Source organism: Lithobates pipiens, unplaced genomic scaffold (assembly GCF_037356315.1).
Source record: "Lithobates pipiens isolate NorthernLeopardFrog02 unplaced genomic scaffold, aLitPip1_a1.2 Scaffold_16, whole genome shotgun sequence".
NCBI classification, from domain to species: Eukaryota; Metazoa; Chordata; class Amphibia; order Anura; family Ranidae; genus Lithobates; species Lithobates pipiens.
Window position 1 is genome coordinate 274,442,067 of NW_027507748.1, and position 144,179 is coordinate 274,586,245.

The 144,179-nt window shown below is 45.2% G+C and overlaps 1 protein-coding gene across 1 annotated transcript; it reads right to left on the reverse strand.

Annotated features, from left to right (window-relative positions):
* Positions 1 to 2,266: 2,266 nt before the first annotated feature.
* PPARD (peroxisome proliferator activated receptor delta) lies at positions 2,267 to 99,723 on the reverse strand. The gene is made up of 6 exons (XM_077481424.1): positions 99,598 to 99,723; positions 43,148 to 43,293; positions 31,857 to 31,995; positions 24,185 to 24,381; positions 16,952 to 17,402; positions 2,267 to 10,665 (listed from the first exon to the last, which is right to left on the reverse strand). The coding sequence occupies exons 1-6, from the start codon at positions 99,605 to 99,607 to the stop codon at positions 10,418 to 10,420; spliced, it is 1,191 nt and encodes a 396-aa protein (XP_077337550.1). The 5' UTR covers positions 99,608 to 99,723; the 3' UTR covers positions 2,267 to 10,417.
* Positions 99,724 to 144,179: the final 44,456 nt, after the last annotated feature.

A 144,179-nucleotide genomic window follows, 5' to 3' on the forward strand; every position in this document is an offset into this window, starting at 1 on the left:
ATCCGGGAGCCCCCTATAATAAGGGGGCCCCCGGATACCGGCCCCCCACCCTATGTGAATGAGTATGGGGTACAATGTACCCATTCACCTGTGAAAAAAAGTAAAAAAAAAACACAACACACAAGGGTTCAAATAGTTTATTGCACAGCTCCGGGGGTCTTCTGTCCGTCTTCGGGGGTCTTCTCGCCGGACTCCTCCGCTATCTTCTGCTAGCTCTTTTGCTAGCGGAGGAGCCCGGCTTTCTTCTTCGCCACCGCCCTCTTCTTCCAACTTTGGGGGTCTTGTCCCCCTCTTCGGGGGTCTTGTCCCCCTCTTCGGTTCTTCTGTGACATCATAATGGGCAGGGACATCATCTGGTGATGTCCCTATATAAGTCGCCGCGCGCCACGTCCCTGCCATTGTGAGCGGAGGCAGCGATGAGGCAACATCTGAAGAGAAGAACAGAAGACGGCGACAGCGGCGTCAGAAGACCGGGCCACCACCTGTAAAAGAGCTAGAAGAAGGCGTGGTGGCCCGGTCTTCTGATGCCGCTGTCGTCGTCTTCTGTTCTTCTCTTCAGATGTTGCCTCATCGCTGCCTCCGCTCACAATGGCAGGGACGTGGCGCGCGGCGACTTATATAGGGACATCACCAGATGATGTCCCCGCCCATTATGATGTCACAGTCCCAGAGGAGTCCGGCGAGAAGACCCCCGAAGACGGACAGAAGACCCCTGGAGCTGTGCAATAGACTATTTTAACCCTTGTGTGTTGTTTTTTTTAAACTTTTTTTCACATGTGAATGGGTAGGGGTACATTGTACCCCATACTCATTCACATAGGGTGGGGGGCCGGTATCCGGGGGCCCCCTTATTAAAGGGGCTCCCGGATTCCAATAAGCCCCCTGCCTGCAGACCCCAACAACCAATGGCCAGGGTTGTCGGGAAGAGGCCCTTGTCCTCATCAACATGGGGACAAGGTGCTTTGGGGTGGGGGGGCCGCGCGGCCCCCCCCTTCCCCAAGGCATCCATGTTGAGGGCACATGGCCTGGTACGGCTCAGGAGGGGGGGCTCTCGCTCGTCCCCACCCCCTTTCCTGGCCGGCTGGGTAGCGTGCTCGGATAAGGGTCTAATGTTGACCTGGGGGGGACCCCACGATGATTTTTAAGTCCATACCAGGTGACGGGGCCAGCGACGCCTCCTTCGCTGGCCCCGGCTACCTGGAGACGCGCTCAAAATGAGCGGACTTTCCTCCGCGTGTGTGGGCGAGTCCGTTCATTTCATAAGTACGGCAGATAGTCCGGTGGACTTAGTACGTTATATCTGAGCAAAGCACATACAGTATATCTGTAGTGTTTATTTGTCTCTTTCCAAAGCTCTGAGTGTCATTTCTCTCTGGTGCTTTGTCCCTCTGTTATCTGCATGTGTCTCTTCTGACAAGCTATCCCGACACCAGAGATAAAATGGTGATGGAAGAGAGAGTCCGGCACACAGCTTGTCTGTTCACAACACAACTCTGCATCGTCCCTTTATTTCTGTGCCGTGTGAAGGGGGGTGTGTCCATTTCACCCAATCAGCTCTCACACACTGTACAATAGCTTTAACTGCAGCTCTCTGCCCCCCTCCTCTGTGCTCCTCACAGATGAAGAAGGATTTTATCACAATTCTGCACTTTTGAAGAGATGTAGAAAACAGAAGACTGCAGATAAACAAGTAAAACCTATGTAGGATGATTTGTTTCATCTCTGCGTATCGTCTGAGGCTATTCACTTTAATGGGTATATGTGAGGGTTTATAATCACTTTAAGGCTGGGTTCACACTATTGTGAATTGGATGCAGGTTTCTCCGCATCCAATTCTCATGTCAGAAGACTGTGACGGCTCTCAATGAAGCCGGTTCACACAGCTCTGGGACGGCTGCAGAGCGGTTTGTAAAAGAGTCCTGTGCGTCTTCTGGTCCGTATTAGGTCCAAATTCAGACTGAAATCAGACCTGAAATGGTGAACAGAGATGCACCGGACCCCTGCTGTGAGCTGGGCCGCACAACAGTGTGAACCCAGCATAAAGGGAAGATAAAATGCACATGAACTTGTTTCCCAACCCATGAGCCCACAATTATCTTATTCTATATATGTGATTTTGTTTCCTTGGGATCATCTTTGTCCCCTATTATTGACAGCTATCACATACAGTAATTGAGGAGAATTGCACACAAAGAGCCTCTTATCTTTATATTCTTCTATATGTAAAAGGTAAAAGTAAAAAAAAGAGAGATTTTCACAGGAAGGGTTGTTTTCTGAAATTTATATTTTTCACTTTTTAAAGTTCATCTTAAAAACTACTTTAGAAAATGGAAAAATACTATTTTACTACAGGTAAAATTTATATATATGATGCAATATAAATATTGTCATTATCACCTTTGCATGATACATAAGTACATACTGTATGTATATGCTAGACATATACATTCTTTTATCTGTGTTTGTATGTAAATGTATATGTAAAAATAAGTGCTACATAGAGCCAGTCTAATGTAAACAGTAATTAGTACAATTAAAATAGTTTAGGTAAAAAATAACTATAAGGACTAGGGTAGAGAAACATATAAGATCTTTTATGTTTATTTACTCTAGTCCTTATAGTTATATATAAAGATATAGGAACCTCAAAAAAGTTGCTTATCAAAAGCCTAAATCATTGGTGGTGGTGGTAGTTTTGAATCAGTTTTCAGTTCCACATAATGGAATTGGGAAAACATTACACAGAAAGTCACCATCAAGTGGATATACTCGATCCGGCTTATTTACCCACTTGTCGCCCGCCCACCGTCAAATGACGACTTGTCAGGCAGCTCTCGTTCTGGGTTGATGTCATATGATGGCTTCCCAGAACGACCACTCTCGCGCACTGATCAGGGCAGCGCCATGTTGCTATGACACGGCGCGACCCAGATCTATGTAAAGAGCCGCAGCCGCAGTTCTTTAACCATGTGATCGGCTGTGTCCAATCACAGCCGGTCACATGTAAACACGGAGAGTCTCACAGAGTGTGAGGAGAGGAGAGCCAATCAGGGGCATCTCCTCACAGGGGACAGCTAGGTATGTAATCAGGGCACTGGTCATTAGTGCCCTGATTACAATTAAGTGCCCGCAATGATTGACCAGCACTGGCAGCAATCAGTGCCAACCAATGCCCACGATTACCACCAATCTGTGCCCACAAGTGCCAGCAATCAGTGCCCACAAGTGTCAGCAATCAGTGGCCATTAGTGATGCCAGTCACTGCTGGCTATCAGTGCTGCCCATCAATGCCCATCACTGCTGCCCATCAATGCTCATCACTGCTGCCCATCAATGCCACCCATCAATGCCCATCAGTGCCGCTTATCCGTGCTACCTATCTGTGTCGCCTATCAGTGCCATCTATCATTGCCCATAAGTGCAGCATATTCGTGCCTCCTCATCAGTGCCACCTAATCAGTGCCCATAAGTGCTGCCTCATCAGTGCCCATCAATGAAGGAGAAAAATTACTTATTTACAAAATTTAATGACCGAAACTAAGAAAAACTTTTTTTTTTCAAAATGTTTTTTTTTTTTCTTTTTTAGGAAAAAAATAAAAAACCCAGGATTGATTAGTTACCACCAAAAGAAAGTTCTATTTGTGTGAAGAAAATTATAAAAATTTCACATGGTTCCAGTGTAGCATGACCACGAAATTGTCATTCAAATTGTGACAGCGCTGAAAGCTGAAAAATGGCCTGGGCAGGAAGGGGGTGTAAGTGCCCCGTATTGAGGTGGTTAAAGAATTTTTCAAGTGCAGTTGCACTCTTTTTCCCCAGTGCTTAATAAATGTGGTGAAGTTTCACTTTTTGAAGAATACTCAATCAGGTGCAAGGAAATTTTATTAAAAAAATGCATTTTTTTGCTTGCACATGATTGGATGATGGAAATTAGTGGAGTTTCAACACATTTACTAAGCTCTGGGAAAAATTAGTGCAACAGCACTCCCAAAGAGCACAGTCTTTTTGCCTTACGTAAATCCACACCGTAGTGTGTATTAGACTCCCAGAGTGAATAACAGAAAATTGTTACCAATACTTACTGTAATTTTCCTTTCCTGGCCTGCCCTCACGTCAGCACACAATGGGTTAACCCCTTCCTCCAGTCTCTCAGTACCACCTTCTCTTAGCTGATAAAAGGGAGCCCCTCCTCACCTGCCCTTGTTCCATTACTAGCGGACGACAGGCTTGTAGGGAGGGGAAAAAGATTGTGCTGACGTGAGGGCAGGCCAGGAAAGGAAAATTACAGTAAGTATTGGTAACAATTTTCAGTTTTCCTGGCCAGCCTCACGTCAGTACACAATGGGATTTGATTTAGCTGATATATGGTGGGATAACAAAAAGAGTTGAAAAACAACTGGTAATACTGCTTTAGTGAATATTTTATTTTGCTTGGAAGGGTGCTGACACCACTGCGTTTCCAAAATTTGATGCACTAGCCACTGTGACATCTAAACTGTAATGTCTTGCGAAGGTTTCGCAGGAGCTCCAACTAGCGGTCCTGCATATGTCTTCAACCGATATTTTAGCAGAAGCTGCCCATGAGGCTGCCACCCCTCTTGTAGAATGAGCTCTAATAACTTGTGGAGGCATCAGCCCCTGTTTCTCATATGTGAGGCTTCTCCCCTTGGTGATCCAGGTAGCTATGGTTCTAGCTGATGCCGCTTCTCCTCTTCTAGGTCCTGATGGCAGGACGAACAAGGTATCCGTTTTGCACATCTGTAGAGAGCGGTTTACGTAGGTTGAAAATAAGTTGACCATGTCCAATGATCTGAGATCTAGTTCCTCCGCTTCTCTCGGCGGTTGGGTGAAGCTGGGTAGGACTGCCTCCCAATTTACATGGAACTTGGAAACCACCTTAGGGGTTAAGGCTGGAGAGGGCCTTACGATCACTTTGTCTGGGAGAATGATGCAAAAGGAATCTTTGCAAGATAGAGATGCCAGCTCTGAAACTCTCCTTGCTGACGTTATGGCTGTGAGGAAAATCAGCTTGACTGTCAGGACCCATAGTGGGCATGTCTCCGCAGGCATGAATGGATGTTGGAGCAAAGCTTTTAGCACCGTGCCCAAGTCCCAAGCTGGGAACAGGGACTTCCTTGGTGGTCTTATTCTTATGGCCGCTCTAAGAAATTGCTTTATTAGTGGCTCGTCTGCCCATTTGTGGCCTGTGAAGCAAGACAAGGCTGACACCTGCACCTTTATGGTGTTGTATGCTAAGCCCATACTTAAAACTCACTGTAAAAACTCCAGCACCTGCACAATGTTTGCGGACAATGGGGAGAAATTTTGTTGTAAAGCGAATTTTGTAAATTTTCTCCAAATCCTGGTGTATGTGGCATTAGTTGTGGCCCTTCTTGACTTCAATAGTGTCGAGAGTACCTCCTCTGAGATGCCCTGAGACTGCAGTCTGGCTGATTCAACAGCCATGCTGTCAGTTGCAATCTGCCTGGGTTGGGGTGACACCATTGGTCCTGCTGTAGAAGATCCCTCTTCAGCAGCAGCCTTATTGGGGGAACTGCCGCCATCTGCAGAAGCAGTGGGAACCATGGCCTTCGTGGCCAGAAGGGTAGGATTGCAATTGCATGGACGTTCTCCCTCACAATTTTTAATAGGGTTTTCATTATCAGTGGTACCCGTGGGAAAACCTAGAGTAGGGGAAATTCCCATGGGATTGAGAAGGCATCTTGAGCTAGCGCCTCATTGCAGTGGAATCTTGACTCAAACTGGGGGTACCTGTGCATTCTCTGGGGTCGCCATCAGATCTACCGAGGGTGTACCCCACCTGTAAAAGATTGTTTTCAGATAGTCCTTATTGAGTGCCCACTCGTTTTTGTTTTAGAAAATCTTTAGAAAAAGACTCAGATGGTCTGCTATGTAATTTTGACTGCCCGAAATGTAGGCTGCCGTCAAGGCTTCCATATGTGCCTTGGTCCAGGCGAATATCTCGGTTGCCAACTGCAGCAGCGGCAGGCTCTTGGTTCCTCCCTGATTGGTTATATAAGCGACCGCTGTCCAGTTGTCCAACATAAGCTTGACCCGAGCTCCCTGAATCAAATTCTCGAATGCCAGTGGGGCTAAGTATCTTTCATGTAACTCCAAAAGGTTGGAGTGTCTGGTCTCCATCCTGCTCCATTTGCCTTGAACCCGTCTGCCGAGGTAGTGAGCACCCCAGCCCCGGAGACTGGCATCCGAGGCTATTTGGATCCAATCTCTGGGGCCGAGAGGCATGCCCCGCGACAGAGTTCCTGGCACTATCGACCACGACAAGCCCTGGCGGATCCGTCTTGGTATGAATATTTTTTGGTGGAGTGATACTCCATCCCACTGGTTCAGAAATGACATTTGGAATGCCCTTGTATGAAATCTTCCCCAGGGAACAGCTGGGGTTGCTGCAGTAAACATTCCAAGAAGTGTTATACAGTCCCTCGCCAACAGCGACGAGGACTCCATCATGTTTTTCACACAGGCTACTAGCTCAGCTATCTTGCAATGTGGTAGCAAGACCTGCCCTTTGCTTGTGTTGAAAACAAGCTCTAGGTACTCCATCTCTTGGGAGGGAATCAACTGGCTCTTCTGCTTGTTGATAATCCAGCGAATTTGGATAGAATTTTCAGCACCACTTCGCCTTGTGCCGTTAACTCTTCGATTGCACGGGCCACTACCAAGATGTCGTCTAAGTAGTGGAAAATTTTTATGCCCCTCAAACGTATAACAGTGAGGGTAGCTAGCAAAATCTTGGAAAAGACTCGAGGTCCTGTGCCGATTCCTAAGGGAAGACATTTGAACTTGAAATGATCTTCCCCTACCATGAAAGGTATCTTTGGTGATGCCTGTTGATTGGGACATGAAGGTAGGCATCTGCTAAATCGACTGATATTAGCCAGTCCCCTGGTTGCAGAATTGATATAATTGTAAATATTGATTCCATCCTAAATGTCTTGGGATCCATGTAGTGGTTTAGAGATCTTAAGTCTGAGACCTCCGGAGGCTTTGGGCACCAGAAAAATTGGGGAGTAAACCCCTGTTCCCTGCTGCTTTACAGGAACCGGCGAGATTGCCTCTTTCTGAAGTAATTCGGTCACATATTCTTGCAAGCACCTTCGTTTCTTCTGATCTTGTGGCCATTCTGTCTGGACAAAGATGCCGGTGGTTTTTCTCGAAACATTATCTTGTACCCTCGCTTGACCGTTTTCTGGACCCATTGGTCCTTGACCTTCTCCGCCAAAACCTTCCAAAAGGATGCCAACCTGGCACCCACCTGGGGGTGATGGGCGGTCAACCCGTCAAAAGGACTTCTCTGGTTTCTTAGCGGCATTAGCCTTCACGTTCCGAAGAAAGGAGCTTTGTGAGCCTCTCCATTAGGGTCTTGTATATTCTCGGCCTGGTCTATATGACCTGGCCTCCTGCGACCTTCTGAACTCTGATTGGCCTGATCAAGCGGTTTGCCGTCTCCTTTTGGGTCTCTGTGGTAGAAGAACCCGACTTCCCTCCAGTAGCTCGTTTAATAGCTTCCTCCAGGGTGTCCCCGAAAAGCATCTTGCCCTTGTATGGAATGTTACAAAGTGCCTGTTTCGAGGTACTGTCTGCCACCCAATGGCATAACCATAGGGCCCTTTTTGCCGTTACTGAAAACATCATAATTCTTGCAAGCAGTTTTACTAGGTCTATAGAGGCTTCTGCCAAAAAGGTGGCTGAGAGATAAAGTTCCTCCATTGCTGAAGTGATTCTGGCCGTCTCTACGTCAGACTTCAGGGCCGTCTCCACATTTGTGACCTAGCCTGGTGATGCGTCTTGCTTCTGCTTAGATGCGTTCTTGGCTCTAGGCTTAGTCCCGGAGGCACTGCGACCGCTTGCATACTCTCTGTCACTGCCTCCTGAATATAGTCTTTTGTCCTACGTGCCTCTGTTTCTCTATCGGTGGCTACATCTCTTATGCATTCTGCGCACAAGAGCTTTTCAGGGGCGGCTGGCGCTGAACAAGCCCAGCAGAGGCCTTCGGTGGGACGGCCTCTTGTCGCACTTGGTTCTGCCGCCCTAGCTGTCTGAGCATTTTTGCGGCTTGGACTGCCCATTGCTTGGGGTCTATGTCCTGTGCGTGACCCAGATGCATGCAGAGATTTTGAACGGTGGCGGGACTTTATCTTCCGTGACTATCTTTTTTTAGGACTTCTGCTCATATAAAGACAAAACACCTTATTAGGCTGGTGTTGCACTCTTTTGTTTTGTGGCCCCCGTAGACCCCTCCTACCTTTCCAAAAATCTTCGTGCACTTTGGAGCTGTGGTGAGCTCATACTACAGCAACAAAAGACAGGATATAGAAATAAGAAAAAAGACGTTTCTATTCTATCGCTTTTTTTTTTTTTTACTGGCTCTTTAAAGGAGAAAATGTAATAAACCTTAATACTAGATATGGAGTCATTCAGCAGCAGATTTGTAGGGTATCTGAAAAGCTGTAAACACATGGTGCAATGCATTTTGTGATCATGGCTTAGTAAACGCTGACACAGCCCAGCCACCCCTCCCCCACTTTGAAGGAAAACTCACCAGTATAGCTCTCTCACTAGCTGTGGAAAACAGCACTGGCGCTTCTGGCTCTCCAGGCTTTATAGCCCCACAGCCCCGACCCCCTGTGAGATCATCACCGACCGACAGAAAACACAGGGGAGATGGCCGGCGCAGCTCCTAAAAAGCAGGAAAGGAAAGCACAATACTACAGCAACACCACAGCCTAAAAATTGTAAGCTCTTTAAGCCTTAGTATGCCCGCATGGCTCCTGCACATAGAGCGTCCAGTGTGATAAAAGGAACTACCTTTATTGTTCTGGACCTTCCGATCCCAGGAGAGGCTTGAACCTGGGTGGGTAGGTTCGGTAGGGGGGTGTAGTCTAATCCACGAGCATGGTGGCCTGGAGTCCAACCAAAAAAAAGGAACAAGGAGAGGGGAGGAGGGGCTCCTTTTTATCAGCTAAGAGAAGGTGGTACTGAGAGACTGGAGGAAGGGGTTAACCCATTGTGTGCTGACGTGAGGCTGGCCAGGAAAAAAAATGTAACACCCTATTGCGCTCTCTCTCTCTCTATATATATATATATATAAATTTATATATATATATATATATATATATATATATATATATATATATATATATATATATAAAATCTTCAGTAAAAATACTGAAATGTAATGAAGAATAATAGTCAGAAAAGAAACACAGACAATGAAAATTGTAGTGTTCCTACTTACTAGTGGTCAGTAGAAAAATGTCCCCTATTGTTAGAAGGTAGTGTATAAATGCCCTCTTACATTGGTGTTCAGCAGAAGAAGAGCATTTGCATTTATGGGCAGTGGGGAGATGCCCACCTATATTGGAGAACAGTGGAAAAGTGTCCCCTTACAATGGATGTGAGTGGAAAATTCTACCCCAACAATAGTGATAGACATAGGTGGGAGATCAAGTTAGCCACTGCTCGGGGAACCACCAGAAAATTATAAAGGAACCTCGGTTGAGAATGGTTGCACTAGCCTCTGCAACAATACATTTTATAATGCTTCACATCACAAATGTTTTGAAATCCCTGCTTTTTATTGCACAGCCCACTCAGAGCCTAGAGAATACACAGGAGTCATAAGGTGGGCCCCACTTTCTATAGTACCAAACCATTCATGTGTCAGTGCCTATACATCAAATTCTCCTCTGTGGGCTGCCAAGGTGATGTACAAAGTGCAGTTACCCTTAGCACCAAGGAGAATGTAGTTAAAACCAGTAGCTTGTGATAAAACCAGACTGGAAACTTTGCTATGTCTTTTCTGACAAGAAGATCTCTACTGACACTTGAAATCGCCTTAACAGGCTAACAGCTTGCATTTGTGTTAACCTAAGTGTGTCACTCACCTGTAAGTTCTATATATATTTCTATGGAGAATCTACCAGAGGACACATGATGCAGTATTTCTGTAGTGCAGTCTCAGTAGGCATAGATGGAGAACTCAAGAAGGCGGGTGACAAGGGTAGAGCAACTGAGAAGCTATGTTTGGCCGTTGACAGTGGTGTTATTTGTAGGGGCAAGCATCCCAACCAGCAATTCCATTGAAAAATCAAATACACCTAACTCCAAGCAAAACAAAGATATGAAATTTGAGTAGAATTGCTCTTTAAACTACGGACAAGTTGTATCTCCTTGAAGGCTCACTGCATTTTAAGGTGATCTTGAACTATATATTTATGCTAAACAGGAATTTAAGAATCAATATGACATATTTAAGTGCCTTTAGATTTAACATATAAGAAATCTAAGGTATATATCAGTAATATCTATACAGATTATAAAGTTACTCTCTAAATTAGCAGGTAGTCATAACAGGTTGCAAGTCTAAGTAAGATCAATACATGTCTTTATAGATCTCCTGCAGAAGAGGATGCAGTGATGCACTGGACTCTGTACGTTTGATACTCTGAACAAGTTCAGCATGCTCTGTCACCAGTTGTCGTAGATCAGCCATCTTGTGAAGAAGTTTTGGAAAGAGGAATGGTGCATCAGGGTGAGATGTCTGTAGATGACTCCGAAGAGCACTTAGAATTCTTTCCTGGATGTTCTCCACTTGGGGGGGGCTCATAAGGCCTGGACGGTCTACAAAGAAAAGAGAAAAGAACATGTTAAAAAGTGGACTGAAACAAGAGTGGGGAAATACTGAATGCAGAAGAACAAACTCTGTTTAAAATAGATCAGAGAAGAGAACCTGACAGCAAGTAGCATAGTAAATGAGCTTCGAAAAAACCATCAAAGGTGTAAAATGCCTATATAACAATGAAGAGGTGATATTTCCAGAGGTGCCAGACTGAGGGGGAACAAAATGGCAGTAAGGCACAACATTTATCAAACCAGGATAATTATTATGTATGCCAGTCACATTTCTGAATCTTTACTTTTCTGGCAGATCTCCCAAGAGAATTTTGAAAGAAAGGAACAGCATCTCATGCTGTGGTTTTCTGAATTGTCCTGACACTCCATTCTAAGGGACTATGGAGACTGCAAATACATGTTTGCATTATGTGCTAGTGTTTTCTAGGAAACTGGTGTACACGGTCATCCTTGGGCCTATTAAACATGGGTGCCTGAGTCCTTGAATTGTAAATCAAGCACTGCGTAAACTGTATCCAGTATAATAATATTTCCCACACTCACAATGCCCAGGTTCTATGTACAGCTGCCTATAAACATAAATGGCTGTGCACAGCTGAACAGGTGTATACACTAGTGGTCACATAAACACGATCCTAGTGTACAGGAGTATGCAAAAATTGAAAAACATTTTTATTTCTGCATTTGCCTGTATGATATACTCGTGCTTACGCTAACACCGGAATATACCCCAGTACAGTTGCACACCACCATTTATGTCTATGGGTGGCTGTACTCTGCTCCTGGGCTTTCTGGGCCAAGGATATACACTGGACAGGCTCAAGCACTCACATGCAGTGGCCTTTAGCACAGTTGAAAGAGTGATTCCACTTTCTCTGTTGGAGCCTGTGTCGAAAGGGCTTTGGGTTTTTATTGACGGCACCAGTTTGAAATTAGTTTGAGACACTTCTAAAATTTTTCAGAATTCAATGCCTTTAACCTGCAGATGACCTCCTTTTAATCTGCATTTGACCTGCTTCAACAAGGTTTTGCATTCCCATAGACTTTAATGGGAATGCAAAACCTGTCTAATGCGAACATAAGCCCCATTAACACAGACACCTATAGCGATGTTACCTTACCATTACAGCCTGCTGATTGGACAATTACAGAGTAGCAACAGAGTGTTAGGCGATCACCTCTGCTCACTCGTCTCTCTCCTACTGTCAGCACATGTGCAGCAGAGCCCTGAATAGATCCTAGTACTGCTCCTCCCTCTCCCAGTCGGAGTGCTCCCATGTAGGGGATGACAGAGTCAGATATCAAGACAGATTCAAGTACATATGCTAATTATATGTAAAAACCTTTTTTTTAAAAGGATTACAAAACTTCATTAAATAGTGCTTTAACCACTTCAGCCCCGGAAGATTTTACCCCCTTTCTGACCAGAGCCCTTTTTGCAATTCGGCACTCCGTCGCTTTAACTGACAATTGTGCAGTCGTGCGACGTTGCTCCCAAACAAAATTGACATCCTTTTTTTTCCCACAAATAGAGCTTTCTTTTGGTGGTATCTGATCACCTCTGCCATTTTTATTTTTTAAACAAAAAAAGAGCGACAATTCTGAAAAAACGCCATTTTTTTTTACTTTTTGCTATATAAAAATATCTCCCAAAAATATATAAAAAAAATTTTTTTTTCCTCCGTTTAGGCCAATATATATTTTACATATTTTTGGTAAAAAAAAAAATCGCAATAAGCGTATATTGATTGGTTTGCGCAAAAGTTATAGTGTCTATAAAATAGGGGATAGTTTTATGGCATTTTTATTATTCTTTTTTTTTTTTTACTAGCGGCGATCTGCAATCTTTATCAGGACTGCGACATTATGGCGAACACATAGGACATGTTTGACACATTTTTGGGACCATTGTCATTTATACAGCGCTCAGTGCTATAAAAATGCACTGATTACTGTAAAAATGTCACTGGCAGGGAAGGAGTTCGATCAAGGGGTTAATTGTGTTACCTAGTGTGTTTTCTAATTGAAGGGGGGAAGGGGACAGTTTATACTCTGTATGAACAGGCGATCTGTCTCTTCTCCCCTCAGAGAACCGGAAACTGTGTTTACACGCACAGATCCCGGTTCTCTGTGTGTCAGCAGTGATTGTGGGAGCCCGGTGGTGATCACAACCGTTGGGCTCTCGCATCGGCTCCGGGGGCGAGCAGCGGGCGCGCACACAACCCTAGTGGCCACAGGGCGAAGCAGCATAACATGACGGCGCTTCACCCAGCTACGCCGTTCTGCCTCAGTAAAACTGCAGCGGCTGGTCGGCAAGTTGGGTAAAGGAGAAGTTCAGCCTGAGCTAATTTGGCTGGAATTCTTATTGCACTCCTGTGCCCCTTTTTTAGCAGAAAGCAGTCTGAAGTCCGCTCTCTGCTGACATCACAGGAATCAGATCAGTCCAGGCACCGAGTCATCATGACAATAAAGTCTGGATCCGCCAGGTGCCTGGACTGACACCCGTCTCAGACTCTAAGAGCCTGAGATGGCCGCTCCCTGTACCTCCACAGTTTATCGCTCCATTGAGAGCGTGGGGGGCGTAAGGGGTCGGACACTCTGCTCTGGGAGCTGAGAGAACTGAGCTATCTGCGGTGTTCAATGGCTCGGTTCTCAGTGTAGAGGTGCCAGGGGACAGATGCAGCATCGGATTGATGCTGCATACACCTAGGTAAGTATGATAGGGAAAAACAAAACAAAACCTACTTCTCTTCTAATATTTATCATGAGTGTAGCTTTAACGTTTATGTAAAGCTAAATCTTTTTTTAGACTTAGATAGATTAGGGATTGGTAAAGACTTCTGTCGGGTTTCATTTTGCTGCTTGAGTCTCGTTGGGGATGTTATTCTTTACTTCTTGTCCCAGTGACTCAACAGCATAAAAATGTCATTTGAAAAGTACTTCAAAATGTTTTTTGCTTTTAGCATTACATTTTGGAATGCATGGACTCTCCAGAGCGAAAACCGCTTTCACTGTTATGCCTTGTACAAACGGTCGGAAATTCTGACGGAAAAGGTCCAATCGAATTATATTGTCGGAAAATCTGATCGTATACGGACTCTATCAGACTTTTTCCGTCGGAAATTCAGAGGGAAAAAAATTTGAGAACTGGATCTCAAATTTTCCGACAAAAAAATCCAATCTGACTTTTTCCGATTGTTTGTAGAGAATTCTGATCGGACAGTGCCACGCATGTGCAGATCAAATTACGAGACCAAAGCTATTGGCTACTAGCCTCAACGTAGTCCCGTTGTAACGAACGAACGTCATCACGTTCCGAACTATCGGATTTTTTCCGACAGCTTTGTCCGACCGTATGTATGCAACACCAGTTTAGGACAAAATCCAAAGGATTTCACTGTCGGAATGTCCGACCGTGTGTACAAGGCTTTAGGAAATTCATTCATTGAGAAAAGTTTTCCATTTTGCTCTTTTAAAAGTTTCCTGTCACTGCAGAGGAAAATTTATGTCAATTTGACTCCCCTAACAAGTGGAAAATCGAACAAATGTTCTCATAGTGAACATTTTGTTACATAATTCTACTAGTGTATGGCCAGGTTAAAACTGTCAGTTAAATAACTATGTAGGCTAGAACAGTCTGGTGCCTCACAACTCCTAACTAATTGGTACTTTCTCATCAATGCTTCAGTGCCATTTGTTTGCTTTTCTTGCTTGCATTTCAGAAGGGTTTAACTTTCATTAGTAATTTATGAATAATTTACCAGACAAATGAATCTTGTGCTTTCTGTTCTACAGAACCAAGCCACTGACTGGTTCATTCTAAGCTGACTTGGGGTATTAAAGGGCCTGGACATTTTCAAGGCTGTGAATTAACATGCAAATTCAGATTTTACAGAATGTACATGTTTATATCTGTGGAGGTTGTAGGGAGAGCACACCTATTGCCACAAGCATGCAATTCTCATTAACAGCAACTGGATGCCCCAATTCAGTTGCAAACAAAAATCATTAACAATAAAGCACAAAACCAAACTTTTGAGTACCTGTTTTAACCACTTCAGCCCGGAAAGGTTTAACCCTCTTCACAACCAGGCCATTTTTTATTAAATTTTTTTTTGAGATATGGCACTGCATTATTTTAACTGACAATTGCATGGTCGTGCGACGCTATACCCAAATAAAATTGAAGTCTTTTTTTCCCCACAAATCAAGCTTTCTTTTGGTGGTATTTTATCACCTCTACAGGTTTTATTTTTTTGCTTTATAAACAAAAAAAGAGCGACAATTTTGAAAAAAATAATATATTTTTTAGTTTCTGCTATAATAGATATCCAATAGAAAAATGTAAAAACAAAACACAAATTTCTTCATCAATTTAGGTCAATATGTATTCTGCTACATATTTTTGGTAAAAAAAATCTCAATATGTGTATATTGATTGGTTTGAGCAAAAGTTATAGTGTCTACAAACGGGATTTTTTTTTGAATTTTTATTTATTTATCCTTTTTACTAGTAATGGCGGCGATCAGCAGTTTTTGGCAGGACTGCGACATTGAGGCGGACAAATCGGACCCCTAAATGACACTTGTGACACTTTTTTTGGGGGACTAGTGACATTAATAGAGTGACCAGTGCTAAAAATATGCACTGTTACTGTACTAGTGGCACTGGCATAAAAGGGGTTAACACCAGGGGCGATTAAAGGGTTAAGTGTGCCCTTAGGGAGTGCTTTCTAACTGTATGGGGGATGGTTTGACAGAGGGAAAAAAAAGATCCGTGTTCCTGCTTAGTAGAAACACAAGATCTCTCTCTTTTCCCTCTGACAGAACGGCGATCTGCCTTGTCCTCTTCCGGGAACAATTGTGGGTGGCTGGCAGACATTGGATTCGCCGGACCTGCTGATTGGCTCCCCCTTTAGCCAATCAGCACGCGATTGCACCTCCGGTGGCATGCTCGTTTCTCCAAAGTTACTGCAGGATGCAACGTACAGGTACATTGTTTCACGTAGCCGGGCTGCCTTGCTACAGTAAATGTGTGGAACGATGTTCAGAAACCGGTTAACCACTTGCCGTCCGCCATATAGCAGAATGACGGTGGCAAAGTGGTTTCAATAACCTGACTGGGCGTCATATGACGTCCTCAGGATATCAAGCCGCTGCGTGCCCCCAGAGGCACGCATCACGGCGATCGTTGTTGCGTTGTGTCAGTCTGACACACTGCAACTCCGATCTAGGTAAAGAGTCTCTGATGGAGTCTCTTTACCATGTGATCAGCCGTGTCCAATCATGGCTGATCACAATGTAAACAGGAAGAGCGGTTGATTGGATTTTCCTCACTCGCGTATGACAGACACGAGTAGAGGAGAGATGATCGGCTGCTCTCCTGATGGGGTAGTCTGTGCTGATTGTTTATCAGCACAGCCCCCCCTCGGATCCCTCCTAGGACCACCATCATGCCCCCCAGGACCACCAGGATGGCCATCCACACTGGACCACCAGGTATTCCTCCCCTAAACCCCCAGGGGAATTTAAATCTGTGCCCAGGTAGCTGCCAATCAATGCCCAGGCAGCTGTCAATCAGTGCCCACTCACAATGCCTACCACTGCCAGTGCCACCAGGGATGTCTATCAGTGCCTCATGTCAGTGCCGCCTACCAGTGCCCATCAGTGCTGCATATCTCATTGGTGCCACCTCATCGGTGACGCCTTATCAGTGCCTGTCAGTGCCGCCTTATCAGTGCCCATCAGTGAAAGAGAAAACTTACTTATTTACAAAATTTTATAATAGAAACAAAAGCAAAACTTAAATTTTTTTCAAAATTTTCGGTCTTTTTTTATTTGTTTAGAAAAAAATAAAAACCACAGAGGTGATCAAATACCGCCAAAAGAAAGCTCTATTTGTGGGAACAAAATGATTAAAATTTAGTTTGGGTACATCATAGCATGGCCGCGCAATTGTCATTCAAAGTGCGACAGCGCTGAAAGCTAAAAATTGGTCTAGGCAGGAAGGTGTATAAGTGCCCGGTATTGAAGTGGTTAAACAAACATATTGCTCTTGTTACATCTTTTCACTGGAAAGCCACAAAACTAAAATTACCTGCAATTTCACAGGTGTCAGCATTTTGAGATGCAGCAAACTGACATGACATTTCACAACCAGTAGTTCAACTATCCTATAGGTTTACACCTTTTTTGTTTATATGATGAAAACAGACATGACATAGAGGGAGGAATACAATAGTAGGACATGATTAAATAATGGGAGGGTTCTAACCACCACATAAGATGATAGCAGCTACGAAGAGCGCCAGATCACTGTCGTTAAGTTCCAGTGCATTGAACTTGGAGGCAAAGTGGAATTTGGGTTCCATTATATGGCAGAACGGAAGACGTAGACTGCGTAGAAATTCACGAGTGACGAAGCCACGGCCTGCAGCTACCAGTAGCCCATCCTTGTTCATAAGGGAGGCTATCATGCAAAATATTGCTTCATGGACTCCATATTTTAGTAGTGTGACTTGATCATTGAGGTAGAGAGAGCTGAAGCCTGGAACATTTTTTGCAAAGTCAGTAAGTGCACGCACAGTCTCCACTGAAGTACATTGACAGCGATAAAATACATGAACTCCAATTTCTGTTCCAGGAGGATCCTGCATTGGTAACTGCTCCCACACTGCCCCACGTTCAGCCTGCCACAGGGTCTCCATGTCATGTATTACAAAGGGCTGAAAAAAATAAATGTAGTTTATAATGTTAACAATCTAGTTTCTGTACTCAAATGTCCATAGACAGTGATGTCATCCACTACAGCATTTCTTAAAAAAATTCTCAAGGCTTTTCATGCTTGTAATAGATGACTCCTGGGCCTCATCTTTCTCTCACAGAAAACATTTAGGGCTCACCTGTTTCTTATGGAAGATTCCTAAACTTTATCAGTCTCTCACAGAGGACACCCAGGTCTCACCTATCTTCTACAGAATATTTTTGGGCCTCAGCTACGTCTTAAGGTAGACACTTGGACCTCTCAAGTCTCACACAGAAGACACTTTGATCTCACTTATCTCATATGAACGACACCTGGGCCTTACAAAGTCTTTAACAGATGTCTCTCATCTATCTGTCTCAGAAGATATTTGGGCCTCTACTATGTCTTACAGAAGACACCTGGGCCTCATCAGTCTCTTACAGAAGACGCCAGGGCCTCCCCTATCTCTCAGAAAAGACATCTAGGCATCACCTATCAAAGAAGACACTTCAGCCTCACCTATCTTTATGGAAAACATCTGAGCACCTCACCAGTCTCTCACAGATAATCTCTCCTATCTTGAAAATCATTTGTGAAAGCTAATTGAACTAAGGCAAAAGCTGACACTACATGTTACAATGAATTACATGCATTATAAACTGAAAAGAAAATACTGACCATGTAATAAACACTAGATAATGGGATTTTTATATACAGCTTACCTGTAAAATCCTTTTCTTGAGAGTACATCACGGGACACAGGAGCTTCATTACATAGTGGGTTATATAGGCACCTCTGGTGATTGGACACTGGTTGACCCTAATTAAAGAGAATTCCTCCCCTATATAACCCCTCCCATCTGGGAGGCACCTCAGTTTTGTAGCAAAGCAATAAGAAACCACGTAAAACCCAAGAGGGGCGGGAGCCCTGTGTCCCGTGATGTACTCTCAAGAAAAGGATTTTACAGGTAAGCTGTATATAAAAATCCCATTTTCTTGATCATACATCACGGGACACAGGAGCTTCATTACATAGTGGGATGTCCCATAGCAATGCTCAGGTTGAGGGGAGGGAGACACAGATCATAAAAATAGACCGCCAGGGACCTGAGGACCTAAACTGCAGCCTGCAGTACACTGCGCCCGAAGGCGATATCCTCTTGCCCTCTGACATCCACCTGATAGAATCTGGTGAATGTGTGGACTGATGACCAAGTCGCAGCCTTACAGATCTGAGCCAGGGAGGCCTGGTGATGCACTGCCCAAGAGGCACTGACAGCCCTAGTAGAGTGCGCTTTCACCTGAAAAGGAGGAATCTTCCCCTTTAAGCTATAGGCCTGAGAAATAACTTGTCTGATCCACCTTGAGAGTGGACTTTGACGCTGCCTGACCCCTTCTAGGGCCTTCCGGCAGAATAAATAAACAGTCAGTTTTCCTTATCTGAGCAGTTGCTTGAAGATAAAGACTGATTGCTCTAACCACATCTAAAGTGTGTAAAGACTCTTCCTCTATGGACTGAGGATTCGGAAAAAAGGATGGTAGGATTATATCCTGATTCAGATGGAAACCCGAAACCACCTTAGGTAGAAAGGACCCGCTGGGACGCATAACCACCCGGTCCTTGTGGATAATTAAATACGGCTCTTTACTGGAAAGAGCTGCCAATTCTGATACTCTTCTAGCCGTGGATATGGCTACTAAGAAGACCAGCTTTTTAGTCAAGAGAGCTAAAGAAGCCAGATGCAAAGGTTCAAATGGTTGGCCCTGTAAGGCCGAGAGAACCAAATTCAGATCCCATGGGCATACCGGAGGTTTAACTGGCGGTTTTATCCGCATAGCCCCCTGGATAAAAGCCCGTACTAGGGAGTGTGATGCAAGAGGTCTTTGAAAAAATACAGACAGGGCCGAAATCTGCACCTTGATGGTGCTTATGGCCAAATTCATTTCTAGGCCTGACTGGAGAAAGGCCAAGATTCTGTTAATGACATACTTTCTAGGATGCCATCTCCTGAGTTCACACCAGGAAACATATGTCCTCCAGATCTTGTAATAGATACGCCTGGAGGCCGGCTTTCTGGCATTAACCAGAGTAGAAAGGACTGGCCCCGAAAGGCCACGGTCTCTCAGAATGTGGGTCTCAGCAGCCAGACCGTCAAATTCAGACTGCGTAAAGCAGGATGGTAGATTGGACCTTGTGAGAGCAGATCTGGCCGGAGAGGGAGGGTCCATGGCCTGCCCACTGCCAACTTCATGATTTCTGCAAACCATGGTCGCCTGGGCCAAGCTGAGGCCACCAAAAGGACCGACTTCGACTCCCTCTTGACCCTTCCCAGGAACCGCGATAGCAGCGGGCTTGGGGGGAAGGCATAGATCAGATTGTACTGATCCCAGGGAACCGTCAGAGCATCTGACCCCTGGGCAAGCGCATCTCTTGTCCTTGACACAAACCTGTCCAGTTTCTTGTTGAATCTGGACGCAAACAGATCCACGTCTGGAGTGCCCCACTTGTGACATATGTTCTGAAACACGTCGGGGTGCAGAGCCCATTCTCCTGGGCATAGCTGCTGGCGGCTGAGAAAATCCGCCTGCCAATTCTCCACTCCTGGGATGAAGACTGCAGAAAGACACGGAACATGCTCTTCTGCCCAGACAAGTATGCGATTCACCTCCTTTTGGGCCACCAGACTTCTGGTACCGCCCTGGTGATTGATGTAAGCCACTGCGGTGGCATTGTCGGACTGAATCCGAACTGGGAAACCTCGCAGTCTGTAAGACCACTCTATGAGTGCCATGTAAACTGCCCGAATCTCCAAGATATTTATGGGCAGCAGACTTTCGGTCGCAGACCATTTCCCCTGCGAGCACGTTCCCTCTAATACGGCTCCCCAGCCTGTCAGGCTGGCATCCGTTGTGACAATCTTCCATGAGAGGGGAAGAAAAGTTTTGCCTTTCAGCAAATTCCTGGTTTGTAACCACCAGACAAGACTTTTGCGTGTCCCGGGGGATAAACGCATAGGAAGATCCAGGGATTGGGGCTTCCTGTTCCAAACCGCAAGGATGCATCTTTGCAGAGGCCTTGAGTGGAACTGGGCGAATGGGACGGCCTCGAATGAGGCGACCATCTTTCCCAAAAGTCTCATACATAACCGAATGGAGGAAGATCTTCTGCCCAGAATCAGGCGCACCAGATCTCCAATGGCCAAGGCCTTTGGCCTTGGAAGAAACACCCTGCCCTGAGCGGTGTCGATAATCAAACCCAGGTAATCCAACCTGGTGGTCGGTTGCAAGGATGACTTTTCTAGGTTTATAATCCAACCTAGGTGCGCTAGATGTTCTAGCGTCTTGGTGACGCTGCGACTTAGGCACGCTGCAGTTCTCTCTACGAGAAGCAAGTCGTCTAGGTAAGCCCTGACGGCTATGCCCTGAACTCTTAAGATTGCTAAGAGAGGGTCCAGAATCTTCGTGAAGACTCGAGGGGCCGTAGCCAGCCCGAACGGCAAGGCCACAAATTGAAAATGGCGCCGCTCTACCGCGAACCTTAGAAACTTCTGGTGTGCGGGAAATATTGGCACATGGAGATATGCGTCTTTGATATCTATTGATGCCATGAATTCTCCCCCTTGCAGGGAGGAGACCACAGTGCGGATTGACTGCATCCGGAAGGTCTGGATATGTAAAAACCGGTTTAGGTCTCTCAGATCCAGGATAGGTCTGACACTTCCGTTTGGCTTTGGAACGGTGAAGAGATTTGAATAAAAACCTGAACCCTGCTCTTTCGGGCTCACTTCTACTATCACACCCTGGGATAGTAACTGATCTAAGGCCAGGAATAGCGGCTTCTGCTTTACTGGATCCTTGGGGATCCTTGACCTTAGGAAACGATAAGGTGGAATCTCCTGAAACTCTAGCCTGTAGCCCAGAGATACCGAAGAGATCACCCACTTGTCCTGAATCTCTTCCCGCCAGGCGCCTGCAAACTGCAGGAGCCTTCCCCCCACTCTGCCGAGCGGGGGCGCCCCTTCACAAGGAGGTCTTGGGGGTCTGCTTGGCAGGCTTTCGCCCCCAAGTCTTTTTCTGTCCCTGGGCTCGGCCCTGAGGCTTTCTAGCAGAGGAGGGCTGGGAAGGCCGTCGCCACTGTTTTGAGCTTGATGCTTCGGGAGAGAGAGTACGCCTGAATGAAGGACGTTTGCTCTTTTTGACTGGAAGGAGAGGAGAATTACCTTACCTGAAATATTTTGGACGAACTTATCTAATTCTTCCCCAAACAAACGTTCCCCTTTAAACGGGAACCCAGTCAAATGCTTTTTGCATGACATCTCAGCAGCCCAATTTTTTAGCCATAGGGTCCTTCGCATGTGAACCAACATGAGGGACAAACGTGATGCTTGTTGGACAGAATCCAAAATCGCATCAATTATGAAACACAAGATGTGAGGCAATTCTGCATAATTCTCTACTTCCTCACTGGGAAGGAGTCCAAACATCTGTTTAACCTGTTCCTTGAGGAACTGACACAACCCCACGGCTGCGACTGTAGGTTGCACCACAGCGCCAGCCATGGAAAAGGAGGCTTTTAATAAGGTTTCCAGCCTTTTGTCAGCTGGATCCTTAAATACCTGCGCATTATCCAAAGGACAAGTTAGGTTTTTATTCACACAAGAAACAGCCGCATCGACAGATGGGACCCCCCATTTCTTGGTGAAACTTTCCTCCACAGGATAATGCATAGAAAACCTTTTGGGAGGAGTAAACAGTTTATCGGGATGTCCCCAATCCTCATACATCAATTCATCCATTAAAGGATGAATTGGGAAGGAACAAGCAGTCTGTGGGGCTTTCCTGACTCCCAGGGAAGAGACAGAGGATGTAGCAACTTCAGCAGCCGGCATTCTGAATGTGGTACGCACCAATTCAGTATAATACTGCACCTGCTTTCTGAGTGCCTGGGAGGAGGGGACTATCTCCTCTTCCTCTGACTCATCCGACTGCTCATGATCCCTATCCAAAGATAGGGATCCCTCCTCATTTTCAGAACAAGTATCTGAGAGAGGGATTTCAGCAGAGGGAGGGGATCTACCCCTTTACCTGCTATCTTTTAGGGAAGCAGAAATAAAATTCATGATCCTCCCTTCAAAACCCTCCAATGTAGCCCTAAGGGAGTCCTCAGTGACATAGACCGGGGCTGCGACATTAGGAGAGGCTGCAAAGCCTGAAAGGGGCACCGACTCGTCTTGAGAGGCAGGCTCCAGTCTTGCAGAGGGGGATGGTAATTTACAGGCACTCTTGGAACCCCTGGACCTAGGCGGTGACTTGCCAGTGCTCTTATTACCTCCCCCTGAGACCCTCTTACGAGGAGACATAGTACTAAGCTACAAAGCAGAGGTACTAGTACAAATGCGATCACTGTTGCGCTTAAAGTTTCACAATAAATAAATATATGCTTAAACTGCACAACCTGATGCTGAGTAGGTGTCTTAAAGTTTGCCTGGATCCAATCCCCATGGATGCTTACAGCCCACAGCTCCTGTGTCTCCAGTTACAGTCCCCTGACGCTCTGGGCTTTTTAAAACTGCCGCCTGGCGCCTGCGCAGTACAGCGCCGTGCACACTAACGTGCACGGCTCGCAACTACACCCCCCCCCCCTCCTCCATTAGGCCGGGAGCGCGCCCGCGCGCGTGCACGAGGACCGCGGAATCCGGGGGGGGGGGGGGGGGGGAAGGAGAACCCAAAGGGAGCAACGTGGGACCCCTGACCTGCGTGGGACCCCTTTTTACCTTTAACTGTGGCAGGAACTGTAAGGAGACGTGAGTAGCTGGAGAACCAGGCTTTCACTGAGCGTGTTTCTATTGAAAGGCATGTAAGTATGCATCAGGCTGCTCTTACTCCCTCTAGTGGTGGAAACCAGGTAAGACATACAACTACTCACAATGAAGAAATCCATTCATATATTTAAATATATAGGATGACTTCCCTTACCTGTCCCCGCCGCAGGAATTGCTGATATCAGACCAATTCCAGCCTTCACCCATCACGGCGGGTATTGTTAGCCAACCTTCAGGTATATCTGGGGCTCTTACGAAAAGATCCTCCCACCTGGGCCATGTAGAAAGCTCTGCCAGAAACTTACGGGCGCTCTGAGTAAACAGTACCCCAAGTCTGGTTTTCCCAGAGCCCAGTCTTCCAATGGAGAGGACTTACAGGCAAAACCTCGTTTCTTCGGCAGACGAGGCCCGGGTACCATACCATCATGGGAGTCAATATCGGCCCGAGGTATGGATCCGGTTTGTTGTAGCCCTTCGGCCCTCGCAGGGACCTGCATAGAGCTAAGTTTTACGTGACCATCAACCAGACACTGGCGAAAAAACTGAGGTGCCTCCCAGATGGGAGGGGTTATATAGGGGAGGAATTCTCTTTAATTAGGGTCAACCAGTGTCCAATCACCAGAGGTGCCTATATAACCCACTATGTAATGAAGCTCCTGTGTCCCGTGATGTATGATCAAGAAAATACAAATACCAAAGTTGTAAAATGGAAAGCATTTCAGATTTCAGTTTGAGAATTGCCAATTGCCAATCTTCTGTGTGCCCTGACAATTTGAAGGACACAAAAACTAAACCAGACAGAGAAATATATTGTAGTGAAGTGGTGTTTTTCATATATTAATTAAGCAATGCAACTATCGATTTATGTAAATACCTTGCCCCATGGTTAGTAGGTTAGTTTGCATTTTCTTTTTAGTCAGGAAATTTCTCTCGTCCTCACCGATATGCTACTCCTGCCAGTTAGAATGTCCCGTGCTCTTTTCTTTGTCATAGTAAAAGTGTTCATGTAAGAAGAATGGATTTGCTGTGATAGTGCCAGCAGATCTGACACTTGGGAGTCAGTTGTTTCCGAATCCACTGCTGATGTCTGTACCAGGCGCCTCTTCTCTGCTTCAGGCATTCGACCAAATCTAATTGCTGAAAGAGAGTAACAGAGAGATGCAAAAACTAAGACTAAGAATAACAAAATTGGATGAATATATAGTCTAATGATAAAGGGTTAGTAAACCCAAAATTGATATTTCCATTTTGAAAGATGTTGGTGTTGAACTACCTGACATTTTTTATCACTCAAGGACTTAATTGGTGAGATTTCTGCACTCAATTTCCCAGACATGCAGACATAAGCTGGTCATACTCAAATCAAATTTTGGGGATTTTCCATATTAATTGGCCAAAGTTAATTCCATGTTTGGGCCTGGGGATGGCAGCCACTGGCGACACAACTTGCAAATTTCCCACAGAGCTGACAAATCCCTCCTAGTACACCCCCCCCCACCAAATTTCCCCATGTGCACAAATTCTCACCCATCACAAATCCCCTCAAATCCCCCTTTCTAACACAAATCCCTGCCAAAACATTTCCCTTCCTAGCACAAAGCACCTCCCCCCAAATCCCCCCTCCTAGCACAAATCACCCCCCTCCTCAAATTTCCCCATGAGCAAAAATCCCCCCAACACAAATCCCCCCTCCTAGCACAAATCACCCCCCAATTCCCCCTCCTAACACAAATACCCCTCCCCAACGTGTCCTTCCTATCAACCCCCACCCCCCAAATCACCCCCTACACAAATCCTCTCTCCCCAACTCCCCCTCCTAGCACACTGTTATACCAACTTTCTCATCTCCCCCCTCCTGTCCCCAGTGCAATTCTCCCCTCCCTCAAACACACAGACCTCAGATTCAGTGCAGCAGATGGCTGTGTGATGTCCTACCGCCCAGGGCTCCTCCTCATCTTGCCACACTAGAGTTGAGGTGGAGCCTAGGGCAAGCAGAGATTCAACACTTCTGCCAGGCAGCCAGTGGGGAGAGATGTTCCTGCGGGGCATGGAATCGTAGCTGGGGAAACCACTGATTGTCATATTAGGACTTTACAGGTTTGCATACCCTGCAAAGTCTTGATGCAGGAGCGATCAGAAGGTGGAGGAGCTGGAGGGCAGAGAGAGCACAGCCCTCACCTCCTTCCAGCTCTCTTCTGCTCTCCAGATTTGGCTTGTGACAGCGCTGCTTGTGACATCCCGAGCTAAACTGTTTTTGACATCCCATGCCAAGCTGCTTGTGACTTCCCCGCTAATCTGACAGGAGTAGTAATGCTGCTGTCGTTTGTAGCGGCAGGAACTCTCCAAGTGCCCCCCCCCCCCCCCCCGACCTCTCATGATTCCTGCTCCTGATTACAAGGCACCCTCTCCTCCAACCACAATAGAAGATGAATAAACTATTTATTGTCACAGAACTGCAACTATTAGTTGATATAATACAACAATAGAAGTTATATTACTGCTCATAAAGAGGTGCAGTGAATTTAAGCTGTTCTGCGAATGTGGGTAATCTAAAATTCATATTAAAAGTTTCCAAAAAACACAATTATCTGTTAAAAAACACACCATGGATAAAAGTACAACCAACTGTGTGGCCTGTCCTTGGACTTGAGTTTGACATGTAATGGAGAAAGTAACAAACAAAAACTTCACCAATCGCTCAGCCTTGACTTATATGTGATGATGTAGGAACAGGAACACTAGTGTGAATATCTGTAAATCAGCATAAGAATGGATTCATAAATCAATGATTCAGTAAGTGAAGTTAAAAGGAAAGCAATAAATGCAAAGTGATCACACTAGGTCACAGGTAACCTATACTCTATAGCAGTGGTTCTCAACCGCAGTCCTCAAGTACCCCCAACAGGCTATCTTTTGGGAATTTCCCTAATGCCGCTTACACACGATCGGAATTCTAGCCATAAAAAGACAGATCAGAGCTTTTCCTTTGCAAATTTTCAAAATGCGACCGTGTGTATGCTCCATTGGAATTTAGCTGTCCGAATTTCCGCCAGCCAAAAATTGATAGCATGCTCTCAATTTTCCCGACGGAAAAACTTTCTATCGGTAATTCCGATCATGTGTATGTAATTCCGACATGCCAAAAATCACACATGCTCAGATTCAACTACGAGACAGAAGCTATTGTCTACTGGCTATTGAACTTCCTTTTTATAGTCACGTCGTACGTGTTGTACGTCACCGCTTAATAAATGATCGGAATTTGATGTGACCGTGTGTAGGCAAGACAGCTTGAGCCAAATTCCGTCGGAAATTCCGATCGTGTGTATGCGGCATTAGATAAAATATCTGTCCAAAATACCAAGCCATTGACTCTGATTTAAAGCACCTATGCAAGATAAAGGAAAACCTGCAAACATGGCCTGTTGGGGGTACTCGAGGACTGAGGTTGAAAACCACTGCTGTACACTACAGTATACAGAAGCATCTCTCCAAAAATAACTGTGAATCAATGCTACTAGTTTGCCAGAAGGGGGAGCTTCAGGTACATGTTTATAAAATACAAAGAAAACCAGCACAAGGCTCATAGTGTAGTATGAAAAATCAGTGAAGATGGATCTATTGCCTGTCTGCTAATAGTTTTGCGAGTGTAACTCTATTATTCCTAATTAATAAATATGGTATAAGAAAATGAACTACACTACTTCATATACTTCATATATATATACATATATATATATATATATACATATATATATATATATATATATATATATTTGTAATGTGTTACCACCTTACCGCATTAAAACAAATATCCAGCTAATCCAATGTGCACAAATAAGAGCAATAAATATGCAAAACAATACTAATTCTACTAAAAGATTCATATACAGTAAAGTGCTAGTGCAATAAACTGTGTAATCATATATGTTTTAGATAAATGTGCTAAAAATATATGCATCCAGAAAACTGTGTAAAAGAAAAAAAAGCCATATATTTCATACAAAAAGACCAATAATAGTGTAATCTTGCAACCAAAATCACCTAAAACATGTGAGGTAAATAACGGCACTACAAAATGAAAGAGTGATCTCACCCTCACCTAAACATAAATGGAACATAATAAACAAATATGATACATTCTCAAAATAAATGAAAAGTAGATTGAAATCACACCCAGTGAAACTGATGATCTGTAACATTCAGTAGATGTGTCTTTAGAATATTTTCACACCACATCATGTGAGACTGTACAACCACTTCCCCATTCGGTTTAAACTCACCAAATTAGATTTAATTAGTTTTTATTGTTTTCAACATAAATTTGAACAGAAAGAAGCAAGAACAGGACCAGGTGCCCGACAAAAGGCATTATGGTCTAATAAGTTTGAATTATACAAAAAATATAGTGCATTTTATGTCATACATTTAGGTAACTTGAGGTTAAGTCATTGAGGTAAAATTTCAAACGTAGAACTGACTTTTATACAAGTGCAACTTCTATCGGTCTGGGTGCCCCTGTGGGAACCTGCTGCGCCCAGAGACCGAGCAAATCAATTTGTCTACACTGAACATTGGGAGTTATCAGAACAGTAGTGTTGGCGTACTTTCAAGTTCCACGAGTGACTGAAGTACTCATATTGAGGAGCTAAAATACACTTGGTTTCATTGTATGGCTATATATATATATATAGGGAGAGATAAAAGCGATAGTAAAAGGGGGGTAACCAGTTGAGGAGAAGGCAGGTTGTAGGGGTCGAAGGAGGGAGGGGGAGGGGGGTGGAGAGACAGAGAGCCTCATCTTAATGGAAGGTTATCCATCCAGGGTGTGAGATCATCATTTTGGGGTTAGCCTCTCAAGGAGTTTTCACCAATGAGAGTCTTTGCTTCAGTTTATCTGAAGTAGAGTAATGCCTCCAGATACTCCAGATAAAAGAAAATTATGCATATGCATCTAGGAATTTGGCTTGCATCTCCTCCATAATCATAATGTTGTTTATCTCGCCTACCCATTCCATGCAGGATGGGGAGGAGGTAGTTTTTCATTGTCTAGGAATTAGTTGCTGACCTGCACTGAGGAAAAATTTTAGGAGGTTATGTTTTGGAGATTTAGCAGCACCAGGTAATATGGAAAGGAGGGCAATGGAGGGGGAGGGCGTGAGCGGTTTGTCGTACATTTCAGTATAAATTTGGAAGATTTGCTTCCAGAATGGGTAAATCACAGCGCATTCCCACCAGATGTGGTTTTACAGTGCCTTGCGAAAGTATTCGGCCCCCTTGAACTTTTCAACCTTTTGCCACATTTCAGGCTTCAAACATAAAGATATAACATTTTTATTTTTTGTGAAGAATCACCAACAAGTGGGACACAATTGTTAAGTGGAACGAAATCTATTGGATTTTTGAAACTTTTTTAACTAATAAAAAAATTAAAAGTGGGGCATGCAAAATTATTAGGCCCCCTTGCGTTAATACTTTGTAGAGCCACCTTTTGTTGCGATTACAGCTGCAGGTCGCTTGGGGTATGTCTCTATCAGTTTTGCACATCGAGAGACTGAAATTCTTGCCCATTCTTCCTTGCAAAACAGCTCAAGCTCAGTGAGGTTGGATGGAGAGCGTTTGTGAACAGCAGTTTTCAGCTCTTTCCACAGATTCTCGATTGGATTCAGGTCTGGACTTTGACTTGGCCATTCTAACACCTGGATACGTTTATTTGTGAACCATTCCTTTGTAGATTTTGCTGTATGTTTGGGATCATTGTCTTGTTGGAAGATAAATCTCCGTCCCAGTTTCAGGTATTTTGCAGACTCCAACAGGTTTTCATCCAGAATGGTCCTGTATTTGGCTGCATCCATCTTCCCCTCAATTTTAACCATCTTCCCTGTCCCTGCTGAAGAAAAGCAGACCCAAACCATGATGCTGCCACCACCATGTTTGACAGTGGGGATGGTGTGTTGAGGGTGATGAGCTATGTTGCTTTTACGCCAAATATATTGTTTTGCATTGTGGGCAAAAAGTCCGATTTTGGTTTCATCTGACGAGTACCTTCTTCCACATGTTTGGTGTGTCTCCCAGGTGGCTTGTGGCAAACTTTAGACAAGACTTTTTATGGATATCTTTGAGAAATGGCTTTCTTCTTGCCACTCTTCCATAAAGGCCAGATTTGTGCAGTGTACGACTGATTGTTGTCCTATGGACAGACTCTCCCACCTCAGCTGTAGTTCTCTGCAGTTCATCCAGAGTGATCATGGGCCTCTTGGCTGCATCTCTGATCTGTCTTCTCCTTTTCTGAGCTGAAAGTTTAGAGGGACGGCCAGGTCTTGGTAGATTTGCAGTGGTCTGATACTCCTTCCATGTTAAAATGATCGCTTGCACAGTGCTCCTTGGGATGTTTAAAGCTTGGGAAATCTTTTTGTATCCAAATCCGGCTTTAAACTTCTCCACAACAGTATTACAGACTTGCCTGGTGTGTTCCTTGGTCTTTATGATGCTCTCTGCGCTTTCAACAGAACCCTGAGACTATCACAGAGCAGGTGCATTTATATAGAGACTTGATTACACACAGGTGGATTCTATTTATCACCATCAGTCATTTAGGACAACATTGGATCATTCAGAGATCCTCGCTGAACTTCTGGAGTGAGTTTGCTGCACTGAAAGTAAAGGGGCCGAATAATTTTGCACGCACCACTTTTCAGTTTTTTATTTGCTAAAAAAGTTTAAAATAGCCAATAGATTTCGTTCCACTTCACAACTGTGTCCCACTTGTTGGCGATTCTTCACAAAAAATTAAAATTTTATATCTTTATTTTGAAGCCTGAAATGTGGCAAAAGGTTGAAAAGTTCAAGGGGGCCGAATACTTTCGCAAGGCACTGTAGATTCTTTATAATGAGGATTTTGCATCTCCATTCAGACTCACCAGCACAGGAGTATTCCCATTAGCCTGCTCCTCTAGAATTTCTGCCAGTACTCTAGATTAATTATTTTTACTTGTGTTTAAAGTGCTTGTAAACCTAATTACACCACTTGTACCTACAGTTAAGCCTACAATAAGGCTTACCTGTAGGTACTGTAAATATCTCCTAAACCCGCACGGTTTAGGAGATATTTACCATATATGCATGCGCCGACGTCATCAGCACATGTGCACCAGAGAAATGGGCCACTCGGGCCCTTTCTTCAGCAGCCGTGTCAAGTCACTGCAGCTCCAGCCAATTACAAAGCACGCGAACGCGGAAATTACTTCGGGAGACATGTCACTGGCCACATCAGTGTTGTGGGGCTGCTGCAATAGCTTCGATCTAAGGTAAGTATTTCATAATGAGCTAGTGTGCGATGTATACTAGCTCATTATGCCTTTTTTTTCCGGGTTTGACAGGGGCTGCCCACGATCGCGGTGTACAGAGGCAGAACTGGAATCTGCCAGTGTAAACAAGGCGGATACCCGTTCTGCCAGATGACATATATCAGAGATCTTCTGTTCCCAGTGATCAGGAACAGTGATCTCTGTCATGTCCCTGGCAGCCCATCCCTCCTACAGTTAGAACTCGCTGAGGAAACACACTTAACCCCTTGACTGCCCCCTAGTGTTAACCCCTTCCTTGCCAGTGTCATTTTTACATTGATCAGTGCATTTTTTTTTAGCACTGATCAATGTAATAATGTTAGTGGTCCCCACAAAGTGTCATTTGGGGGTCAGATTCGTCCATCGCAATGTCGCAGTCCCCTAAAAATCACAGATCGCCACCATTACCAGTAAATCAACCTAATCCCATAATTTGTATACGTGATAAATTTTGCTGTTTATAGCCCAAAAAATAAAAACCACAGAGATAATCAAATACCACCAAAAGAAAGCTCTATTTGTGGGAAAAAAAGGATGTCAATTTTGTTTGGGTACAGTGTTGCATGACCTCACAATTGTTAGTTAAAGCGACGCAGTGCAGTATCGTGAAAAGTGCTCTGGTCAGAAAGTGGGTAAATCCTTCTGGGGCCGAAGTGGTTACGTTTTAATCTAAATTGGTTATACATATATCAAATGTAGCTGCTAATACATGTAAAGTAAAAAGAAAATAGAGCCATGGATGCAGATGCTGTCTGAACAAATTGAAAGCTAATGTCAATCATCTGACTCTGCCTACACCATATTAATGCACAAAATATACACAATTATAAGGAGTTGTAAAACGTTTTTTGAAATTTATAATGTATTTCAAATCGCTTTACTGTTTTTTAGTCATATGACTGGCACAGCACCAATCAGCACTATGCAAACACAGACCGGCACTGTAGAGAGCATACATCAGCATAATAGGCACTGTAAGTACCAGGTGCAAAGTGTTCCTAGTGCTGCTTCAAGGCTCCTGTGCTGCCCCCCCCTTTTGTCGCCAAAAAGGGGCCATGAACCTGCATAGGATACTTATTCCCAACAACTGGCTCTACAATAGCTAATTATAAATCAAGTAATTTTGGAGTCAGGAAAGCATGCAGAAGTGTGAGAAGCATGGTATATATGGTGAACAACTGGAGAATGTTTAAACATGTGATATGTCGTTATATCAAAAATCAAGCCATTGAACATAATGCTTAGCAATATGTACACATTACTTACCATTATGGGACATGCCAAGGTTTAGGCACTTGTGAAATCGACAGTACTGACATTTGTTTCGATTCTTCTTTTGTATCTTGCAGTTGCGATTACAGTATTCATACTGAAGCCTCATCCGCAATGTTCGGCGAAAGAAACCCTGTGAAAGTTAAAACACGGATGCTAAGTTTTGGCAGCTTTGGTGTTTAGTGCCACTCTTTCATAACCCTGATCATCTCAAAAACATCAGCCCAACTTCTTTTTCCAATGCAGTGGGGTTGTGCCTGCACTGCATGGATTAACTGCTCATTTTGTCTAGGGGTGAACACAGAGCCTATACTCACCTGATCCTTCGATCCTACAGAAAATCATGCCCCCCCCTACGTACAGAGGTGGACTGTTGCGGACATCTTCACATCCAGACCCGATCTATGGGCATTATGACATCAGGAACACTCCACAACACAAAACTGAGGGAACAGGAGCCGACAGGACCGGTTTTATGCTACTATTTTTTGATCGGTTGCACTGCTGTTTATAGCACAAAAAATAAAAAGCACAGAAGTGATCAAATACCACCAAAAGCTCTATTTGTGGGAAAAACAGGACGTCAATTTTGTTTGGGTGTAACAACGCACGATCGCGCAATTGTCAGTTAAAGCGATGCAGTGCTGTATCGCAAAAAGTACTCTGGTCAGGAAGGAGAGAAGTGGTTAGGAAATACAATAGCACCTGTGCCGAGCGATTGATCAGTTCGGTACGGGACCCTGAAGCTAGTGGCAATCATTACAGTACCAGTGCCTAGTTCAGTGGTTTCCAGCTTCCATAGGGATCCTACATTTACAGTAGGACACAAAAGCGAGTACACGCCTCACATTTTTGTAAATTTTTTATTCTATCATTTCATGTGACAACACTGAAGAAATTACACTTTGCTACAATGTAAAGAAGTGAGTGTACAGCTTGTATAACAGTGTAAATTTGCTGTGCCCTCAAAATAACTCAACACACAGCCATTAGTGTCTAAACCTCTGGCAACAAAAGTAAGTACACCCCTAAGTGAAAATGTCCAAATTGGGCCCAAAGTGTCAATATTTTGTGTGGCCACCATTATTTTCCAGCACTGCCTTAACTTTTTTGGTCATTAAGTTCACCAGAGCTTCACAGGTTGCCACTGGAGTCCTCTACCACTCCTCCATCCTCCAACGACATCACAGAGCTGGTGGATGTTAGAGATCTTCCGTTTGAGGATGCCCCACAGATGCTCAATAGGATTTAGATCTGAAGACATGTTTGGCCAGTCCATCACCTTTACCCTCAGCTTCTTTAGCAAGGCAGTGGCCGGCAGAGGTGTGTTTGGGGTTGTTATGTTGGAATACTGCCCTGCGGCTCAGTCCCCGATAGGGAGGGGATCATGCTCTGCTTCAGTATTTCACAGTACATGTTGGCATTCATGGTTCCCTCAATAAACTGTGTCATATTCAATGGCAATTATGCACTGTGACATCATTTTTGAATAATGGTCATTAATCTGTTTGAATGCTAGCCACTTTGATGTTGTTTACAACAGTAAATTCTCCAATTTTCTGTGCAAAAATGTTTTAAAGTGTTTCTAAATCTTAAAGAAAAAAAATAGATCCTGTTCCCGTATAGCAGATTAAACAGCACAGTGCTTGTGCTGTCTAATCTGCCCCTGGCTGATCCTGCCACTTCCTGTGTCCCCTTTGTGAGCTGACCATGATAATCATAGCTGCTGAGCCCTGACTAGAGTGGTCAGCTTATGTACCTCCGTCATCTGCTTTCTCCTCTGTCCTCCTAGACCCCTCCCTCCCTGCCTGTCAGCTCCGGTGTCTGTGTCTCTTTCTACGCCCCTCCTGTCGCTATTTCTAATAAAAAAACTTTAAAAATATCCTAGCAGCCCCTCTCCTTTATCTGACAATAACTCACTCTACAAGTGTTTGTTTAAAAAGATGTCTCTAAATATCTTTTTCCAGTGATCTTCAGGCACTAAAAGTGATGAGCACTGAAAGCCTGCACCTATGTGTACTTATAAGTGGCACTGATGGGCACTAATAGGCGGCACTGATGGGCACCAATGGGTGGCACTGATGGGCACTGCCACTGGCAGGCATTGCTGATGGGCACTGATTGGCATCTGCCTGGGCACTGATTGGAATCTGCCTGGGCACTGATTGGCATTTGCCTGGTGGTCCAAGGTGGCATACCTGATGGGCGTCCTTTGTGGGCATCCCTGGTGGTCCTGGCGGCATCCCTGGTGGTCCTGGGTGGGCATCCGAGGGGGGGCTGTGCTTATAAACAATCAGCACAGACCCCCCCTGTCAGGAGAGCAGCCGATCAGCTCTCCTCTACTCGCATCTGTCAGACGCGAGTGATGAAAATCTGATAAACAGCTTTTCCTGTTTACACTGTGATCAGCCATGATTGGACATGGCTGATCACGTGATAAAGAGCCTCCATCAGAGGCTCTTTACCGAGATTGGTGTTGCGGTGTCAGACGAGCGACACGCTGCACGCCCCCTAGGGCATGCGATCGCGGCTAATCCTGCTGGACGTCATATGACGCCCAGTCAGGATAACTGAACCACTACCCGACCATCATTTTGCTATAGGTTGGGCGGAAAGTGGTTAAAGAATCGAGATCGCGATTCAACCCCACTTGCAATCTTAACACAGCATTTCCTCGATTCAGTTGCAGAGAGTTCTCTGCTCAAGCCGACAGCTGTCAAAAAAAAAAAACAGGCAGGCTGCCAAAGTTATCACAGAATCTCAGGTGAGATAAAGAAAAACACTGTAACATTTGTTTCTTTTAGATCAAAGGAATGAACTTCTGTCTGTAGATGAGGGCAGTTTAACCACTTAAAATCAGTATTTTTTGCTAGAAAATTACTTAGGCCGCGTACACACGCGCGGACTGTTCGCCCAACTTTGTCCGTCAAACAGTTTCGGCAAACAGTCCGCTCAAAATTAGCATGGACGGACATGGCCACACACGACGGACGAACAGTTTGCTGAAACCGTGCGCGATGACGTGAACGGCACGTACGACGGGACGAAAAATACGACGTCCTATACACTGCATTATAACTTTCGGCGTGTAAATCCTTTCTGAGCATGCGCGGAACTTAGTTTGACGAACAAGCCTACACACGAGCGGACTGTTCGCTGAAACAAGGTTTCAGCGGACAGTTTTTCGGAAATTCCGTAAAACCTTGTTCGTCAAACTGTCCGCTGAAACTGTCCGCTGAAAGCCCACACACGAGCGGACTGTCCGCCCAAACACTGTTCAGCGGACAAAGTTGGACGAACAGTCCGCCCGTGTGTACGCGGCCTTAGAACCCCCAAACATTATATATATTTTTTTTAGCAATGACCCTAGAGATTAAAATGTAAATTGTTGAAATATTTTGTGTCACACTGTATTTGCACAGAGGTCTTTCAAGTGCAATCGTTTTTGAAAAAATACACTTTAATGAATTAAAAGAAAACTAAACAGTAAAGTTAGCCCAATTTTTTTGCATAATTTGAAAGATGATGTGAAGCAGAGAATCATAATCTTTATTCTAAGCAAAATAAATTGTGATTCTCATTTTAGCCAGAATTGTGCAGCTCTACTCTATACTTACCTGCTCCGTGCAATGGAATTGCACAGAGTGGACCCTCGTTGGCCCGTGCTGCTGGCTCCTCCTCTCTTCCCAGTACCCTCACAGGAAGCTGCTTCCCATGGGGGCACTTGTGTATGCTCGCCTTCCAAGCCCTGCTGCTGTGTCCATTGACATAGACAGCAGGACTCAGCCCAACCTTCCCACTCCCGCTTCACTGGCTTTGATTGACAGCACTGGGAGCCAATGGCTCCAGTTGCCCCAGCAAAGCCAGTGAGACACAGAAGTGAAGGTATAGAAGAGGTGCAGAGGTGCGCAGCTCTAGATTGAATGAGGGCTCAGGTAAATATAAAGAGGGGAGGGGCCAAAATGTATGCCTAAATATTTTTTACCTTAACTTCTTGCTTACTGGGCACTTAAACCCCCCTCCTGCCCAGACCAATTTTCAGCTTTCAGCGCTGATGCACTTTGAATGACAATTGCGCGGTCATACAACACCGTACCCAAATGAGATTTTTATCATTTTTTTCCCACAAATAGAGCTTTCTTTTGGTGGTATTTAATTACAGCTGGGAGTTTTATTTTTTGCTAAACAAACAAAAAAAGATGCAAAAAAAAAAAATCATGTTTAATAGTTTGTTATAAAATTTTGCAAACAGGTCATTTTTATGCTTCATTGAAGTGCGCGGATGAGGCGCACTGATAGGCTGCACTGGTGGGCACTGATAGGCATAGGTAAGGCGGCACTAATAGGCACAGATAAGGTGGCACCGATAGGCACAGATAAGGCAGTACTGATGGGCACAAATAAGGCGGCACTCATGGGCAAAGATGGGCACAGATAAGATGGCACGGATGGGTGGCACTAAGGGGTACTGATAGGTACCACTGATAGATGGGACTGATGGGCACTGATAGGTTGTTGAGGCAGATTGTGGGTGGCACTGTGGGCACTGATGGGTGGCACTGTGGGCACTGCTGGGTGGCACTGTGGACACTGCTGGGTGGCACTTACGGGGGGCACTTATTTATTCCTGAGGGGGGCAGGTGGGCACTAGTAAGCTGGCCGTGATTGGGACTGATGAATAATAGCCGATTACCGGCTCCGTTGTATCACATGATCAGCTGTCATTGGCTGACAGATGATCACGTGGTAAGAGGTCGGGATCGACCCCTTGCTCGGATCCGTGATCAGGCGAGCCTCATAGACTCGCCGATCACAGAGCGCGCCGCGCGCGCCCCTCAGGGGGCGCGCAGGCCGCTCGTGCACGGGACGACGTCAATAGACGTAGTCCCGGCAAAGGAGGTCCGCGCTGTAGCCGTCATTTGGCTATAGCGCGGGTCTCAAGTGGTTAATGCAAGGAATGCATTAAGGTAAAAAATGTAAGAAAGCAGAAAAAGCTGATATAAAACATCCTAAAAAATATGAAATAAAAACTAAAATGAAAAAGAATTAAAACAATTATAGTTTGCTTTTCAAATGATTAGAACAGTGGTGTCAAAAGGGTATGTTTAAATAGTTACAAGTTTTTAGGCTTTTTAAACGTGGCAGACTGGAAGGTGCTCATTGGATAAACCAAAAGTGTAAATATAGGGGTTATATGCGCCTAATCAGGAAGGGGAATGGTTTTTAGTGCCGCTGCACACACTGAATACGGGGTACCTGAACCCCAAAGAATCAAGAAAGGTGAGAGAGTAGTGGTGCGCAGTACTAGCTCAGGAAATATTGGCCTACAAAGTCTGTAGTTACCATAAATACAGGTATTTAGATGTTAGGTGTGTGGCCACCCAGACCAAAAGAGTAATGTATGGGGAGCTTAATATATATGTTCTATGAGGGAACGTGAGAAACCCTCGCCACTATCACATAATAGTGTTTGGGATGAATATTAGATGGATGGAGTAATGCGCAGAAAAGGAATATAGTGGTTAAAACCTAATAATTTCTGATGTGATTTTTAGGGTAAGCATAGGACTCTAAAATAGTAATACTAAACAGTAAATAGGTCCGTATTTTCGTGTCTTACAACATCCCATAGGTAAAATCTATATATGAAAAATGTGATAGAGACTAATGCGATTTGTTGCAACTAATCCAATCGCATAAAAAGTGCTGGTGCTAAGTGATACAATAAGTGTGTTGCAATGTCTACTACACCATGAACAACAATGTATAAATACACAATTATTACCAAAAAACAGTTTAGTGCAAAAAAAGAAAATAGCTAATTGTGGTTAGCGAAAAATCGCATAAAGTGCCAGTGTTAAACAAATTGGGTTGGATACGTGTGGGTGTCTCTCCACCCTATACTGAATAATAACTGCAGTGAAGTGAGATAAGGTCATGCAAAATTGACACAGAAGATAAATGAAAAACGCAACATTAAAAACGCATAAATAATATTAGTGTTGCAGGTGAAAAAACTCTCTAACAATAATGCAGGTAAATAGTGCTCAATAGTTAAAAACTATATTACATATCCATTCCACAATAACATGTGTTAGAATTGTGTCCATACAAAACATGTGCGACAACCAATAGCGATTATATCCAAAATCGCATATGGCAAAAAAAAATGCATGCGGTGCTGGTGTTTAGTTCTATATGAACTATAGCGATCTGATCGGTGGTGGTGGTAGTGAAAGTATCCCACGTGGTCCTGTGTATTCGGGATATGGGTGTCCCCTTACCTTACAGCTGTAAGGTAACAGCATGTAACATATATATCCTCAGGATTCCTGGTGGTCTTTATCCCACGAGGTCTTGTTACTGTGTCCCCGTCTCCTGCCTATTCCGCTGTGTAGTCTCTTTAAATGGTTGCTCAGCGATGCCCAGTGTAGGGGAAGGGGTTGTTACCTCAGCAGGTTATGTAAGGGATTTAAGCAAATAAGGAGGAAGGGAGCCCCATAGTGTAGTATTTATGAACAAAGTTTAAGTTTATTCAAGAAACGAAAAAATACTCACAAACAAACAAAGTTCAAGCATAGAGTATAAACGAGCTGCGAGCTCGATTGCGTCACTTCCGGTAGCGTCCCGACGCGTGTTCGTCACGGTCACGTGACTTCATCAGGGGATGCCTAGTGCTCAAGAAAGTGACCTTAAATAGAGACTATATTGATGGTTTATTGGCGGCCATTTTGGGGGAGACCCGGAAGTGTCCCGGCGGCCATTTTGTGGTCTATATGGTCGCCGGAAGTATGCGGGCGGCCATTTTTTTGGATGTTACATCGTATTAGATGTATCTACTGGCCGGAAATGTATACGTGGCCATTTTTTTGGCAGTTCCTCCAGCGGAACTTACCATAAGGACCCGCCCACGTTGCTGTGTAAATATCACCGCCCCTACAATAAACGAAGTTCACAGCTGAAAATAGAGACGGGGGGTGTGCCTGAGATGTGAAGTATGTGCAGTATGTGCAGAGAACCAATTATAGGTGGACCCTGCATAATATAACAGTTTATATTGGTAAATTAAGGATAATATTATCTAAAAGAGATCGGTATCTAAAAAAATCCAATATATGCATAATTAGAGAAAATAGTATGTATGTATGTAAGCAAAGTATATAAAATTGTTAAAAAAATAGATGTAAAAAGAAAAAATATAAAAAGAAAAGATGTATATATGGGGAAAGAGATATATAAAAAGAAAAAATATATAAAAATATGTAAAAAATATGTAAAAAAATCTTTATTTATAAGTCTATGGCAATATATAGAGAAAAAAAACTTTCTATTTAAAATATAGATAGCTCAAGTGAGTTTAAGGTAAAAAAAGATAATTCTTTAGGCCTTGTGTGTGTAGCCGTGAATGGTAATGCTTTGGTACCAATGGTATGCCAGATTGGCAATAGGAAGATTGGAGCATAAAAAATTACTACTAAAAATATAATATATATATATATATATATAAAGTGTATCATCCCCATCTATGCTCCATGGGAGGCAACATTTGGTGGATAAATTTGAGACATATTGTTTGACCTACGATACACTGGCAACTAGCCATACCAAGGTCCAACAATTTACCTCACAATATACCAGGCATTGTATTCTTGGTGGAATAGCCTGCTGGGCAGCTCTCCTAGCCATGGTAAACGCCAAAAGTATCTGCAGTGGGCTTAGTTAATACAGCACTGGGCTGCTGATGCAGGGAAAAACATAGCCTAGGCTGATGAATTGCAGTTTCTTTTACATCTCAGGAAATAGTATAAAACCTTTGGGAAGGACACAGAATCCACGGAAGGAAACAATTATCAATCAGCCTTGAGCAATGGCATGTTACTTTTACACTGAGCAAAATGATAAATGCAACACTTTTGTGTTTGCCTCTGTTTATCATGAGCTGAACGTATTTTTCTATGTACACAAAAGGCCTATTTCTCTCAAATATTGTTCACAAATCGAATAAATCTGCGTTAGTGAGCACTTCTCCTTTTCTGAGATAATCCATCCACTACACAGGTGTGGCATATCAAGATGCTGATTAGACAGTATGATTATTGCACATGTGTGCCTTAGGCTGGCCACAATAAAAGGCCACTCTAAAATATGCACATTTCCTTGGCATAGAGTTGATCAGATTGTTGATTGTGGCCTGTGGAATATGCCTCCTCAATGGTTGTGCGAAGTTGCTGGATATTGGCAGGAACTGGAACATGCTGTTGTATACGCCAATCCAGAGCATCCCAAACATGCTCAATGGGTGACATGGGCAGTGAGCATGCTGGGCATGCAAGAACTGGGAAGTTTTCAGCTTCCAGGAATTGTGTACAGATCCTTGCAACATGGGGCTGTGCATTATCATGCTGCAACATGAGGTGACGGTTGTGGATGAATGGCACAACAATGGGCCTCAGGATCTTGTCACAGTATCTCTGTGCATTAAAAATGGCTTCAATAAAATGCACCATGGGCCACTTGATCCACAACGTTGACATCAGCAAACCGCTCACCCACACAACGCCATACACGCTGTCTGCCATCTGCCCTGTACAGTGAAAACTGGGATTTATCCGTGAAGAGAACACCTCACCAAAGTGTCAGACGCCATAGAATGTGAGCATTTGCCCATTCAAGTCAGTTATGACAAACTGCAGCCAGGTCGAGACCCTAATGAGGACGACGAGCATGCAGATGAGCTTCCTTGAGACAGTTTCTGATAGTTTATGCAGAAATTCTTCGGTTATGCAAACCGATTGTTGCAGCAGCTGTCTGGGTGGCTGGTCTCAGATGATCTTGGAGGTGAAGATGCTGGATGTAGAGGCCCTGGGCTGGTGTGGTTACACATGGCCAGAGATTGTGAGGCCGGTTGAATGTACTGCCAAATTCTCTGAAACGCCTTTGGAGATGGCTTATGGTAGAGAAATGAATATTCAATTTAAAGGCAACAGCTCTGGCGGATATTCCTGCAGTCAGCATGCCAATTGCACACTCCCTCAAAACTTGCGACATCTGTGACATTGCACTGTGTGATAAAACTGCACATTTTAGAGTGGCCTTTTATTGTGTCCAGCCTAAGGCACAACTGTGCAATAATCACGCTGTCTAATCAGCATAAGGAGTTGAAGGGGGTCACAATCGCAATCCCACCCCTAGCTCCAGGGGGCCCCTGCAGCCTCCCTGTCATATTATCATATCCTCCACAAAATCCAGCTCCAATCTGCCCTAGGGCCCCACAGCCACGCTCCAGTACTGGGCTTCTACTTTGCCTTCCACAGTCCACACCCCTCTGTTCCCATTGGCTGGGAAGAAGCTTTGAGCCATTTCCTGAATGGAGAGGAGAACGAGGTGAGGACCAGAATGGGGAAGTGTCTGTGGTGTGTGCTGGCAACATGGAATGGTAACCAAGCTCAGTGAGGCAAGAGGAGGAGAGTGCCATCCTGTAGCCATGGTGGGACCGATGTCACTGGTGAGGTATGACACTGCTCAAATTTTCAGCAAATAGATTTTTTAGATTTTTCCTTTTTTCACCAGGACTGGCGCTAACACCGCGCCGGTCCTGAGGAGTGCAGGCAGCAGTTTTTAGGCGAAGCCGAGGCTTTGGCCTAGTCTGCAAGGCTGGATGCTGTGGATTAAGCCGGACGCCGTGGATTAGGCTGAGGCCGCAGCCTCGCCTAAAAACTCCTGTCTAAAGCTCCCCAGGACCGGCGCTGACACCGTGCCAGTCCTGAGGAGCTGCGGGCAGGAGTTTTTAGGTGAGGCCATGGCTTCAGCCTAGTCCGCAAGGCCGGACGCTGCGGACTAGGCCGAAGCCACGGCCTCACCTAAAAACTCCTGCCAGCAGCTCCTCAGGACCGACGCAGTGTCCATAAATTTTTTTTTTTTTAAACTTGATTCGAATCCTGAATCGAGTTCTTTTTTAAAAAAATCACAGATTTTTTTTTTTGGAGAAAATCGCCCAGCTCTACTGCCAATCCTATGAGAGGTCAGCATAGTGACTTTCAGTAGCCAGAAACAGTATCAAGTCCTCAGTTTGTATTCAAGTTACCGTTCTGGACATCCTATACTTTCCCTTCCAAATTTATCCCTAATAAACCAAAACCAAATAAAAAACACGCTGGACTGATTCCTGAAGTCTGTGCAAGTGTTGAAAACTTCCTGTTGCCTGACTGTGTGAGTAAGGGAGGCTATCTGTAATACCGCATACACACAACCGGACCTTCCTGCAGACTAGGTCAGACGGAATCAGTCCGTCAGACAATCCAATGGCGTGTGGGCTAATCCAATCGTTTTTCATTTAAAAAAATCTGACGGACCTAGCAATGGAACATGTTTCTGTCCAATGGACTCAATTCCTGTCGGGAAAACCATTCGTCTGTATGCTGGTCCGACGGACCAACTACAACGCAAGGAAAGCTATTGGCTACTGGCTATTGAACTTCCTTTTTTTTTGGCCCATCTTACGTCATCACGTTCAAAACTAACTGACTTTCGAATGGACTTAGTCCGTTCATTCGGAAGTCCATTGGGACTCTGCTGAAAAGACCATTGGGAAGATCGTCGGACTTATGCCACGTACACACAACCGGACTAGGACCGACGGTCTTCCCGACGGACTTTCGGCGGAGTTCTGACAGACTTTCCAAATGAACGGACTTGGCCACACACAATCACACCAAAGTCCAATGGATTCGAACGTGATGACGTACGACCGGACTAGAATAAGGAAGTTCATAGCCAGTAGCCAAAAGCTGCCCTAGCATCGGTTTTTGTCTGTCAGACTACCATGCACACGAACGGATTTCTAGATAGGAACTGGGTTAGGTGGAGTTCCGGCGGAAAAATTTTCAACATGTTCTATTTCTAAAGTCTGTTAGATTTTTGGACAGCACAGGTCCGATGGAGCCCACGCGCGATCAAATTGTCCGACGGATTTGTTCCGTCAGACCTTTGCTGACGAAAAGTCCGGTCGTGTGTATGTGGCATTAGTCTGCCAGAAAGTCTGTTCGTGTGTACGCGGCATTAGGATGCCATTCTAACCACCACTATAAGGGGGCTTTCTTTACACTGACCATCAATTTGAGGGGCATTTTGCCTCCTGCTGACATCAGATGCATTAATTTTAGCAGGGGTTCCCTGAGCCCTAACAATTATTTTTAGTATTTAATTTTTAGAATTACTGCCGTTTTGCAAAGCAAATTTTCCATGACAGGTCCATTTTGTAAGGGAAAAAAAAAGATGTGTGTTACCTTGCAGCCTTCACATGCATGTACCCCATAATGGAAACCAGATGCTATGTCACCACAAATTTTGCAGTCCACAGTATGCACAGTATCCTGAGATTGTTGGGTTCCTGAATTCTGCTCATCTGAAGATGGAGATCGAGGTGGGCTTTCTGCAATAATGAACAAGGCATATTTACAAGATAAACAATTTCTGCATTTAGGCTTGCCAATTCAGTTCTATGGAAATGCATCTCACGTAACAAACTTTGACCAGCATCAATATTTGCAAAATGATAGTTAAAAACAAAGTCAAATTACTTCATAGAACATAGCAGTTTTATAGAAATCACAAGGAAGCATATGTAGCAGAGAGACACAGTGATATGCGTATGGGATGAGTAGATTACAGCTGATCATGTAATGCACAGATCTACAGTAGAACAATAGGCAAAACTTTTTTTGTAATTTTGCAAAAATTATTTTCCTTAAAGTTTTCTTAACAATACAGACAAAGAAAACATATACACACTTAAGAACAGCCTATCAAACATGCAACATTTACAAACAAGACCTCAGCACAAGGCCAACAGTATAGCTCAAAGGCTAATAGACAGCTGTAACACAGTACTTCCATTTCAGTTTAACCTCAAAATTAAAGTTTTATAAAAAGGACTTTTATTGTTTACCAATTCAGGTTTTAGGCCCCTTTCACATGGGACAGATCTGTGATGATTCGCCCCGTGAACATCCGCTTGCTCAGCGGGGATCGTTTCGGGGATCCACAGTGAGCCGGCGGATGACAGGGCACAGTGTGCAGGGACCGCCCTGTCAGATCTCCGCTCTGCTCTATGGGGGATCGGATGAACATGGACCATCTGTCTGTGTTCATCCGATCCGCTCTGCAGAAGGATAGAAAAATAGGATTTTCCTCCGTCTGCATAATCGGACCATGGATGATATCGGGCGTCATAGGGATGCATGTATGTCTGTATTTCATCCGAAAGCGGATGGATGAAATACGGACATGCGGTCCGCACGTGTGAAAGGGGCCTTAGTCTATGGGTCTGTAGGAATAAACAGCATATCCTGGGGATATTACATACTTAACCACTTACATAATTAACCATTTTTCAGCTTTCAGCGTTGTTGCACTTTGAATGACAATTGCGTGGCCGTGCTACACTGTACCCAAACAAGGTTTTTTATCATTTTCTTCACACAAATAGAGCTTTAAAAATTGAGACTTAAAGAGGAAGTAAACCCTGATGAGTTTACTTCCTCTTTCATTCCCTGTAAAGGCAAAGCATAATGGACTACTATGCATCGCATAGTAGTCCATTATGTGTCACTTACCTGACACAGGAGCCAGCAAAGTCACCACTGTCCCCTGTAGTCCGGCGCATCCATCTTCTCGGTGGGGTCTCGCAGCTGCGCCGCTGTCATTCGGCGAAGCCGCAATGACGTCACTCCCGCACATGCGCACGGGAGCCGACACGCGCGGCATCTCCATCGTTGACGGTGCCGCGCTCAGTACGCCTGCGCGCCGCTGTCTACGGTGCATGCGCCATAGACAGCGGTGCCTGTCTTCGGGCAAATATCTCCTAAACCGTATAGGTTTGGGAGATATTTCTTGGACCTACAGGTAAGCCTTAATCTAGGCTTACCTGCAGGTCAAAGTGTGTTGTAAGGGTTTATAACCACTTTAATCACTGCTGGGTTTTTTATTTTTTACAAAAAAAGACAAACATTTTTGAAAAAAAAAACATTTTTACTTTTTTTCTGTCAGTAAATTTTGTAACTAAGTAATTTTTCGCCTTCACTGATGAGGTGGAACTGATGGGCACTTATAGGCTCAACTGGTGGGCATTGATGAGGTGGCACTTATGTGCACTTATGAGGTAACACTTATGGGCACTGATTTAGTGGCATTTATGAGGAGGCACTAATATGCCACACTTATGGGCACTGATAGGTGGCATTGATATGTGGCACTGATGAGAACTGACAGGCAGCACAGATGGGCACTGTTAGGTGGCACTGGTGGGCACAGATAGACGGCACTGGTGGGCACAGATAGGCAGTGCGAATAGGAGGTACTGATGGGCATTGATAGGTGGCACTGATGGGTGACACTGATGGGCATTACTGATGGGCATTAATCGACAGCAGTGATTGCCAGCCCTGACTGGCATCGCTAATGGGCACTGATTGGTGGCACCTGTGGGCACTGATTGCTGCTACTGGTGGGCAGTGATTGCTGGCATTGGTGGGCAATAGTGGGCACTGATTGGTGACACTGTATCTCTATATTGTAATCAGGGCACTGATCATCAGTGCCCTGATTACATTCCTATATGTCCCCCTGCTTGGAGATGCTGCTGATCGGCCCTCCTCGCCACACACTCTGTCAGTGTGAGGCGAGGAGAGCCGATTACCGGCATCTCCATGTTTACATGTGGCTGACTGTGACTGGACACAGCCGATCACATGGTTAAAGATGTGGCTCTTTACAGAAATTGGGGTTCCTAGGACACGGCGCGGCCACGATCGCCGCGCTGCGCACCCCCCGGGTCCATGAGAGCGGGCTATATGGGACGCCATCATGTGACAGCGTCCCAGAATGAGAGTGGCACTGCCCCGCTGTCATTTGACGGTGGGTGGGCGGCAAGCAGTTAAGGACCCAACTCAGATTAACCACTACAGATCCGCGCTATTGCCAAATGACGGCAACAGCGCGGACCTACATTTCCGGGACTACGTCTATTGACGTCGTCCCGGATACGAGCGGCCTGCGCGCCCCCTGAGGGGCGCGCGCGGCGCGCTCTGTGATCGGCGAGTCCGTGAGACTCGCCTGATCACCGATCCGTGCAAGGGGTCGATCCCGACCCCTTATCACGTGATCAGCTGTCAGCCAATGACAGCTGATCATGTGATAGAACGGAGCCGGTAATCGGCTATTATTCCTCCTCGCGCTGACAGCGCGAGGAGAAAAAAAAAAAGCCGATCACCGGCGGCCGTGATCGGGACATCAGTCCCGATCACGGCCATCAATACAAGGGACCACCTGCCACCTGCCAGTGCCCACCTGCCTCCCGCAGTGCCATCCTGAAATTAAATAAAACGCAAAAGTAAGTGCTCCCCGTCAGTGCCCCCCGTCAGTGCCCATAGTGCCCACAGTGCCACCCACAGTGCCACCCACAGTGCCACCCCACAGTGCCACCCACAGTGCCACCCACAGTGCCACCCAATCTGCCTCAAAGGTGCTGCACCCCAGTGCCGCCCATCAGTGCCCAGCAGTGCCGCCCATCAGTGCCCAGCAGTGCCGCCCATCAGTGCCCAGCAGTGCCACCTATCAGAGCCACCTATCAGTGCCACCTATCAGTGCCCATCAGTCCCATCTATCTGTGGTACCTATCAGTGCCCATCCGTGCCACCCATCCGTGCCACCCATCTGTGCCACCCATCCGTGCCATCTTATGTGCCCATCTTTGCCCATCAGTGCCGCCTTATCTGTGCCCATCGGTGCCGCCTTATCTGTGCCTATTAGTGCCGCCTTAACTATGCCTATCAGTGCCCACCAGTGCAGCCCATCAGTGCCCACCAATGCAGCCCATCAGTGCCCACCAATGCAGCCCATCAGTGCCCACCAATGCAGCCATCAGTGCCGCCTAATCAGCGCACTTCAATGAAGGAGAAAAATGACCCGTTTGCAAAATTTTATAACAAACTATTAAAACATGATTTTTTTTTTTTTTTTTTTTTTTGCATCTTTTTTTGTTTGTTTAGCAAAAAATAAAACTCCGAGCTGTAACTAAATACCACCAAAAGAAAGCTCTATTTGTGGGAAAAAAATGATAAAAATTTCATTTGGGTACAGTGTTGTATGCCCGCGCAATTGTCATTCAAAGTGCATCAGCGCTGAAAGCTGAAAATTGGTCTGGGACTGAGGGGGGTTTAAGTGCCCAGTAAGCAAGTGGTTAAGGAATGCACTACACACAGTCCCGAAATATCCATAGCAAACTCCACAGATATATAATATGATGATTACCAGGAGCCAATATATCATGTCCACTCAGTCAGACACTGTACACACGCTATTAGTCCACCTTTCCCCACACTTTATCAAATTTATTGAGTATTCCCCTACTAGTATATGTGGCTTTATAGAAGGTAAGGGCTTTATTGATAAATGCCTTCCAGGTCGAAGCCACAAGAAGTGTAGACCTTTTCCAAGTGAAAACTATCGGCTTTCTAGCATAGTAAAATAATAATGTCAAAAGTGTACGTGTTACTCTCTTAGGGGCCAGGGCATCAACTAGTCCCAGGAGACACACGTTTACAGTAGGTTTAACACAGAGTAGTAACTTCTTCAATACACTCAGTGACCTCTAGCCAAAACTTCTATATAAACACACAGTCCCCAAAAATGTGCATAAAATCAGCCCTAGGTGAGGTGCACCACCAGCAGCAGGACAGCTGGGAGGGAAAAATTCTAGCCAATCTGGCTGGAGTAAGGTATATCCAATGCAATATTTTGTATTAAATTAGATGGTCTCTAGCCGAAACCAGTCTGGAAAAATTATTATCCCAAACATCATTCCAGCCATCCCCTCTAACTGAAAGAACACCCCCTCCCAAGCTACTCTGCAAGATGAAAGGACCCCGCTGAAACAATCGCTTGCAAATATTGGACAGAGCTAAAGAATCATCCCAAAGCTTTTTTTAAAATTTTGGACAGCGCAAGGGAGGGTTATAACCCGTGTCCGATTTTTTTTGTTGCCATCTGTGTCCCATTGGGGATATTTCCTTTCACTTCCTGTCCCATAGCCAAACAGATCCCTACAAATTAGGGGAATTTTTGGGGGACCCCCAGGTCACCAGATCTAGAGTCACCATTGAAAGATTTCCCCTCTATTACTTTTCTGGGGCAGCCCAAAATTAGTGATTTTCATTTGCGTTCACTTTCAATGATAATGGTAAACAGGACATTTTTATTTAATCGCTTTCCCGAACGCCTCATGCCGATATACGTCGGCAGAATTACTCGTACAGGCAGAATCCCCTACCTGTATGTTGCCATTTAAGAGGCGGCCAATGGGCGCGTGCGGCCCTGGCAAGCTCTGTGAGTCGGGTCACGGGTCCCACGGACTCGATCGCCGTGGGGATATCCACAATCGCCTCACGGGGAGGAAGGACGGGGGGATGCTAATGTAAGCAAGCATCTCCCCGTTCTGTCTAGTGACAGTGTCATTGATCTCTGCTCCCTGTGATCGGAGCAGAGATCAGTGATGTGTTACACACAGCCACAACCCCCCCATTGTTAGAAACACGCCTCTAGGACACACTTAACCCCCACACTGCCACCTAGTGGTTAACCCCTTCACCGCCAGTGTCATGTACACAGGAATCAGTGCATTTGTATAGCACTGATTGCTGTATAAATGACAGTGGTCCCAAAAACGTGTCAAAAATATCCGATGTGTCTGCCATAATGTTGCAGACACGATAAAAATCGCTGATCGCTGCCATTTAAAAAAGCAAAAAGTAATGAATTCGTTTTTCAAAATTGTCGCTCTTTTTTTGTTTATAGCCCAAAAAATAAAAACCGCAGGGGTGATCAAATACCACCAAAAGAAAAAGGGATGTCAATTTTGTTTGGGAGCCACGTCAAACCGCACAATTATCAGTTAAAGCGATGCAGTGCCGAATCGCAAAAAGTGCTCTGATCGGGAAGTCGGTAAATCCTTTCCGGGGCTGAAGTGGTTAAAGGCATAAAGCAATACACATTAAAAACAGTGGTCCAAAAGTGAACAAAACATGAAATGGGAACATAATAGTAGCCAAAGTCAGTGAGCAGTTGGGAAATTATCAACTTTGGTGGGTCCTAAGCCCTTGTACAGCTCATGCCGTTTGCACACGATTGGACTATCCGGCGGACCAGAGTACGCCGAACAATCCGCCCGTGTGTGGGCTCCGGCAGACTTTTTCTTTCTAAAAGTCCGGCGGACTTAGAAAGAAGTTTTGACTCAAAATTGAGTCAATCCGCCTGTCTGTGTGCTAGTCCCCCGAACTTTTGAAATGAATGGACTTGCCCACACACGGAGAAAAGTCTGTTCATTTTGAACATGGCTCCAGGTAGACGGGACTAGTGAAGGAAGTCAATGTCGCCACCTCCATCGGCGAGAGTGAGACCTTGCAAGCCCCGTCACCTGGTATGGATTTAAAGGGGAAGCCCTACGCTGAAAAAACGGTGTGGGGGTCCCCCCAAGGTCCATAGCAGCCCGGCCGATCAGGAAAAGGGGGTGGGGACGAGTGAGCGCCCCCCCCTCCTGAGCAGTACCAGGCCCCGTGCCCTCAACATGGGGGGGTGCTTTGGAGAAAGGGGGGCCCTTATATATATATGTCCCTATATAAGTCGCCGCACAACATTGCGACCAGGGAGAGCGTCATGTCATCATCGCAAGGAAGAAGAAGAATAATAGAAGAAGGTGGCGGCGACAGAAGACCGGGCCAACGCTAGCAAAAGAGCTATAAAAAGATAGCGGAGGCCCGGCAGAAGAACTGAAGAGCAGGACAAGACCCCAAATGAGCGGGACAAGACCCCGAAGTCGGAAGAAGACCCCCGGATGGCGGGCGCCATGACGAAGAAGAAAGCCGGGCTCCCCTGCTAGTAAAAGAGCTAGTAAAAGATAGCGGAGGAGTCCGGCGAGAAGACCCCCCAAGATGGAACTTGTGTTGTTTTTTAGTTACACTTTTTTTTCACCAGGTGAATGGGTAGGGGTACATCATACCCCATACTCATTCACATAGGGTGGGGGGCGCTTATTAAAGGGAGCTCCCGGATTCCGATAAGCCCCCCGCCCACAGACCCCGACAACGAAAGGGTTGTCGGGGTCGTCGGGAAGAGGCCCTTGTCCTCATCAACATGGGGACAAGGTGCTTTGGGATGGGGGGGCCGCAGAAACCCCTTTTCCCAAAGCACCCCCTATGTTGAGGGCACGCGACCTGGTATGGCTCAGGAGGGGGGGGGCGATCGCTCATCCCCACCCCCTTTCCTGGTCGACCGGGCTGTGTGCTCGGATACAGGTCTGCTATGGACTTTGGGGGGACCCCCACGCTGTTTTTTACAGCGTAGGGCTTCCCCTTTAAATCCATACCAGGTGACGGGGCCAGTGAGGTGTCAATCTAGCCGATGGAGGCGACGACATTGACCTCCTTCGCTAGTTCCATCTACCTGGCAAGTCTGTTCATTTCAAAAGTCTGGTCGTGGGTGGGCAGGTCCGCTCGTTTGGAAAGTCCAGGGGACCTCAGCTGTATAGTCTGACGGTTTGTCCACCGGATTAAGTCCGCCGGATAGTCCGATCGTGTGTACACGGCATTAGAAGGATAAGTCCAAAGGTTCAACAAACTAACATGTTACATATCCAAATTGTGGTTAAACAGAAAATCGGGTAAGTAAGGTGTACTGAGACTGAAAACAATGTGAAGGTGACCTTGCTCCAGATACAAGGATATTGATGAGAAACGGTATATTGACTATCTAGGAGAAGGAAGTAAGTCTTGCAGAAAAAGAAAAAAGAGAGGAGAGAGAAGAAAAGAGAGAGAGAAGACAATCAGGTGGAAAATGGGGTCCGGGATGGAGGAGAGAGTGAGCTGCAAGGGATGGGAGATTGAGAAAGAAAAAGATGAAGAAGTGGGAGAAGGGAACCCCAGGTATTATCAGGTTAGGTCAGTAAGCCTGATGAGGAGCATATCGAGGATGATGATGCCACTCATGTGAGCAGAAGAGACTCATTGAAATTGGATAGGAGAAAGTGTGTCACCCAAAGGGACCAAAGGGCTTCATATTTAGTAACCCTGTCAGAAATGATAGCCTCAATTTCGTGTGGATCATGGCTTGCGTGAACTTGTTTTTGGTCGCAAGGACACAGAGGGTGGAAGCCTTCCAATATTTGGCGATGATTTGTTTGGCCGCTGTTGTGATCTGCAAGAGAAGTTTGAACAGATGCTGAGATAGGGTACCTCCAGATATGGAGGAAGCTCCCTTGAGAAGCACAGTCTCTAAAATAGGTAGGGGGGTAACTAGGTACATATTTGGAGATCCTAGCTGGGACCAAGTACCAACAAGTCAAGACTTTGTAGTTAGTTTCAAGTGCCACAATATTTTGAGAAGAGGACTTTGTGACTAACCATATGTGGTTCCAATCTATGCCCTCCAGCGTGATATCCAAATCCTGTTTCCATTTAGAGGTGTAGGAAAGGGTAGGGCCTGTTATTATATTTTAATGATCAGCTTTAATACACTTACATTATATTAATGATCTGATATGCCGGTAAAAGTAAGGTTTGCTTCCTCCACATACTGCAGTCTGGGTGCAGTTACAGACTTACTCCAATGTTTCCAACTGTTTAAGTGATGATTATATCGGTGAACATGTCCACATGGGGTGCCACATCCAATATTTTTAGACGCAAGAGGGTATCCCCTAAACTGACTTTCAAGGCACTAACATAGATTAATAGAAGAAGTGTAATTTATTAAACATTGTATACAAATTAAAAACAAAATATATTGGTGTTATTATATTGCTTTAATTGTATACACAGATTGGACTAATGACTAATACATAGGTGCTGATATATATAATTTGTTCTATACATATTTAATATATATATGATATCTCATTATGTTCAGAATTTTTTTGACCTTTTTAAAATGATGAAATAAAGATAATCATCATATGGAATTAATAATTAAATTGAGATACCAATATGCATATCCATATAACTGACCCACTGTCACATATTCATCACTTTTCAGTAGTCACCAGTAGTCTGTGTCCACCTGGTAAAGGTAGGAGAGACACGTGTATATAGAGATACATATATACCGTATGTATATGTTCTTATATGTTTAAAACCATTTTTTTCAATCTATGCAATACATATATACACAAACAACCTCTCTTTTTATGCCTTGTACTAACTTCAATTAAAGGAGCTGTGCCCTCTCTTTGGCTTTAGTGTCTTCAGCTGTCCACACGCCCTCTGGGAAAGCTCGGCATTATTCAAATTTCATCAGTTTTTATAATACCAGTGCATACTGTGAAGACCAGCTACCTAAAACAGGCAGATTTTGGAGACGCAGTTCCGCTTATGCTCTTTGTTTTTAATATAGTTCAATTGGAATGTTTCACTTCTGATACCACTACAATATACGTGAGTTTGCCCAACTTACATTTAATTTAGAGATGCATGTGTGATATATTGTTGACTGTTATACATATATATATACTTCATTGACTTTTTGCAACCACTATATTGTAGATTTATGATTGATGTCCTCATAACACCCCTGAAGAAAGAGACATTGAAACTCTGAAACGCGTCGGGTATATTATGAGAATTTCATGTGCAATCTCTATAATGGTTTTGTATTTTGTACACAGCAACTGTATTCATTACAATATATTTTGTTTTTATTTTGTATACGTTTAACAGTCCATTTAGGGAATGTTGGGGTAGATTCGTACCTCATAAGGGTGCATTCTCACTTGCGAATGCACCCTACCTGCGATTACATATGAGAACCCCAGCAGAGTTCCGAAGTATGTAATCTATCTAGCAGCTATCACATGTGAGTGTCAGGGCTGGGATCAGCCCTTCCTTCTCAAAGCTGGCCACTCAGCTGTTGGCTAATTGCCAGCTCCTATCTCTCCACAGTGACTCTCCTGTTGATGATATCCTGCTCGTCAGTCCTGCCCACTTAAGCCATCCAGTCCAGATGATCTCTGACTTTGCCTTGGTCACATCTCTAGAGATGCTCTCCTGTGTTCCTGTTAAAGACTTGCTTGGCTGACATTCCCTCTGGCTCCAGATCCTGCTTACTGTTCTACTATGCTCCTCTCTGGCTCCCTGGCGTTTTGGCTTGTCTGACTATCCGTTCTGGTTCCTGATCTCTGGCTATGTTTTGACTACATTTGCTCTGTTTACCTTTTTTTTTTTTTTATTATTATTAAACAAGTGTGATTTAAATGTACTTCTGTCTTCTGTCTCAGTCTGATTAATGGTTTCTGACAGTAAGTGATCGGCCATAGGCACAGGTAGTCATATGTGATCACTGCATGAGTTATTACACGCAAGTAGGCAAGATTAGCTGTGAGAGCCAGCCGCCTCCCATCACTTTCACTGGGGTTACATACTCGCAGCTAATCATGGGTTAATCGTATAGATTGGGCGTGACGTCCCACCAAAATCTACACCAGACCTTAAAGGGCCTGGTATGGATTGGAAGGGACCTGCAGAGTGTTTATTTTTTAATGTTGACTCTTTTGTTTACATTCTGCCATCACAGGGGAATCCCTTACTGACAGCAGGTAGCCATGGTTTATAAAAACACTGGCAGGTGGATGTAAAACCGGATGTAAACTGAACTGAACTGAAAAGTGATGTTAAAACTAACATAAACGGAATCTGTTTTTAATTTGAAAAAAGTGAATGAACGGATGACTCCCATCTAAAAAGACAGAAAAATCTGTAGAATATAGCAGGCTCGAAACCAAGGCGTGAATTTTTTTGAAGAGGTTGTGAAATGCAGGCTGTGATATTAACCTCCCTGGCGGTATGATTCATTCTGGTTTTAGGTGCTGAAAGCGGTACAATTATTTTGCATGGAAATTTGGCATTTTATATTGTAGTCCTGTAATTCTAAAGCCGCGTACACACGGGGCGGACTGTCTGGCCAACTTAGTCCGTCAGACAATCCGACGGACAGTCCGTCATACTTTCGAATGAACAGACTTGCCCACACACGGCACTTTTTGAGCGGACTAATACGGCGTACTAAGTCCGCCATACTATCCGCCCTACTTTTGAAATGAACGGACTTATATAAGTGGCCGCGCAGTGCGTCCCTGGCATTCCGGCCGGAGAAATCGTCGAGGCAACATCTCCTGGAGAAGAAGAAGAAGAAGAACGGAAGGCGGCGGCGACAGCGGCGACAGCGGCGACAGCGGCGACAGAAGACCGGGCCACCGCCTGTAAAAGAGTTATAAGAAGGCGCGGTGGTCCGGCAGAAGAACCGAAGAGGGGGACAAGACCCCCGAAGTCGGGAGAAGAGGCCGGCGGCGAGGAAGAAAGCCGGACTCCTCCGCTAGCAAAAGAGCTACAAGAAGATAGCGGAGGAGTCCGGCGAGAAGACCCCTGAAGACGGAAGACCCCCGGAGCTGTGCAATAAAGTATTTTATCTCGTGTGTTGTGTTTTTTTTTGTACTTTTATTTTACAGGTGAATGGGTAGGGGTACATTGTACCCCATACTCATTCACATAGGGTGGGGGGCCGGTATCCGGGGGCCCCCTTATTAAAGGGGGCTCCCGGATTCCGATAAGCCCCCCGCCCGCAGACCCCGACAACCAACCAACCAACCTCATCAACATGGGGACAAGGTGCTTTGGGGTGGGGGCACCCCCCCATGTTGAGGGCACGCGGCCTGGTACGGCTCAGGAGGGCTCGCTCGCTCGCCCCCCTTTCCTGGCCGGCCGGGTAGCGTGCTCGGACAAGGGTCTGTTGTGGACTTGGGGGGGGACCCCCACGCCGATTTTTTTCGGCGTTGGGGTTCCCCTTTAAGTCCATACCAGGCGGCGGGGCCAGCGACGTCTCCTTTGCGGGCCCTCGCCTACCTGGATACCCGCTCGAAATGAGCGGACTTTTCTCCGGGCGGGAAAAGTCCGCTCATTTCAAAAGTACGGCGGACTGGCACACACACGGCCGGATTGTCCGCCGAAATGCGAGTCCGACGGACAGTATTACGGAAATTCCGAAATACTTAGTCCGCCAGACTGCACGCTGAAAATGTTCGCTGAAGCCCACACACGAGCGGACTGTCCGCTGAAATGTGTTTCGGCGGACTAAGTAGGCCAGACAGTCCGCCCGTGTGTACGCGGCTTTAGGAATAACTCTCTTAAATCTGTTCAAACCAGAGTCTAGCAGACATCCCGGGTATGATAAAGTTTATGATATAATAAATAATAATAAAAATTATTCAATAATGTAATCAAATCCTAAAACACTGAAAAAGGGACACTTTTTGGTTGCTATGGACAATCTCCAAATTTCAGGCAGAAAAAAACAGTATTTATAATATAAAAGTGCATGCAGGGCACTGCACAGACCACTAGGGACAAAGGGGGTGTGTATTTTTTAATACAGCACTGTAATCTGTAAGATTACAGTGCTGTGTGTGTTTTGTGTCTTTTTACTTTTTTGAATTTGGCGCCGTTCTCCGCTCCCGTGCGCCGTAACGTCGCAGGGAACGGAGCTTGGCGGCATTCGGCACTGTGAATCGAGCGGAAGACAGCTCGATCACACAGCGCGGAGGACATTGCTGGATCCAGGGGACAAGGTAAGTAACTCTCCCTGTGTCCTCCCTGCATCCAGCGATGCGATCCCGAGTCTGGCTTGGGGTTACTGCTCCTGTTAGTAAAATCTGAACCCGAGCCAGACTCGGGATTACCGCCAGGGAGGTTAAAGTGGGAGTAAACTCCCATCTCTGACTTGTACCTATAGATAAGCCTATAATAGGGACATACTTACTTTATGCAGCCACATTGGCACATGTGCTCTGAAGGAACGTCCGCCCGGGATGTTCCTTTAGAGTCCTGTCCTGTAAACGGTGGCTCCCCCATGCATGCACAGGAGTGACGTCATTGTGGCTCCGGCCAGTCCCACAGCTGGAGTCCATGGACACAGAAGGAAGACCGAGTGAAGATGGAAGCGGCCTCCAGCGGTGACAGCACATTGCTGGAATGCTTCGTTTTCAGGTAAGTTTCACATAATGTCCAGGGGAAAGTGCTGCACTATGTTAATCTTGGCATGTGATAACCACACTAAATTTCTATTTCCACAAATCACTGTAAATTATATACTACTAATATTACAGATATACCCAATACATAAAATGCCCTAGTGACAATAAAGTGACTCTGTGTAAAAATATAATGGAACGCGTAAACTCATATCATCATATATAATAAAAAAATCCTTATTTAAGTGCTCAACTACTATACCAAGAATACGTTCCAGGGCACTGAAGTGCTATATGCAAAGTTCTATGTTGAAAAATTAATGTGAAGACATGGGTTGATAAAAAATTCATGTCAAGACATGCGTTGATAAAAAAAAAAAAAATATATATATATATATATATAGTCTAATATATATAAGTCTATTCCAAAAATCAATAATCAGATCTAAAAAATAGTGGGGATAAAAAGCGTCTTCTTGTGAACACTCAGGTTCTCCCCCTTTCAGTGCATGCGCTCACCTTACAGCATGTGACCTTGCCATTAGGCTTGGTCAAAGCACGCATTTGAACCTCCTCTGGGTTCTGAAGGCCCCTTGAACTGCCTTTAGGGAAACTGACTGCTGGAAGCATGGCATCACTATGGGTGTGAACCTAAAAGGGAAGGTAAGTAGCTCCCTAAGGATTGTCTACAAGACCTGAGGTGACTGGGTGGAGCCTGAACTCTAGGAAAAGACTATTGTGAGGCACATCCAACTGCTCTGAGGAGATTCAGCTGTCACAAGAGTTGTTAGGTGGGTATCCCTCCTCTGTTCCCAGGCCTCTCACTACAAAAATCTTACAGGTGCTCTGATCCACCATACTGACTGATTCCCAGGCCCTGCAGGGTCCTCAGTACTTCAGTCAGACATTGGATTAGTACCGGAGCCACTGGTAATGTATGTTATGTTATGTTTACTTTATTAGCCGTCACGCCAGCTGTGGCTCCCACCCCATCCCCAGGGTCTGGTTCTCACCTGAGTGGCCCTCTATAATTGCTTTTCCCCTGTCGATTTGCACTTAGTACAGGGGCTTGAATAAATACATTTTAAAAATGGCACACTGAGTTCACTCATGTATTGACGCTGGTCCTTTTTGATATAGACAGTTGACATCTAGAAAGATATAGATGTTAACACTGAGGGTGAAAATCTAAGCAGCTTCCTTGTATTGTTGGGAACTGGCTGCAGGGTTTCTGTGCCTATGCATGGCTCTAAAAAAAAATTACAGAATTAGTCCCTTCTTCCCTATTCAGGTCTGTGGATCTCAGTTGGGAGGTATACCAAATATATACAGTGCTGTGCTGTTTAATTTTGATATCTAGTTTTGCCTAAAAATGGCTGCCTGGAAATAACTAAGTTTTGACTGCCAAAATGTTAGTCTATGATATATGCATGTTGACCTGCGTTGGTAGTTGCCAACCTTATTCACTCTAGCACTGACTTTTTCTCTGCATATGGTTATTACTCATGTGCTAGCACAGGCCAACTTCTTTTTAGTCATATGCACAGATCGTCAGTGGTATACAGACAACTGCTGACTGTTTAATGAGAGCCACTGTGTGTGTACGACTTTCCCTTGGCGGTGGTGCCCCCCCAGCAGTCAACTTTCTGAATGGGGAATACACCACCTACCAAACCAGGTTAAACCCTCCTAAGACAAAGGATGCCAGTGAAAGGATGTTGCTAGACCAGTACCCTCTCAGTAGGGAGGCTTTAATCTTACAGTTGGGATTTAATGGGGGGTATTAGATACCTTTCATCCACCCCTAACGCTCCTTCGAGTTTCCTCTCTTGGTGTGGTAACCAAAAAATAAATAAATAAAAAAATCTGTACATATACATATCTGTACATATATATATATATATATATATATATATATATATATATATATATATATATATATACACAGTGCCTTGCGAAAGTATTCGGCCCCCTTGAACTTTTCAACCTTTTGCCACATTTCAGGCTTCAAACAAAGATATAAAATTAAATTTTTTTGTGAAGAATCACCAACAAGTGGGACACAATTGTGAAGTGGAACGAAATCTATTGGATATTTTAAACTTTTTTAGCAAATAAAAAAACTGAAAAGTGGTGCGTGCAAAATTATTCGGCCCCTTTACTTTCAGTGCAGCAAACTCACTCCAGAAGTTCAGCGAGGATCTCTGAATGATCCAATGTTGTCCTAAATGACTGATGGTGATAAATAGAATCCACCTGTGTGTAATCAAGTCTCTGTATAAATGCACCTGCTCTGTGATAGTCTCAGGGTTCTGTTGAAAGCGCAGAGAGCATCATGAAGACCAAGGAACACACCAGGCAGGTCCGTAATACTGTTGTGGAGAAGTTTAAAGCCAGATTTGGATACAAAAAGATTTCCCAAGCTTTAAACATCCCAAGGAGCACTGTGCAAGCGATCATTTTGAAATTGAAGGAGTATCAGACCACTGCAAATCTACCAAGACCTGGCCGTCCCTCTAAACTTTCAGCTCAGACAAGGAGAAGACTGATCAGAGATGCAGCCAAGAGGCCCATGATCACTCTGGATGAACTGCAGAGAACTACAGCTGAGGTGGGAGAGTCTGTCCATAGGACAACAATCAGTCGTACACTGCACAAATCTGGCCTTTATGGAAGAGTGGCAAGAAGAAAGCCATTTCTCAGATATCCATAAAAAGTCTCGTCTAAAGTTTGCCACAAGCCACCTGGGAGACACACCAAACATGTGGAAGAAGGTACTCGTCAGATGAAACCAAAATCGAACTTTTTGCCCACAATGCAAAACGATATGTTTGGCGTAAAAGCAACACAGCTCATCACCCTCAACACACCATCCCCACTGTCAAACATGGTGGTGGCAGCATCATGGTTTGGGCCTGCTTTTCTTCAGTAGGGACAGGGAAGATGGTTAAAATTGAGGGGAAGATGGATGCAGCCAAATACAGAACCATTCTGGATGAAAACCTGTGGGAGTCTGCAAAAGACCTGAAACTGAGACGGAGATTTATCTTCCAACAAGACAATGATCCCAAACATACAGCAAAATCTACAAAGGAATGGTTCACAAATAAACGTATCCAGGTGTTAGAATGGCCAAGTCAAAGTCCAGACCTGAATCCAATCGAGAATCTGTGGAAAGAGCTGAAAACTGCTGTTCACAAACGCTCACATCCAACCTCACTGAGCTCGAGCTGTTTTGCAAGGAAGAATGGGCAAGAATTTTAGTCTCTCGATGTGCAAAACTGATAGAGACATACCCCAAGCGACTTGCAGCTGTAATCGCAGCAAAAGATGGCTCTACAAAGTATTAACGCAAGGGGGCCGAATAATTTTGCACGCCCCACTTTTCATTTTTTTATTAGTTAAAAAAGTTTCAAAAATCCAATAGATTTCGTTCCACTTCACAATTGTGTCCCACTTGTTGGTGATTCTTCACAAAAAAAAAATTATATCTTTATGTTTGAAGCCTGAAATGTGGCAAAAGGTTGAAAAGTTCAAGGGGGCCGAATACTTTCGCAAGGCACTGTATATATATATATATATATATATATATATATATATATATATATATAAACACACACACACACACACACACACACACATATATATATATCAACTTATACAACACTTTCTTTCCCTGAAGGCTTGTCAGTTAATGGTGGTATTGATCAGAAGAATTCTTGGGACCAATACTCCACTTTTGGTACAGCACTTTCTTTGCTAAGTTCTCTGGTGCTTCTACCCTTCTGGTGAAGGCTGACATCAAATCTGCCTTTCGCTTCCTTCCTGTACACTGCGACTGTTCCATCCCAAGAACATGGAAGGTCCTACCCACCTTCTGTCCTTTTGAGCATTGAAATTGACATTGTGGGGATGGTCTGTCGACTTCCTGGGGTTAGCTTCTTTCCTTGGTTAAATTCCCAAAGGACTCTAGGAACATATGGCTGTAGCAGCTTCAACCTTTTTGGGCCATCTTGTTTTCACATTCTACATACTTCTGATGGGCAGTGCCTTCTTTGGGCGTCTATGATATGTATAGCAGATACACGTCATTGCGTACCAATTATCAGCTCCCATGCGTGATGACTTGGAAGCGCGATTGTCCTTCTTGCACTCCTCTAATGGTCCTTCTTTAATGAATGGAGGAATTGTCGAACACACAGCTGGAGTTTTACAGGTCTGCATTCAGCTCCTGTAGCTTTGGCATTTTATTCCAGGGTGACTGGTCTGCTGAACCTTGGCTGGCCTCATTGGCCCAACTATTTGTTGTGTAACATTAAGCTGTTGCAGCCCTTACCTATTATGGTCAAGTGGTTAACTGCCTCTCTGCATGCTCTCCACCTTTGTTCTCCCTGTTGTGTTTTTCTGGTGCTTGGATGTCTTCAGTTGACTGTGTGGTTTCAGATGTAGCAATTTGCTTTGGGTCTTCCTTGTCATTCCTTTTTTGTGTATTCTTGTTTCTGACTCCTGTTGCTCCCCCTCCATGCCTCCCCTCCCAGACCTCCCAGGTAACCTATTGGTAACTTTCGGAACGAATGGGTGCCTCCACCTGTCGATGATATCTACCCTTTACCCTTGTGGGTCAGGCACATGTATCTTTTCTCCTACCTCCTCTACCTGCAGGATATAGTTGTGGCTGGTTCAACAGTGTGTACAACTCCCCGTGCTGTATTGTTTGGTTCAGACTATTCAGTTGGGAGGACATCTCCAAAGTTTTCTTATTCAGAGGATTTTGAAGGAAAATGGTTGGAAACATCTGACTTGCTTCCCTTATTCTTGCCACCTGTTTTCTGTGCACAACTTAAACTGCATCTTCTCCATTTTATCCTCTGTCTGTTCTGCATTTAGGGCTCTCTTGTTTCGAGCTGCCCTTTTCTTGGGCATTCTTTGTCACCTTTAGGATTAGTGAACTTACTGCCGAGGACAAACGCCCAGTTTATGATAACTCACAGGATGTGCTGATCATGGAATCCTTTGTTTTTATCTCTCGCTTATTCTTCCAATCTCAACAAATTTGAATTTTTTCGGGTCTTGCGCCTTTTTCTTTTCCCAGCTGGTCTTGCCTCCTCATGATTTTTCCCACATACTATTTTCCCATTTGCGCAGCCATTGCTGCCCATGGGGTGGGTTTTTTCGGATGACAGAGATGGCTTTTAGGTAGATGGGAATCATTAGAATTTCTGCTATATCTTCATTCTCACCTTTTGTTCTGATTTCATGTCTCTACCCAGAATTATTTTGGATCATCATTGACTCCTTTGCTTATTGGGCCTCTTGCCATGTCAAATTTTGATAATGTGGGGAGAATTTTCCTTTGCAGTTGGCAGAATTTGTTGTCGCAGTTTTCATGGCCTATGCTGGCTGCTGGTATTACCAGAGACTATTTGTTTTAGGCCCCTTCATTCTTATCATTCATGTATGGGGTAATAATGTAGGGCATTAACGGCATGTAGATTCTACCTCCTCTATTAGGCATGGTATTGCTCCATGCTGTGCCAGTTTTACCTATCTATTGTTTGGTCCAACATTGTTCCCCCTTTTCTGGTTTTGGCCCGTCACATACTATGTTTTTGTTTCTAGTTCTTGTTTGGAACTGTTTCGCCGCAAAGTGAATGAATAGGTTTTCAAATTTAAAATCTTCAAATTCAAATTTTGTCTAGATAAAAAATCAGTATATATTTATGGTAGCTTGCAAGATCTTTTATTATTTAAGAAGTTTCACATAATGTGCTAGTATGCAATGCATACTAACACATTATAAAAAGATCTTTCAGGTCAGAAAAAAAAAACTCCCGCTTTAAGACCCCTTTCACACTGGAGGTGTTTTTCAGACACTTTAGTGCTAAAATTAGCACTTGTAAAGTGCCTGAAAAAAGCTTCATCTGCAATCCCAGTGTGAAAGCCCGAGTGCAGGACGTCAAAAAAAGTTCTGAGAGTAGCTTCTTTGAAATCAATGGGCAGCCCTGCCGAAGCGCCTGTAAAGAAGGCTTCCAGGTTGCGTCCCTCAGCTACACTCAGGGCAGAAATAGCTGAAAACAGGCAAAAATAAAGCGCAGTATGAAATCAGCAGGCAAAGTCATGCTCAAACAGGGAAAATGTCAAGGCAGGAGGATAACAAGGAACAGGCAGCGGTCATAAGCGGTTATCATAAATGGAACAGAGATCATGTTCAGTGCAGGAGCCTGGGAACAGATATTCAGAGTGGTCTGGCTCTGGCAAATTCCAAGTGAACTGAATAGGAAACTCAAGGCACAGCTATTTCTTCTTCTTTTTTTATCTTCAATTCTCAAAATTGTCATTATTTTTATTCCCTTCAGAGTTCCTTCTAAACTGCTGCTATACAACAGATGCTCCCTACTGCTTCTGAACAGTGTCTATGAATGAAGGGCTTCTGCACCCCTCTGCTGTATTATTCGCAAAGCATAGCACAAAGGTAACGCTTGTGCTTTGCTTTGAAACTGGCACTGCAGGGCAATGGCGTGAAGGCACAACATGGAACTGGTGTCCTTCACAGACATCGTTCCAAAGCAGCGGGGAGCCAGAAGTTTCACTCTCACTGTATAGCGGCAGCGCTCAATGGAGTTTTTAGAGCTCCTAAATTAAAGACACCTGTAATGTGATAATTAGAAATGAAAAAAAAAAACTGTACAAAAAGCTGTGCCAAGAGTTTGACTTTAACCACTTCAGCCCCGGAAGAATTTACCCCCTTAATGACCAAAGAACTTTTTGCGATTCAACACTGCGTTGCTTTAACTGACAATTATGTGGTTGTGTGACGTTGTACCCAAACAAAATTGATGTCCTTTTTTCCCCAAAAAATAGAGCTTTCTTTTGGTGGTATTTGATTGCCTCTGCGGTTTTTATTTTTGGTGCTATAAACAAAAGAATAGCGTCAATTTAGAAAAAAAAGACGCATAATTTTTTACTTTTTGCTATAATAAATATCCCCCAAAAATATATATATATAAAAAAAAATCCTCAGTTTAGGCCGATATGTATTCTTCTACATATTTTTGGTAAAAAAAAAAATTTTTAAAAATCACAATAAGCGTATATTGATTGGTTTGCGTAAATGTTATAGCATCTACAAAATAGGGGATAGATTTATAGCATTTTTATTATTCATTTATTGTGTTAGTAATGGCAGTGATCTGCGATTTTTATCAGGACTGCGACATTATGGCAGATACAGCGGACATTTTTTACACTATTTTGGGACCATTCTCATTTATACAGCGATCAATGCAAAAAAAAATGCATTGATTACTGTGTAAGTGACACTAGCATGAAGGGGTTAACCACTAGGGGGCAGTGAAGGGGTCAAGTGTGTCCTAGGGAGTGATTCTTAGGCCGCGTACACACGCGGGGACTGTTCGCTGAAACTGTCCGCTGAAACCAAGTTTCAGCGGACAGTCCGCTCGTGTGTGGGCTTTCAGCGGACAGTTTCAGCGAACAGTCCGCTGAACAAGGTTTTTCGGAAATTCCGAAAAACTGTCCGCTGAAACCTTGTTTCAGCGGACAGTCCCCGCGTGTGTAGGCTTGTTCGTCAAACAAAGTTGCGCACATGCTCAGAAAGGATTTTCACGCCAAAAGTTATAATGCAGTGTATAGGACGTCGTATTTTTCGTCCCGTCGTACGTGCCGTTCACGTCATCGCGCACGGTTTCAGCAAACTGTTCGTCCGTCGTGTGTGGCCATGTCCGTCCATGCTAATTTTGAGCGGACTGTTTGCCGAAACTGTTTGACGGACAAAGTTGGGCGAACAGTCCCCGCGTGTGTACGCGGCCTTACTGTGACGGGGCTGGGCTTCAACACACAGAACAGTGATCACAGCTCTCGATGAGAGAGAGCTGTGATCTCTGTCCTGTCACTAGGCAGAATGGGGAAATGCTTTGTTAACAAAAGCCTCTTTCCATTCTTCCTCTCCATGGGCACCCGGCGGACATTAACTGCGGGACCCGTGGTCACGGAGACCACGGCAGGCACGCGCGACAGCACTTCTTAAAGGGGACGTACCTATACGCCCTTTTGCCTGCCAGTGCCATTCTGCCAATGTAAATCTGCATGCACTGGTCGGTAAGTGGTTAAATAGCTTTTCTAGACATGACATCATAGGAAGTGTCTAGCAGCACTTGTCGTTAGCACCACTAGATAGACAGATGCAGAGAGAGAAATACACATGCAAAGATTTACTGTAGCCCTAATGCACATTGGCCAGTTAGCTCTGATGTATGAGCCAGGGCTAAAGGCCCAAAATATATGGGGCCTAACAGGAATTAAGTATGGGACCTAGGGGCAAAATATCAGATTGATCCTACAGAGACTCAGCTGCAGCAAGAACAACTGTGGACAGTGACATTGGTTAGTTCTGAAGAAAGCAAACTGTGGCAAATGGAAAGTGATTAGCGATATCCATTCACCTATAGACCAGTCATAGGTGTGCGCAGGGGGTGAGCCAGATGTGCCTGGGCACACCCTAATCCCTACCTGAGGTGACAATTCCCCCTTCTGCCCGGGCTTCCCCCCATTTTTGTCTTGCAGTGCTGCTGGCTTCCCTCTTTTCCTCTCTCCCCTGGAGGATGTTTCAGGATGGAGAGCAGGGGAAGGGGCTAGTAATGTAATATGTAATTAACCAGCCCCTTCCTTTTCTAAATGAACACACTTGTTTACTGTGTCCATTCATAATTGAAGAATAGTAAACTGTGTTTACTATGTTTCAGTTTGTGAATGACCAAGAAGCCACTCAGCACAGAGCATTTCCAATTCATTCACTGCCCCATGCAGCTGAGGCTGAAGAGAAAGGCATGTGTGTGTTTGAGCTTTGGGGCACACTCCCTAATGCAATAAGCTGCACACAAATATGAAATCAATTCCTAATTAAATCCAAAATCCCAAAATTTTTGTCCCTTTGAGAGTGGCCAGAAGAATAAGAGAAGCAGTGTAATTTCTCTCTATCGCCAAATATCAGTGAATAATGGAAAATGTGGCACAGCAGAACAGTTTCTCTACTTACTGTGCTTCATTCAATCACCCAATACTATGTCCTATTGACTTATTTAAAAAAAAAAAAAAAGACATGATAAATGATGAAACAATAGATCAAGAGATCCTTGTCAGCTATAGATGCCAGAGGGGTGGCGACATGAGACAGACTAAAGTGAAAACCAAAAAGTTTCAACCATAGAATATAAAGGAAGTGGTATAAATTGGTGTAGACAAACACAACATACACATATTATTTAACAATGCCTTTCAAACATTGCAAAACACCACATGATAACATCAGCTGAGAACTACTGCCTTATTATACAGAAGTGCTTTTGTACACACAAAATAATAATTAAAAAAAACAGCAACATTCACAGTCATGTTATGGAATGAAAAACCACTTTTCACATGATATGCATTACACTACATTACATTATATAGCATATTAGTAGTCTGTTGGGAACTGCACATCTTATTGGCCTCTCAACATACTGTACAGTACAAGTACAGTAGGTGAATAAAATATGACAGTCCTAGAATTACCATTACAAAATAACATATTAAAAGTTTTCATATTAATGCAGAACTAAAAGCAAGTTTTTTTTTTTTTTAATTCTGGATTAAGAAATGGAAGTTTAAAACTCCTGGCAGTTTTTTTTTTGCCATCTGCGTCCCATTGGGGAGATTTTTCTTTCACTTCCTGTCCCATAGCCAAAACAGGAAGTGAGAAGAAATTCCTCAAAGTGAGGGAATCCCTGGTTATCGCCAGAATTAGTGACTCCCATTGGAAGATATCCAATCTTTTCATGATCGGGTAACTCAAAATTTGGGATTTTCTTTCACATTGATTCTCAGTGATAACTGTAAACATCACAAATAGAGAGGGCAAATCTGATGGTGTTCTTTCAATCTACATCTGCGCAACCACCCTGTTGGATTTTTCCTGCTTGATCAGTGTCACAGACCAAAGCCAGCAGCGCTTGTAAGAAGGAGAGTAGGTGGGTAGTCTTTGTAACATCCTTCATGTTTACCTCCTCGTTGAGCACCAAGCAAGGGTCACATAAGAGGCCTACCCCAGGGTGGGTTCTTCTGGGCTATGCTAGGCAACTTGCGCAGGGCCACTTTACTACACATGGGGTACCTCTGCTTTGTGCCATTTCCATCAATGGCCTAGGACAAGGCTGAGGCTGCTGTTGGGGAATACTCAACCTTAGGCGAACCTCTACTCTCAGAGATGAGCGTACACCATGTACACTTGCACTGCAACTGTTCTTCAATTACCTCTCAGGTCCCCATGACAATGTAACCCTCTCTGTGACTTGCATTTAGGAGGGACATGCTGAGCCCTGTCCATATCCACCTGTCCAGCATTTTCCACTACCATTCCCCAGTAGCGGGGTGGGCTCCACATTTGCACTTAACTTGAGCCTCAGTACCTCTGTACAGGATGGGAACCTATGCAGTGCAAATCCAATCCCATTACTCTGGGAGGCAGCTGGCAGAAGGAGTGCCAACAGCATCCCCTTTGCTGCTAGAGGTCGTTCGTTACTCTAGGTAACCACTCGTGTCTTTACACTACTCAACACTACTCTGATGTCTGTATAAGACTCACTTGGTGAACTATGTGTGCGGGTTACTTGGAATACACCTCTTTAGCAACTTCAGACCATGGAAGGACAACATTTCAAATACTTTACTTGGGAAAATTGAAACATGAACATTCCAAAGTCTAACATACAAGTGCAAGGTTTTTCATATGTCCCTACTCCTAACAACAGGCTTGTGCTTCTCCGGCATACCTGAAAAGGTGAAGTCCAAACAATTATAGTGCTTCAGAGACACTCTCAAGCAGATGTAAGTCCTTCAGAGGAATATTCCAGTGCTGGTGTCTCCAGGGCAAACTCCAGGTTCAGATGACTTTACATCCCTATGTTGATAAATTACCTCCTTCTGCTCCTTGTGGGTAACATTCTCCATCTCTCTCCCTTATGGGCCGAAGTTACAGCTATTTCTCTACCTTGGGCTCTCCACAAGGGGAGACTCCCTGAACACTCTGTCCCCCAGTCAGAACTTAATTCAACTGAATTCGGACCCCGGAACTCTCTTAATGGGCCATTCTCCCATATTTATATACCACACGATGAGTGGGCTAGACTCCGAGAAGAATCCTCCAAAAGACCAAAGAACTGGAGAAGGCAATAACTCCTACCCTCCCAGCCGGGACAGCACCTATCTGGTTATTTAAACCTGCTTACATGCTGATCTGTGTTTTCTGACAGCAGCAAAGTCTCCCTGCCATCAGAATACAAAAGCTCAGTGGGGAGGATTCCCCCACCCCCCAGGAATGTGTGAATAGGTGAGAATAACGTTTTTTTTCATTTTTGGATGAACGAATAATTTGCATATTTTTGGGCGAACTAAAAAAAATAGGATTTTTACGTCATACTTACCTGTAAAATCCTTTTATTTGAGTACATCATGGGATAGAGTCAGGCTAATATTAACTACTTGATCATTAGGTGAATGGACAATGGTAAACCAAAGGTTTTCATACAGGAAGTGATCCCCTATATAACCCATCCCATACAGAAGTACTTTAGTTTTGTAGCAAGCACTAAATCCTAAAAAAAGAGGGGAGGGATCCCATGATGTACGCAAAATAATTTTACAGGTAACTATGACGTAAAAATCCTATTTTATTTTTCATACATCATGGGACACAGAGTCAGGCTAATATTCATTACCTGCTGGGACGTCCCAGAGCAATAGCCTTGAGGGGAGGGAGACACCCTGCCAAACAATAGCCATCAGAACTTATACGGCAGCCCGCAGTACTCTGCAGCCAAAAGCTGAATCCTCAGCTGTTCAAACATTCACTTGATAACATTTTGTGAACGTATGCACTGAAGACCAGGTAGCAGCCTTCCAAATCTGAGCCACAGACACCTGAAGGAAAAAAGCCCAGGAGGTTCCTACACCCCTAGTAGAATGAGCTCTCACCCTAAAGGGAGGAGCTTTATGTTTCAGACCACAGGCCTGAATGACCAATTGGCAATGGAAGCTTTAGAAGCTGCCTGCCCCTTCTTGGGTCCTTTTAAAAAAAAAACAAAGAAAGAGTCTGATCCTCGGATCTCCGCAGATCTAAACAAATAAACCTCGACTGCCAGGACAACGTCCAAAGAATGCAGTAGTCTCTCTTCTGCCGAACGAGGCTGAGAGAAAAAAGAAGGCAAAATAATGTCCTGATTTAAATGAAAGGCCGACACCACTTTTGTCAAAAAGGATGGAACAGGTTGTAAAACTACTCTGTCACGGTGAAGGATCAAGTATGGTTCCCTACATGGAAGGGCCGGCAACTCCGACACCCTTCTAGCCGAGGTGATAGCCATCAGGAAGGCTAGCTTGCGTGACAGCAAGCCTAATAGAATTTTCTTATTAGGTTCAAATGGTTGTTTCTGTAACACAGACAGCACCAAGTTCAAGTCCCAAGGACACATAGGTGACCTAATGGGGGGAAGCAAGTGAGTTACCCCTTGCATAAAGGTTTGGATCAGTGAATGGGAGGCTAAAGGTCTTTGGAAGAATACTGATAGGACGGGATAGGGCCGAAACGTGACCTCTGATTGTACTCAAAGCCAATTTGATTTCCAAAGCTGATTGTAAAAAAGGGAGAATTCTCCCTGTTGCATATTTCCAAGGATGCCATTTTCTGCCTTCACACCAAGCAATATAAGTCTTCCAGACCTTATGATAGTGCACTTGGAAGTAAAGTCGCTGTAGATCCGAGGGGGACATGCGAGGGAAATAAAAAAACAGCATTTTAGCTTGCACATGATTGGATGATAAAATCAGCAGAGCTTCCACTCATTTTAGATCTTCCCCTCAGATTTAGAGTGACTGCACTTCCAAGTGTCTTAAAAAAGAGGTAAAGCTGGACCATGTTGCCGCTTTACAAATTTGTTCCGGTGTTGCTTCAGCTCTCTCCGCCTGTGACTCTGCCATTGACCTTGCGGAGTGTGCCCTGATTCCCTCTGGGATCTGCATACCTCCTAACTTGTAAGCCTGTTGTATGGCTTCTCTTAGCCATCTGGCTATTGTGCTTCTTGAAGCTTTGTGCCCTTGTCTAGCTCCAGAAAATAAAATTATTAAAGACTCTCTTTATAATTGTTTTTGTTACTTGTTACTTGTTTTTGTTTTGTTATGCAAGATGCATCTCCTGACATCTAAATTATGGAATTTTACTTCTTGTTCCTGAGATGGATTTGGACAAAATGATGGTAACACAATATCTTGGCCTCTATGAAATTTTGAGGCTACTTTAGACAGAAATCCTGGATCCATTTTAAAGACTATGCGGTCCGGGAAAATCTGGCAAAAGGGGCTTCTGATTGATAGTGCTTCTATATCGCAGACCCTCTTGGCTGTAGTAATTGCTACCAAGAAGATAGCTTTAAGCGTCAGCATCTTCAGGCTGCAATCTTTTAATGGTTCAATGGGGTCTGCTGTCATAGTTTGCAACACTAATCACAGGTCCCACTTTGGAAAGGCTGTACCCTGCGTCGGCCTCTGTCTGCTCACGGATTTAAAGAATCTGATTATGCATGGATTTGAAGCTAAACTTCTTTCCTGGTAAACCGACAGTGCTGACACTTGACTCTTTAACGTACTGAGACTTAGTCCTTTGTCTACACCACTCTGTAGAAATTCTAAGTCTGACAACTGAGCTTTGTGTTTTGAAGTTGTTTTCTGTGCACCATCTGCTAAAACATTTCCATACTCTCTGGTAGATATTATGTGTCTCAACCTTCCTGCTTTTCAGCAGTGTTTCTATTAAACGGCTTGAGAACCCTTTTCCTTTTTGGCAGCTGCTCCTCAGATACCAGGCGGCTAATTTCCACCTTTCCACCTGGGGACAGTACACTGGGCCCTGGGATAGTAGATCCTCCTGGACTGGTAGCAACTAAGGGGGCTCTATGGCGAGTTCTTTGAGCATAGAGAACCACGGGTCTCCTGGGCCAGTGAGGTTCTATGAGAATTAGTGATGTGTTCTCTGTACGCAATTTTCCTATCACTGCTGGTAGTAGCACTGGTGGGGGAAAGGCATAACATCTGCTGAATTCCCACTTCTGCGCTAACGCGTCTACCCTGAGCACTCCATCCTCTCTTCTCAGGGAGAAGAATACTCGGACTATCCTGCTTTCCTTCGAAGCAAATAAGTCTACCTGAGGTATTCCCTTTTTTTGTGTAATCTGGTCGAATACCTCTTGTTTTAGAACCCAATCTCCTTCTCTTACGTTCTTCCTGCTGAGGAAATCTGCCACTTTGTTTAAATCCTCTTTTAAGTGGACTGCTGAAAAGGAGAGTATGTTTTTCTCTCCCCATTTCAAGATTTCTTCTGCTAAAGACCACAGACCCCTGCTTTTGGTTGCCCCCTGTTTGCTTATATAGGCGATTACCGACATGTTGTCTGATCTGATCTGTACATGATGTCCTCTCAACTCTTTCTGAAAGGACTGAAGCACAAACCATACTGCCTTCAACTCCTTCCAGTTGGACGAGCTTGTCCTCTCTTCCTTCCCCCAAGTCCCTTGTGTTATCTGGGAGTCTAAATGTACTCCCCACCCTATGCCAATTGTGTCTGTGGTTAGGATTCGGGAAATGGGTAGGATCCATAGCTGTCCTTTGTTTATATTTTCTGCTCTTCTCCACCACCATAGTTTTTTTTTTTACCTTTGCTGGTATTAATACCTGCGTATCCAGTGACTCCTGCCTGTGATCCCATATTTTTAATAGGAACATCTGCAGTGGCCGAAAATGTAAACTTGCCCATTGGACCGCTGGGATTGCAGAGGTTAGCAACTCCAGTGTTGACATTATTTTTCTTATTGAACGTGGTAGATTGGTCTGTATTGTTCCTATTTAGTTCTGAATTTTCCCTATTTTCTCCTTGGGTAGAAAAACTCTTTGTTGGACTGAGTCTATTATATATCCCAAATACTTTATTTGTCGCATGGGTTGTAGGTTTGATTTTTCTACATTTACCAACCAACCTAGACTTTCTAAGAATGTCCGTGTGTATTTGAGGTTTTCTAATAACCTCCCAGGGGTTTTTGCAAAACGGAGAAGGTCATTTAAATAGGCAATGTTGGATATGCCCTTTAGTCGCAATGGTGCCAGAGCTTTCTCTAGAATCTTTGTAAAAATTCTGGGTGAAGATGATAGGCCGAAGGGTAGAGCTTGTAAGTGAAGGTGTATGGTTTCTTTTCCTGTTTCTATTGCTAGCCTTAGAAACTTCTAACAACTTTGATGTATCGGTATGTGTAGGTACGCATCCTTTAAATCTAGGGAAGCCATATAACAGTTTGGGGGTAACAGAGCCTTCACTGAGTATATGAAATCCATTCTGAATCTTTTGTAGATTATGGATAGATTTAAGGTTTTGAGGTTGAGGATTGGCCTGACCTTTCCTGAGGGTTTTTGTACTCCAAATATGTGGGAGTAGAAGCCATGCCCTCCTTCCTCTTTTGATACCTTGCTGATTACACCTTGTCTTCTGAGATCCTTTATGGATCTCATTAACCCTCTGGCCTTTTCTCTGTTCTTTGGAAGTTTGGTGGTGTAAAGCCTGTTTGGGGGCGATTTAGAAAACTCTAGAAAATACCCTTCTCTTATTGTCCTCAAAATAAACTGATTGGAGTATATTTTTTCCCATTGTGAGATGAAGGCCCCCAGTCTTCCTCCCACTGAGACTGCCTCATTGTTTATCAAGGGTTTGCTCAGGAGGGCGCCCCTCCCTTGTTTTTCCCTCTCTGGACCCAAGGTCTCCTTTGGTTATCTGCCTTGGGTGTTGAAAACTGGATTTTGTGTCCCCTCTTTGCTTCTTTTTATTTTGCTGAGACTGACTCCAGGCTTTTTTGGGTTTTGGCGGAAACGCCTTCTTTTTGTCCGCTGTACGGTCCAGCACCTTTTCTAATCCTGGCCTGAACAGCAGGTCCCCAGTAAATGGGAGCCCGTTTGGCTTTCGATGCGCAGTCCCCCTGCCACGTCTTTAGCCATAGGGCCCATCTAATAGAGTTGGCTAGTGCCAAAGATCTGGCTGCCATGCGTACCAGCTCTGCCGATGCATCTACAATATATGCAATGCCTTGTAGAAGAGTGGGAAAAGAGGATAAAATCAGCTCCTTTGCAGTTCCTTCCTTGATTTGCACCTGAATCAGGTTCAACCAAAACTCTACATTTCTGGCCACCACTGTGACTGCCATTGCTGGCTTTAGGCTTCCCACTGTGGAGTCCCATGACTTTTTTAATAGAGAGCCCATCCTCTTATCCATTGCTTCAGTTAAGACCCCCATATCTTCAAAAGCTAAATCCGTGTGCCTAGAAATTTGTGAGAAGGCCGCATCTAGTTTTGGGGTTTTGTTCCATACTGATGACGTCATCTGAAAATGGAAACTGTCTCTTTAAGGCTTTAGAAAAGAATGGTTTTCTTTCTGTTTCCTGCCATTGTTTTTTAATTGCCTCTATTAGGATTTTATGAACAGGAAAATTCTTCTTTTCCTGTTCCCCTAAACCCTAATACATTTGATCATGTAGGGATAAAGGTCTCTTTTGTATACCTAACGTGATATGAATGGCCCCCAAAAGCTGGTCTACCTCTTCTAAAGAGAGCTTGTGTCGGGAAGGTTTTCTGGAATCCCCTTCCAATGCCTTACCCTCTGATTCTTGGGAGCCAGACACTGCGCTGTCAGGCTCATCTTCTGCCTCCTCCCTAGGGGATACTGAAGGACTTGCACTAGTGGAGGGTAGTGCTTGTATCTTTGGTAGTGCCGGTTGTACTGAAGGAGGAGCAGTCTGCAGCTGTGGGATCTGAAACCCTTCAAAGAATGTTTTGAATGATTCCAAGGTACTGGATAGTTCCTTGACAGATGCAGCTAAATCACTGCCCTGCTCAGTTGAATGTTCTTGCACTAGTTTGTTAATGCATTCCTTACACAATGCTTTCCCCCAAGAATCTTTAAGTGTATTTTTGCAAGAAGGGTACCTCCTTTTTGAGTTGTGAGAGGGCCTGGTTTTGTCTGTTTTCTGAAAGACATAAAGAAAACCCCACAACATTAACACTACCATAACCTTCCCTGAAAAATTACAGGTGCACAGCACTTTTCATGTGGGCTTACCTCAACAGGGGCCCCATGAACCAACCTCTGACACCGGAGGGGACCTTGCCTACCCCCCCTTTTTCCATGTACCCTTGAGGGGGAGGGGGGTGGTGGTGGGTTAGGCCAGGGGAGTCCCACCCTAGGTTCCCCTTACCTTAATATGGCTGGAGCTGGTCTCTGCTGGAGCAGTCTGGTTCCTTCCTTCTGCGTCCGACATACTGGTGTCACCACCGGAGCCTCTGCTGTCTCTACAGTATGTGCGGCTCCTCTCCAGCCCATGCCTGGCTCCTTTTCATGATTTTCGGCAGGGAACCGAAAGCCGCGAACCTGGAAGTACACACCCCTGTCGGCGGACGTGACATCACCCGCCACCGGCGCCTGCGTGTTCCCAATACCCAGCGTGGTCTGCACTGAGAACGCTACACGCTGCTGGGGGTATGGGACGGCAAGACATCCACTTCTTTGCTCCGTGCTCGGAGCTGAAGAGGAACCCGTCCGACCTCCACCTGCACTCAGGGATACAGGGGTGACAAATCTTTTTTCCAGGTTAGTTCTCCTGGTGTGTCCAAGGAGCCTCTGCTGTTTTTTAGGACTGTTTGCTTGAGTCTCCTGACTCTCCTGCTTCGTTCCACGGGTGTCTCCCCTCCTGGAGGAAACACAAATAACTGAAGAGCCAGCAGGGGAGGAGGAAATTTATAGAAGGCTGACGCAGGTGTTTCCTACAGAGGGGAGGAGCCAAGGTCTCTCAGGTGGCTGTCCTGAAAGACGATATGGGGAAAATTCCCTTAAATATAACAATCCCATAGGATGGAGAATGTTACATGCTTTAGGTGACAACTTTTGGCATGTATTAATTTCCTCACAATGAATTTTGTATAAGCTTGCTTACTATCCTAACAATTACTTCTGTTTCTGAATGTTTGGTATCTCTCCAATTTATAAACAACCTTAGGACCAAAGCTTGGAGATATGAATCTTCCCAATACTGGCTAGCATACAGAATGTATGACAACGTTATTTATATCCTTATGACCTTCAGAGATGTCAAAATTGGGATTCCACTGGAGTTTTAAAGAGTCAGAAATGTATTCAGATTACCTGCTAATGCCACAACCAACAAAGAATGTGACATTTTAAAATTCTTTCATTAATCCAGCAGTAATAGAATGTGAGTCTTTGTATAGCACTTGGGTGAGAATCTATTTAATATAAAACACAGGGTTTGTGCAATCTTTTAATGTTCTGTTTAATTAAAATTAGAGGGTTACCATGCAAATATTTCAAAGTATTAGAGTAAGGTATTGTCCAAAGTGGACTTAAAGTGGTTGTAAACCCTTACAACACACTTTGACCTACAGGTAAGCCTAGATTAAGGCTTACCTGTAGGTCCAAGAAATATCTCCTAAACCTACACGGTTTATGAGATATTTACCGAAAGACAGGGACCGCTGTCTATGGCGCATGCGCCGCCGTCAATGGCGATATGCCGTGCGTGGTGGCTCCCGTGCGCATGTACGGGAGTGACGTCATCGCGGCTTCGCCGAATGACAGCGGCGGAGCGGCGAGACCCACCGAGAAGATGGATGCGCCGGACTACAGGGGACAGCGGTGACATCGCTGGCTCCTGTGTCAGGTAAGTGACACATAATGGACTACTATGCGAAGCATAGTAGTCCATTATGCTTTACCTTTGCAGGGAATGATTTTTTAATACTATGGAAATCCCATTGGGTCACTTCTTTAAAGACCTTAGTCTCTGAAATATGGGGGCACTTGTGCAGGTTTGATCCTGAGCCAGGCTTTGTGTGTCCATAGTCGTGGCCCTGGGCATGGCTCTGTCTCCTCACTGGCTTTGGGCTGTGGTTGACAGGGCCCCCACTGCTGCCTCGATCTTCAGTGAGAAGAGAGAACCGCTGCTCTCTGACACAGTGCTGGATAGACACCGGGCTCGGGTAAGTATTCAGAGAGGGCTGGGTAAGTGAGGCATTGAACATAGAAAGTTTTTTTTACCTTAAGGCTGCTTTGACATTGGGATGGCGGGTCCATTAGTAGTAAAGCACTGCTAGTTTTAGCGGCGTTTTACCGTTGTTTAAGCATCACTTTTTGGGCGCTAGAGGGGTGCTTTTAACCACCAAGAAGGGGTTAAGAAGGGATTAAAAGCACCCATATTGTGGCATTTCCAAATTACTTTTTATTCCAATAGGCAGGAGCGTTGTAGGAGCGCTGTATAGATGCCGCTTGCAGGACTTTTTTTTCCTGTCCTGCAAGCGCACCGCCCAAGTGCTTTCACACTGAGGCATGAGAGGCAGTTTTCAGGCGCTTTACAGGCTTTTAGAACTAAAATGCCTGAAAACTGCTTCAGTTTGAAAGTAGAACGGAAGTGGGTACCTGTCAAAATCAGGTACCTGCCCCCAGACCCCCCCCCCCACCCTCAAAAGTGGCAATTGTTCAAGAGGAGTGGAAACAAGTCTTTAAAGCGTAACTTCCCCTTTTGGGTGGAGCTCCACTTTAAGAAAAAAAACTTCCACCTTTACAAACACTTTAAAGCAATATTAAACCCAAAAGCAAACATTTATTATATTACAGCTTACCAATTTATAGATGTGATGGCTGCATTTGTTTTCTTTTTTAGGCTTTCTTTCATCTATTTTCCTCTGGTGATCCAGGCAGTAAGTCTGTTGTTTTTCAAAAGGACAAGCTCTTTTGCAGATGTATCAGTTAAGGGATGAGACAAACCATTTAATACTAGCAGGGATGCTTACAATGACCAGCTTTTATTTATTTATGTAAAACAGTGATGGCGAACCTTGGCCCTCCAGATGTTTTGGAACTACATTTCCCATGATGCTCAACTACACTGCAGAGTGCATGAGCATCATGGGAAATGTAGTTCCAAAACATCAGGGGTGCCAAGGTTCACCATCACTGACGTAAAACCTTCATCCCAAAAAGGAGTTTGGCTTCAGTTTGTTAGGTTATTTAAATCTGCTAGTCTAATACCCCCTCCCCCCGAACTGGCAATACTGCTCTTCAAAAATGCCCTTGTGCTCCTTCATCCAGGGTAAGGGCACTCTGATACAGGAGATGTGCTAATGGCCAGATCACCAGGTGAAACAGAAGGAAGAAAGCTTAAAAAAAAAAGAAAACGATTGAAGACACGAAAGACGATTTAAGGCAGAAATAAGCTCTCTCAATTAACATATAGTGGAACTTCGGTCCTGCTGTTTACAGGCCCTGCCCTCCTCCAACTCAATATTGTGAATGCGCAGATGCGCCAAAGGGCTATGGCCGGCCTTTGGGTCTTGGCAGAGCCCAGGGGATGTTCCACCCACACACAAAGAGGGAAGACTTCCCAGATGGCAGTATTTGCACATGTGTTAGAAACTCAGCCAGGGAAACCAGTGCATGCCCACGTGTGCCATAGGGCTTCCTTTGGATCTGAGCCCTGTGGCACATCTGCACACTCATAAGGGGTCGGGAGAATGTCTTGCCTAGGCGAGAACTGTGGAAGTGTTGCTTTGCAGCACAGATAAAGTATACTGCAGAAATAAAATAATATAATAATAATAATATAATAATAATAATGTCCAGGCAATTGACGAGACTGGATGTTTTCAGTACCTGATAACATTGTAAAGTACCAACACGGATTTTCAGCTATAAGTGCTTGAATCTGTGGATTATCCTGACACACAATTTCAATTCTTCTATGACTTTTCATAGTGGCTACCTTTATTGATTCAATTAACCCATTCAGACCAAAACAGCGACTTGTCCTTCTGATTTTGATTTTGAGCCAACATGAGCCTATACAGTTAGGGCCATAAATATTTGGACAGTGACACAAGTTTTGTTATTTTAGCTGTTTACAAAAACATGTTCAGAAATACAATTATATATATAATATGGGCTGAAAGTGCACACTCCCAGCTGCAATATGAGAGTTTCCACATCCAAATCGGAGAAAGGGTTTAGGAATCATAGCTCTGTAATGCATAGCCTGCTCTTTTTCAAGGGACCAAAAGTAATTGGACAATGGACTCTAAGGGCTGCAATTAACTCTGAAGGCGTCTCCCTCGTTAACCTGTAATCAATGAAGTAGTTAAAAGGTCTGGGGTTGATTCCAGGTGTGTGGTTTTGCATTTGGAAGCTGTTGCTGTGACCAGACAACATGCGGTCAAAGGAACTCTCAATTGAGGTGAAGCAGAACATCCTGAGGCTGAAAAAAAAAGAAAAAATCCATCAGAGAGATAGCAGACATGCTTGGAGTAGCAAAATCAACAGGCGGGTACATTCTGAGAAAAAAGGAATTGACTGGTGAGCTTGGGAACTCAAAAAGGGCTGGGCGTCCACGGAAGACAACAGTGGTGGATGATCGCCGCATACTTTCTTTGGTGAAGAAGAACCCGTTCACAACATCAACTGAAGTCCAGAACACTCTCAGGGAAGTAGGTGTATCTGTCTCTAAGTCAACAGTAAAGAGAAGACTCCATGAAAGTAAATACAAAGGGTTCACATGTAGATGCAAACCATTCATCAATTCCAAAAATAGACAGGCCAGAGTTAAATTTGCCCAAAAACACCTCAAGAAGCCAGCTCAGTTCTGGAAAAGTATTCTATGGACAGATGAGACAAAGATCAACCTGTACCAGAATGATGGGAAGAAAAAAGTTTGGAGAAGAAAGGGAACGGTACATGATCCAAGGCACACCACATCCTCTGTAAAACATGGTGGAGGCAACGTGATGGCATGGGCATGCATGGCTTTCAATGCCACTGGGTCACTTGTGTTTATTGATGACATAACAGCAGACAAGAGTAGCCGGATGAATTCTGAAGTGTACCGGGATATACTTTCAGCCCAGATTCAGCCAAATGATGCAAAGTTGATCGGACGGCGCTTCATAGTACAGATGGACAATGACCCCAAGCATACAGCCAAAGCTACCCAGGAGTTCATGAGTGCAAAAAAGTGGAACATTCTGCAATGGCCAAGTCAATCACCAGATCTTAACCCAATTGAGCATGCATTTCACTTGTTCAAATCCAGACTTAAGACGGAAAGACCCACAAACAAGCAAGACCTGAAGGCTGCGGCTGGAAAGGCCTGGCAAAGCATTTGGTGATGTCCATGGGTTCCAGACTTAAGGCAGTGATTGCCTCCAAAGGATTTGCAACAAAATATTGAATAAATAAATATTTTGTTTGGGTTATGTTTATTTGTCCAATTACTTTTGAGCTCCTAAAATGTGGAGTGTTTGTAAAGAAATGTGTACAATTCCTACATTTTCTATCAGGTATTTTTGTTCAACCCTTCAAATTAAACGTTACAATCTGCACTTGAATTCTGTTGTAGAGGTTTCATTTCAAATCCAATGCGGTGGCATGCAGAGCCCAACTTGCGAAAATTGAGTCACTGTCCAAATATTTATGGCCCTAACTGTATCTTAATCTTAATTTGATTCCTCTTTGACTCTTTGTGAATCCATTGCCAATGCAGGAAGTTCTGGTGACTTGGTGTTAATGTACTGGCTGCTCCATATTTTCCTGAGGAAGCCCCAACTGGGCGAAACATGTTGAAATTGCAGCTTTCTTCCTTCTGTATGATTAAGTCGGGTAACCTTGAAATGCCTCTCTACGCCTGAATGGGCAAATCTGTTTTTATGAATGTTTGAATTATATTATTGCTTTGTACAATATGAATAAAATTATAAGATTTTATCTACTTTTTTGCTAATTGTGTGATTTGATACCCTAAAAGTCCCAGGGGTTGGTGACTCCCCAGCTCCCTTTTTCTGCCCCCCCCATTCTTTTCTCCTTATTAATTATTGGGACGTGGTATCCATGCTGATTTGACTCCTGCTCTCTCAAAAACTTTTTTCTAACATGTATTTTCAGTTTGTGGGGCTCAGATACAGTTTAGTTCTGCTTTAAAGTTTTTTTTTTTTTTTAAACAAAAAACATGTCATACTTACCTCCTCTGTGCAGTTGGATTTGCACAGAGTGGCCCCGATCCTCCTCTTCTGGGGTCCCTCAGCGGCGCTCCTGGCTTCTTCTCTTCTCGAGTGCCCCGTTGGATAAGTGCTGTCCTTCGGGGACACCCGTGCGGGCAATCTCCCATGTCCTGCTGCTGCATCTGTTGACACAGACAGCAGGACTTGGCCCACTCCCGGCACTCGCATCATTGGATTTGATTGAAAGCAGCAGGAGCCAATGGCTGCGCTGCTATCAATCTATACAATCAGGACATGAGACACCAGCTAGAGCTGAAAGAATGAGAGTGAGAAAGAATGGGTTCAAATAAGTAAAACGGGGGGTCTGGGGGGCTGCTGCATGACAGAGGGTTTTTCACCTTAATGCATAGGATGCATTAAGGTAAAAAAACACATACCTTTAGAACCCCTTTAAAATTGCAGCCATCCCAAGGGGGAACTGACAACAGTGGTGGCCCATGCATTGTGGACGAATGGGCGCCACCCCTCCTGACACCTCCACAGCCCTCCCTATTCATGTGCCCGACCCCTTTCAGGACACAGGACACATGAAATATTATGGCGGGGATAGACGGGGGTGTGTATTTTTGAAGCACATGATTAGAGCCAGAGGCTCTAATAGGCCTCAAAATAGGGTGGGCTCGGTGTGCAGAGCACTGTGTCCCGATCCCACCCTGTTATGTGACATAGCGAATGAATTTTCGCTATTTTCACATTAACCTTCCTCCCTGTCAATCAGGAATCATGTCAGGGAGAACTGTCTCCCAATTGGCCAAAGCATTATGTGATCCTATTGGATTGCTAACGCTTTGACGGAAGAGGAGACGTGGCGGAGGAAGCTGCTGGAAGAGCAGAGCGGACACAGGAGTCGCCGCTTCCTGCCACTGCCTTCACAGGAGGAGAGCCCCATCACTCCAGGAGAGGAGCAGAGCCCTGCCACACGAGTAGTAAGTGCCCCTGGACCGGCCACGGGGGGAGGGGGGGGTGGTTGGTTAAAGGGACAGCCCGGGTGTATGCGCCTGGCTGAATATAATGGGCACAGTGGCTGTATTTGGTGGGCACAGTGGCTGCACATGATGGGCACAGTAGCTTTATTTGGTGGGCACAGTGGCTGCATGTCCCTCCCTCACAGCAAGGACACCGGTTTTATTATCCACAATGGGGAGTCTTTCATCCAACCAGGATTGCTGATACAGGACTCCGTAGGAACCCTGCACTATCCCTCACAGGCCGGAACACTCTCCCCATCTTCTCCTAACTCTGCTTCACAAGCGGGTCTCTGTCTCTGTCTATACACTGTGAGGGGTTAGCTCGGCAGCGGGTGTGTGTGACCCCCTGGATGGGTTCACAACACAAAATCAGGCACAGCAGACAGCGTTGTAGGTGCAAAAAAAACAAAAGATGCGGTTTATTTATGCTACATGCAGTGAAACATATAACAGCCAAACAAAAATAAAACATGAAAATAAATCCTGGTCAGCTTGACCTCTAATTACACACTTAGATTCCCTATCTAACAACTGAGTGCAGCCTTGTGCTGCACCAGTCCCTGTCTCTGTTGTAGAGGTTTGCCACACAGGCGTTAACTCACCGCACAGAAAAGGTGTCACACTCCCCAGTCTATACAACACAAAACTGGTTCCAGGATGGAGCATCTCCCTAAGCATGCTGGGTTTTTTTGTAGAGGTCTTAATGAGCCCACTTACTTCAGCTGGGCTCATTAACTCTTCCCCTCTAATTGTAAAAGTCTGCATAAAGCCTGAATCTAGGGCACACATATTTCCCATCCTGGATACAACCAGGTGACTTTACCTGTGTGCTGCCACATACCCCCCCCCCTCTTGTTTCAACCTTGGGGTTGTAACACAAGCAGTCAGACACGCATGTATCCGAGACAAAACATCCACATTCCCCATTTTAACACCAGGGCGATGCTTAACTGTAAAGTTAAATTCTTGTAGGGCCAGGAACCACCTATTTACCCTTCTATTGGTCTCCTTGTTCTGAGCCATCCACTTTAAAGGAGCGTGATCAGTCACCAGGTCAAAGTGCCTACCTAGCAGATAGTACCGAAGGGAATCTAGAACCCACTTCACTGCTAAACATTCCTTCTCAATCGTGGCGTAATTTACCTCATGGGACTTCAACTTCCTGCTGAGGTAAATGACTGGGTGCTCTTCCCCGTTCCAGACCTGGGATAACACTGCTCCTAACCCAACGTCTGATACATCAGTTTGTACAAGAAAGTCCTTAGAGAAGTCTGGTGAGTACAACACTGGCTGGCTACATAAGGCTGTTTTTAAGGACTGAAATGCTTCTTCAGCCTCTGGGGACCATTTAACCATAACAGACTCTTTCCCTTTTGTCAGGTTGGTGAGGGGCACAGCCTGAGAAGCAAAATGGGGAATGAATTGTCGATAATAGCCAGCGATTCCCAGAAAGGCTCGTACCTGTTTCTTGCTGTTGGGACGTGGCCAACTCTGTATGGCCTCGACTTTATTGACTTGGGGTTTTATCACCCCCCTCCCAATAGTGTAGCCAAGATATTTGGACTCCTCCTGTCCAATGGTACACTTCTTTGGATTGGCCGTAAACCCAGCTTCCCGGATAGAGTCTAGGACTGCTTGTACTTTTGGCAAATGTGAGACCCAGTCTGTGCTATGGATAATCGCATCATCCAGGTAAGCTGCAGCATATTTCTGATGGGGCCTCAGAATCTTATCCATTTTCCGCTGGAATGTTGCCGGTGCATTCTGTAACCCAAACGGCATTCTCTTATATTGGAATGCCCCATCTGGGGTTACAAACGCAGTTTTCTCCTTGGCCGACTCGGCCAGGGGAATTTGCCAATACCCTTTGGTGAGATCAAGAGTTGTCATATATCGGGCTGTTCCCAGCCGGTCAATCAACTCATCTATATGCGGCATGGGGTAGGTGTCAAATTTTGTAACTTTATTTAATTGTCGAAAATCGTTACAAAACTGCCAGCTCCCATCAGGTTTGGGCACTAGTACGATAGGACTGGACCAGTCACTCTGGGATTCCTCTATCACACCCAATTCCAGCATCCTTTGAACCTCCCCACGTATTGCCTCCCGTCGGGCCTCTGGTATTCTATAAGGTTTTAGTTTTACCCTTTCTCCTGGCGGGGTGATAATGTCATGCTCTACGCCAGATGTTTGTCCCGGAAGCTCAGAGAAAATCTTTTTGTTACGAAGTACAAACTCTTTAACCTCCTGTTGTTGGGGTTTCGATAAGGTGTCTGCTATTCCAACCTCAGGAACTAAGCAATCAGGCTGTACTTGTGACAAAGTCTCTGCGACTAGGGATTCCCTATCCCTCCAGGCTTTCAGCAGATTGGCGTGATAGATCTGCTCCGGCTTTCGCCTTCCTGGCTGTCTAACCCTGTAGTTCACCTCACTAATTTTTTCAATTACTTCATATGGACCTTGCCATTTGGCCAGAAATTTGCTTTCAACCGTAGGGACTAGCACCAAGACCCTATCCCCCAGGGAAAAAGTACGGGTCTTGGCCCCACGGTTGTACACTCTCTGCTGTGCTAACTGCGCTTGGGTTAAATGTTCCTTTACAATTGGCATTACCTGTGCAATTCTATCTTGCATCAGGGCGACATGCTCAATCACACTCCTGTGAGGAGAACTCTCATTTTCCCAAGTTTCCTTGGCGATATCCAGCAGCCCTCTTGGGTGTCTCCCATAGAGCAACTCGAAGGGTGAGAAACCCGTAAAGGATTGGGGTACCTCCCTAATGGCAAACATCAGATAGGGTATTAGACAGTCCCAATTCTTTCCATCTCTATCCACCACCTTCTTTAACATTTGTTTTAGGGTTTTGTTGAATCTTTCAACCAACCCATCTGTTTGGGGGTGATACACAGATGTACGCAATTGCGTCACTTTGTACAACTTGCATAATTCTTTCATAACCCGGGACATAAAGGGTGTACCTTGGTCCGTAAGCAGTTCCTTACAAATACCCACGCGGCTAAAAACAAGAGATAGCTCTTTGGCTATGGTTTTGGCCGAGGTATTTCGAAGAGGAATTGCTTCCGGATAACGGGTGGCATAGTCCAATATAACCAAAATGTACTGATGCCCCCTGGCGGACTTCATTATCGGACCTACCAAATCCATTGCGATCCTTTCAAAGGGGACCTCAATGATAGGAAGAGGTACCAGCGGGTTACGGAAATGTGGCATAGGTGCCGACTTCTGACACACAGGGCAGGAGGAACAATAATTTTCTATTTCCTTCATGACCCCAGGCCAATAGAATCTCTGCAATATCCTATCTCTGGTTTTCTCTGTCCCCAGATGAGCCAATTCTAACACCAACTTCCTGTAAGGTTTGGGCACTACAAGTTGCTCAATGGTTTCTTCTGCCCTTTGAGCCACTCGATACAGCAGGTCCCTTTCCATAGTGAAGTAAGGATAAGTGCAAGTCTTATCTGGGTTCACTAACTCGCCATCTATTTTCACCACATTTTCCCGTGCCTTTATTAGGGTGGGGTCTTTTAACTGTTCTGTGGCAAAATTTTCCCTGTGAACCTCAAGATCCGAAAACTCCACAGATGGCATGTTTTCATCTGAGGATGTTGGCTCCTCCCCAGTTTCTCGAGTTTCCCCCGCCAATACCGACAAGGGAAATTCAGGAGAGTCCTCACCACTCCCAGAGGAATTCTGGTCATCTTCCTGGTTTATAGGGGCACCAGTGAGGGGCTCAGGACAATCCCAGAGTTCCCAGAATTTTGGAAAATCCCTTCCCACAATAGCATCATGTGGTAAGTGAGACACTAACCCCACCTGATGAGAGAGGTTACCTTTGGGGATCTCAAAAAACACTGAAGTTACAGGATACTCTCGGGTGTTCCCATGCACACAAATAACAGCCACCCTGTTCTTCCCAGAGACCTCTGTAGTAACTAATTCAGCTTTTATCAATGTTACCAGGCTACCTGAATCCAGCAACACATCAACATTTCTACCATTAATACACATTTTACATAAATGTTTCTCAGGTCCCCGAATGGCAGTGCATGCAACTGTCGCAAACAGCGACTGACGTCTCTCCCTTATAAAGTCACATTGCATAGGCTCATCCACAATGGGGCAATTGGCTGCAATATGTCCCTCTTGCCGGCAGCGGTAGCAAATAATCTTTTTCGCTGCCTCTTGCAGCATGGGCTTCCTGGGCTGCTCCCGCCAGACCTTAGGTAGAACTCCCACCCTCTCACTCTCTCCACCCTCACCCCTTGGAGTCATCTTACCCGCCACTGGGGATGATCTGGTCTTAGGGTAGAAAGTCCGTGAGTCCCTGGAAGAGGTGGTCAGGATCTCTGTAGCCAAGTACCTCTCAACGAGATCGACAAGTTTATCTGCATTTTCTGGGTCTCCATGGCTTACCCATTTTTGGATGGCAGTAGGAAGAGCTCTCAGGAAACGATCCATAACCACACGTTCCACAATGTTTGGTGCGGTCAAAGTCTCTGGCCGCAGCCACTTTCTGCTCAGGTGAATGAGATCATACATTTGAGACCTGGGGGGTTTTCCAACCTGAAAAGTCCAATTATGCACACGCTGAGCCCGGACGGCCAGGGTGACACCCAGCCGTGCCAATATTTCTGTTTTTAGCACCACATAGTCTTTTGCTTGGTCAGGCTCTAGGTCATAATAAGCTTTCTGCGATTCCCCAGTTAACAGAGGGGCCACCAGTCCAGCCCATTGCTCCTTAGGCCACTTTTCCCTTTCAGCAGTCCTTTCAAATGTGGTCAAAAACACCTCCGGATCATCCTCTCCAGTCATTTTTGTCAGTAAACGGCTCACACCAAAGGATGCGGTATTATTGTAAGCACTTGCTTCATTGGTCTGCGGACGTTGCTGTATTAATGTCTCTATTTGCCGTTGAAAACTCTGCTCTTGCTTCTGCAACAGGTCTATGAAGCGAGCTTCAGATTGCTGCTGGGCTTGTTGCTGAGCTTCCAAACTCTGCAGGTGAGCTTTCTGCTGAGCTTCCAGACTCTGCTGCAAAGTTGCATTTATCTGCTGCTGGGCTGCAAGGCTCTGTTGTTGAGCTGCAAGGCTCTTTTGTAAACCTGCATTTGTTTGCTGCTGATTTGCATTTGCTTGCTGCTGGTTTGCATTTGCTAGAGCCAGCTGTCTCAGTATCTCCTCCATGCTGGCCTTAACAAAAAAAAAAAAAAACTGCCCGCATTCTCCACCAACTGTGAGGGGTTAGCTCGGCAGCGGGTGTGTGTGACCCCCTGGATGGGTTCACAACACAAAATCAGGCACAGCAGACAGCTTTGTAGGTGCAAAAAAAACAAAAGATGCGATTTATGCTACATGCAGTGAAACATATAACAGCCAAACAAAAATAAAACATGAAAATAAATCCTGGTCAGCTTGACCTCTAATTACACACTTAGATTCCCTATCTAACAACTGAGTGCAGCCTTGTGCTGCACCAGTCCCTGTCTCTGTTGTAGAGGTTTGCCACACAGGCGTTAACTCACCGCACAGAACAGGTGTCACACTCCCCAGTCTATACAACACAAAACTGGTTCCAGGATGGAGCATCTCCCTAAGCATGCTGGGGTTTTTTGTAGAGGTCTTAATGAGCCCACTTACTTCAGCTGGGCTCATTAACTCTTCCCCTCTAATTGTAAAAGTCTGCATAAAGCCTGAATCTAGGGCACACATATTTCCCATCCTGGATACAACCAGGTGACTTTACCTGTGTGCTGCCACAACACACACGTGAAGATATCCACCCAAAAATGGCTGACCAAATCTCCCAAGATTTGCTTGTCCTATCAAGACACCAGGTTTCTCCAAAATGGTATTGGAGACAATTATAGAGGCAAAACAGCTGTGAACATATGTACACATAAACATATCAAATTGGCTGAAAAGTGACTATATACACTTGCTAACTCACTTCCTCTTGCAGCCAGCTAGTCTGCCTTGCACTACAGCTGCCTACACGCCTGCACGGGTGCCCTCAGGGAAAGCGGCTTTCCGTGTGGGCACCCGATGAAAACAAGGAGCCAGGAGGGTCAGAAGAAGAGGATTGGGGCTGCTCTGTGCAAAACCCTTGCACAGAGCAGGTAAGTATAAGATATTTGTTATTTAGAAAAACAAACAAAAAAAAAACCTTAACAATCAAACTTAACTTCCAGACTGCCGCACGCTGATATACGTCCTCTCTTTGAAGAGGGATATCTTCATTATGGCAGCAGCTAGCTGCCATAACCCCTTCTTCAGGGGACAGTCCGGTTTCCAACAATAGTGGTCTCTGTGTCTCTCCCAACGCTTTCCAGTGCCCTCGGTTGCTTACCGGGGCTGTTGGTAGCGGCCCCCACCTGTCTCCATACCATTGCAGGGTAGAGGCGGCATCAAAGGGCCATTTTTTATTTATTTTTTTTTTTCAAATGACAAAATGTATTTATTTTTTTATTACATTTTAGTGTAAATAGGAGATCTGAGGTCTTTTTGGCCCCAGATCTCATATTTAAGAGGTCCTGTCATGCTTTTTTCTATTACAAGGGATGTTTACCGTACATTCCTTATAATAGGAATAAAAGTGACACCAAAAGTGACACAAAGAAAAAATAAAAGGCAAATTAAATAAGATTTTTTTTAAGTGCGCCCCATCCCGCCGAGCTTGCACGCCGAAGCGAATGCATACCTGAGTAGCACGTGCATATGAAAACGGTGTTCAAGCCACACAGTTGAGGTATTGCTGCAATCAGTAGAGCGAGAGCAATAATTCTAGCCCTAGACCTCCTCTGTAACTCAAAACATGCAACCTGTAGAATTTTTTAAATGTCGCCTATGGAGATTTTTAAGGGTAAAAGTTTGTCGCCATTCCACAAGCGGGCGCAATTATGAAGCGTGACATGTTGGGTATCAATTTACTCGTAGCGTAACATTATCTTTCACAATATTAAAAAAAATTGGGCTAACTTTATTGTTGTATTTTTTTTTAATTCAAAATGTTATTTTTTCCAAAAAAAAATGCGCTTGTAAGACCGCTGCGCAAATATGGTGTGACAGAATGTATTGCAACGAATCATTCTCTAGGGTGTTAGAAAAAAATGTATAATGTTTGGGGGTTCTAAGTAATTTCCTAGCAAAAAAACTGTTTTCAACTTGTAAACAACAAATCTCAGAAAGAGGCTTGGTCCTTAAGTGGTTAAAGCGAAGTTCCACCCAAAAGTGGAACTTATTCTTTAAGCACTCCTCACCCCCTTGCATGCCACATCTGGCATGTCATTTTTTGGGAGGAGAGCAGGTACCTAGTTTTGACAGGTACCCAGCTCCCACCTCCTGCTTCCATCGCCTCTCCACCTAGGTGACTCCTTCTCTCCCCTACCCTCTCTGCAATCTTCTGGGACACATGACAGGTCCCAGAAGATTGCCTGGCCACTAATAAAGCACAGCGCAACTCGAGCATACGCAGTGTGCACCCGGCTGTAAAGCCACAAGCTGTTACAGCTGTCTCCACTTGCAATGCCAGCACCGTGGAAAGGTGGGGAAGAAGAGCAAGACTTCACTTTTTGTAGCTGCTGACTTTTAATAAACTTACAAACGAGTGGAACTTCACTTTAAAGAGGAGCTGCACCTAAAAAAAAATATTAAAAGCCAGCAGCTACTAATATTGCAGCTGCTGACTTTTAATAATATCACACTTACCTGTCCCAGGTTCCAGCGATGTCGGCGGCAGATGACGAGCGATCGCTCGTCTCGCTGCAGCCACCGCCGCCATCCTCTGTCAGGGAATCGGGAAGTGAAGCATGAGGGCTTCACTGCCCGGTTCCCTACTGCGCATGCGCGAGTCGCGCTGCGCTTCTCTTATCGTCCCCCGCTGTGTCTCTGGGAACTGTGTGTTTCCCAGAACACAACGGGGGGGCGGAGCGATGCGGGGGTCTGCGGCGGTCTGGCCGGAAGTGGGTGCAGTTACCTGGATTATTCAGGTAACTGCACCCCCCTCCCCCCTGAAAGGTGCCGATTGTGGCACCGGAGGGGGGGAGGGATAATACTAGCGGAACTTTCCCTTTAGGGTGAAGAACCGCTTTAAGCCTGGTACACACAGATCGTTTTTTGTTTTTTTTCAACCAAGCAGGCTGAACAAAAACAAAAGCTGAGGAGCTCGCGAGGAGCTGATCGGATGCCTGTTCAACAGGAGCCAGACAGGCTGGTGTAAACCCTGGCTGAATGTCAGACAATTTCTGGCTGATACTTGCCAATATTCAGCCTGTGTGTAGAAGCCTTTAGTTGTCAAAGGAACAGGTGTTCCCATTGGAACATCCCTTTCTATCTTGGTGACAATAATCAACATAACAATTAGATATTAGATTTCACCAGGAGGCACAAAGACAGCAATTTTACAGGAAATAGGTGTAGCGGATGATATTTTGGACAAAGAGTCATTCGATTGTAAATTTTGTTTTTGCCTCAGAACGGTAATAGGTTTCTGAGGGTTAAATTATGTAGGTTAACTTTGACATCAGTTTGGCTGCGCTGTGTTAGAGTTCTGCCTGGTCATGTGTACAGTGAGGTGCACGTGACTGGCCAGAACCAGGCCTGGTTTGATGTTTTGGGTATCAGCTTCCTCGGAGCCAATCAGTGGGTGTGCCGGGCCCCGCTGAGGAGGGGTACTTAAGACGTTGAGGTCACGTGTTACGCGTGGTTCATTCGTGAGGCCCTAGCCTGTTCCTGTTTTCCTGGACCGGTGTAGCCCCACAAGGGATCCCGGTCACAGAGGGTTCGACGCTCCGCAACATGCTTCTGTTGGTTACCCCCAATAGACCCGCCTGGTTTGGGGTAGGGATCCGTCTGTTCCCGAGTCTCGGAACCGGCTGGTCCGAGGAGCAGTAACTGAGGGAGGATTCAAGGTGTCCGGGTGTGCTCTTGGCTTGGGGAGGCACCACAGCTCGTGAAGGTGACCGGGGGAGGACTCTTCGGAGGAGGGCCGACAAGCTGGCAGCCTGAGAAGTGCCTGGTTACTGAGTTGGGAAGGACATTGACGAATCCACGCTTTTTCCAGTACTATCAAGGAGACAGAGAACGTTCCAGGTACTGAGGAAAAGGTTCCTGTTAACTTTCAGTTACAACTTGTTCAAGGTCAGAGATTTTACAAGTTCTGAATCAAGGTGCTGACTGCCATAATCTCTGGCTAGAGATTTGTTCAGCCTTGAAGTGCCCAGCTGCGAGTGGCTACTCTCTGGGTGGTACTAGAGACTTTGTTATATCTGCAGTTCAAGGTGCCTGAGTTATTCACCCTTGCCCTCTGTTCCCATATGAGACTGTGTTGTTGGATGTTACCCCTGCAAAATAAAACCTTTCAAAAGGACTTTATTGGTGTCAGTGTCCAAAGTTGTTGGGTATCAACCCTGGGAACCCCTTAGACATGGAAGAACAAGCCAAGCGGAGGTCACCGGTAAGCCCTGCAAAGGGTTATGGCCGATACATAGGTTTTAATCCTTCTCTACCCTATCCAATAATATTATTGCACACTCAATTTTTCTTGGTTTTGTATAGGTTTATAAGACACCTTACCCCCTTACCCCCTTCCCATTTTTATGCAAATAAGCTCTGAGGGAGGATTATATCAGAGGGGTAGGTGCCTGGTGGAACGAGATCTTATTTGCATTCAATATTATGCAGCTTATTAGGTTTTCAATTTGTACTTAAAGAGGAAGTAAACCCCTTCCAACCACTTTGACCTACAGGTAAGCCTAGATTAAGGCTTACCTGTAGGTCCAAGCAATATCTCCTAAACCTATATGGTTTAGGAGATATTTGCCCGAAAATGTGCACCGCTGTCTACGGCGCATGCGCCGTAGACAGCGGCGCGCAGGCGCACTAAATGCGGCAAGTCCAAGAATGGATTTGCCTAATTTGTCGACTCCCGTGCGCATGCGCGGGAGTGACGTCAGCGGCGGAGCTGCGAGACGCGACTCCCGTGCGCATGCGCGGGAGTGACGTCATCGCGGCTTCGCCGCTGTCATTGGTCGGAGCTGCGAGACGCCACCAGCAAGATGGATGCGGCGGACTACAGGGATCAGCGGCGACTTCGCTGGCTCCTGTGTCAGGTAAGTGACACATAATGAGCTACTATGCGATGCATAGTAGTCCATTATGCTTTACCTTTGCAGGGAAAAAAAGAGGAAGTAAACCCATCAGGGTTTACTTCCTCTTTAATAATATCAAAGGACTGCTAAAGGTATATTTTGCTTTCCTGTCTACTATTGCATTGGGGAAGCCCTCCACATACCAAACACACACAGTCAAGCCAAACTACTCCCCAGATAACATGCTTTGTGGCCTGCTAATAAATACCCATCTCCTAAACCAGGGGTCTCCAAACTTTCTAAACAAAGGGCCAGATTACTGTCCTTCAGACTTTAGGAGGTCCAGATCGTGGTCAGCGGGAGTGTAACATTTTCTGGCATCAGTAGGCGTAAACATCACCACATTTGGTATTAGGCAGTAATTGTGCCCACACCTCATAAGACTGAGGTAGCAGAGCAAGTGATCTACAGCCAGGTGAGTGACCCTCCACTGGCAGAACCAGCATGCAGACAGCCGGGCAGGAGCCTAATAGCTCACAGATTCTACTACTCTGAGGAGCACCTCCCCAATTGCTACCAGAGTACTCAAATTCCATTGGGGTGGCCCTTTCTCCTTGGATCCCTCCGGCTCTTCATCTGTGTTACCAGAGCTACCTTTGACTTCACTGTGATTGATGCTTTCTATGAGGATGAATGTGCCTAGCTGTGTTCTTTATTGTTTTACTAAAGTAGTGGTTTTCAGCCTTTAGATTCTTATAGAAACTATGGGGTTGATTTACTGATCAACCCCATGCGGGTGCGCTCCTGAGTCCTGCTGCTGCGTCCATTGACACAGATAGCAGGACTCTGCCCTGCCCCCCATCTCCCATGTAACTGGATTTGATTGACAGCAGCGGGAGCCAATGGCTCCTGCTGCTATTAATATCTGTCCAATGAGGACCCGAGACAATGGCTGGAGCTGTTGGGCTTGTTATCGTCACTGGAAAGATCGGGTTCAGGTAAGTAAAGGGGGGCTGAAAGTTTTTCACTTTAATGCATATAATGAATTAAGCTGAAAAAACACAAGGGTGTACAACCCCTGTAACCACTTGCTTACTGGGTACTTAAACTCCTGTCCAGACCAATTTTCAGCTTTCAGCGCTGATGCACCTTGAATGACAATTGCACGGTCATACAACACTGTACCCAAATTAAATATTAAGCATTTTTTTCCTACAAACAGAGCTTTCTTTTGGTGGTATGTGATCACCTCTGCGGTTTTAATTTTTTTGTTCAAAAAAAATATATAAAAATATTTTTTTATATATTTTGTTGTAAAATTTTGCAAACAGGTAATTTTTCTCCTTCATCGATGTACGCTGATGAGGCAGCAGTGATGGGCACTGATAGGTGGCAGTGATGGGCACTGATGGATGACAATAATGGGCACTGATCAGAACTGGTTGGTTACACTGATAGGCAATCACTGCTAGGTGGTACTGATTGGCACCACTGGTGGGCATTGATAGGTGACACTTGTGGGCATTGATAGGTGGCACTGGTGGGCACTGGCAGGGGGTACTGTTGGCACAGATAAGGCAGAATTGCTTCTTCCTCTTCTGGACCGATGTCCCTTGCAGATAAGCTGGTGAGAAAAAAAAAACGATTACCAAGCTTTTGTTTAGATCGTGTGATCAGCTGTCATTGGCTGACAGCTGATCACGTGGTAAGGGGCTGGGACCGGCCCCTTAATTGGATCTGTGATCACCCGAGTCTCGGTGACTCTGTGATCACAGCAAGGGGCACGCCGGCGCATGCAAAGGGGAGGCCATCATATGATGGCCTCCCGGAAATTCAGGTCTGCGCTGAGGCCGTCATTTGGCTATAGTGCGGACGGAAAGAGGTTACGTATTAATAAAAGCAGTAATATATTATAGCTTACTAATTCTTAGATATGTTGACTACATTAGTTTTCTTTTTTAGGTTTTCTTCCCTCAGTTTTCGCCTGAAATCTGGCCAGTAAAACTCCTCCTGTATTAGACTGCCCCCCACTCTGAATGAAGGAGCACAGGGGCACCTTTCGACAGTAGCATTCTCAATCTTAAAGCGGGGTTCCACCCTAAAGTGGAACTTCTGCTGATTGGAACCCTCCCCCCCTCCGGTGTCACAATTGGCACCTTTCAGGGGGGAGGGGGGTGCAGATACCTGTCAAAGACAGGTATTTACACCCACTTCCAGGCATAGACTCCCGTGGGACACACACGGGTCTCAGAGAAAGCGCGGACAATTCCTATTGCGCTGCGCGACTCGCGCATGTGCAGTAGGGAACCGGGAAGTGAAGCCGATTCGCTTCACTTCCTGATTCCCTCACCTAGAATGGTGGCGGCAGCAGCCGAGAGCCGAGCGATCGATCGGCCTCGGCTGCCGGCATCGCTGGACCCCGGGATAGGTGAGTGTCCATTTATTAATAGTCAGCAGCTGTAGTATTTATAGCTGCTGGCTTTTAATATTTTTTTCCCCAGTACAGTCCCACTTTAATTAATATGTTCAACCAGTGGGTTGGACAAAAAAAAAAAAAGGAGGTACATTTTCCTGCATCTACACAAGCGATGTGAATGCAGGAATCTCTCCTGCTGTGCTATTGTATTACGAGAGCAGGGACCCCCCCCCCCCCACCATCAGAATACACTGATCTGCTCTGCAGCCATTTGTTGAAGCTGCTGATCAAATGCTGGTTTTCCAGAAGGACTCTTTGACAGAAGCTGGTTTAATGACTTGTATATGGCTTGTACTTGTATACCCAGCTTTAGATGCCTTTTTTCAGACTTTATTTATTTTGAAAACATGTTTCAGAAACCCACATGTTTAAAAATTGGGGTTTCTGAATCATTTTTCAGAAATGTATAAAGCCTGAAAAAAAAGGATCTAAGCTATCTTGAAAGCTTGCATCTTTAAAGTGGGGTACCCCCTAAAAAAAAAAAAATCAAAAGTCAGCAGCTACAAATACTGCAGCTGCTGACTTTTAATAATCGGACACTTACCTGTCCCAGGGTCCAGCGATGTGGGGGAACGAAGCCCCCCTTGTTCCCCGCTCCGCTCGCGGCGCCGTCATTCGTACTGTGGGCACCCGGCTGTGGCTTCACAGCCGGGCACACACTGTGCATGCGCGAGCAGCGCAGGGTGGCGTGATATGCCGCGCAGTCACCTGGGACACGTGACAGGTCCCAGGTGACTGTGCGGCACGAGGGAAAGTGATGTCACCAGCCTGGGCACGGAAGAAGGCAGACTACAAGGGACCCCCTAGCAACAGGTATTTAGAGGTGAGCAAAAAAATTTTTTTTTTCCAATTATTTTTTTATTTAATTTTTTTAAGAATTTTAAACAATTTTTTATTTTTTGGTGGCAACACCACTTTAACATAAGTTATTCAGTAAGTGCAGGTTCACACAGGGGCAACCTGTCAGACCACTTAGTCGCCTGACAAGTTACACTCCGTGCATTGCAATTGAACCGTTCTAATAGGAGCAACTCAAAAAAAGGTGTACTACTTTGGGACGACTTCGGAGCGGCTTGCATTGACTTCTGTACAAATGAATGTCTATTCTCTGCTACTATTATTTTGCGGTGTATGCGTGTTTTTGCCATCCAGACACTGCTTTAACCACTTAAGGACCGCCGCATGTAATTATACGTTGGCACAATGGCACGGACGGGTACAAGCACATACCTGTACGTGCCGACCTTCCAGCGGGTGGGGGGTCCGATCGGTGGTCCGTTTCGCTTCAGGAGTGATCCGGGATGATGGGATGGCCGTTGGTTTCTGGCCATCCCCTCGCGATCGCTCCTGGCGGACGGCGAGGAGAGAAGACATCATAGTAAGTGCACCAACACTACACTACACTGACACATAGGTACACATAGGCCCACTTTCACCCCCAGTCACCCCCCGATCACCCCCCGCCCCCCCTCCCAGTCACAGTGTCACTGATTGCAGTGATCATTTATTTACTGATCACTGCATTTAGTGTCAGTTGTGACTGTAAAAAGTGTCAGGGCAGTTAGTGTTAGGTCCAGGGTAGCCCCCTACCCCCCCTAAAAAAGGTTTAACCCCTTGATTGCCCCCCAGGTAACCCTTTCACTCCCTTTTGCCAGTGTCACTAAGCGATCGTTTTTCTGATCGCTGCATTAGTGTCACTGGTGCCCCTAGGTAGCTAGTTATTTTTTAGGTTCACCGCAAGGTTTTTATAGCGTTAGGTACTCCCATATACTACATAATAAATGTTTGTAACCCCTGATTGCCCCTAGAGTTAACCCTTTCACCAGTGATCACCGCATAAGTGTCTCTGGTAACGCTGATTAGCCAGTTAGTTATTTAGTTATTTAGGTTCTCCATCAGGTTTTTATATAGCGTCAGGTACCCCCATATACTACCTAATAAAGGTTTTAACCCCCTGATTGCCCCTAGCTAACCCTTTCACCAGTGATCACCGTATACGTATTACGGGTGACGCTGGTTAGTTAGTTTGCTTTTTATAGCATCAGGTGACCTGATCATCTGATCTGATCCGATCTATACTAGCGTCCCCAGCAGTTTAGGGTTCCAAAAAACGCATTGTTAGCGGGATCAGTCCAGATACCTGCTAGCACCTGCGTTTTGTCCCTCCGCCCAGCCCACCCAAGTTCAGTATCGATCGATCACTGTCACTTACAAAACACTAAACACATAACTGCAGCGTTCACAGAGTCAGGCCTGATCCCTGCGAACGCTAACAGTTTTTTCTGGTAGCGTTTTATACAGTCGCTGACAGCCTAGGTGCATTTTTACCTGTGAATCTCACTAGTGTACCACTAAATTTAGAGCCCAAAATGGCAAAGCGAAGGTACACTAGTGAAGAGGCCTACACGTTTCTGAGCATGACAGATAGTGAAGAGGAAGTCACTCATCTGTCAGATTCAGGCTTAATGAAATAAAAAATGAATACTCTTATAAATCCTGAAGGCGGTGCTTGGTTTTCATGGTCCTGTACGCGGCTAGGCTCCCAAAAAGTCCCACACATGTGGTATTCCCGTACTCGGGAGAAGCAGCAGAATGTATTTTGGGGTATAATTTCACATATGCCCATAGCATGTGTGAGCAATATATCATTTAGTGACAACTTTGTGCAAAAAAAAAAAAAGTTTGTAATATTCCCGCAACTTGTGGCAAAATATAAAATATTTCATGGACTCAACATGCCTCTCAGCAAATAGCTTGGGGTGTCTACTTTCCAAAATGGGGTCATTTTGGGAGGTTTTGTGCTATTTTGGCATTTTATTGCCTTCGAAACTGTGATAGGTAGTGAGGAGTGAAATCAAAAATTTGCACCCTTAGAAATCCTGAAGGCAGTGATTGGTTTTCGGGGTGCCGTACGTGGCTAGGCTCCCAAAAAGTCCCACACATGTGGTATCCCCGTACTCAGGAGAAGCAGCAGAATATATTTTGGAGTGCAATTCCACATATAACTATGGCATGTGTGAGCAATATATCATTTAGTGACAACTTTTTGTAAACATTTTTCTTTTTGTCATTATTCAATCACTTGGGACAAAAAAAAAATATTCAATGGGCTCAACATGCCCCTCAGCAATTTCCTTGGGGTGTCTACTTTCCAAAATGGGGTCATTTATTGTACTGCCCTGCCATTTTAGCACCTCAAGAAATGAGATAGGCAGTCATAAATTAAAAGCTGTGTAAATTCCAGAAAATGTACTCTAGTTTGTAGACGCTATAACTTTTGCACAAACCAATAAATATACGCTTATTGACATTTTTTTTACTAAAGACATGTGGCTGAATACATTTTGGCCTAAATGTATGACTAAAATTGAGTTTATTCGATTTTTCTTATAACAAAAAGTAGAAAATATATTTTTTTTCAAAATTTTCGGTCTTTTTCCATTTATATCGTAAAAAAAAAAAATCGCAGAGGCAATCAAATACCATCAAAAGAAAGGACGCAAATTTCATTTGGGTACAACATTGCATGACCGCACAATTACCAGTTAAAGCAGTGCAGTGCGAAATTGTAAAAAGACCTCTGGTCTTTAGGCTGACAATTGGTCTGGGGCTTAAGTGGTTAAATTATTGCTTCCAACTTTGCACCTGTTTAGTAAACTTAAAGTTACAGTAAAGCTGGCCATACATTATACAATTTTCTTCTTTTTTTTTTCCTTGTCAAATTTGCTTATTGAATTTTAACAATTAGCATGCATAAAGTACATATGGTGGCAGCAAAAGAAAACATCACATATATGGTAATAATATTGAGTTGTAGTTCCAACATAAACTATAAGTAGTTTAACTAAAACAATTTTAGCATGGATCTAACTACTCAAAAGACTCATACATTGTAGCGGCGGCTCCTGAAAAGCATGCGCTATGCGTTTTTTCTAAAGTTAAAGTTGCCTAAACTGCTGTTTGGTTTGGGTATAATTATCTAAATTGGGCCTCGGCATCAGTCTGACTGGACTGTGAGATGTTCAGCCTGGCCACAGGGGGCACTGTCTCTTCTGGCAGGCATGGAACTATGGTCTGGTCAGGTGCTTAAAGCGGTTCTTCACCCTAAAGGGGAAGTTCCGCTAATCTGATCCCTCCCCCCCTCCGGTGCCACAATCGGCACCTTCCAGGGGGGAGGGGGGTGCAGTTACCTGGATAATCCAGGTATCTGCACCCACTTCCGGCCAGACCGCCACAGACCCCCGCAGACGCCCCGCCCCCTGTTGTGTTCTGGGAAACACACAGTTCCCAGGACACAGCGGGGGATCTGAAGAGACGCGCAGCGCGACTCGTGCATGCGCAGTAGGGAACCGGGCAGTGAAGCCGCCATGCTTCACTTCCCGATTCCCTGACAGAGGATGGCGGCTGTGGCAGCAGCGAGACGAGCGATCGCTCGTCATCTGCCGCCGACATCGCTGGACCCTGGGACAAGTAAGTGTGATTTTATTAAAAGTCAGCAGCTGCAATATTAGTAGCTGCTGGCTTTTAATATTTTTTTTTAGGTGCAGAACCACTTTAAGTTACTCTCTCTCGGAGCCCGCTCAGTGGCGCTCTCGCTGTGCTTTCTGGAAGAGGGTACTTAATATGCGGGCATCACGTGGTTCGGGGTTACGGTACAGTATGTTGTGCTGACTACATGGTCCTGGTCCTCCTGACCAGCCCCCAGGAAAGCTATGGCCTAGGGTGCGGATTCACCCAACTTTAATGTCTCGGGGCTGGCTAGCCCGAGTCAGGGGAAACAAAAGCAGGATTCTGAGGTGGTTGGGTGCCTTCTCGGGTTCGGGAGAGACCCAGTGTACTTCAAGCATTCCAGGGGAGGACTCTTCAGAAGAACACCACGTACGGGTTGGTTTTCTTAGCTAGAGCCTGGAAGGGCTGAAGTAACGGAGAGAATCCGGTCTTGTGGATATCGCCAAGCAGGCTGAAAGATCCAGGTATCCTACAAGAGTTTTCCTGCGTGTTCTACAACAACGTCTGTGGCAGAGACATCATCTTGTAAGTTGAAAGACTGTTCAATTGTCTGAGTTTTGCAAATAAAATCCATTCAAGTGGATCTATTGTCAGTCTCAAGTTACTGGGCCAATTACCATGGAACATCCCCTAGACGTGCAACAAGGAGAACGGAAGGTAACGGTAAGCCCAAAAATAACCGGCAGCTCCTTCGGGGGTTAGTGCTACAAGAGGATAAAACCAACTTAGACCATGTTAATATAAGATGACCTCAGATTAAAAAAAAAAAGGTCTTAATTATTTTTAAAGGAGTTGTAAAGGTTCATGTTTTTTCACCTTAAATGCATCCTATGTTTTACTTACCTGAACCCTCAAACTTGTCCCACGGGGACATGCTCTCTCTCTGCCCAGGGTTCTCAGGACTTGATTGGATAGATTGATAGCAGTGCAGCCATTGGCTCCCGCTGCTGTCAACCAAATCCAATGACCCGGGGGTGGGGCCGAGTCCTGCATTTGGCCTATATGGACACCAAATGCTGGACTCGGGAGCGTGCCCGCAAGGTATCCCCCCCAGGAGAGCGCTTCTCCCAGGGAGTTATCTGATGTGGGGAGGAGCCGCGAGAGCATGGTGTTCGGGGCCACTCTGTGCAAAACGAACTGCACAGTGGAGGTAAGTATGAAATGTTTGTTATTTAGAAAAAAAAATAACCTTTAAGCCCCATACACACTATCAGATTTTCTGCTGATTTTTTTTTCCTTCAGATTTACCAAAACCATGTAATATGAGGTCAAACCTTAGGAGTTTCAATTTGTATGCAATCAGACAGGCCCTTGCACTACATGGTTTTGGTAAATCTGAAGACAAAAATCAGCAGAAAATCTGATAGTGTGTATGGGGCTTTAGAGCCATTCTAAGAGTATAGTTTTTAAATAAAAAAAATTAAAAAAGAAATAATTTTATAAAAATGTCAAATCTTAAACTACATATTGGAACTATGTACAACTGGTATAATGATAACCAAGGAAATAAAAGTTCTGCTACCAGAACTATATAAAGAGTAAATTGAAAGAGGAGAGAGAAATATACAATTTTCTTATTCAATTTCCTTTAGCTGTACCTTACATTATATAATACAAGGACCTGCCTGATTGCATGCAAATTAAAAGCGTTTAGGTTTGACCTTGTATTACATGGTTTTGGTAAATCTAAAGGAAAATTGAACAAGAATATGGTATAATGTATGGCCAGTCTCAATCCCTGTCTGATCATTCGGTCGATTACCCATCCTGGTTGTAGTCACTATTCTAAGGTCCCAGGAGAGGTATGACATTGACATACGGATGCTGGCTTTTCCTAACGTATTTATAAGTGCATATGAAAACACAAATACAAACATATAGATAGATAGATAGACACACACACAAGACTGACTAGTTTACTGAAATAATGTAACTAATACCAAGTAAATATCATTATACGGTTAATACAGGGTCACCGGAATCGAAGAACAACGCAAATCCATCTCATACATATGCTACAACAGATGCAATATTTCATTTCTCTGTGAAATCTAATATTTTAATCCCACCATCCTCACAATTCTGGTTGTGTACAAAGTCCTAACAGAGCAATGAATTGTTGTAAATAAACATGTAAACAAAGCACTAACATCACTGAAGCGTTATTTCTCTTTTGTGCTGTCTCGGTAGAGACGGTCGCTGTTTTCACATACAATCACACAAGACAGGCAGACAATTACATGAAGTAGCTGAAACTTCTGCACACTTCCTATGATGTTTACAGCAAGGAGTCTCATCCACACACACAGACATCTTGACCCTTCACATACATTGCACAGTACATATTTACAAGCGCCCACAGACATCATTTAGCCTATCTTAGGTACTAAGAGTAGAAAAGGATGGGTAATTTACCGTCTTTCATCTGTCTGCGATGTGACAGGATTTTATTTTTTTATTATTCAGGATTTAAAGAGCCCCCCCTCCCCCTTCCTGCTCTGCTGTTTCCTGTGACTCAGATGACATCACAGCAGGCAGCTGGAATGTGAGTGGTGGGGGTGGAGAGTATTACATGCATTCTTTGCAAACTCTTGAACCCTTCCCCAATCTTTTGCATCCTTTCAGTATAGTTTTGTCTATACACGCTTGTTATGATACTCGCTGCTACTGTCTCCCATCTAACCTTGTACTATTTCAGTACTGGACGCAACACAAGATAACAACAATGCCATGGATTATAGAAGGTCTTTGTAAGGAATTAGAGGAAAAACAATAATATATTAAATATATATATCTGCAAAATGGAAATGGATAACCTGGAATGTGGATAGTATAATGAAAACGTAAAAGCGATGTGTAATTGTTAAAGTGGTTGTAAACCCTTTGCAACCACTTTTTACTACAGGCAAGCCTATAAAAAGGCTTACCTGTAGCTACACTGGATATCTCCTAAACCTGCGCGGTTTAGAGGATATATGTATTTGCATGTGGCAACGTCATTGGCACATGCGCACTTAACCACTTCAGCCTTTGGAAGAATTTACCCCCATCCTGACCAGAGCACTTTTTGCGATTCGGCACTGCAACGCTTTAACTGACAATTGCGCGGTCGTGCACCCAAACAAAATTGATGTCCTGTTTTTCCCCACAAATAGAGCTTTCTTTTGGTGGTATTTGATCACCTCTGCGGTTTTTATTTTTTTGTGCTATAAACAAAAAAGAGCGAGAATTTTGAAAAAAGCACACCCTGTAGGTACCATGAATAGCTCATAAACAATTTAGGAGATATTCACTGTATCCACATGTGCTGACGTCATCAGCACATGCGCACTGAAGAAATGGCCCACTTGAGCCGTTTCTTCAGTAGCCGTGCCGTGACCGGGAGTAACGTCATTGCGGGCTCCGGCCAATGACAGCGCTGGATCCCACAAACCCCGAAATACCTCTGGGAGACATGTCGCCAGTCACAGTGGTTTGTAACCCCTGCAACAGCTTCGATCTTATGCCCCATACACATGATGAGATTGTCGGACGCATGATCGTCCCTTTTTTATTGCATAAAAAAGAAAAAAAATTCGAAAGTGATGTCACGTGTTGTAATGCATTTGTATTGCATTTTTGAACGATAGCTATACTGATTAAACGAAAATCGTACGATCTGGCATCGTACAAAAAAAATTTCCATGCATGTCCGATAGAATAATATCGGATGAACCGTCCTGATTGGCTCTCAAAAGCTCAGTACGAACGATCCGATTAACATACGGTCGCTTCTAAAGCGGTATTTTCCATACGATTTTCTGATCGTGTGTACGGGGCATAAGGAAAGTATTTCATAATGAGCTAGCTCATTATGCCTTTGTCTTGCAGGGTTTTTTTTTTGTTTTGTTTTTTCAAGGTTACAACCACTTTAACCACTTCAGCCCCAGGACCATTTGGCTGGCCAGAGTGTTTTTTGCGATTCGGCACTGCGTCGCTTTAACTGACAGTTTTGGACGGTCGTGCGATGTTGCGTGCAATGTTGCTCCCAGCAAAATTGATTTCCTTTTTTTCCCACAAATAGAGCTTTCTTTTGCCAGTATTTGATCACCTCTGCGGTTTTTATTTTTTGCACTATAAACAAAAACGCGCTATAATAAATATCCCCCAAAAATATATAAAAAAAGTTTTTTTCCTCAGTTTAGGCCAATACGTATTCTTCTACATATTTTTGGTAAAATAAAATTGCAATAAGTGTTTATTGATTGGTTTGCACAAAAGTTATAGCGTCTACAAAATGGATAGTTTTATGGCATTTTTATTGATAATATTTTTTTACTAGTAATGGCAGCGATCAGCGATTTTTATCATGACGGTTAAGCAAACTGAAGCACGTATGGGCCATTATTGCTTCAGTTAGCCTGTGCCATTACCAGCATCTCCCACGCGTGATGTCATTGTGGCTCTGGCCAATCACAGCACCGCAGTAATACCTGGAAGTAACCCCCAGGAGATTTGTCAGCCACCCGAGCAGTGAATGAGGACCGATGCAGGGGCTTCGATTTCAGGTAAGTAATTCATAAAGCTAGTATGCATTATGTCTTTGTCTTGCAGGTTTTTTTTTGGATTTTTTTTAGGGTTTACAACAACTTTAACCCCTTGCTGGCTGGCTCACGCCGATGTATGTCAGCAGAAGGGAGCATACAGGCATATTAACGTACCCGTACGTTGCCCTTTAAGATGTGGCATTGTGGGCGCTAGCCCCATGAGTGTGATCGTGGGTCCCGCAGACTAAATGTCCACAGGAATACCCGCAATCGTCTCACAGAGAGTAAGAATGGGGAAATGCTGATGTAAACAACCATTTCCCCATTCTTCCTAGTGACAGGACACTGATCACAGCTCCCTGTGATCAGGAGTGGCGATCAGTGTTGTGTCACAAGTAGCCCATCCCCCCAACAGTAAGAATCACTCCCTAGGACACAGTTAACCCCTGCAGCGCCCCCTAGTGGTTAACCCCTTCACTGCCAGTCACATTTACACAGTCAGTAATCAGTGCATTTTTAATTGCACTGATCGCTGTGTAAATGTGAATGGTCCCAAAATAGCACCAAAAATGTCTGATCTGTCCGCCATAATGTCGCCGTCATGATAAAAATTGCAGATTACTAATAAAAAAAAAATTATTAATAAAAATGCCATAAAACTATCCCATATTTTGTAGATGCTATAACTTTTGCCCAACTTTGTATTGGCCTAAACTTAGGAAAACATATGTTTATATATTTTTTGGGGATATTTATTATAGCAAAAAGTAAAAAAGATTGCATTTTTTTCAAAATTGTTGCTCCTTTTTGTTTATAGCACATTAAAAAAAACGCAGAGGTGATCAAATACCACTAAAAGAAAGCTCTATTTGTGGGGAAAAAAGGACAATTTTGTTTGGGAGCCACATCGCACGACCGCGCAATTGTCAGTTAAAGCGACGCAGTAACAAATCGCAAAAAAGCTCTGGTCTTTGGCCAGCCAAATGTTCCTGGGGATGAAGTGGTTAAAGTGGTAGTAACCTCAGAAAAAAAAAAAAAAACACAGCAAGACAAAGGCATAATGAGCTAGCTCATTATGAAATACTTTGCTTAGATCGAAGCTGTTGCAGGGGTTGCACACCACTCTGACTGGCGACATGTCTCCTGGAGTTATTTCCGGGTTTGAGGGCTCCAACACTGTCATTGGCCGGAGCTCGCAATGACATTACTCCCGGTCACGGCATGGCTACTGAAGAAACGGCATGAGTGGGCCGTTTCTTTAGTGCGCATGTGCCGATGACGTCAGCAGATGCGGATACAGTGAATATCTCCTAAACTGTTTAGGAGATATTAACGATACCTACAGGTAAGCTTTATTGTAGGTAAAAGTGGTGTAAAAGGGTTTACAGCCACTTTAAGCAACCCAAAGATTAGTAAGCAGGTTACACAAAAAAAAAAGACTCTATTCCCTCATTCACTCACTCGATGTGGACGGGGGAATTCTCCCTACTCCGCTATTATATTGTGACAGTAGGGAGATTTCCCCCGCCATCAGATTAAACTGATCAGTACTGCCGACTATAGTCTGTGGTGCTGATCGAGCTGGGAAAATCCAACAGGGCAATTGTACAGAAGTCAAACGACAGACCGATCTGTTTACAATGTGAGGGGTTAGCTCGGCAGCGGGTGTGTGTGACCCCCTGGATGGGTTCACAACACAAAGTCAGGCACAGCAGACAGCGGTGTAGGTTCAAAAAACAAAAGATCCGGTTTATTTAGGCTACATGCAGTGATACATATAACAGCCAAACAAAATAAAACAAGAAAATAAATCCTGGTCAGCTTGACCTCTAACTACACACGTAGACTCCCTGTCTAACAACTGGGTGCAGCCTTGTGCTGCCCCAGTCCCTGTCTCTATTGTAGGGGTTTGCCACACAGGCGTTAACTCACCGCACAGAACAGATCTCAGACTCCCCAGTCTATACACACAAAACTGGTTCCAGGATGGAGCATCTCCCTAAGCATGCTGGGGTTTTTTGTAGAGGTCTTAATGAGCCCACTTACTTCAGCTGGGCTCATTAACTCTTCCCCTCTAATTATAAAAGTCTGCATAAAGCCTGAATCTAGGACACACATATTTACCATCCTGGATACAACCAGGTGACTTTACCTGCCTGCTGCCACATACCCCCCCCTCTTGTTTCAACCTTGGGGTTGTAACACCAGCAGTCAGACACGCATGTATCCGAGACAAAGCATCCACATTCCCCATTTTAACACCAGGGCGATGCTTAACTGTAAAGTTAAATTCCTGTAGGGCCAGGAACCACCTATTTACCCTTCTATTGGTCTCCTTGTTCTGAGCCATCCACTTTAAAGGAGCGTGATCAGTCACCAGGTCAAAGTGCCTACCTAGCAGATAGTACCGAAGGGAATCTAGAGCCCACTTCACTGCTAAACATTCCTTCTCAATCGTGGAGTAATTTACCTCATGGGACTTTAACTTCCTGCTGAGGTAAATGACTGGGTGCTCTTCCCCGTTCCAGACCTGGGATAACACTGCTCCTAACCCAACGTCTGATGCATCAGTTTGTACAACAAAGTCCTTAGAGAAGTCTGGTGAGTACAACACTGGCTGGCTACATAAGGCTGTTTTTAAGGACTGAAATGCTTCCTCAGCCTCTGGGGACCATTTAACCATAACCGACTCTTTCCCTTTTGTCAGGTTGGTGAGGGGCACAGCCTGAGAAGCAAAATGGGGAATGAATCGTCGATAATAGCCAGCGATTCCCAGAAAGGCTCGTACCTGTTTCTTGCTGTTGGGACGTGGCCAACTCTGTATGGCCTCGACTTTATTGACTTGGGGTTTTATCACCCCCCTCCCAATAGTGTACCCAAGATATTTGGCCTCCTCCTGTCCAATGGTACACTTCTTTGGATTGGCCGTAAACCCAGCTTCCCGGATAGAGTCTAGGACTGCTTGTACTTTTGGCAAATGTGAGACCCAGTCTGTGCTATGGATAATCACATCATCCAGGTAAGCTGCAGCATATTTCTGATGGGGCCTCAGAATCTTATCCATTTTCCGCTGGAATGTTGCCGGTGCATTCTGTAACCCAAACGGCATTCTCTTATATTGGAATGCCCCATCTGGGGTTACAAACGCAGTTTTCTCCTTGGCCGAATCGGCCAGGGGAATTTGCCAATACCCTTTGGTGAGATCAAGAGTTGTCATATATCGGGCTGTTCCCAGCCGGTCAATCAACTCATCTATACGCGGCATGGGGTAGGTGTCAAATTTTGTAACTTTATTTAATTGTCGAAAATCGTTACAAAACCGCCAGCTCCCATCAGGTTTGGGCACTAGTACGATAGGACTGGACCAGTCACTCTGGGACTCCTCTATCACACCCAAATCCAACATCCTTTGAACCTCCCCACGTATTGCCTCCCGTCGGGCCTCTGGTATTCTATAAGGTTTTAGTTTTACCCTTTCTCCTGGCGGGGTGATAATGTCATGCTCTACGCCAGATGTTTGTCCCGGAAGCTCAGAGAAAATCTCTTTGTTACGAAGTACAAACTCTTTAACCTCCTGTTGTTGGGCTTTCGATAAGGTGTCTGCTATTCCAACCTCAGGAACTAAGCAATCAGGCTGTACTTGTGACAAAGTCTCTGCGACTAGGGATTCCCTATCCCTCCAGGCTTTCAGCAAATTGACGTGATAGATCTGCTCCGGCTTTCGCCTTCCTGGCTGTCTAACCCTGTAGTTCACCTCACTAATTTTTTCAATTACTTCATATGGACCTTGCCATTTGGCCAGAAATTTGCTTTCAACCGTAGGGACTAGCACCAAGACCCTATCCCCCGGGGAAAAAGTACGTGTCTTGGCCCCACGGTTGTACACTCTCTGCTGTGCTAACTGCGCTTGGGTTAAATGTTCCTTTACAATTGGCATTACCTGTGCAATTCTATCTTGCATCAGGGCAACATGCTCAATCACACTCCTGTGAGGAGAACTCTCATTTTCCCAAGTTTCCTTGGCGATATCCAGCAGCCCTCTTGGGTGTCTCCCATAGAGCAACTCAAAGGGTGAGAAACCCGTAGAGGATTGGGGTACCTCCCTAATGGCAAACATCAGATAGGGTATTAGACAATCCCAATTCTTTCCATCTCTATCCACCACCTTCTTTAACATTTGTTTTAGGGTTTTGTTGAATCTTTCAACCAACCCATCTGTTTGGGGGTTATACACAGATGTACGCAATTGCTTCACTTTGTACAACTTGCATAATTCTTTCATAACCCGGGACATAAAGGGTGTACCTTGGTCCGTAAGCAGTTCCTTACAAATACCCACGCGGCTAAAAACAAGAGATAGCTCTTTGGCTATGGTTTTGGCCGAGGTATTTCGAAGAGGAATTGCTTCCAGATAACGGGTGGCATAGTCCAATATAACCAAAATGTACTGATGCCCCCTAGCGGACTTCATTATCGGACCTACCAAATCCATTGCGATCCTTTCAAAGGGGACCTCAATGATAGGAAGAGGTACCAGGGGGTTACGGAAATGTGGCATAGGTGCCGACTTCTGACACACAGGGCAGGAGGAACAATAATTTTCTGTTTCCTTCATGACCCCAGGCCAATAGAATCTCTGCAGTACCCTCTCTCTGGTTTTTTCGGTCCCCAGATGACCTCCCAGAATGTGCCCATGGGCCAATTCTAACACCAACTTCCTGTAAGGTTTGGGCACCACAAGTTGCTCAATGGTTTCTTCTGCCCTTTGAGCCACTCGATACAGCAGGTCCCTTTCCACAGTGAAGTACGGGTAAGTGCAAGTCTTATCTGGGTTCACTAACTCGCCATCTATTTTCACCACATTTTCCCGTGCCTTTATTAGGGTGGGGTCTTTTAACTGTTCTGTGGCAAAATTTTCCCTGTGAACCTCAAGGTCCGAAAACTCCACAGACGGCATGTTTTCAACTGAGGATGTTGGCTCCTCCCCAGTTTCTCGAGTTTCCCCCGCCAATACCGACAAGGGAAATTCAGGAGAGTCCTCACCACTCCCAGAGGAATTCTGGTCATCTTCCTGGTCTATAGGGGCACCAGTGGGGGGCTCAGGACAATCCCAGAGTTCCCAGAATTTTGGAAAATCCCTTCCCACAATAGCATCATGTGGTAAGTGAGACACTAACCCCACCTGATGAGAGAGGTTACCTTTGGGGGTCTCAAAAAACACTGAAGTTACAGGATACTCTCGGGTGTCCCCATGCACACAAATAACAGCCACCCTGTTCTTCCCAGAGACCTCTGTAGTAACTAATTCAGCTTTTATCAATGTTACCAGGCTACCTGAATCCAGCAACACATCAACATGCCTACCATTAATACACATTTTACATAAATGTCTCTCAGGTCCCCGAATGGCAGTGCATGCAACTGTCGCAAACAGCGACTGACGTCTCTCCCTTATAAAGTCACATTGCATAGGCTCATCCACAACTGGGCAATTGGCTGCAATATGTCCCTCTTGCCGGCAGCGGTAGCGAATAATCTTTTTCGCTGCCTCTTGCAGCATGGGCTTCCTGGGCTGCTCCCGCCAGACCTTAGGTAGAACTCCCACCCTCTCACTCTCTCCACCCTCACCCCTTGGAGTCATCTTACCCGTCACTGGGGATGATCTGGTCTTAGGGGGGAAAGTCCGTGAGTCCCTGGAAGAGGTGGTCAGGTTCTCTGTAGCCAAGTACCTCTCAACCAGATCCACAAGTTTATCTGCATTTTCTGGGTCTCCATGGCTTACCCATTTTTGGATGGCAGTAGGAAGAGCTCTCAGGAAACGATCCATAACCATACGTTCCACAATGTTTGGTGCAGTCAAAGTCTCTGGCTGCAGCCACTTCCTGCTCAGGTGAATGAGATCATACATTTGAGACCTGGGAGGTTTTCCAACCTGAAAAGTCCAGTTATGCACACGCTGAGCCCGGACGGCCAGGGTGACACCCAGCCGTGCCAATATTTCTGCTTTTAGCACCACATAGTCTTTTGCTTGGTCAGGCTCTAGGTCATAATAAGCTTTCTGCGATTCCCCAGTTAACAGAGGGGCCACCAGTCCAGCCCATTGCTCCTTAGGCCACTTTTCCCTTTCAGCAGTCCTTTCAAATGTGGTCAAAAACACCTCCGGATCATCCTCTCCAGTCATTTTTGTCAGTAAACGGCTCACACCAAAGGATGCGGTATTATTGTAACCACTTGCTTCATTGGTCTGCGGACGTTGCTGTATTAATGTCTCTATTTTCTGTTGAAAATTCTGCTCTTGCTTCTGCAACAGGTCTATGAAGCGGGCTTCAGATCGCTGCTGGGCTTGTTGCTGAGCTTCCAAACTCTGCTGGTGAGCCTTCTGCTGATTTTCCAAACTCTGCTGCAAAGTTGCATTTATCTGCTGCTGGGCTGCAAGGCTCTTTTGTAAACCTGCATTTGTTTGCTGCTGATTTGCATTTGCTTGTTGCTGGTTTGCATTTGCTAGAGCCAGCTGTCTCAGTATCTCCTCCATGCTGGCCTTAACAAAAAAAAAAGTGCCAAAATTCTCCACCAACTGTGAGGGGTTAGCTCGGCAGCGGGTGTGTGTGACCCCCTGGATGGGTTCACAACACAAAGTCAGGCACAGCAGACAGCGGTGTAGGTTCAAAAAACAAAAGATCCGGTTTATTTAGGCTACATGCAGTGATACATATAACAGCCAAACAAAATAAAACAAGAAAATAAATCCTGGTCAGCTTGACCTCTAACTACACACGTAGACTCCCTGTCTAACAACTGGGTGCAGCCTTGTGCTGCCCCAGTCCCTGTCTCTATTGTAGGGGTTTGCCACACAGGCGTTAACTCACCGCACAGAACAGATCTCAGACTCCCCAGTCTATACACACAAAACTGGTTCCAGGATGGAGCATCTCCCTAAGCATGCTGGGGTTTTTTGTAGAGGTCTTAATGAGCCCACTTACTTCAGCTGGGCTCATTAACTCTTCCCCTCTAATTGTAAAAGTCTGCATAAAGCCTGAATCTAGGACACACATATTTACCATCCTGGATACAACCAGGTGACTTTACCTGCCTGCTGCCACAACAACCAGCTTGCCCATACGTGGATCAAAATGTGGCCAGTTCCTGCTGAACCAGATGCATTTTGATCCATGTACGATCGGCTTAAGGGGATTTTATAGCTGTTGGTGGGGTACTTCGTGGTGCAGGGGCAATAACATACACAGTCCCTGTGCGATGGAAGAACTTGTATTGAATTACTGCAAAGACAGTTCACAAATTACCCAGTGGAGAGGCAGTAGTGGGCACTGTATCGCCACATAGTGTGCCCAAATCCCCATTTTTGCTTACTGTGTTCAGGTGCTTTAAATAGACTTGTAGGATTTAAATTACATTTTAGTATGTATGCACAATAATCTTTTGTTCTGTTTATATGGTCTTATAGCAGCACCATCTTTAATGTGATGCATAGTTAGGGTGTGCCCCACAAGTGTTTGTTTCTCTCAGTCTCGGTCCAGCACCGGGACCTGCCAGTAGCTGCTAGCCAGATCCTGGGTGGAGAAAAACTTGTCTTGTCCCAGGGCCATCAGAGATTCCTCAACCCAAGGTACATGCATTGAGCTTACGGTAGTCCACACAGAAACATAGACCTCCATCCTTCTTTCGCATCAGAACAACAGGAGCAGCCCCAGGACTGAGGCTTTCCTTGATCACTCCACTCTGGAACATGTTACAGAGAGTAACTCTTTAGCACAATGCTGGGAGGGGGGTGTGACAGTGACAGTACTGCTGCTGGATGGGAGGTGCGTCCCTCATATGTATGGGGTAGTTGATGGCTTCAGTGAACCCATAGCCCTCTGGATTAGTGACAGGTGTTTTTCCAGCAGCTGCTAAAACAGTCTGTTGGAGTAGGGAAAGTCTTTAAAGGTAATGTCCAGCTGCTCTAGTAGGGATCTGTATTGGGTTTCATCCCTTGAGATCATAGCTGCGTGTAGAGGGGCACAGATCACTTCCACTCCTGGCTGGGCGTCGGGGATGCAGTGATGAGGCAGTGCATAGAGATCAGCCAAGATGGTGTGTCTGGGCAGTGTGGTTCCCAGGTTGACAAGTTGCACCAAGATCCTTCCTCGATGAACCCTGCCACTCTTCTGACATCACTGGGTCTTTACGGAGTTTGACCATAACAGTGGCTGTCATTTTTTGTGGGCCCCCCACAGGGAGTGACCAGACTACTTCTTTTAAGGATGCAAAGAGTAACCTCTGCTTGGGGGTATACAAACCACTCCTACCTGCTCCTGTTGCTTCTTGTTTGCCCTGTACTGTGCCTGATAGGCCTGGAGTACTCAGAGCCACACAGCCCGCAGGCCACAGCCACATACCCACCAGCCTGATTGTTCATATTTGGCCAACAGGTAGGGTAAGTCCAGGTTTTTCAAGATATTCATGCCCAGAACGACAGGCACTGCTGGGCTGACTGGGTCGTGGGTCACTATTACCCCTGCCCGTCCACCCCCTGGCCTTCAATTTGGATTCTCACCCAGGTAATGCCCTCGACCAGGATGGGTAGGTTATTGGCCGCTCTGAGGGAAAGCCAAAGGGTCTAACTACTCGCTTGCTCCAAATCTGCACATAGAAATCATATTCCATGACCGTGACTTCTGATCGGTGTCAAACTTTCATAGGAATTCTTTCCTGTTAACTAAGGCAACTACTGCTGGGCTTGGTGTGACCATGTCCTCTGACTTGCTGGGACTTTGGGTTGTTGGTCTCAGGTCTCAGTGCATGAAGCTAGCACGAAGATGTAAAAAAAGCTAAAAAAGGTGATAACACTATTTTGTTTTGTTTTTCTGCATTAGGTAAACGCAGGTCACTGCAAGAACAAATAGAAAACAAATGTGTCCTGTCTATACCACAACACTGGTGTGATATGGTGAGCTGCGGGAAATAGCAGAATGTCTGCATTTTCCCACAGTGCACTGGATGTCACCACAATCACAATGCACAACCGTACATGAATGAAGTGTCACATAGCAGATTAAAAAAAGCAGGATTAAAAAAAATAACAAGTAAGCAGTGCGATATGCTGCTGGAGCTGACGCCAACATTAGCCTGCACAGTAAAATGCTATGTTTTACTGTAAAAGATAGGAAGATCCTAGCCTTAGGAAAGGAGTTCACCAAGGGAGCATACTTCATCTTATTAGAGTACAACATAGCTTCTGTGGTGATTGCATATATCTTTTTTTTTAAACTGGAACTGGAAAGAGAACAGTGCTGACCCCATGTGGATGTAAGGCGCAATACTCATTTCAAATACAATCAAAAACAATAGATACAATAACACAACATTTCTAATATTGGTACTGGTTTTATACTATTTGTGCCATCTGCTGTTAATAAATGTATGTAGGGGCTTCCATGAGTTGATTGTTGTCAATAAAGACTCTCTTGGAGACAATGGAATAGATCTTCTAATCTTTTTAAGGGCTTGTTCACATCGGCTGACAGGGTGCGATGAAAACGGGCAGTTCAAACATCATCTTACCTTACCTGACTCCACACCTAAAGAAGGGCATACTCAGGCTGCTAATGGCTGTGCACATGCTGCAGTCCCAATGGCCATGCCAAGATATGTAGACAGGATTTATACTGTGCCTTTGGCTTGGCAGCAATGAATGTATGCAGAAAGAGGTTGTGTAATTTATGTGTTGGCATGCTGCATTTAAGGTGAGTAACATACAGTCAATTTGTATGCTAATACCTTCACTGTGTAGTGCCCTCCTCTAGTTAGGCTGCTGGGCTAAATTTAGTCTTTTGGCTTCACTGGAGTCAGAGCAGAAATCTATTATTTTTGTCTGGTCAGGGTTTCCTAGCTGGGTGGTTGATTTCTCTCACCCCATTCTGGAAGAAGCTTCCAGAATATAGGACAGGGAGGGTCAAATGACCAGTATGAGTATTGATCAAGCTGTAGTTAATTCATGGTAGGAGGCATTCAGAAGGTGGCTGGGGCAGTGATAAATGATTGGGAGGCCTTTCCAGAATGTTCTTTTCTCTCCAAGGAGGGTTCCAGTTCACCTGGGGCTGCTGCCCGTGGGAGACAGTTGGTAAGAAAAGAAATTGCAGTCTGGGCCCTGGGCCTCAGCAGGTGCTGAGCTGGGGGTCTGGTGAAGATTGCTAAAGGATTATGTTTGCTGCAGGGAACTGTCCCGAAGTTCTGGTCTGGAGAAGGATCCTTTGTCTCCCTTACTGAATATCTACCTGTGGAAGCTGGGTGGCAGACAACCCCAAGGACATTTTGAATAAGACCTATGTTTGGGACCTTCACATGTGCCTGCAGCTATAAAGATTTAGTGTGAAGTTTGTCTTCTCGTTGTTTGTTAATACCGTTTTGGTGTACCCTGTGACCCTAAACCCCTCTACTCTTCATGTACCTCAATAATCAATAGTAAAACAGCATCATCTAGACTGAGCAATTATTGTCAGTGTGGGTTAGACTGTGCTTGTGACTGGCGGCCTCTGTAGCAAGAGAGACGTTGGCATATTCTCAGCAGCCCCTCCGGCGGTGATCACTACAACTGTAAAATCTATCTGGCTCCAGAGAGATTCTCAAAGTGATCCTATTCCAGGAAATAAATCCACCCAAAGCGGAACACAGTATTAACACATCTATTTAGCTTAGCTGAACTGCTGAACGCGATTTAATTGCCGTGAAATCATCCCTTGAAGTCTGTTTAGAAACCGACACTTCTAGGGGTGTCCTCCTGAAGCACTCACGGAATCCTCTCTCCAACCTCCATGCTATTACTATGTCCAGTGGTGATGTGGAGGTGGGTTGAAGAAACCACTCAATGCTGCAAAGAACACAGGAGATTGAGTCTCCCAGTAGTGTTTGTTTCTCAGCAAACTTTGAGGGAAGTTCTATAGCAATAGAGCGGTATATAGTGGCACCGGCATAGTAAGTATACACTCTTTTGTAGGTATAACTTTTTAGGGGAATGTATTTTTGCACTCCATTATCTCTGTCCTGACAAGAACACTTTCAATTATGCACAAGCGATTGGTGTCTAAAGCATAGCTCTGGACTGTTCCTAATTTTGAGGGACTATCCCTGTTTTGGAACAAAGTCCCTCTGTCCCTCTTTCCTCCTCATTTGTCCCTCATTTTGGTCTGATCTATATAGTTGTATATACATGTAGCACCCTGCTATTTAGGCAGGGTTGCTCCTAAATTTACCTGTCAGGTATAGCTACCTTGGCTAATTGTTGAGGATTAGTTGATTTTACTCTAAGTCTGTAAATGCTGCACTTGTTGGGCATTAGATAAGACAAGGGCACTGCAAGGTCAGATGATGGGTATATGGGGTATCTCAGCCAATGGCATTTTCTTAAATCCCTTGGCCTGCTGGGAGAACCTATATATTTGAGTGGAGTCAGGTGATCAGTGTTCTGTGCCATGGCTGTCTGGGTGGACGTGTGTTGTATTGCCCAGGCTGCTCGGTCGGTGTTTGGGCCTATCCCGGGCACATCTGGCTGCTAAGCTGTCTGAAGGCCTATCCAGAAGCAAAAGAGCAGCACAGGGTTGGGATTACAACATGCAGTCCAACCAGAAGTGATGGTTCTGCCGGCCACAGAACCTGTCATGGTCGGAGGTAGAGGGGAAGCAGTCACCATTAAGGGACCAACCACCTTATTACCAAGGACCACAGTGAGTAGCTGAAGCAAGTATTGGAGCGGATTCAGTGGCAGTAAATCATCTAGTCTAGTGAGAGAGAGACTGGGAGTGATGGAAGTGATGGAACTGTTACACTTTGTGTTAGAAACTGTTAAAGGCTGTACCATAGGAGACAGCATTCCTACACATGCAGATGTGGCGTCTTGTTGGATGCCTTTCCCTGCATGGCTGTTCTCCTGTAGAAGTCTCAGAGTCTGCCAATTAACATTGCAACTGCCTAAGGGTGCCCTGGCCCTAACCCTCTCTCTCAAGTTCTGTTCAAGAGAAATAAAATCTCTTTGCATTCAAGAAGTGTCTGGAGCCCAATAAATCTTGCATTACACCCACCATGCCTCACAACCCACCATATACAGAAGTACATCAGCTATATTTGGGCCTGGAGGTTCTCATTAGACTGAAGGAGGCCTGGGACCTTGCTACATAAAATGCATTGTTTATCTTTCAAATAGTGTTTCAATGTGCTCATCCAAATTCTAAATTGCTGCATTTGTAAATTTCAAAAGCCAATATAAAGGAATAGTAGTGGTAAAAAAGCACTTGTAGGCTTAACTAATTATTTTTTTGTATATTCTCCTTTAAGGGGGTGTGGCAGGATGTGTGTCCTATGCCTACATACTTTTGCTAATAGGTGTCCCTCATTCCCATCTCAAATTTTTTTTTAACCTCAAGGAGGTTGGTTGGTGTTGGTGTCCCTTGTTAATTGGACATTGTATTTTAGAAATGTACCTGCCTACTCACAAATAAACTGTCCCTTTTGAAGTAAAACATACAGGCAAGTATTTCTGAAAACAAAATATACCTTTATTAGGGGTCATAACCAAATAAAGAGGAGGGCAACGCTGGAGAAACAGCTAAAATTGGCAAAGCCTTTGGCCCCCAGGGCACACATCAACTATTTTAAGGCATAATTGGTGGCCTGAGGAGTCCATATATAAGGGAGTACAATCTGGTCCAGAAGTCCAAGAGATCAGGAACAGCAGCAGATGACATACATGCCCCCAGGCTGTGGTCATACAATAGCCTGCATCTTTTGTCAGATCAGACTGAGCTCAGGCCATCACTTTCTTTTCTTCCTCACACTCTTCTTTCCAGGCTTACATCCAGGCTGTGGCTGTGATGTTGGAGGTGTGGCAGGAGGAGGAGGTGGGTTTTGTTGGTGATTTCGCCCCTTAACCCCTTATTTGGTGTGAGGTACATGATTATGATATACTAATATCATAAGCAAGGAAGAAGTGGAGGAGCCCAGCTTGAGCCAGGTATAGTATTGTTCTACATATTTCTTGTCAAAAAATTAATGATGTTTACTAGATGTTATTATTGATCACTAATATCATTAGTATATCATAATTTCACAAAGCAAAGGCATATGAGAGAATTGGTCACGCTGGAGTAACCAATTCTTAGTCCATGAACTCTTCCTCACCTTGTTCATGGACTGGGCTTGGGTCAAAGTAAGAACCCCAACACCAACCCCCCGCACAGCAAGAACTCTATGACGAGTTACTCCAGAGTGACCAATTCTCGCACATGCCTTTGCTGCATGAGATCCAGGAGAATAACCCTGATGATTTCAGGATTTATCTTTGGATGACGGACCCTGTTTTTCACTGTCTGTTGGCTTTGCTGTCCCCTTATATTAGCAGACAGGACACCTGCATGCGGCAAGCCATCACTCCTGAGCAGAGGCTAGTCACCAAGTTGCGGTACTTGGCGACGGGGAGAAGTCTGCAGGACCTCAAGTTCTCGACAGGCATCTCCCTCCAGGCTCTGGGGGTCATTATTCCAGAGATCTGTTTTGCCATTTTTCAGGTCTTGCAGAAGGACTATATTAGGGTAAGTTCTATCCTTTATTAACATCACATTCTATGTGTTTATTGTTTGCTAATGTATTGTATTTATTTCATCCTTCCCTAATTACCATGATTGGAATATGCTGTGAATGTCCCCTTTATCCTCATGCATGCTGGATTTTTTTTAATGCTCCTTTTTTGGCCTACATGCATATTTGCCTTCACTAATCTCCCCAGCATGCTACCCTGGGCCCATACACAGCTATAGCCTAGTCACTTAACAATGTATTTTGTCAGCTCCATTGTAGTGCTTTACCCTAAATACTCCCTAAAATGTGTACGAATGTTATGTGTGTGCTTAAATTCATGCAGAGTGCCAGAGACTTTTTTTGGGGGTCCCAAAATCATTTGGAACCCTCCCTCCCCCCAACCGCTAAGTCAACCGATACCAATACTCTATCTGCTGACTTTGCCAAACCCATATACACTATACCTATCTCTTTTGTGGTCAGATTTCTCCAAAGCTTGTAGTGCAAGGGCCTGCCTGAATACTTTCAATTCCTAAAAATGTGCTTTCATTTGTACAATGTGTATTTTTAATTTTTGTATTATGACACTTCTTACCTGTCCAGTGGGCTGCCAATAGTGCAAGTAAGGAGGGGCTGGCCAAAGTAACACATTATACATTATACATTCAGCTCTCAATGAAGTGGAGAGGGTTACCTGTCCAAAACATTCAGGAATCTGATAAGTGGACCTTATATTTTTGTCTTTAAAGAGTCCTTCAAATAAAATGTTATGCTGATGTTGGCCAAGAATGTTTTTGTGTCTAATCTGCTTGCAATGTTATGTGCAAAATGACTAATAATTATTTTTCTGTTTTGATTCCACAGTTTCCTTCAATGTCATAGGAATGGCAGACTGTGACATCCCACTTTGCCAACTGTTGCGATTTTCCCAACTGTGGAGGGACAATTGATGGGAAACACGTCCACAAAGTCCCACCACCCCATTCGGGGTCATACTATTTTACCTATAAGGGGTTTCATAGTATCGTGTTGATGGCGGTGGTGTCAGCGACATATGATTTTCTCTATGTGGACGTGGGGAAGAATGGCTAGATGTCGGATGGTGGAGTCTTTGCCCAGACCGAGTTCTACCAAGATGGCTTGAGATTGCCACTTGCGGAAGAGCATATGGCTGATGAAGTATTTGGTCTGGGTGATCATATGATGAGGCCATTGCCCCAGAGGACCCTCACCTCGGAGAAGAGGGTTTTTAATTACTGGCTGGCCAGAGCCGAAGAGTCATGGAGAACTACTTTGGAATAATGGCCAGCCGGTTCTGCCTATTTCTGACACCAATAAATCTTGCGGAGTACAAAATGAACCACAAACTGAACCACATTGTATTATGCTGCTGCATACTGCACAACTTTTTAAAACAAAATGTACCAACTTATGTAGACTCATTTGGACCTGAGGCTGGACTTCCAAAAAATACAATGACAGCCCTAGAAGTTGGACGTACTGGCTTCACCCCCCCCCCCCCCCCCCAGAGCGCATGGGAAGTGCAGCAGAAATATGTTTAATATTTTACGGGTAGGGGGGCCATTGCTATGCCAGAAAATGTTTAAATATTTAAAAAAAAAAATTGATATGATAAAATCCTGATTTTGATTTACTGCTTGTGTTTATTTTATCTGTCTCCTAGGTTCTCTTAGTGATACTTGTAGTGCCAAGTGGTTTTAACATTATTTAAATAACACCCATTGTCACTGTAAACACCAACTTAATACGAAAAGTGATATTGAGCATTGAAAGAAGAAGTCACACATTGTTCATTAGAAAGCCTTTTACTCTGTGCACATTCACATGTGCCTTCTAAAACATTTTGTGGTAAAAAAAAAAACACTTTTTTTTTGGAAAGGTTTTACCTTGAAATTTTGGAAAAAGTACATAAAAGGCATGTTTCCAAAAATATCATACACAGCTCTGGAACTTACAAAATGAAGGCAATATCAGACATTATAGTGTCAAAAATGTCTTGATCTTGCCTTCATCAGATGGGGTGAAGTCATCCCTGTAAAAGCCACATTTAGAAGATGCTGTCAGGTCACCTGAGACAAGGTGACAGATGCACTCTGCAGGAGTCGGAAGTGCACCGCTAGGTTGTGGACCTTAGGACTGACTGCTGCAGATTGTACCCAGGAAGATTCAGGACACAGGTCTACAGGATCACTAACACAGATCCCAATGGGAGCTATAGCATAGATTCCCCAGGGCGCGGAGTCTAAGAGCCAGCGGGTGTTTGCCAGAGCCTCCAGTGGTGAGGATGGACTTCGCTGCAGTCTGACTCCAGGTCGCGACCCCTAGGGTCTCACAGCTCACCCTCACAGTAGACTACAGGAGAAGGAAGCAGCAGGCTGGAACGACAAGGATAGTAAGGGGATACGTGTCAGGAACAGTGTTGTTGCTGGGATCGCCTGCTGGTGTCACTGTTTCTTTTGCCATCAAAGGTTGCAGTTCTGGTGGTCACCAGCGGGTGTCTCCCAGCAAATAGACATTCTAATAATCCAGCTGCACCTGAAGTGGTATGGCTTGGAAGTATATAAGCCCGCCCTTCACTGAGGCTCATGGCTTCAGAATCCTTCCTGCAAGCCTTGTCCCTGCCTGTTCCTGATACCTGTTCCTGATACCTGTTCCTGATACCTGTTCCTGATACCTGTTCCTGATACCTGTTCCTGATTTGCTTCCTGTCCTGGACTCTGTTCCCTATACCTGTGACTTGTCCCTTGATTCCTGCCTTGGCTCCCCTTGCTTCCGCTTCCTCCACCTGGCCTCCTGTTCCCCTTGTCTCTCATCCCTGCCTTGTTATATATGTGTTCCCTTTCCATGTATATATATAGTTAGTATAATTAGTTAGTTTAGGGGTTTGGGGTTTGCTGTGTATTATTTGTGTTCTTGCTTGTTTATGGTTTGCTGTGTATTATTTGTGTTCTTGTTTGTTTATGGTTTGCTGTGTTTGGTTTGCACGTGTGCCTTTTTCCTTAATAAATATTTATATTTTCACTTACCTTTCGAGCCTCATTCCTTTAGTGCAGCCCATTGATCTGTTTATTTTGTGCCACAGGCATCCCTTCCATGACAGAATTCTGAAGCCATACTAACAGATCGGCTGCACTTGGGAATAGGATCTGGAAACTTGCTATTGCCAAGAAAAATGCATCTGGAAGATATCCTGTATCTTTCGCTTCTGGCAACAGATGACAGAGATTTTTGTCATCAGACATTAGGTGAATACACTAGAGAGCAACTGCTGGAATGTATCCGTATAGCCCATGTTTTTGTTGATCAGGGCAGTTTTCTGTTTGAGGATGTGCAGCCATTGATTCGGATCTGTACAGAGTTGGCCCTGTCTGATGCCTCTATTGGAGGTGATGACTATACACCCCCTTTTAGTGCAGCTCAGGTAGAGTCTTTGGTGTGGCTGTTGGAAGATGACTCAGCCTTTTTCTTTGAGCAATACTCAGCTTGTCCTCAACAGGTGCTTGCAGCATGTATTGATTCAGTGCAGTCTCTGGTCAGACAAACCATGTGCAAACCAGATTTTGTGCAACCATTATTACAGGCCTGGTCAAGCTTGTTGTACTCAGCTTCTGTCAGCTCCCAACCACCCATTTCTGTGTCCAGATACCAGTCTGCTGGGATATCTTCCTCTCTATTACTCCCAACAACCACAATTTCTGACCCATACACCCTGCTACCAATGAAGTACCAGTACCCCGTTTCCTCCTGCTGTACCTACCCAGCCTTTAACCCCTCTGCTACTTCTCAGCTGCCTTCATCAGTTCCATTGAATCTCCCCTCAAGATCTGCTCCCTCTGTTTTACCATCCTTCCACTCTTCGCTCTTACCAGCTGCATCCACTACCTACAGCCCTGTACCCACATACAAATCTTCAGTTGCTAAAACCAAAAAGAAACGGAAGTTTTTCCCAACCCATACCATTCTGTCATCACCCACTTCTGCCTCCATGCCTGATGTTCCAATGCCTGCTGTTCAGCCTGTTGTGCCAGTGTCTCTGCCTGTTGTCCAGCCTGCTGTCTCTGCCTTCCAGCCTGACGCCTTCCAGCCTGCTGTCCCGGCCTTCCAGCCTGACGCCTTCCAGCCTGCTGTCCCGGCCTTCCAGCCTGACGCCTTCCAGCCTGCTGCCCCGGCCTTCCAGCCTGACGCCTTCCAGCCTGCTGCCCCGGCCTTGCAGTCTGATGCCTTGCAGTCTGATGCCTTGCAGTCTGATGCCCCGGCCTTGCAGTCTGATGCCTTACAGTCTGATGCCCCGGCCTTGCAGTCTGATGCCCCGGCCTTGCAGTCTGATGCCCCGGCCTTCCAGTCTGATGTCCCGGCCTTCCAGTCTGGTGCCTTCCAGTCTGATGTCCCGGCCTTCCAGTCTGATGTCCCGGCCTTCCAGTCTGATGCCTTGCAGTCTGATGTCCCGGCCTTCCAGTCTGGTGCCTTGCAGTCTGATGTCCCAGCCTTGCAGTTTGATGTCCCGGCCTTCCAGTCTGATGCCTTGCAGTCTGATGTCCCGGCCTTCCAGTCTGATGCCTTGCAGTCTGATGTCCCGGCCTCCCAGTCTGATGCCTTGCAGTCTGATGTCCCGGCCTTCCAGTCTGATGCCTTCCAGTCTGATGTCCCGGCCTTCCAGTCTGATGCCTTCCAGTCTGATGCCTTGCAGTCTGATGTCCCGGCCTTCCAGTCTGATGCCTTACAGTCTGATGTCCCGGCCTTCCAGTCTGATGCCTTGCAGTCTGATGTCCCGGCCTTCCAGTCTGATGCCTTGCAGTCTGATGTCCCGGCCTTCCAGTCTGATGCCTTGCAGTCTGATGTCCCGGCCTTCCAGTCTGATGCCTTGCAGTCTGATGTCCCGGCCTTCCAGTCTGATGCCTTGCAGTCTGATGTCCCGGCCTTCCAGTCTGATGCCTTGCAGTCTGATGTCCCGGCCTTCCAGTCTGATGCCTTGCAGTCTGATGTCCCGGCCTTCCAGTCTGATGCCTTCCAGTCTGATGTCCCGGCCTTCCAGTCTGATGTCCCGGCCTTCCAGTCTGATGTCCCGGCCTTCCAGTCTGATACCTTGCAGTCTGATGTCCCGGCCTTCCAGTCCGATGCCTTGCAGTCTGATGTCCCGGCCTTCCAGTCCGATGCCTTGCAGTCTGATGTCCCGGCCTTCCAGTCCGATGCCTTGCAGTCTGATGTCCCGGCCTTCCAGTCCGATGCCTTGCAGTCTGATGTCCCGGCCTTCCAGTCTGATGCCTTCCAGTCTGATGTCCCGGCCTTCCAGTCTGATGTCCCGGCCTTCCAGTCTGATGTCCCGGCCTTCCAGTCTGATGCCTTGCAGTCTGATGTCCCGGCCTTCCAGCCTAATGACCCGGTGCTCGCTGCCCAGCCTGATGACCCGGAGCTCGCTGCCCAGCCTGATGACCCGGAGCTCGCTGACCAGCCTGATGACCCGGAGCTCGCTGACCAGCCTGATGACCCGGAGCTCGCTGACCAGCCTGATGACCCGGAGCTCGCTGCCAAGCCTACTGCCCAGGCTGATGACCCAGTGTTTGCTGCCCAGCCTGGTGACCCGGTGCTTTCTGCCAAGCCTACTGCCCAGCCTGATGACCTGGAGCTTGCTGCCCCACCTGATGACCCGGTGCTTGCTGCCAAGTCTACTGCCCAGCCTGATGACCCGGTGCTTGCTGCCAAGCCTACTGCCCAGCCTGATGACCCGATGCTTGCTGCCCAGCCTGATGACCCGATGCTTGCTGCCCAGCCTGATGCCTTGCAGTCTGATGTCCCGGCCTTCCAGTCCGATGCCTTGCAGTCTGATGTCCCGGCCTTCCAGTCTGATGCCTTCCAGTCTGATGTCCCGGCCTTCCAGTCTGATGTCCCGGCCTTCCAGTCTGATGTCCCGGCCTTCCAGTCTGATGCCTTGCAGTCTGATGTCCCGGCCTTCCAGCCTAATGACCCGGTGCTCGCTGCCCAGCCTGATGACCCGGAGCTCGCTGCCCAGCCTGATGACCCGGAGCTCGCTGACCAGCCTGATGACCCGGAGCTCGCTGACCAGCCTGATGACCCGGAGCTCGCTGACCAGCCTGATGACCCGGAGCTCGCTGCCAAGCCTACTGCCCAGGCTGATGACCCAGTGTTTGCTGCCCAGCCTGGTGACCCGGTGCTTTCTGCCAAGCCTACTGCCCAGCCTGATGACCTGGAGCTTGCTGCCCCACCTGATGACCCGGTGCTTGCTGCCAAGTCTACTGCCCAGCCTGATGACCCGGTGCTTGCTGCCAAGCCTACTGCCCAGCCTGATGACCCGATGCTTGCTGCCCAGCCTGATGACCCGATGCTTGCTGCCCAGCCTGATGACCCGATGCTTGCTGCCCAGCCTGATGACCCGATGCTTGCTGCCCAGCCTGATGACCCGATGCTTGCTGCCCAGCCCGATGACCCGATGCTTGCTGCCCAGCCCGATGACCCGATGCTTGCTGCCCAGCCCGATGACCCGATGCTTGCTGCCCAGCCCGATGACCCGATGCTTGCTGCCCAGCCCGATGACCCGATGCTTGCTGCCCAGCCCGATGACCCGATGCTTGCTGCCCAGCCCGATGACCCGATGCTTGCTGCCCAGCCCGATGACCCGATGCTTGCTGCCCAGCCTGATGACCTGGAGCCTGCTGCCCAGCCCGATGACCCGAAGCAAGTTGCCCAGCCTGTTTTTATTTCCAGATCTAAACTTCCAGACCCTGGTGGTGGGATACATGTTCCATGGTCGGACTTGGGTGGCATGCCCCCCAGTAGGTTAAGAGACTCTGGCCGGAGAGTGCAAAGAAGTCAGCAATCACAGGGGAGACTTTTCTGGACTTTTCCCCATTTACATGCATTGTCAGGTCAAGGGCAGAATGGAGTGTCCGGAGGCCACTCCTTAGGGGGGGGAACTGTCAGGAACAGTGTTGTTGCTGGGATCGCCTGCTGGTGTCACTGTTTCTTTTGCCATCAAAGGTTGCAGTTCTGGTGGTCACCAGCGGGTGTCTCCCAGCAAATAGACATTCTAATAATCCAGCTGCACCTGAAGTGGTATGGCTTGGAAGTATATAAGCCCGCCCTTCACTGAGGCTCATGGCTTCAGAATCCTTCCTGCAAGCCTTGTCCCTGCCTGTTCCTGATACCTGTTCCTGATACCTGTTCCTGATACCTGTTCCTGATACCTGTTCCTGATTTGCTTCCTGTCCTGGACTCTGTTCCCTATACCTGTGACTTGTCCCCTGATTCCTGCCTTGGCTCCCCTTGCTTCCGCTTCCTCCACCTGGCCTCCTGTTCCCCTTGTCTCTCATCCCTGCCTTATTATATATGTGTTCCCTTTCCATGTATATATATAGTTAGTATAGTTAGTTAGTTTAGGGGTTTGGGGTTTGCTGTGTATTATTTGTGTTCTTGCTTGTTTATGGTTTGCTGTGTATTATTTGTGTTCTTGTTTGTTTATGGTTTGCTGTGTTTGGTTTGCACGTGTGCCTTTTTCCTTAATAAATATATATATTTTCACTTACCTTTCGAGCCTCATTCCTTTAGTGCAGCCCATTGATCTGTTTACTTTGTGCTGGATGCCTGTGTCAGGCATCCCTTCCATGACAATACGGCAGAGGTCAGGGCAACTAGCAGAGAGGAACAACAGAGTACACGCCAAAGGTTCAGGGTCACAGGCAGACAGGGATGGTCGGAGACATGCAAAAGGTCAAGGTTGCAAGCAGACAGGAATTGTAGAGAACACGCCAAGGTTGGAAACAGAGTCAAACATAGAGCACACGGCAAGCAGGAAACAGGAAGCCAAACACACAATGATACACAATGGTTGATCAGCACCTCTAGCTTGCAGTGCACAGGTTAATATAGGATTCCCTGATAGGGCCTGGGGTGGAGCCATGCTTAGAGGAGAGGTTATAAAAACCACCAGGTGGAAGTGGCTGGCCTCTTATTCAGAACACATGAGAGGAGGTAAGCAAACAGAGGAAGATCACTGCATAACCATGACAGATGCACACAAATTGTGAGTCAAAATAGGGGTTTTCCTTTCTGATCCCATACCTCATGTCAACATGTGCTATCTCCCATCATGGGGGTCAATGGATGTGCACTGTCACTGGCGAAATTAGTAGATTGTTCTTTCACAACCTGCACATCACCTAAAATAAAAAAAAACACACCATGTATTATAAATATGCATGCGTATTGGTGACAATCTCAACCACTTCTTCCACCTCGCCTTCCTCCACATCCTCAGATGGTTGTGACCTCTGCTCCCCTTCTTTCGGAGGTGTGGGGTTCCTGTTTTCTTCCGACATCCCAAGTCTTTTCTCCCCTATGAGAATGAAATGAAAGGTATACTTAGCACACAGATATTTGTGGCCAGAAATATGAATGTGAAACATTGCTTGGAGTTCCAAATTGAAGACATGATTAATTCCCTTAAATAAGCTGGAATACTTACCTTTTTTGAAGAAGTTTCACGCATGGAGACACCCCAAGTATCTACTGGAGTACTTGTGTGGGACATCCTAAAAAATGTGCTCTGGTGTCCTACACTAGTGCTCCTGAGTACAGATGTATAAACAGCTGCTGAGTGTGCTCTCCTTACATTACACTGAATCAAGTTTGCAATTCATTCTAGTTTCAAAGACATCTAGACAACAATGTCCTAAACTTCTTTTAACACAAATTAGCATGACCAAATGTAGTTAACCCTGTATCTGCCAAAAAGATCTTATTTAGTTGGAAAACGAACAATGTTTCCTACGAACGATTACTGTGCCCACGAACAGTAAAGTAGCACTTTTTAAACTGTACGACAGTAAAGAAAAGCACATGGAGCAGCATGCAAGTAATAATCATAATAGGAACACGCGACAAGTACTTACATTTTAGAAGAAATTTCTTAATCCTTCTGTACTGATCCTGCTCCCTTAATTTGAGGTCTGACCAGCATTTCCTCAATTGCTCCTTGGAAATTCCGCTGCAGACTCTTCACAACTTTAGTCATGATTTTGGCCTTTCTCACATTTGGGTTTAGGTACAGTCCATGCTTGCCATCACAGTTGGTCCACTTCAATATGTCGACCATCTCCACCATCTCACCAAAGGACATATTGGAGGCCTTAAACCTCCTCCTGGATCAGGATGTTTTGGCCTCCAGGCTTTCCTCCTCCTCCTTACTACTAGCAGTAACCACCTGCTGTGTCTCCGCCATGTTCCTCTCCCACTGTGACGAAAGAGACGGGGCGAGGAATATTATAGAAAGAATGTCAGGAGCGGGCGACATTTCACGCATTCGCAGTGTATATAAAGTTAACACACGTGTGTCGTACATTCGTTCAGTGTGCTGAGGAAGGAGGATGAACGTTCTAACAAAGGTAACATTTTCAATTTGGTACATCAGTGGCCTATACTGATTCGAAATTGAAGCCTATATTGGGATAAGATTCAGAGCATTTAGCCTGATATTAGTGTTTTTGTCTTGTGTTTTGTCTTGCAGCAAATATGAAACAATTCAAAGAACCTGAATTCATGGGCCAGTTCATCAACAAATACAGGGATTTGCGAAATTTGTGAGAGGTTTAAAAACCCCTTATATCGCAATAAACCAGCTAGGAAGGCATCACGGGAGAACTGTTGGAATTTGTGAAGATGAAGGTCCCAGACGCAGACATTGAGTTTGTGGAGAACAAAATTGGTAGCTTGAGAAGCACGTATAGGAAGGAGCTTAATAAGGTCCAGGCTTCCATGACATCAGTAGCAGAAGCAGAGGATGTGTATGTAGCCAATCTGTAGTACTAAAACAGGATGCAGTTTCTGGAAGACCAGATTGAAGCCAGAGAATCACTTTCAACACTTCCATCCACCCTTCCCTCAACCCTTCTCTCAAACCTTCCCTCAAAACCAGCTGAGGCTTCCGAGGAACAACCTGGACCTTCCATCCTGGAAGAAGTTGAGGAGCCCAGCTGGAGCCAGGTATAATATTTTCTAACATATTTATTGTCCGAAAATGATTGTTCTTAACTAGATGTTCTTATTGATAACAAATGAATGATTTAACAAAAAGTGTTTGACATATCAATAGACAGTAGGGGCTAAAAATGAGTGTGACAAGAAGGACAAATGCTGGGGACAGAATGATAGTCTTTTCTATTTATTAACATTCAATTTTCAACAGTCATGAGCTGAAAATTGTGTGTGATTGAAGCAAAAACTAAAACTATGTCCCGTTTTCATACACATGAAGATCTCAGCCAGGATGAGGCTCTGGAATGTGGCAGACAGGAGGAGGCAGGGGTAAGTTCCAGCCAGGAGGTGGTAGGGCCCTGTAGCCTCCCACAATCCCAGCTGCTTTCCCTCCGCCTTACAACAAAAAGGCCCAGGAAGGGGAGTAACATGGAGGAGGCTGCACTGGGCCTCATTAAAGATGCTAATACGGCCCTGAAAAGCCCCCCGATGCTGAAGAGGCCTATGGCTGCTATGTAGCTGCTAAATTGAAGCAAATGGAGGAGGGCCAACACCTCAGGCTTAAGAAATGTATTTTTGAGGTCATTCAGAAGGGGTTGAGTGGCCAAATAAGTGATAACATGCACTTATGTGCGATCGCCCATCCTCCTCCTCCTTCTGCCACAAGTCCACCTCCAGAGCCACAGCCTCCAAGGAAGGCTGCAAGGAAGGCTGCAGGGAAGAGAAGAAAGTGATGGCCTGGGTTCAGTCTGGTCTGACAGAAGACGCAGGCTGTTGTAGTACCACAGCCTGGGGACATATATGTCATCTACTACTGTTCCTGATCTCTGGGAGTCAGGGACCAGATTGTGCTCCCCATTATATGGCCTTCTCAAGCTAAATTTTTTCCAAATAGTTGATGTGTGCCTTGGGGTAGAAAGGCTTCGCAAATTCCAACAGTTTCTCCAGCGTTGCCTTCCTCTTTATTTTGTTATGAGCCAGAATAAATGGAGATTTTTTTTTTATCTGAAAATACTTGCCTATGTGTTTTTCTTCAAAAAGGACAGTTTGTGAGTAGGCAGGTACATTTCAAAAATACAAACAAGAGATACCAACCCCAACCTCCTTGAGTTAAAAAAATACAAGCTAATAATGGTGTTGTGGTAAATTGACACACAAAACGAGAAATAATATTATGGAGATCACTAGAAAAAATAAAATAAAATAATGCAGATTTTGCTAAAAATAACAAATAAAAAAAACAAAAAAACATTATTATGGAGATGTGACAAATTTTTTTTTTATTATTCATGAGATCACAAGAAATAATAAAGAAATAAGTTTGTGAGAATTCTGTGTGAATATGAGCAGCAAAACAACTTCATTCTTCTAGCATTCTAAAGAAGAAGAGAATGCGCTGCATTAAACTATTTTAAAAATTTCAGCATGACGAATGTACCATCTCCGTTATGAACGGTAGTTTTACCAGACAGAGCGCTTCTGTCTCGTACTTGAATCTGAGCATGTGTAAGTTTTTGCATGTTGGAATTGCATACACACGAATGGATTTTCGATAGGAACTTTTTCCGACCGAAAAATTGAGAACATGCTCTCAATCTTTTTCAGCCAGCAAAAGTCCGTAGGAGTATAAGCATACACACGTTCACATTTTCCAACCAAAAGCTCTCATTGGATGTTTTCTGTCGTAAATTTCCGATCGTGTGTATGAGGCATCAGGTAGCCCATAGATGAGTGGGGTTTTTTTTCGTTCAGCCACCGATTTCCCTATCCACACACTTAAGGTGGATGGGGGAATCCTCCCCACTGAGCTTTTGCATTCTGACAGCGGGGAAGGCTTCCCCTAATTGAGTGGTTAAAATTCCACATGGCAGTGTACAGACGTCGGCCGGTAGATCAACTTCTGTAAAACCTCCCTTCCCATACATAGATCGAAATTCAGCCGGTCCCTGCTGAACTGGCTGAATTTCAGTCCATGTATGTCCGGCTTTAGAAAATTCAGTTTTTAAATGAGTACAATGTTTGTAAATTTAAACGGTTGTTTTCTATTTATAAATTTTTTTTCTTGGTTGAACTAGTTGAATTACACCATGGCAACAAAAGAAGAGAACTAGTATTGTGCCCGATCCATACATAAATAAAAGGAAAAGATGCTGACTATCATACCATGGTAACAGAACATGAGAAGTTGCACTGTGCAGCGTCCATACATAGAGAGTAAGAACAGACCCTGAGAAATGCACCATGGCAACCAAACTAATGAAGGGGTAGTGTAAAGAATCCATACATGGAGAATGAATGCACACACTGAGAATTACACTATGGCAACAAAACAGGAGAACTCTGATTGTGCTGTGTTCATTCAAAGGTAACAAAAAATGCTGAACATTATGGTAACAGAATTAGAGAAGTGGTAGTGTAAATAATCCATACATGAAGAGTAAAAGCAAACACTGAGAATTGCACCAGGGCAACACAACTAGGGAAGAGAATATTGTGCAGCATTCAGCCCTGGTTCACTTGACATGTCAAATTGGTGCAATTTGACATGTCAAATTGGCAGGCAATTGCCGGTGATGGCACTGTCCTAATCGGGGCAGCACTGCATTTGTGGTGCTGCACCTATTTCAAAAAGTAGTTTCTGTATTACTTTTTGATTTCTGGGTGTTATTCCCATTGACATCTGTGCAGAAACCCGCACAGATGTCTCTGAAATCGCAGACTGAGATACGGGAATGAAATGGTGCCAGTTCAGCACCATTTCATTCCTGCACTCAGTGTGAACCTAGGCTCAAACACTGAGAATCAGAACTGTGGTATTGTGCAGCATCCTTATATACAAATTAATACTAGGCATTGATATAGCACCCTGATGTTTAAGCAGGGTTTCTAGTAAATTTACTGCTGGGTATAGTTGCCTTGGCCAATTGATTCCACCATAATTCTGGAATTGCTGCACTTCTCTCTTCTGTCACTAGATGACCGTGTATCTGGTGACATTAGATAAGACAAGGGCATTGCAAGGACAGATTAGGAATAGATGAGGTATCTCAGCCAATGGGCAGGGATCTTCTTGGGTCCCTTGGCCTGCTGGGGGAGCTTTTTTATTTGAGTGAGGTCAGGTGATCTGGGTCTGTGCCACCTGGACTGCTGTCTGGGTGGACGTGTGTTGTACTGCCCTGGGCTGCTAGGCCAGAGCCTGAGGCCTATCCCAGGGACATCTGGCTGCTAGGCTGTCTGAGGGCCTATCCAGAAGCAAGAGAGCAGCGTAGGGTTGGGACTGCAACTTGCAGTCCAACTGCCAGCCGGAGAACCTGCCATGGTCAGAGGTAGAGGGAAGCTGTTGCCACTAAGGGACCATGCAGTTTGATACCAGGGACCATCATGAGTAGCTGAAACAAGTACCAGAGCACCATTCTCACCAACCGGGGACAGTAAAGAATTGTGAAACTTCAGCAGCTGTTAAGCCAGGGACCCAGCCAGCGAAGGTAATGCTTGCAGAGCAGTCCTGTGTGTCAAGCCAGAGACCGGGCAGGCCAGTGGGGTGACGCTTGAGGAGTATCTGTGAGTGCCAAGCTAGGGACCCAGCAGGGGCGTGGGGGTGACGCTTGAAGAACATACTCAGTGAGAAGATTAGAAGAGCTCAGGAGATCCAGTGGCAGTGGATCAGCGGGTCTAGGTGATAGACTGGGAGCTCAGTTGAGTGCAGATCGAAAGAGGAGATTGTGGAGGAAGTGGAAGAGTTCATTGCAACCTTTGTTGGAAACTTTGTTGCCATAGGAGACAGCGTGTCTACACATGCAGATATAGTGTCCGGCTGGGTGCCTTTCCCTGCATGGCTGTCTACCTATAGAGGTCTCGGAGTCTGCCAATTAACATTGCATCTACTAAAGGGTGTCCTGGCCTTAACCCTCTATCCCATAGTTCAGTTTGAGAGAAAATAAATCTCTTTGCATTCAAGAAGTGTCTGGCGCTCATTGATCCGCTTTATATTGCACCCACCATCGTAACCCACTCTACACAGAAGGATGTCAGCTGTCCCCAACTCTGGAGGTCACCTGTAGGCCTGGGGAGGCTTTAGGACTTGGTTACATTTACAACTACAGTATGGCAACTGAACCACAGTGATTTTGTGCCACTTCAATGCATAAGTATAAGAGTATAAGATAAGAAACTAAAATGTATACAGTAGCAGATAAGCAAGAACTACATTAGCATGCAGCATCCATATCTAGAGAATAAGATCAGACACTGAAGTGCAGCAAGGCAATAGAACATGACAAGTTATAGCGTAAAGCATCCCTACATAGAGAATAAGATCAGACACTGAGGGATCCACATGGGTTATGTTAATGTGCAGTGTCCACACAGAGGAAATAAAATAGATCCCCTAAAAAATAGACCATGGCAACGAATTAAGAAAAGTGGTATTGGGCAGCATCCATGTATAAAGAATAAATGCAAACAATGAAAATTAAACCATAGCAACAGTACACCAGTTGTGCAGTGTTCATACATAGAAAATAAGAGCAGACACTGAGAATTGCATCATTGCAAAAGAACGAGATAACTTAAAACATAGAATCTCCTCAATAGGAATTCCTCGTGAGCCCAACCATAACAACATTTAGAGCCCCCGCTCCTGCCTTCCCCATTTGAAGTCCCCTTTGAACAGAGCTTGCTATCTCCCCCTTACCTTTCCATATATTCTCTTTTCCTTACCATCTATCTCTTATCTACACTTCTACCTCAGTTGAACATAATTTCATTTTGGAAATACTAGTATTCTAGTTCCTTACATGTGAACATTATTACCACTCAATACCATTCAAAACTGTCATGATTGTACACCAATGTTTTTGCACCCGAAAGTTCTGGACATTATTATCCACATACATCCCTATTGTTGTTTTGATAATAAAACATATATTATCGTAAATGACACATAATGCGGTCCCCCCATCCCATAGGACACAGTCTGCTCCCATTGGAGTGTCTGGGTTGGCGGGAACACATTGCTCCAAATTTAATGGTATTGACTTGTCTTCCACGTATTCATGTATGCTGTATAGCAGGGAGCTTTATGTTTGAGTCAAACTCATGTTCGACTCGAACATTGGCTGTTCGCCAGTTCGCCGAACAGCGAACAATTTTGGGTGTTCGCGGAAGATTCGAAAGCCGCGGAACACCCTTTAAAAGTCTATGGGAGAAATCAAAAGTGCTAATTTTAAAGGCTTATATGCATGGTATTGTCATAAAAAGTGTTTGAGGACCTGGGTCCTGCCCCAGGGGACATGTATCAATGCAAAAAAAAAGTTTTAAAAACAGACTTTTTTCGGGAGCAGTGATTTTAATAATGCTTAAAGTGAAACAATGAAAGTGTAATATTCCTTTAACCACTTGCCGACCGCCGCACGCCGATGTACGTCGGCAGAATGGCACGGGCAGGCATAAGCACATACATGTACGTCCTTTGCCTCCCGCGGGTCGGGGGCCCGATCGGGCCCCCGCCCGGTGCCTGCGGCGGTCGGTTTTCGTTCGGGAGCGATCCCGGACGAGGGGACGGCCATTCATTCATGGCCACCCCCTCGCGATCGCTCCCGACGAATGGAAATCCCCGGTGACATCACTTCCTCTCCTGTAATGTAAACACAGGAGAGGAAGTGATGTATTCTCTCCTCCGTGTCGGTATTTTTCGTTCCGACACGGAGGAGAGCGGATCAGTGAGTTGCACCAACACATCCCACACACAGTAGAACATGCCAGGCACACTCACACCCCCCCTTTACCCCCCGATCACCCCCCCAATTACCCCTGCCCCCCAGTCACAGTGACACCAATGTCATTTTTTTTTTTTTTTTTTTTTTTTTTGCATTGGTGTCATTTGTGACTGTAATAACTGTTAGGGCAGTTAGGGTTAGCCCCCTTTAGTTCTAATGTACCCCCCTAACCCCCCCAATAAAGGTTTAACCCCGTGATCACCCCCCGTCGCCAGTGTCACTAAGGCTGGGTTCACATTGCAGCGGTTTATGAGAACGAATGTGATTCGCACCGCACTGCAGTGCAAATCACATCCGATCTCTGTGCGATTCGAGTTCAGCCATTCGCCGCACCCGCCACACCCGCCGCACCCGCCGCAAATTCGCACGGGACCCTTTTTTTGGCCCGCAGCAGAATCGGATCGCATGGGTGTTCACACCATGCGATCCGAGTTTGCAGATCGCACTGCGATATGCGAACTGATCTGGGGGTGTCAGTAACATTTCACTGACACTCCCAGCAGTTCGCATAGGGCAGTGTGAACTGCCGCCGGGAGGCATGCGATGCGGGAACCCGCCGCGGATTCGCGGCGTTTCCGCATCGCTCCAGTGTGAACCCAGCCTAATAAGCGATCATTTTTCTGATCGCCGTATTAGTGTCACAGGTGACGCTAGTTAGGCAGGTAGGTATTTAGGTTCGCCGCAGCTTTTTATAGCGCTAGGGACCCCCATATACTACCGCATAAAGCCCCCTGATTGCCCCCTAGTTAACCCTTTCACCAGTGATCACCATATAACTGTTACAGGTGACGCTGGTTGGTTAGTTATTTTTTTATAGTTTCAGGGCACCCGCCATTTATTACCTAATAAAGGTTTAACCCCCTGATCACCCGGCAGGTGTCATTTGTGACTAATAACTGTTAGGGCAGTTAGGGTTAGCCCCCTTTAGTTCTAAGGTACCCCCCTAACCCCCCCAATAAAGGTTTAACCCCGTGATCACCCCCCGTCGCCAGTGTCACTAAGGCTGGGTTCACATTGCAGCGGTTTATGAGAACGGATGTGATTCGCACCGCACTGCAGTGCAAATCACATCCGATCTCTGTGCGATTCGAGTTCAGCTATACAGATAGTATGGCTGAATTCGTGTCGCACCCGCCGCACCCGCCGCAAACTCGCACGGGACCCTTTTTTTGGTCCGCAGCAGAATCGGATCGCATGGGTGTTCACACCATGCGATCCAAGTTTGCAGATCGCACTGCGATATGCGAACTGATCTGGGGGTGTCATTAACATTTCACTGACACTCCCAGCAGTTCGCATAGGGCAGTGTGAACTGCCGCCGGGAGGCATGCGATGCGGGAACCCGCCGCGCATTCGTGGCGTTCCCGCATCGCTCCAGTGTGAACCCAGCCTAATAAGCGATCGTTTTTCTGATCGCTGTATTAGTGTCACAGGTGACGCTAGTTAGGCAGGTAGGTATTTAGGTTCGCCGCAGCTTTTTATAGCGCCAGGGACCCCCATATACTACCGCATAAAGCCCCCTGATTGCCCCCTAGTTAACCCTTTCACCAGTGATCACCATATAACTGTTACAGGTGACGCTGGTTGGTTAGTTATTTTTTTATAGTTTCAGGGCACCCGCCATTTATTACCTAGTCTCACTAGTGTACCCCTAAATTTAGGGGTGTCTACTTTCTAAAATGGGGTCATTTGGGGGGGGGGGGGTTTGTGCCATCTTGGCATTTTATGGCCTTCAAAACTGTAACGCCCTTAGAAAGCCTGAAGGCGGTGCTTGGTTTTTGGGGCCCCGTACGCGGCTAGGCTCCCAAAAAGTCCCACATATGTGGTATCCCCGTACTCAGGAGAAGCAGCAGAATTTATTTTGGGGTGTCATTTCACATATGCCCATGGCATGCGTGAGCAATATATCATTTAGTGACAACTTTGTGAAAAAAAAAAAAAGTTTGTAATTTTCCCGCAACTTGTGGCAAAATATAAAATATTCCATGGACTCAACATGCCTCTCAGCAAATAGCTTGGGGTGTCTACTTTCTAAAATGGGGTCATTTGTGGGGGTTTTGTGCCATCTTGGCATTTTATGGCCTTCAAAACTGTAATAGGTAGTGAGAAGTGAACTCAAAAAATTACGCCCTTAGAAAGCCTGAAGGCGGTGCTTGGTTTTCGGGGCCCCGTACGCGGCTAGGCTCCCAAAAAGTCCCACATATGTGGTATCCCCGTACTCAGGAGAAGCAGCAGAATTTATTTTGGGGTGTCATTTCACATATGCCCATGGCATGCATGAGCAATATATCATTTAGTGACAACTTTGTGAAAAAAAAAAAAAAAAAAAAAAAGTTTGTAATTTTCCCGCAACTTGTGGCAAAATATAAAATATTCCATGGACTCAACATGCCTCTCAGCAAATAGCTTGGGGTGTCTACTTTCTAAAATGGGGTCATTTGTGGGGGTTTTGTGCCATCTTGGCATTTTATGGCCTTCAAAACTGTAATAGGTAGTGAGGCGTGAAATCAAAAATTTACGCCCTTAGAAAGCCTGAAGGCGGTGCTTGGTTTTCGGGGCCCTGTACGCGGCTAGGCTCCCAAAAAGTCCCACATATGTGGTATCCCCGTACTCAGGAGAAGCAGCAGAATTTATTTTGGGGTGTCATTTCACATACGCCCATAGCATGTGTGAGCAATATATCATTTAGTGACAACTTTGTGTAAAAAAAAAAAAAAAATTTTTTTTTTGTCATTATTCAATCGCTTGAGGCAAAAAAATAAAATATTCAATGGGCTCAACATGCCTCTTATCAATTTCCTTAGGGGGTCTACTTTCCAAAATGGGGTCATTTGGGGGGGTTTTGTACTGCCCTGTCATTTTAGCACCTCAAGAAATGAGATAGGCAGTCGTAAACTAAAAGCTGCGTAAATTCCAGAAAACGTACCTTAGTTTGTAGATGTGACAACTTTTGCGCAAACCAATAAATATACAATTATTGACTTTTTTTTTACCAAAGACATGTGGCTGAATACATTTTGGCCTAAATGTATGACTAAAATTGAGTTTATTGGATTTTTCTAATAACAAAAAGTAGAAAATATCATTTTTTTTCAAAATTTGCGGTCTTTTTACGTTTATATCGCAAAAAATAAAAATCGCAGAGGCAATCAAATACCATCAAAAGAAAGCTCTATTTGTGGGAAGAAAAGGACGCAAATTTTGTTTGGGTACAACATTGCATGACCGCGCAATTACCAGTTAAAGCAGCGCAGTGCCAAAGTGTAAAAAGACCTCTGGTCATTTACCAGCAAAATGGTCCGGTCTGAAAGTGGTTAAATTTCGTACCTTGGGGGTGTCTATAGTCTGCCTGTAAAGGGGCACATGTTTCCCATGTTTAGAACAGTCTGACAGCAAAATTACATTTCTAAAGGAAAAAAAAGGCTATTAAAACTATTCGTGGCTACAATGAATTGACGGGTCTGACAATACACAGTGATAAAAATGGCATGGGGATTTCCCCACAGGGGAACCCCGCGCCAAAATTTAAAAAATGCGTGGGGGTCTCCCTAAATTCCATACCAGGCCCTTCAGGTCTGGTATGGATATTAAGGGGAACCCCGCGCCAAAATAAAAATAAATGGCGTGGGTGTCTCCCTCAAAATCCATACCAGACCTGATTTTAAGGGGAACCCCGCACCAAAATGAAAAAAAAAATGGTGTGGGGCCCCCCAAAAATCCATACCAGACTCTTATCTGAGCAAGCAACCTGTCAGGCTGCAGGAGAAGAGGGGGGGACAAGAGAGCTTCCCCCTCTCCTGAACCATACCAGGCCACATGCCCTCAACACTGGCAGGGTGCTTTGGGGTAGCGCAAAGTTACGTTACGTAATGGGTGACCCTGCCCCCCTCTGACATCACAGGGAAAGTCATAGGGAAGTCCCCATCAAGTTCCCGTGCATCAGAGGGGGCGGGATCACCAGGTGGCCCCGCCCTCCGTTACATAAGAACTGTCAGAAGAAGAGAAGCGTCACACAGCGGGGGCCTCCCATGGATGCGGAGCGGCTCAAGAATGAAGTGGGGAAGAAGATGTTGCGAGGAAGATGCCGGACGAGAACACCGGAGCAAGAAGCAGAGGTTCGAAGGAAGAAGGAAGGAAGAAGAACCGAAGAAGATGGAAAGAAGAAGACTTTAAATAAAGGAATTGTCAAAAACTTGCTCTTGTGATTTTTAACATTTTTGACACTTTTTTTGTGAAATGGTAGGGGTACCCCATTACCATTTCACACGGGGGGGGGGGGGGGGCGTTTAGAACAGTCTGACAGCAAAATTAAATTTCTAAAGGAAAAAAAAAGGCTATTAAAACTATTCGTGGCTACAATGAATTGGTGGGTCTGACAATACACATAACAGTGATAAAAACGGCATGGGGATTTCCCCACAGGAGAACCCCAAACCAAAATTTAAAAAATGCGTGGGGGGTCTCCCTAAATTCCATACCAGGCCCTTCAGGTCTGGTATGGATATTAAGGGGAACCCCGCGCCAAAAAAAAAAAATGGCGTGGGTGTCTCCCTACAGCACCTTCAGAAGAAATCCAAACTTAAAATAAACTACAATCTATATATATAACCCTCTAACACACACCCAAAGAATAACGCACACCTCTACAACATATACAAACTAATCCTAATCTACAATATATAACACTCCTATAATAAAACACACCCAAATAACAATAAGGAGGGATACAGTGGTCCCCAAATTAGCAACATAATGTAGCTAAATATTCCATTCACACTTATGTCTCATTCAAATGGAGGGTATGAATCCGTACCCCATGGGAGGGCCATGTTTACCGGAATGGGGATGCACAGGTGTTCCCAGGATCCCCTGTAGGCAGTCCCATTGCTGTCAACTGGGGTGCAGCGGCTGTACCCAATGTCACATCTGTGTGGGTGCCGTTGCACAGCCCCGAACACACCCAGGGTGCGTCCGCACAACTGCACCCGCATGGATGTCCTTTTTGGGGTTAATGCAGCCCCCACACAGGGTACAGATTCATACACCCCCTGTGAGTGAGGCCTTGGACGTCTCCATAAAGGACCTCATTAGCGGGAAGAGTTCTCATTTCTCCCACACCTCTTCCTTTCCCGCAACCTCCCCCCTCTCCTTTCCTCTCTCTCTCCCTCTTCAATACTCCCCCCTCCCCTTTGTTCTACTTTTCCTTTTAGAATGTGATATTTTTGATTAACCTTAAAGCTTCTGCTAAAGCTGCAGAAAGGGAAACAGAAGGCTGATGGGAAGTCCCTCCAGTTACTGGAATGGCAGCCGCCACTAGTGTAGGAACCTGTGTTGATACAGCCGTACCTGGTCCCTGGGAGGGTTCCTCAGATGTGTTGTTGAGTCTTCTTCTAGGAACAGCCAATTGTCTTGTTTGTCCAACTACACTGATAGTTGGGGATTCAGAAGCGCCAAAAATAAAAATCAAGGGCTGATGGGAGGACCCTCCAGTTACTGAAGTGGCAGCCGCAACTATTGTGGGGATCTGTGTTGGTACAGCCGTACCTGGTCCCTGGGAGGTTTCCTCAGACTTTTTGCTGACTCTTCTATGAACAGCCAATTGTCTTGTTTGTCCAGCTACATTGACAGCTGGAGATTTTGAAGCTACAAAAACAAAAATGGAGGGCTGATGGGAGGACCCTCTGGTTACTGGAGTGGCAGCCGCCACCAGTGTAGTAACACGTGTTGGTACAGCCATACCTGGTCCCTGGGAGGGTTCCTCAGATTTTTTGTTGAGTCTTCTTCTAGGAAGAGCCAATTGTCTTGTCTGTCCAGCTACATTGATAGTTGGTGATTCAGAAGCTCCAAAAACGAAAATGGAGGGCTGATGGGAAGACCCTCTGGTTATTGGAGTGGAAGCCGCCACCAGTGTAGGGATCTGTGTTGGTACAGCTTTGCCTGGTCCCTGAGAGGGTTCCTCAGACTTTTTGCTGAGTCTTCTAGGAACAGCCAATTGTCTTGTTTGTCCAACTACATTGATAGTTGGAGATTTTGAAGCTCCAAAAACAAAAATGGAGGGCTGATGGGAGGACCCTCCGGTTACTGGAGTGGCAGCCAACCACCAGTGTAGGGACCTGTGTTGGTACAGCCATACCTGGTCCCTGGGAGGGTTCCTCAAACTTTTTGTTGAGTCTTCTTCTAGGAACAGCCAATTGTTTGTCCAGCTACAATGATAGTTTGTGAGTCAAAAGCTCCAAAAAAAAAAAAAGGAGGGCTGATGGAAAGACCCTCCGGTTACTGGAGTGGCAGCTCCCACTAGTGTAGGGATCTGTGTTGGTACAGCCATACCTGATCCCTAGGAGAGTTCCTCTGGCTTTTTGTTGACTCTTCTTCTAGGAAAAAGCTAATTATCTTCTGTGTCCAACTACATTGATAGTTGGTGATTCAGAAGCTGCAGAAAGGGAAATTAGAGCTAATGGAAAGACCCTCCGGTTACTGAAATGGCAGCCGCCACCAGTGTAGGGACCTGTGTTGGTACAGCCGTACCTGGTCACTGGGAGGGTTCCGCAGACTTTTGGTTGAGTCTTCTTCTAGGAAAAAGCCAATTGTCGTGTTTGTCCAAATACATTGATAGTTTGTGATTTAGAAGCTGATCATGAGAATCTTTCAAGAGATTGATGACGTAGTGGATTCCAGTGATGACTTGAATTGAAGATTCTCTCCCTCATATTCACTAGCAAATCATCCTTTAATCCCTTCTCCTCATCACCTAGTTTAAATTTTCTTACAACATTTTGGCCATCTTCAATCCCAAAAAAGCTGCACCCCTCCCATTTAAGTGCAATCCGTCACTGCTATAAAGATGGTAACTGCCTGAATAGTCAGCCCAGTTTGCCATGAAGCCAAACCCCTCCTCCCTGCACCAGTTCCTCAGCCACTTGTTACATACCCTAAGCTCCAGTTGCGTCTCTGGTATAGCTTGAGGTACCGTCAGTATTTCTGAAAATTTTGCCTTGGGGGACCTTTTCTTTAATATAGCCCCTAAGTCACTGAAATCATTTTGTAAGGCTCTCCATCTTTCTCTAACTTTGTCATTGGTACCAATATATACCATGACAGCTGGATCCTCTCCAGCACCATCCAACAAACTGTCCATGCAACCTGCAATGTTCACATCAAGTTCTGGAGGAGACTCATTGTGAACATCACATTCTGGAGTAATCTCATTGTGAAAGTCACATTCTGCAGAAGACTCATTGTGAATGTCACATTCAAGAGGAGTCTCATTGTGAACGTCAGATTCTGCCTAAGTCTCAGTGGTAACACCAGTTAGTGAGAAAGCTACATTCTGCCTGAGTCTCAACAGAATCATTGCATGCTAGAGGAGTCTTGATGTGAATGACACGTGGTTGATTTAGCATTTTTCCAACTTTTTGGTTATTTTCTTTCCCAACAGAGCTGCAACAGAGCGGCACCCTGCTCATTTAAGTGCAGGCAATCCCTGCTGTAAAGCAAGTAACCAATTGAAAAGTCAGTCCAGGTCTCCATGAAGCCAGACCCCTCCTTCCTGAACCAGTTCTTCAGCCACTTGCTAAGCTCCCTAAACTCCAGCTGCCTCCTTGGTGTGGCTTGAGGTACAGGCAGCATTTCTGAAAATGCTGCCTTGGAGGTCCTTTTCTTCAATATAGCCCCTAAGTCCCTGAAATAATTTTGTAGGGAACTCTGTTTTCTTCTAATGTTGTCATTGGTTCCAATATGTACCATGACAGCTGGGTCCTCCCCAGCCCCATCCAACAATCCATCCATCCGATTTGCAATGTCCCGAACTCGTGTGACCGGGAAACAATATATTGTTCATCGATCCCAGTCATTCTGACAGAATGCCCTCTCTGTCCCTCTAATAAGATAATCCCCTACCACCAGGATCTGCCTATCCCTTTCTTTAAGCTTGCCCTCATCTTCATGATAGGTGATATTGAAATGGCTGCCCTGGTATTTTGGTGGGTTCTCAACATGAACATCACATTGTGCTGGAGTCTCAACATGAATGTAACATTCGGGTGATGTTTCAATGTGAATGTCACATGCTGGTGGAGTCTCCATGTGAACGTCACATGCTGGTGGAGTCTCCATGTGAACGTCACATGTTGCTGGAGCCCCCGCGAGAATGTCACATGTTGGTGGAGTCTCTGTGTGAACTACACATGCTGGTGGAGTCTCCGTGTGAACTACACATGCTGGTGGGGTCTCCATGTGAATGACACAAGCTGGTGGAGTCTCCCTGTGAATGACACATGCTGGTGGTGTCTCTGTGTGAATGGCACATGCTGGTGGTGTCTCCGTGTGAATGTCACCTGCTGTTGGAGTATCAATGTAGCTTTCATATTCTCTCGCTCACTGGGGTAGCCCTGCTTTGTGAGCTGGGTCTGCAGTAAATACCAAGTACATCTGCAATAAAAAAGAGGAATCAGATTTAGCACCTACATGTACATTATATATATATATATATATATATTTGTATACAACATCAAATTATGGCGAGAAAAGTTCAAAATTCCAGTGCGAGAGACAATAAATAATCTCAACATGACAGGGACACAGGGATGACTAATGTTGGCCTTCATATAAAAATTTTGGTTGCCTGGCGGTTATGCCGACCTACTAAAATAAATTAAAATGAGTAAAAAAAGGGACTGATTCTTTACTTTGGGGTGCAGTAGAGTAATCTGCAGTGCTTCTGTTTCTTATTATTTAACACCCGGCCTCTTTTATTGTAATACCTTGCATTGTTGCGGTGGATTGCTATAGCAGCTGGGACTGGGAACCAATGCATTACAGATTACTCTGCTGCACCCCAAAGTGAAGAAATAGGGGTGACCCCTTATCGATGTTCGTGGCAATCCCTATACATGTGTACATATGGGTGGTGGCCCCTCATCAGTCATGGCAATCCCTAAACATGTGTACAAATGGGGGGGTAGCCCCTGATCAATGGGAAAGAAGTTTCCAATGAAAGGGTTTCAGCTATCTTGTATATATCAATCGTTTTCAAAGAATTTTAGAAGAGAAGGGGATTTTAGTGGTGCAAAACACACAAAAAAAAATTGTTATAAAAACATCTTTATTGAAATCCAAAGTCTTAAAAGAAACGGGGGACAATGAATATTGTCCACATTTCATAAAAACAATTCAGTGCACATGTACAATATACACATAAAGTAGCTACTGTAACAAGCGTGATGCTTGTTGCGCGACATTAGGGATGGGCTTTATGTTCGGGTCGAACATGAGTTCAACTCGAACATTGTCCGTTCGCCCGTTTGCCGAATAGTGAACAAGTTGGGGTGTTCGCGGCAAATTCGAGAGCCGCGGAACACCCTTTAAAAGTCTATGAGAGAAATCAAAAGTGCTAATTTTAAAGGCTTATATGCAAGTTATTGTCATAAAAGGTGTTTGGGGACATGGGTCCTGCCCCAGGAGACATGTATCAATGCAAAAAAAGTTTTAAAAACGCCCGTTTTTTTCGGGAGCAGTGATTTTAATAATGTTTAAAGTAAAATAATAAAAGTGTAATATTACTTATTACTTTAAATTTCGTGCCGGGGCGGGGGGGTATCTATAGTATGCCTATAAAGTGGCGCATGTTTCCCGTGTTTAGAACAGTCCGAGTGCAAAATTACATTTCTAAAGGAAAAAATCTCATTTAAAAGTACTATCACTAGCGCCGCCTATAATGAATTGTCGGTCCGGCAATACACATAAAAGTTAATTGATAAAAACGGAATGGAATATCCCCACAGGGGAACCCCAAACCAAGAAAAATGCATGGGGGTCCCCCTAAATTCCATACCAGTCCCTTCAGGTCTGATATGGATATTAATGGGAACCCTGTGCCAATTGTTTTTTAAAAATGCCGTGGGGGCCCCCTCAAAATCCATACCAGACCCTTCAGATCTGGTATGGATTTTAAGGGGAACCCCACGCCAAAATGTAAAAATAAAATGGTGTGGGATCCCCCTCCAAATCCACACCAGACCTGATTTTAATGGGAACCCAGCGCTATTTTTTTTTTTAAATGGTGTGGTCCCCCCAAAAATCCATACCAGACTCTTATCAGAGCATGCAACCTGGGAGGCTGAAGGGAAAGAGGGGGGAAGAGAGAGCGCCCCCCCCCTTCTGAACCATACCAGGCCACATGCCCTCAACATTGGGAGAGTGCTTTGGGGTAGCGGCCCCCCAAAGCACCTTGTCCCCATGTTGTTGAGGAGAAGGGCCTCATCCCCACAACCCTTAGCCCAGTGGTTGTGGGGGTCTGCGGCCAGGGGGCTTATCAGAATCCGGAAGCCCCCTTTAACAAGAGGACCCGCACATTCCACTGCCCCGTGTGAATTGGTAATGGGGTACAAATGTACCCCCTCCTATTTCACAAAAAAATTCCAAAAATGTTACAAAAGACAAGAGACGGTTTTTGACAATTCCTTTATTAATTTCTTCTTCTTTCCCCGCTTCTTCTTCCATCTTCTTTCTTCTGGTCTTCCTTTGGTGTTCTTCTTCTTCGTCCATCTCCTTCTTCCTTCACTTATTCCTCCGCTTCTTCCCCTGGTCTTCTTGTCCGGCATCTTCCTCTGGCTTCTTCTCCACTTCGTCCTCTGCACGATCCCCCTCAGTGGTAGTCTTCCACTGTGTGAGACTTCTGTTGAGCTGACAGTTCTTATATCATGGAGGGAGGGGCCATCCGGTGACCCCGCCCCCTCTGACACATGGGGACTTCCCTATGGCTTTTCCTGTGTTGTTAGAGGGGGGGATCACCCTGTTTATGTAAACGGGTGACCCTGCCCCCCTCTGACAATACAGGGAAAGTCCCCATGCGTCAGAGGGGGGCGCAGTCACCAGGGGGCCCCCACGCCATTTTTTTTAAAATGTTGGTGTAGGGGTTCCCGTTAATAACCATACCAGACCTGAAGGGCCTGATATGGTATTCAGCGGGACCCTCACGCATTTGTTTTTTTTTTACTTTTGGTTTGGAGTTCCCCTGTGGGGAAATTCCATGCCGTTTTTATCAATGAACTTTTATATGTTTTGCCGGACCAACAATTCATTATAGCCGCACTAGCGATAGTACTTTTAAATTACTTTTTTTCCTTTAGAAATGTAATTTTCCTCTCAGACTATTCTAAACACGGCAAAAATGGGCCACTTTACAGGCATACTATAGACACTACAGACACCCCCAGGTACAAAATTTAAAGGAACATTATACTTTTATTGTTTCACTTTAAGCATTATTAAAATCACTGCTCCCGAAAAAACCCTCAGTTTTTAAAACCTTTTTTTGCATTGATACATGTCCCCTTGGGCAGGACCCAGGTCCCCAAACACTTTTTTTGACAATACCATGCATATAAGCCTTTAAAATTAGCACTGTTTATTTTTCATGTTCGTGTCCCGTAGACTTTAACAGTTTTTGCGTATTTGAACAAAGTTTTTGCCTGTTCGCATGTTCTGCATGCAATCTGAATGGTGTTCGGCTCATCCCTACTTGACATGTTTCACTTTTCAGCTTCTTCAGGAGCTTATAAAGCAATATGTAGTTTCAAGAGGGTTAAAGCAGTGCTGGAAAATAATGGTGGCCACACAAAATATTGACATTTTGAGCCCAATTTGGACATTTTCACTTAGGGGTGTACTCACTTTTGTTGCCAGCGGTTTAAATGTTTATTTACAGTCATGCATACTTATTAATAATTGTTTATGCAAATTTTTTTCATTATTGTTGGTATTTTTTTTTTATTGTATTTGTCTTTTTGTAGCTACTGTGAGGGGTTAGCTCGGCAGCGGGTGTGTGTGACCCCCCTGGATGGGTTCACAACACAAAGTCAGGCACAGCAGACAGCGGTGTAGGTTCAAAAAACAAAAGATCCGGTTTATTTATGCTCCATGCAGTGATACATATAACAGCCAAACAAAATAAAACAAGAAAATAAATCCTGGTCAGCTTGACCTCTAACTACACACATAGACTCCCTGTCTAACAACTGGGTACAGCCTTGTGCTGTACCAGTCCCTGCCTTTGTTGTAAAGGTTTTGCCACACAGGCGTTAACTCACCGCACAGTACAGGTGACACACTCCCCAGTCTATACAACACAAAACTGGTTCCAGGATGGAGCATCTCCCTATGCATGCTGGGGTTTTTTGTAGAGGCCTTAATGAGCCCACTTGCTTCAGCTGGGCTCATTAACTCTTCCCCTCTAATTGTAAAAGTCTGCATAAAGCCTGAATCTAGGACACACATATTTACCATCCTGGATACAACCAGGTGACTTCACCTGCCTGCTGCCACATACCCCCCCCCCCCCCCCCTCTTGTTTCAACCTTGGGGTTGTAACACCAGCAGTTAGACACGCATGTATCCGAGACAAAGCATCCACATTCCCCATTTTAACACCAGGGCGATGCTTAACTGTAAAGTTAAATTCCTGTAGGGCTAGGAACCACCTATTTACTCTTCTATTGGTCTCCTTGTTCTGAGCCATCCACTTTAAAGGAGCGTGATCAGTCACCAGGTCAAAGTGCCTACCTAGCAGATAGTACCGAAGGGAATCTAGAGCCCACTTCACTGCTAAACATTCCTTCTCAATCGTGGAGTAATTTACCTCATGGGACTTTAACTTCCTGCTGAGGTAAATGACTGGGTGCTCTTCCCCGTTCCAGACCTGGGATAACACTGCTCCTAACCCAACGTCTGATGCATCAGTTTGTACCACGAAGTCCTTAGAGAAGTCTGGTGAGTACAACACTGGCTGGCTACATAAGGCTGTTTTTAAGGACTGAAATGCTTCCTCAGCCTCTGGGGACCATTTAACCATAACCGACTCTTTCCCTTTTGTCAGGTTGGTGAGGGGCACAGCCTGAGAAGCAAAATGGGGAATGAATCGTTGATAATAGCCAGCGATTCCCAGAAAGGCTCGTACCTGTTTCTTGCTGTTGGGACGTGGCCAACTCTGTATGGCCTCGACTTTATTGACTTGGGGTTTTATCACCCCCCTCCCAATAGTGTACCCAAGATATTTGGCCTCCTCCTGTCCAATGGTACACTTCTTTGGATTGGCCGTAAACCCAGCTTCCCGGATAGAGTCTAGGAC

Coding starts and splice junctions, on each gene's coding strand:
- PPARD (XM_077481424.1), bottom strand. Junction 24,382..31,856: donor CCTTGGCATGTCCCATAATG/GTAAGTAATGTG, acceptor ACTCTCTTTCAG/CAATTAGATTTGGTCGAATG. Junction 10,666..16,951: donor TGCTATCATCTTATGTGGTG/GTTAGAACCCTC, acceptor TTTTCTTTGTAG/ACCGTCCAGGCCTTATGAGC.